This window comes from Tasmannia lanceolata, unplaced genomic scaffold, assembly GCF_043159265.1.
Source record: "Tasmannia lanceolata isolate RefF3 unplaced genomic scaffold, GAP_Taslan_0.1 ptg000005l, whole genome shotgun sequence".
NCBI classification, from domain to species: domain Eukaryota; kingdom Viridiplantae; phylum Streptophyta; class Magnoliopsida; order Canellales; family Winteraceae; genus Tasmannia; species Tasmannia lanceolata.
Window position 1 is genome coordinate 18601314 of NW_027518682.1, and position 144179 is coordinate 18745492.

A 144179-nucleotide genomic window follows, 5' to 3' on the forward strand; every position below is an offset into this window, starting at 1 on the left:
TCAGAGGATAATCCAAACCACTTATTTGTTGGGCTACAACTTAAGTAAGTTGTTACCCATAGATAATCTCCTTAGGATGATCTAACCCTCTATAGATGTTTCTCTTCCCACGTGCTGGGTCTAGTTGCTTCATTTGAGATTAGCAAAAAGGGAAGCTTCTGTAGTAGTAGAAATCGTGATTTGTTAGAACTCTTTCATATTGGCACTCACATTAAGGCTTCGTAGAGCACCATTCTCCTAATAGAAGTAAAGGTGTCAATAACAAATCAAGGGATTAAGAATATCATCGTTTTAGGTTAGGTAGAAGTTACTCCAGTAGAATGAGGATTGGTGGTTGAGGCTTGCTCGTCTCTTATTATCTTTCCATTTCACGTCTACAAACTAGGAGACAAGGATCATCAAACCGGTACCAGGTCCAACTTTTGCCTCATCTGTTGTTGTCAGCTAGTATTTAAATCAGAAGACAAGGATTAGTGGTTATTCCGTTGGTAATAGCGCATCCACATAAGTGGTCCCATAGTTCAAAACTTGGGCATTTGGGAGTAATGGTACTCTTCACAGTGGGGATAGAAATCATGGATAAGTTGTTCCTGGGATTGGCTATCTTACCAAGATAAGATTACTTTGAAATCGTCATGCATTTGTTCATCAATGATAATATTTTATCCAAGAACAAAGGTTGGCCTAAACAGAGGACACCAAGTCTATCCATGGATAAAATAAACCCTTGCTTGGTGTCCCTGCTGAACAACTCCATAGCTTCATTCCTCAGGTCTTTTACCAAATTTCAACAACGTTGATTTATGCTACTCGCACGTTTCTAAAAAAATGATTTATAAATTAACTAAGCCCAACAAAGTGTCAAACATCAACCAAAGTGAAAAAGTTATGGAGCACTATACATTTTAATATTAGGGTATTGGTGGATGTTAGAACTTAGAACTTAGAACTGTGACTTATTTCAGCACTAAATTAAAAACACAAAATTTAAATCATGTTACTTGTGTACAAAATACAATAGGGAGATGGCATTTTCACCTCCTTAATTTCTCAGCATTTCCTTCACCCTTTTGTTTGCCTTTTATTGAAAAATGAAGTAATTTTCAGGATGGAAAATGATATATCTCCGCCCCTTTTTCTATCCATTTGTTCTGTCTTTTCTTGAAAATAACTTAATTTTCAGGAAAAAAAAAAGACAAGCAAATGGTAATGTGAATGCTCGGAAAAAGGGGGTTGAAAACATTTTCCATTCAGGAAAAGACCAAACAATAGGGAGTGGAAATGAGGACAACATAAAAAATAGATAAACAAAAGGTGGTGAAAATACTCGTAAGAGCATATATTAGCAAAAACATGATACGGCCAAAAAAAAAAAAAAGGACAGGAAAAATCCGAGTTAAATACAGTATTGGCTCATAGAGATGTAGTAAAAAGGGACAAAAATACAGAAGATTGGTCAAAAATACATTTAATATGTTTAAAACGTGTTTTAAACGTTTTTCCTTAAAATGGGACTCGGAGGATTTTTTTTGCGGCTGATATTTGGGCTGATTGTATGACAAATCCGTGCCAGTCTTCTCTTGACGGTGGTGTGATGGTTGAAGCAAGCGGGGTCGATCCGAGGAGAAATCCCACTCAACTACCACTTGACACAGTGGAAGCATGCACAAAGAAGACGGAGATCACCATCTTCAACCTGTTGAAGAAGAACACCATCTCCATTTGATGAAAACCCTTGAATCCACGAGGAAATAAGAGGAAAAAAAACAAAATTGTGTTTATTATTAAACGAAAGATCTGGTCTCATAAACAAAATGTTTAATATTTGTAGTTTTTTTTTATCTTATTCAAACTAATATCCTACTCCTAGCACAACTCCTAATAGCAATACGAGTTTCTAGGAAAAATCTAACTTAAGTAGATTAGGAAATCCAAAACTAAAAAGGAATCTAAACTAACTAGAAACCCTAAGAAACTGTCCAACATCATTAAGCTAAATTACCTCATTATTTTACATTGAAAGTATTGTTCCTTGATAATCAGTAAAAGAAGTGTGGGATTGTTCTTATGATAATTCATTATCACAAAAAGAACGAAGTCGGGTTAACATTTGTGAAATCTCTTAAGCATTATAAACATTTTATGATGACAATAACGATGCAATTATTACGCAAGTATTGCAGGTAGAGATACTTTCTTCTTTTAAGATGGTTTAGTATTCAAGGATAACAAAAGGGAATTCTACATCCTTCTGCCTATTTTTCCAGTAAGAGTTGGGTAAAATGATCCTATCCATTCATTTGTTAGTTCCTTATCATGGATTAGCCACACCCTAAAAATCTTCTCTAATGGAAGGCCTTAACCATTCACTTAGGCTGTAAAATGAACCGATCCTAGCTATATATTTACGTTAGGGATTTGCTAGGGACCATCGCATAAGGCATTTCACGGATTGGCAGTTGCATGTGAGAGCAGCCACCTCAGATGAATTAAGTGACTAAGACAAAATCTGAGCCTGTGTGGCTGCTCTCACATGCATGCAACAGCCCATCCACGAAATGCCTCATGCTATGGTCCCTAGCAAATCCCATAGGCTGTAAAAGGAAGGGAAATGAAATATTCGCCCCCCTTTTACCTGGGACAGCCTCCCGGAGTGTAAAACAGTAGTCATAAATGAACTAGGGGGCCGTCCTAAGAGAAAAAAGGGGCAAATATATCACTTCCCTAGAATGAATTGTTCAGAAAGTAAAAAAAACAAACGGTACAGAAATCTCCGCCCATGGGAGGGTTACAATTATCTGATAAGGAGATATTTGGTGCATGGCAAGGGAATATCCAGTAAAAGAAAAATTATTTCGATCACCAAAGTGGGGGACCTTACTTTTACGTTTGCCATCAGTATTTTTCCTTCTCAACAAAAGGTTTTCAAATTTCCAAAGTATCGATGTTACAAAACACCTACTAAAGTCTAAAGAAGCTCAATTATTAAAGAAGCTCTAAAATACTTAATGTAACAAGCAATGAATTTCAACAAATTAATATACTGCAGTAGAAGATGCAAGTGATTAAAAGATAGACCTGGTTGCTTAGACAATAGAAATAGATATTGGCGGAGATCCAGCGCCTATTTGGACTAAATGGCCGTGGCCCAATGAAGAGAAAGGGGCGACCATATCATTTCTCAAATTGTATTTGTATCGTCTTAATTGAATATTTATACTTTACATAGAGGAAGGCCACCTCCTACTTATAGAGTGGCTTATCAAGATCAAAATCCAAAGTTGGAGGGGGTAGGCCAAACAATCTTCCCCCACAGTCGAAAAAAATCATATAAAATCTATCTTTTCTTTCTCTCTCTCTAGCTTTCTCTAATATTAATCCCCCTGGTATGTTTTCAAAGGCAGTAACGATTCTATTGTTTACATCTTCGTGTGCCTTTTTTACTAGTAGTCTTATATGCAAATAATGGTACTTTAAGTAGCATGTGCTTTTCCATTTTTGATTGCCAAAAAAAAAAAAAGCAACTTGAATCACCACAGTTCAATTTTTATTTACAGGGGCCTGTAATTTATAATGATATCCCTTTAATTTATCAGTTACCTCCAAATCGGGGACAAAAAAGTCCTAATTTTTTTTTGTAATCTAAAAATTTTTGTGGACTGATTGGCATTGAGGATTCAAATGAGACCGAAGTCAAAGTGATTCTTCAGGGGATTAGATTGACGGAGGGCAGAGATTTGGATCATCTTATTGTGGAGGGAGACTTCCTTAATTTTATTAGATGGCTAGATAAGAAGTCCCCCAACCTAAGAGATTCTCTCAATTTATGGATGATATTTTCGATCATGTGGAAGGTCATTTAGTTCATTATCACAATGTCAGGAAATCGGCGAACGGAGAGGCAGACCGTCGCCGAGCCAGAGTTCCAAGATCACCTCTACAAATATTTGTCTTCCTACCTCCTTGATTATGTTGTTCGACTTTAGTTTTTCTCTCCTCAATGTACTCGTTGATCCCATGACAGCCATTTAAAAAAAAAAAAAAAAACGGAAGACTTAATATAAATGACTACTGGGACAGCATGTTTAGTGGAAAAAAAAAACATTTGGGAAACATGGGAACGAAACAAGCTACGTACAACTGTGAGGTGAAAGGACAATTAGAGAGGCCTTCACAATTCCCAAAATGCTAAGGAGTGCGGGTATCATTTCCCCAGTAATAAAAGCCGTTCTAAAAGGACAATTGCTGAGAATGGATTGGAAGCAATCGCAAGTCATTGTTGAGTACTGACGAATGTTAGAGGGAATTTGTCATGAAAACATTATATGTAAATGGCATAGTTTTTAGAGAAAGTCTAAACTGAAGGGAGCCCTGATAAAAAAAAGGGGTGAAAGGGCTCTCCGATTGGCTGCACGTCACCATGCATTAATAACGGTTGAACATGATGGTGACGTGCAGCCAATGGGGGAGCCCTTTCAGCACTTTTTTGCAAGGGCTCCCTTCAGTCTAGAATTCCTCTAGTTTTTATTGGAAATGATGTTAGTTGACAATTGCAACTACATATGGTAAAGTCATCCTTATATATCTCCTTTGTTTGTTTACCTAAGCTTTTGAAAGGAAGTGATCTAGAAACACACTATGAAATGAGAGAGTAGTGTGTTACGGAAAAGGGCATGTTTATCAACATTGGAAAAGAGAAAAGGGGCTGGTAACCCACTTTGTTAGGCAGAAATTATTTTCAAGTAAATTTTTTTTCATCAAAACACCTTGAAAAGGAAAAAGAACCAGTTGTGGTTTTCTTTTTCTTTTTTTCCCGGCGGACAATCATACCCTAGTCTCAAAGGGATATGTTGGAACTTTCAAAAGTCATATTTTCCCATCGATAGGAAAGCACTTCCTATCAAAATACCATATGTGTAACATTTCTAAGTAAGGATAATCAAAGGGACAGACTTTTGGGTTAGGAATAGTGACACAAATGGTTCTATCTTTAGATGAAAGTTTGCAACATTTCCAACCTAAGTTGTGGCAACGGCCGAAAATGAGGGCTTTCATGTCATGTCATTTTCGATGATGAATCTAGTCTATTTAAGCCAAAAAATACACATTATTTGATATGTTAAGACAGCGTGAATTTCCGGCCGCAGGAGATCTGAAGCAAGGCATCTCAAAATGAAGATTTTAGATGGTGCGTGGCCCTAGTATAGTAGGACATTTCATAGGATGATCCAAACTGTTCATTTGTCAGGCTACAATGTAAATAGGATAATCCTAACCCTCCGATCTAATGATTTGAATCAACCTATGAAGTGGGCCCCATCATACTTTTTGAAAGATACTGACCCTTGCGCCCCTACACTATATAAAATCTCTCTCAAATGAACGTTTTGTATAACACTGTGCTGTAAGTCTGTAACATCGTGCCACATTGTATTACAATAAGATGTAGGGAAATGATATATTTGCACCCTTTTCTTCCTTGGGCCACCTACTCTTAGTGTGAAAGGTAGTCATAAATAAACTAGTAGGGGCTGTCCTACCCCCATAGGTAAAGGAAAGGTCCTTCCCTTTTGGGCCGGTTGTGGGCGAGGAGGGATTCGAACCCCCGACACCGTGGTTCGTAGCCACGTGCTCTAATCCTCTGAGCTACAGGCCCCACGCCCAGGCAAAAAGAGCGTGTATATATCACCTCCCTATGATGTATGGTCAACTTGGGTCGGGTCGGGTCGGGTTGAGCTTTTGCTAAAAAATGAACTGGATTCAACATGAACCCGACCCGATTTTAAGGTAAAAGCTCAACCTGAATTCCTGAAAATCGACCCGAGGGGCACCCCGATTATCGTGCCTGAGGTTATGGGTCACAGACTGCATAACAAACACGGTGATTAAACTATTTTATCCATTGACCGTTGATTTGCAAATGGACGGTTAGTAAAAGTTGAGCAAAAATGAGCAACGATCAGCACTCAGCATGCGGGGTCACCATACATTTGTAAGAGGGTATGGTGGGGATGTGTGGCATTGAATTTCGTAGCTACTTTAAGAGACCTTTGACCTTCATCTTTCTTTCCAAATCGTGTAAACCACAATTTATTGCTAAGAGGCGAATATTCTTGAGCATATATAATACAGCTTAATTGTTAAAAAAGTAACGATCCATGCATTATAAACACATTGGATCATGTGTTTCTAATGAAACTTTCACGATTACGTCTTGATCTAGCTTTTACTAGATCGAGTCCCAACCACATTTTTGAGAATAGTGGGCCCCACCATATTTGTTTGATAGGAAGTGATATATTCGTCCTCTTTTCTTACCTAGGCCACCACCCTCTAGATTATTCCATGACTACTCTTTTCACATTACAAGGGGGTGGTGCCTCGAAGAAAACGGGGGCGAATATATGATTTCTCTTTTTTGCGAGATGTGGGCCCCACTATTTTTTAGAGGGGCCTTTCAACCGAGATATTGTGCTATATCCAGAAGAATTGCTAGTAATCTTCGCGATGTAGAAACTCTTCTGAAATTGCGTGCCTCTCAAACACGTGCTATATGCAGGTGTGTTAATGATCAAGACCGTTGATCCTGTGAGCCAGCTTTGTTTGACTATCTCAACTCCCTTGACAAATAAAAGGCCCCTCCAGGTAGACCTGGCAAACGGGTGGGTCGGGCCGGGTCAACCCGCGGGCGATGCGGGTCACACGGGTCGGGTCAGAAAATGACCCGCATTTTTGCGGGTCAGAATTTAGGTAACCCGCGCGGCCCGCGGGTGGGCCGGGTCAACCCGCAAATTCAATCAGTTGTTTATTTTGGGAAATGTTATCACTAGATTTTGATGAGGGCAGTATGGCCGGCACCGTGGGATGATCCAAACCGTCCATTAGATGGCCAACAGGCTAAATAGGTGTTGCCCCAAAAATCATTTCAATAGGTTGATCCTAACCCTGTATAGATAGAGGGTTAGATCAAGTGATCAACCCTCAAATCGGAGGGTTGGGATCAACCTATGGTGCTAGCCATAACCTATTCAGGCATCAAACCCTTAAAAAATAGATTAGCATGACAAAATCATCATCCTTTGCATTAGAAAAAAAAGCCATCTAACTAGATTAGTATAACAAAATCACCACCCTTAAAAAAGCCAAGTGACCCGCGGGTTGACCCGACCCGACCCGTGTTTTTGCCGGTTGGGTCACCTGTGGGTTTGTTTTGACGGGTCACTAAAACTCAGACCTGTGCCCACAAATTTGCGGGTGGGTCGGGTTGACCCACAGGCACGGGTCACGTTTGCCAGGTCTACCTCCAGGCACTTTCCTCAAAATTTGAGCTTTTAATACTCTCAGCGCTTGATCTGACAAGATCAACGGTCCCAAATCACTATACCCACGTGCCACACAATTGGGCCTGGGAACTCAAAATTTGAGGCGAAGATTACTAGCAGTAATCCCAATTACCAAACGAGAAAAACACGAGATATCCAAAATAACGCCACGATCTAACAATCTATTGCCGTGTTTACTTCGGCCAGCTGAATGCACTATTATGCACCTAACAAGAAAAGCAGCCGACCCAACCGGTTTACCGGCTGCTAACTGGCTATTGGCGGTAACAACAGATCGAGAAAAAGGACTATTATTAGAGATGACGAAGTAAGGCAACTTGCAAGAAACTGAAGAAGAGCTCGTAAGATCTTGTAAATTACCCAAAATACCCCTCTAACGATATTCTTCTTTCTTAGTCCAAGCTCCTGGAAAACGAACTCTCATCTGAGAGACCAGATGCGTGCTCGAAAAGCCATCTTCTTCTCCCCGGCCGCCCCCCTTTCTTCTCTTCTGAAACCCTAGATCTCATTCCAGATTCTCCATTTGAGCTCGAATTTTGATTTTTCTTGCATTGGACTACATTCATCGCTTCAAATCACGGTTTGAAACGATCCAGATCTAAAAATTCAGCCCTAAATAGACGCGAATCCATGCATTTTAGTTTTCCGACTGAGAAATATCGATCTCCATGAGTATTGATCGGCGATTTTCTAGATCTCCACTGAACCTCGTCATTGAGGTTTTTCTTGTTTTCGCGTCTGATGATTCGATTGCCTGCCGCGATCAGCTGAATTAGATTTAAGAGTTTCTTAATTATCTTTGGTGCTAGCAGTTTTGGTTCGTTTTTTTTCATATTTATCGCAGCGATCGTTGGATTATTGTAGAACTTGTGATTTTTACTGTGTTTTACGCCTTTTTCCTCTGGATTCAAAGCTGCTTTTTTTTTTGGGTACCTTCGTTCGAGGTAGAGTCGCTATTATTATCTAGTTATAGCTAGGGTGATCTGTTTTCCAGCAATTTATGTTATTGATCTGGTGATCGGTGGATATTCATCGGTTTTAAGCTATTTATTTGTCGGAGTACTCTGATCTACAGATCGAGTTCTATAAGTTAGTGGAAATGAGAATGTAATAGTGGATTTTTAGATTTTCATGGCAATGCCATCAGGAAATGCTATGATTTCAGATAAAATGCAGTTTCCAAGTGGCGGCAACGAGATCCACCCTCGTCAGTGGTTCCCTGATGAGCGAGATGGATTCATCTCGTGGCTGAGAGGTGAATTTGCAGCGGCGAATGCCATCATTGACTCCCTGTGCCACCATATAAGGAGCACAGGAGAGCCTGGGGAGTATGATTCTGTGTTTGGTTGTATCCAGCAACGGCGTTACAATTGGACTCCTGTTCTTCATATGCAACAGTTTTTCTCCATTGGAGAAGTCACCTTTGCATTGCAGCAGGCGGCGTGGAGGAAACAACAGAGGCATTTCGATCACTCGAAAGTCGGTGAGAAGGATTCAAGGAAATCAACCCTTGGTTACAGACAAGTCCATAGGGTTGAAAATGTTCGGGAAAACCATGCCTCTAATTTGGAACCTCATTCACATTATGCGAATTCTTCGGCTCCGTTGATCGGGCCTGATGTAGGTTCGGAGAAAGGAGAAGAAATCGAGCAAATGGGTGAAGTCCAACTATCACAAAACAAGGGTTCAACACCAGTGGAGGAGAAAGAAGGTAGTGATTGTTTGCATAATTCTGGTTTCTTGGCATCTTTTAAGTATCATGAGTTGTGTGTTTAGTTTGATAAGAAATTTATCGTTGTTTTCATCTATTTTTTTAACTTGTTGGCACTACTATGTCAAAGCAGCTGGTATCTGAAATGTTGTAGTTGTTATCAGGCTGTGAGAAGGTTGACGTGATCAAATGCCAGGGACAGCTGAATTAATATTATCTTTCGTATACGAGTGAAGGGAGATCATAATGATGCATATGAATTCATTATGTTATCCTTGTATAAGTAATTGAGGCTGACATTACCTTGACGTGTATTTCATGGTGTTGGATTGCACAATGTTGCTGTAATTATATATAGCCATGTTAGGCCAATCAATCCAATCTAGAATTTGCATAATCCAAATCTTGTTGGGTTACCTGAATGCAGTGGTAATTTTCGTTTGTCCTTGAAAATGCAGTGTGAGCAAGATAACATTTGGTTTTATTGGGCATGAATAATGTAACAACTCAAAGCAACAGTGTGGAAAGTGCTTTTCTGATGCGAACGATGCATTAAAATTGGAGAAGTGTATGAACTGTATTGAATCATTGTATTGGATGCAGGGGTGAATGTTATTACGAATTCTCTGGCAGATTGTGGTCTAAAAGGTGGTGAAAGTCCTTTGGGAACTAGGGGTGATAATTTAGAGGCTGAGAAGATGAAGGATGGATGCACCCCTTACTTGACAGGTATGCTTGCTACAATTGCAGAAGATTCTGGATAGGATTCTTTATTTATTTATTTATTTTTTCATTCCAAGTTGTGCAGTATACCATCTTGGACTACTTTGTGATTTTTCTGACCTACATGAAGACCATTTTCATGCTTCCACCTTAATATTAGCCAATTTTTAGACCCTTTACATTGCAAAAAATCACTTATCTGGATTTTTGGATTAGCAAATGTAAAACAGGATTAAGAAACCTTCTCAGAACTTTTTATGTGTCATATTCCTATCCCAATGCACTATGTGAAATGTATATGATGTGCAGGGATTCTAACTTGAGAAAAGGGTATGCACTTCGGAATCCAATGAGATATTACTCTTATAATTTGTATTTTCTAACCTCTGTTTCTGTCTAGGGCTTTGATTTCTCTTTGTATTTTTGTAAATCCATCAATGCTTTTGACTTGTTGACGAAAAAGTTTCTAAAATTCAAATTTTCTTCAAATTTACATCAGGTCCTTGCAAGAATGCCCTTCCAAAGAGTGGGGCAGATACCATCCCGAATCAAGATGAGAAGCAGAAACCGATTCCAATCCCTAAATCTTTTGTGGCTAAGGAAACACTTGACGGGAAGTCGGTAGGATCTTGTAAACCACTAGGAACATCATATCTTGTATTTCTACCAGGATTAGCAGTTCTTCAAAGTAATCAATGACCATTTCATTTTTTCACCAAAATAGTATTTGATTTATTGCTAAAATGCACATTATTTTTTCCAGGTTAATGTTGTTGAAGGGCTGAAACTTTATGATGGACTGTTTGATAGCTCGGAAATTTCAAACCTTGTTTTATTGGTAAATGAGTTGAGAGCTGCAGGCCGGAGAGGAGAGTTTCAAGGCAAGTTTACTTGTGCCTTTTTTTCCTGTTCCACTTGGTCAGAACAAGGCAAAACCTTTATGTATTTCCATATCATTATATCCTGAATTTAGGATCTTTAAATGCTATGTCATATATGAAATTTGGGAACTAGGCATAGTAGATAGGAAAGGAATGCTATTTCTCATTCTAGATGATACTGTAGATCCTTTCCATAAAGGTTATGTATGCTAGGATTACTAACCTGCACCTCTCTTTGTCCTGGTGTTTAATCTGAAATTGATGCTGTGACCTCAACATTGTGAACCTCGCATCTAACCACTAGGCATGGGGCTCATTCCCGTGTCTCTTCTCTTTGTAGTTGTATATCGCTAGCTGTATATATACAGGCAAGGCCGTGTCTTTGGTTTAGAATATGTCAACACTAAGCATGCAAGAAGAAATGCACATTCAGTTATAAAATTTGTTTTTCCTGTAAATCTTTTTCATTATCCTGTATATATTTGCACTTATCAGTTTCTTGCTCTAGTCCTAAGGATTCATATTTGATGGAAGGGCCATAAATTAAAATCTTGCCAGATAATTAATCTTTACTGCCCTATACATATCTTTTTTTGGATAGGAAATGCTAAAAGCACTGTATTTCATGCACATTGCTGAAATGTACTTTAATTTATAATTTATGTGTATAAATCATATTTGTGTTTTAAATCTAGTATTTATTATATGTTTCTATTGTCAATATTTCCTTACCAATCTGTCTGATTCTTTGTTGTTATTATAATTTAACCACCAAAGTTTACATTGTATCATTGATAAATAACTGAAAGTGATATGCATCGCTGATATATATTGTTTTCTTGTATATCGTATTTTCTGATTTTAGTTTAGGGAAGAAGTAAATGCATTTTTTTTTTTTAGGATTAAACAAAAGGATTTTATTATGAAAACCTATATAAAATCTGCGAGCCGTCATTGGAAGTCCTTCCAGTTCTCCTGCCTGCATGCTAATATTTTTGTCTCCTTGGAGCCCTTGACTCCAATCAACCCTAAGGACGCTAAGCAGACAACACCTTCATGATATCTCAGGATGCCATCAATCCCATTTGACCTTGGTTACCCAAACTTAGACATCAAATTTGTCTCAGCACATTTAGAGGGGGAGGAATCTATTTAACAACTTTACTCTGTGCCTAGGATAAGATACGATGGTCTCCCAACTCACTTCACCATGAAAAGATTTGTCAATAGATCCATACATAATACTACATGCAAAAGTCTTTTCTTTGATTACCTCCATAGTTCTTCTTTTGCTCTGAAAAGATATACTAATACGTTCCTTCCTAGAGACCATAGCGTAGCAACCAAGCTAACTTCCCATTGCACCATACTTATTATGGCAAGACGGATAGAGACCAACCCTCCGATAAATGCTGCTATTGAAGCCGCCATGAATCATTGATCCCAAGTGACAAAAGAACATTGACCTTAACTTATGAGCAGGATGGCAACTAATTACTCTTTCGATGACTATTACATTGAACAACAATTAGGAAGATGCCACTGACAAAGGATGAGATTTTCCACCGTTTAAACATTATTGAGTCCTGCTATCCAAACAAAGGCAATAACTCTAGGACCTCGACAAAATGACCATAATCTAGTAGAAGGCATTGTCACACCCACTAAAGAGATGAATCTGAATAAATATGATTTAGTGGTAAAAATTAATAGGATTTAATAGAAAAAACATCCATTAGGATTATGTTTCCTAGGCCCTCTATTAATCTCCCTTCTTGGAATATAAATACCCTCCAAAAGCGCCACCACAGACTTACTCTTTCTAATACCCACAAATATTTTCCCCTTTCATGGATCCGAATAAACATCTTTTAGAGGCACTCGACATGTCTTCCCAAAACATGACCATATCACCAACCCACCGTAAATGTTAATCTAAACTTGAAAAATCCTTCTCCGCATCACTGCTCTCCATATTCCCAATATACTGTATCTGACAACATCATTATGCTCCCACTGTCCTCTGATAACCCCATATTTTTTTGTATTACCACTCGCCACAACCCTTCCTCAACCCCAACATGCCACAACCATTTGCAAATTCATCTCTCAGACTGCCAATATACAAACCTCTTATCTTATTAGGCTTGCATACCTCTTCCCATTGAACTAGTTGGTACTTCTTGTTTTCCTCCCTAACATTCCATAGGAAGTCCTTTTGTAGTCTTTCCAGCTACCTATCACTATAGTTTTTTTTCGAATGGCTCCTATCACAATAACTTTGCAATGGAAAAGAACCATAAAATACAATGGAATCTCTTCCATGTGGATATGGTCCCAAAGGACTTAGAAGGCCTACCAATCCAAGAAGGGAGTCCTAAATATGAACTTGATAAACTTTCCCATCTATATACCAAACCTCTTGCTATTTGTGTATGTGAAGCAAATTTACTCTCTACTTTTACCTCCATAATCACCGATTTGGAAGGCCAATTCTTTGAATCGATGCTGTCTTATAACATCCATGGACTGATTTTAAGCGGGCCACCTGGTCCATTTCCGTACCACATAAGAGCTATTTGTCATTTGCAAATTGTAGAGGAGTGATTTTAAAATCCGATCCGTCAACTTTAAAGCTTCCAATTAATGTCAAATTTTGCTGCCTTAGAAATCATTGTACTCAATGTTTTCCCACTATGGTGAATAGCAAGGGAGATAGGGGGTCACCTTTGCCTCGGACCTCTTGAACTTTTGAACGAAAAGCATACATTGGAGAAACATTCCTGAATCCATACATGCCCTTTCAAGTTGAAATCCATGGTCTTCAACATGTAGTTTAAGAATTTCCAATCTAACATATCATATGCTTCTTCCATATCTCTTTTGCAGAGAATCCCAGATTTTTCATCTTATTATATGAATCAATGCATTCGTGCTCTATAACGGTTCCATCTAATATTCGGTGTACATTAATAAAAGCTCCCTGAGGCTTAGAAATAATAGCACCAGCGACCTTCCTTATTCTTCTAGATAGATTGCATTACCAGGCTTATAGGTCTGAAATCTTTCAACTCCTCTGTCCTATCATTTTTTAGGGACTATAGTAACAAAAAGCTGCATTTAAATCCTTGCAAAATTTAGAACTCTCATAAAGCTCCATAAATATTCCGCCATGTCGCCTTCGATGGTATCCCTAAACTTTGGTTAGAATCCATGCAAAAGCTATCTGGCCCAAGTGCTTTCATCATCTTTTATTTCAAAGATCGCCTCCCTAATCTCATTTGCTACAAAGGATCTTTTTTTTTTTTTTTTTCAGACAGCTTTTGCATCTTATGAGCTAGTTTGAACCTAGTTGGAACTTCCACTTTTGGGTCCACCATTTTTTAATTTTATCCAGGAAACCTGGTTCCTCCAGCGATGACAAATCCAAATCTAAAGGGTGAGGTGCCCTGTTACTACACCAGTAGGATGACTGGCCAATGATCCGATGTGATTTTAGGTGCAACTTTTTGGTTGATCTATTGTAAATTGAGGGAGCCATTCCATGTTGATGAGGAATATGTATAATCTGCATAGTGTAGAATTCTCTTGATAGTTTGATCATGTGAACATTGTGCCTTGCAAAGAGGAATGTCAAAATAACATTTTTACACTGGTTGAATCCCCACAATGAGGAGATGCATGTGTAGTCAAAACAACGTTTTTACAACTGCTCTGTATTTTACTGCTAATTGGTTGAAGAAGGGGAACTTGTTGGAAAGTAACTAAAGCATGGATCAATGGTAAAATAGTTAATTGAAAATTGCCTCTGGCATGTTTCATGGACCAATGGTAAAATATTTTATTAAAAATTGCCTCTGGCGTGTCTTTAAGTGTGTGCTCTTGTTAGGTACTTAGGTTATTTGTTGCCCATAATTTCCTATGTTAAAGGTTGTTGATCTGAAACAAGGTACATATCAAATGTGTGAGGTTCTGTTCTGCATGCATTTATGAAAAGAGATCTCACGTTTCTTAGATGAGATCACATCCATTAAGGAGAGAATACAAATTTTGGACTCTTATAATCCTTTACGGAAAACTCATTTTGCATGTCGTAAACCCTGGATCCTGACCATTTTTAAAAACCTATATGTCCATTCATGTGCCTATATGCCTTAATGAATTGTAAAAGGGTGGACTAGATGTTTTTTTCTTCTTCTGATTCTTCCATATCAAAAGTGCATCTAAGTTAGTTTTCCATAAGATTTTCATTTTCACAAATTGAAAAAAGAATAAAACAATTTTGTTTCCTTCTTCAATTAGTATTTGCTCTTTTTTCTTCATCAACTTCACCTAGTATCTAGACCAAAGGTTTCAGGTTTTAGTATGCATTTCAGTCATGACAGAAATGAAAACATGTCAGTTTCATATGGAAATTTTGAAAAAAATTCTATAAAATCATGAAAACGTTTGAAAACGTATATATGCAAATGATGAATATTTAAGACAACTTTACACACTAAAAAAACTTTAAGAAGAACTAGAAAAAGCACAAGTACACACTAAAAAATCATCACATAAGCAAAAACCACACATAATGGTTTGACAACATCGAACACCTAGTGACATGTGCTGTCGTGCATTTTTGATAATCCATCAAATGCCACATTTCATATATAATTCATATAAATATTTTTGCATAATACATATACCACATTTCACTTGCAATTCATATAAATATAATCATATAACACATATTAGCACAGTATGCCACTAATATACTTACGGTTTTGGTTTTGGTATTCGTTTCAATTTCGGTATGTGTTTCACTGGGGGATGGAAACAAAACCATTTCGGTCATTTTTTGTCAGTTTCGATGGAAATTGAAAACCGTAGCTAGACCATTATGCAAGTCATTGATCCTTTTTGATCATTTGTAAGTTCTGAATCATAGCAACTAAATTGTGTAAGCTTCTCGATGTTCCATCTTGCTTGCCTGTTATTTTCCCTTGGTTCTCCAGCATGTGGACATCAACCCAACAACCCAAGTTTGGTGGTTGTATTGGGTTCAATGTTATAATCTATCATGTGCATGTTGTGTTAAACTAGTTACATCAGATAGTTCTACACTTTATCCGTAGACTTCGTTTTAACAGAGTAGATTACGGGCAGTCTTTAAGATTAGATACAAGTTTCAAATTCAGAAAAAAACTTTTATCAGAATAGAGCAGCTGATTTATAGCTGTTGAGCTCTCTATAGTAAAGTTAAACGTGTTGTATGCCTTTACTTGTGTCGAGCTATTTCTGGATTTTTAACCAATAAAACTTGAAAAAGATCAGGGTCTTGTAATCTTCTTCAAAAATTATAATCTGGCACGTGGAAACTCAGAGGCATGACACAAATCCCTCTGAAAAGGAGCTGAAATGTGAGTAGACTGTTGAAAGTTTAAATTCATAAGATATGACATCAAATAATGCACTATTTCATTTTTTTTTCTTTGACAGCAGGCGTCAATACGTTCCTACTAATTTTAGTACATTTAATTTATTGGCTTTGTTTGTGGCATTTCCTCACTTTGAATGGTTTTTTTAGAAGCACTTGTGGTGCCTATCAATAATTAACCATCGATGGTGAAACGCAGGGCAAACATATGTGGTTTCAAAAAGACCTATGAAAGGGCATGGAAGAGAAATGATTCAATTGGGTGTCCCTATTGCTGATGGGCCTCCAGAAGATGAAAATGCAGCTGGGACTTCCATAGGCAAGTTCTGACTCCTACATGAAACTATTTGAAATGGATTCTTCTTTAATCAAATATTTGCTACTTGTTTTTCAAATATCAAGAAATATTTGTACCTTAAGTTGAACTTGCAGATCGGAAGATGGATGCCATTCCTATCTTGCTGCAAGATGTTATTGATCGCTTGGTTCATTTGCAAGTTATGACCGTGAAGCCTGAATCTTGCATTGTTGATGTATTCAATGAAGTAAGCAAGTTCTCTCCCTATGAGAAACACTTTGAAATATATGTGATGTTCTATATATACCTAATTATGAGAATTTATGTAGGGGGATCACTCACAGCCGCATGCTTGTCCTCCTTGGTATGGGAGGCCTTTTTGCATTCTGTTCTTGAACGAATGTGATATCGTTTTTGGCAGAGCAGTTGGAATAGATCACCCTGGGGATTACAGAGGCTCCCTTAAGCTTTCTCTGGAAGCAGGGTATGTTTTTTCCAGTTTTAAACTGTTCAAACTTGTGCGTCTTATTGTGAATGGTGGCAGTCTAATCAGCTTTGTACGAGGAACTGAAGGCTTTGTTTTGCTTACTGTCTGCTTTATTGATGACTTCAATGCAATAACTAAACATTTTGTTTTTTGTGCTGCTCGGGTTTCCATAAACCTAAGCCTCTTAACTCTGAACCTAAGCTTGAACAATGAAGAGTTTGAACCATACTACATCTCAAAGAACTGTATATCCCTACAAAATTTCGCACACATTAAAGAACAGAATTCGAAACCCTGAATAGCGTACATTAAAGAACATCCTATCAACCTTCATCCCTTAAAATCAGATAGACTTGGAATCCGTCAAATCTCTTACGACAGCATCAAATTGTAATAACTCTAAAACCAAAACTGTAATCCAGAAGAGCATAAAATCTAAAGCGTCATCTAACTTATGCGCAGTGCACCGATGAGCTTAACTAGCAATGGCTAGAATTGCCGAATGCATGAAACAACCAAAAGTACTCTCCCAATTCTCGTTTATTATTATGGGTGAAACACTTAATAAGATGATGAGTTGGGTGGAGGGGAGATGATTGACTGAAGGCTTTTTTGTTGGTGGGCCCATTCATTTCATTTTCCATCTACAATTTGCGGTTGGCATGCTAACCTGTTGTAGGGATTCAGGGGAGCAAATTGGAAATCTCGAGAGCATCCTTAGGTGGTTTGGTTGGCTTGATTCTTAATCCGGGAAGAGTACTATAATTGGAATCAGTACAGGGGATGACCAATGGTTGAACTTGCAGGCATATTGGTTGTATACGGATAGGCTTCCAATTCTCTATCTCGGCTTACCTCTTAGGGTCGGCATGCTCTTAAAGGGTTTGTGGACCCCTTGGTGGTGGTGATGGAAATGAAGTTTTTTTTTTTTTAATGGTAAGATATTTTATTTATAAAAAAGAAGGTACAGCAGCAGCCGAGATGGTCGGAACAAGAATAGATAGCGTAGAATACAAGAAAGCATATCAGCCGGATCTCGGGTGGGAGATAGTCAGAAACCTCCATGCGGGTTCTGCCAACCCCCGCTCGGGCTAGCCCCTCCACGTCATTATTAGCATCCATTCTAACATGCCGAAAGGATACTGGAAATCGAAGGTGGAATGAAGTTGGCTTAGTAGAAGAATAGTTACTTCTGTTTTAGGGGGAGGATCATTCTCATAAAAGCATTCCTTTCTGAACCTTCCAACCTGCTTCATCTCTCTCTTTAAATCCCTTCGGAACTTGTAAAGATTATCAAGAGATCCACATAGATGTTTTGTGGATGGAAAAGATAGCAAGAAGCTTAAAAACCTCATGACGTGGGAAGAAATGGGCAAATATAACTATATAAAGGATGTGAAGATTTTGACCTAAGGAATTTGTTTAAAAACGCATATGCGGGTCAAAATGCGGCCAAGAAAAATCCTTGCCGACTCGGTGCGGATGCAGCCAAGAACGCAGTTGACGCGGCTGAGTACTCGGTTGACGAGGTCACGGCTTGAGAGTCAGACGAGTTTTTATTGACTTTGTAGGGCAAAATGTGGAACGTGGTGGTGGCAAAACATGGAACAAGGCCAAGGGAAAAGGGAGTCGACTCGGGGGAGTCCACGATGACGCGAGGGAGTTTTAAAACTATGCTTTGAAGAGCTTTATTTTTTCTTTTTTTAATGGTTAATGACTTTGAAGAGTTGGGATGAGACTGATGCCCTTTTAAGGAATGCAATATTTGGTAAATATGAGGAGGATTGGGATGGGTTGGATTGTAAAGAGTTAGAGGTGAGGATCGAGTGTGTGGCAGTCTATTTGTCTGATTTCTTAGGAGGGACTAACTTGAGGGTAGGGCGGTGAAAGAGGATAAGGTTTTGGGAGGAGATTCATTGTTAGGTTGGGTCTCGTGATGCCGTGCTTCCTTGAATCTCTATAGATTACTAGGGAACTAGAGGTGAGCATTGTAGTTGCATTGAGGGAATTGGGAGAGAAGGTAGTTTACTATCAGAATCTCAAAGACGATGAATCTGTTCCACTCCTTGTGCATCTATTTGTTGGTTATTGAAGATAATTGAAGAGTTTATGCTCCGGACTCTTAAGGTACCCTTTTTTATGCAACCAAAGTTCATGAAAAAACCCAAGATTCAGCAAAGATGATTGAAGAGAAGAAGAGGGTCAACTGAGATACATGAGTAGGAAACAGGTGAAGACATACATCATGTTAAGTTAATGGTGGTCCTTAGTCCTTACAGAGCTTCATTCATCACAAATATTGGTAAGTTGGGTCGTTATGATTTATAGAGTTTTTTATTTAAGATTTGGGTAAATTTTTAATAGGTTTTGGTTAGCCTAGTTAAAAAAATAATATATGAATGGTGCTTTATCACATTTTCAGACTCTCTATTTTTATTTGGGGCTTTTCTAAAATACTAATTAGGCTATGTGGGTTGACCTGAGGGTTGAAATTAATCATATACCAATAGTTGGGATTAAAATAGGGTTTAAAGGTGCTTGGGCCTCTCTCTTTCTCTCTCTATACATTTGTGTGTAATATTGATGTACTTTTCAAGAGTTCAATGAATAGTTACAAAAATTTCTGTAGGGGTTTGGGTTTTACCCTACTTTTGTAATGTTTTTGTTAACTTACCAACTTCTCCAAAAGCTTAAGCTGTTGGAGAAATGCGTTATTTATCTTTTATACTTGAACACTCCCCCGCATGTGTGGGCCACTTGGCAAACACGTGGCACATGTGGTCCCACTTTGGGCCGACCATCGCATGTGGATTTTTGCTATCTGGGAGGTTTGAACTCGAGACCTTTGGCTCTGATACCATGTTAACTTACCAACTTCTCCAAAAGCTTAAGCTGTTGGAGAAAGGCGTTATTTATCTTTTATACTTAGAACAGTTTTCATCAAATATATTATCATTTAGTTTTGCATTTTTCATCCCTTGCATAGTTAAAAGAATTTAATTTGGGTGAGGTGGATCCAATGGAGTGTCCTCATGGCTGGGTTTTTGCAACGACGCTATCAGTTTAGCATTCCTATACATGATATTAAAAGTTTAAAATAGTACATTTAATTTTATTTTCAAGAATGTTTTGCCCATAGAAGCACGAAGCGGGTGCGGGGAAGCATGGGGTCTAGAAGAGTCTAAGTTTGGGAGCGCCATGGGAGCGTCTATGTAATATTTTCTTCGTATATCTTTCAAAATTCAAGTACATAAGAAAAGAATAGTTTCTAATCATTTTTATATGTATCTTTCAAAATTTAAGAAAATCTAAAAGCTAATTTCTAACTATCTTCACCATCTTCATTGTGTGCACTCGTTCCTCGTGCCTTCTGAAGATGCACAAGCACAAGGCTTGTTCCAATGAAGTACTTTGAAGAGTTGGAGGAGTTTGATGTAAGGAAGTTAGTGATGGTGGGACTTATAGAGTAATAGAAGCAGGCTATGAGCGTCATTAGAGCGGTTCCCGTCTCTCTGGGATCGCTCTCCCTGGAGGCTCCTTCCTAAGGAGCGCCGAATCGAGGTTCCGAGGTAGGAGCGGCAACCCAAGAGAAGGTCCCTGCCTCCAAGGTTTTGCCTAAGAGCCTCTCGGACATAATCATGGAAATTGAAAACCCATGCTCTTACACATAGAAGCAGATTTCTTAAAGAAATCAAACAGTTGCAGCAAATCCCTCCCTTTTCCACCATAGCATAAGCCTTACTGCTGTAGCCCCATATGTTTCAATTGCTGTTACAATGATCTTCTTACTGTGTTTTCTAACATCTCTCTGAAATTACAGATCTCTGCTATCAATCCAAGGAAAAAGTGCAGATTTTGCCAAGCATGCAATCTCTTCCTTGCGCAAACAACGCATCTTCATCACGTTCACAAAAGCCCATCCCAAGAAGCCTGTACCACCAGCAGACATGTTACGTCCCCCACCAGTGATATCAGCAGCAGTTACAGCCCCACCCCCACTGTGGGGCGCACCACCAACTAGGCCTCCGAATCTCGCACGACATCCTAAGCATTACGGGGCGGTCCCCACCAATGGCGTCTTACCGGCCCCGCCCATTCGAGCACAGCATCTACCACCTCCGAGTGGCATTCAACCAATGTTCGTTGCCGCCCCAGTGGGACCCGCATTGCCATTCCCAGCGCCAGTCCCAGTCCCATCTGCATCGGCCGGATGGCAGTCGGTTCCACCGAGGCATCCTTCTCCTCGGCTCCCACTTCCTGGAACTGGAGTTTTCCTTCCTCCACAGGCCTCGGCCCATTCTCCGCCTCTGCAGCAGCCACTGAACACTACAGCAGCAGAAACAAGCGTTCCAGTGGAGAAGCTGTGCCCAGTAGAGAATGAGAATGGGGTGGAGATATCAAATTGCAATGCTGGTGCTTCTCCTAAGGGAAAATCGGATGGGAATGTGCGGAGGCAGGAGTGCAATGGAAAGGTAGGTAGTGAGGAAGAAGAGCAGAGTGGTGGTAGTGGTAAGAAGGTGGTGGCAAAGAAGCCAATGGGTGCCATTAAGTAAGGGCAGTTTAGATGTGAGAGAGAGCAGAGGCTTCGAATTGATTTTGGGAAAAAATGTAAAGAGGAGAGTCTTTGGGATGTGAGGCTGTGACTTTTGAGGGAGGCTTTTGGAGACGTGAGAACATCGACTACGTTTTGTAGGACTTTCAGATCTTTGGATTCCCTTTTTTATGTTTTTGTCGTCGTCTTATCGGCTTATTACCACGAAGAAAATGCAAAAGACACGGTTCTGGTTAGGCTCTTTCTTAACAGCAACTCTTTTTTATCTCGCATGTGATACGTGGATGTAATCGAATCCCTTGATCTGATTAGATGGTATGAGTTAGTTGCATGCTGAAAGTGTTCTAGTCTTCGAGTTGCCATCATCCATCAACCTTTTAGGCTCCGTTTGGTTGGTTGAAAGGGAAAGCGAAAAAGGCTAGATCTAAGGGTGGCAAAATCATCCGAACCGAAAATTCCGTTTCGGTTTGCTTAAACCAAACCGATTCCGAAACCGAACTGTTGCTCCCAATTTCTAATGATTATGAGTAAGGGGTGGCGAAATTGGCCGAATTCGGTTTCGGTTTGCTTAAACCAAACCGATTCAAATTTTGGTTCGGTTCGGTTAGGGGTTCAAACCGAACTGAAACTGAACCGTTGTCACGCCTAGCTAGATCGCGATTTTATTATTTGCATCAATAATAAAATAAATGTCTATTAAAAATTAAAAAAGGGGTGTAATTCTGAACAGTGATGCAAAATCTATCATTTTTTACTCTCCTCTGCATCTTCATGAACCCGTCACGATTGGAGCGCTTACTCACCTCATATTAGGATGTAAGTTCAACTCCATGATAATGTCACCCTTATGAACTTGTGAGTTTTTAGAACGGCGTCTAAGGGTTTGCTTGATTATAACCCTATTCATGATCTCAATGGAATTCCTAAGGCTGTTGCATGAGAGTGCCGCCGTTGCATGAGTGCAGCCCGCTCAGATTTTGTCTCGTTCAATTAATTCATCTGAGAAGGCTTGTGCAACAGCAGGTCCATGAAATGCCTTCTGCGTTGGTCCCTAGCAAATCCCGAAGCTTTTTAGAAACCAATCCCAAAGGGTGCGTTTGGATCTCTGGAATTAGGAATAGGAATAAAACACATTTCAGAGGCCAACCCAAAACCCAAACGAAGAGGACTAGAGATCATGGAGGCCATCTTCTTCTTTGGTTTGCTCATCAGGTTTTTCGTTTTGCCCTGAAAAAAATGCATAAAACCCATCTCACACTGAAGGAGGGTTAGGGTTTGTTGTTGCTGTTGCTGTCAGTGTTGTTGTTGTTGAGAATGATGTTATTGGGGTTTTAGATATTAGGCGTAGAAATGTCGTTGGGGAATTTGAGATTGGGTGTATAAATGGGGTGGTGAAGATAGCAGCCGTCCATGGCCCCTACAATCCATTCCTAATTCTTACCGAAACATTAGAATAGGAATCGAGATTCCCTTTGACATGAGAATTGGAATTGGAATTGGAATGGAATGGAATGTGAATTCCGATTCCCTATTCCTGCAACCCAAACGCACCCTTTGGGAATTGGGATACCTTCGATAGCTGGTTAAATAGTAAAGACAAGGTGAGCTAGTGCAATTATAAAGATATTGTAGTGTCAATGACTCAATATCAGTAGCATTTTGGAAAATATTTAGTTGGTTTGCCAATTAAACACATAAAAGGCAAGGTGCGTTATTGCAATTATTAAAACCTGGTAGTGCCAATATCAGCACTTCTAAAATTACAATTTAAGCCTCAAATCCGAGAGAGAGAGAGAGAGAGAGAGAGAGAGAGAGATGGCCGAGGGCGAGCATCCCCGTCTCCTTCTCCCCGCTTTCGTCCCTCACGATCTCTGCAAGGTAATGATTTTAGTTAGTGTTTTTTTCCCCTTTCTATCTCTCTCACACATTGTATAAAGCCTATGGGGGTTTTCTTGTGATACTGGGAGGTAAGAATTTAAATTTTCCAGGAACTGGAATTCGTGCAAAAGAGCTGCAGCACGGTCGGCTACAGACCCAACGTTTTTTCCACCACTCTCTCTCATCTCATCGCTACCAATTCCTCTCATCTCATCATGCCTTTCGTCTCCATCAGAGGTTATTTTCCATTCCTCTTTCCTTTCCTTTTCCCATTCCGATTTCTGAATGAATTTGGGCCTTTCTTTTAAATGATTATCGGTAGAGAGGCTGAAAGAGAAAGTGGAGGAATTGTTCGATTGCCAGTACGAGCTTTTCGTCGAATTCACCGGTTTGATTAGGTTCGCTCTTATTCCCTCCAGATTAGGGTTTTTTTTTATTTGTTTTACTAAATGGACTATTCTTGATTCAACATATTTGCCTTATCAAAACCCTAGAAGTCCTGAAAATTTATTTTGAAGAATGTGTTCTGGTTTGGGATTCCTAAAAAGTGTTTAAAGCAATTCTTAGCTTTGCTTGTTCTTAATTCTTATTAGATATTCATTTGCTGTCTATTGTAATTCAGTTGGTGTAAAGGGGCACAGATTGGATGGCACAGTGATGATAATAGGCCTTATCTCAAACAGCGAGATTTTGCGGTGCGTACCAAACTTGTTGGGGATATTTCACTTCCTGGAGTTATTCTATTCTGTATTTTGGCAAGGTAAATATTGGTTTTCCTGCCGTTAGATAGCAATCATCGCACAGAGCCCGCCATTTTACTGCTTAGAAGTTTATATCTAGAACTTTTTTTTTTATTGTCTTTCATTGCCTGTCCTGATCTCTACCATTTTATGCGTCTTTTTATTGCTGATACACTATTTGTTAATTCCACGGCATTGTTTAGTAACTCAGCCTCAAACTTAGAGGAGTTGATTTAATTTGGTTCGAAGAAAAGTTGGACTTTTGGAAAAAGTTGGGAATTTTGCAAACTAGGGTGTGTTTTCTTTCTCTATCTTCATTTATAGTTCTCTTGGTGACCCAGTGGAGTTGACTTAGTTCAAAATTTGAGCTAGTTGTGGGTTGAACATGGCTTTCTGAATTTTGTTGCATACTTTAAATGTAAATTGGAAATACCCTTTTCTTACTGATAATATAACTTCAGCAATTGTTCCTTTCAATGCATGGCATGGCGTGCAATGACATTGGAAACCCAACATGTGGCTTGGTTATGTTGATTCTTACTATTTTGTTTGCATCTCAATAAAGCGTGATTGAATAGGGCTAAAAAAAGTTAAAAACAATCTGAGTTGCTGTTCAATTTGCATTTACATTATAACCGACTATTGTATATCCTCAAAATTGGCTGTTTGGATCCTGTGGCTGTACTGGGGTGTCATCCAAGTCCACTGTGGCTGAGATGTCAGTGCTCATACACATGTGGTCTGCTTCTGCCTATGGGTTTAATCCTCATTTGATTGCTGGGTAGTACTCAATATCATCGACACAAAATCTCTTGTTTGCTTTAAAATTGGAAGAGAAGGTGTGTGTATCTCATCGTAACATCAAAGTTGTAAAGATCCAACATTTACTCGAAGGAAAATAACTATCAACTAAAATGCTTGTGTTGACCAGTGCCGGACTAGTTGAAAGCTTTTAATGACCAAATTATGAGATTTTTTTTTTTTTAACATTTTGGGATTTAAAATCAGAAAAATACCACCGCTCGAAATGACCGAAGATGGCTGAATTTTGTACTAGAACTAGAAAGTTGACTTTTTATCCTTTTAGAATTGGGTCTTGAAACTATTTTTAATAAATACAAGAAGAAGAAGAAAATAAGAGAAAAGACAAGAAAAAAAGAAAAAAAAGTAAAATGGGTGTTTCGGCCGAAACGGAATATGATGGTGTTCCATTTCAGTTTTCCGGACGAAACGAAACTAAAAGAATAAATTAGGCCCTTTTACATATAAAAGCCCAATAAACCCCATAAAAAGTAAGGTAACATGAAATAAACTATAATATGATGAGCCTCACTAATTCTCCTACAAATTCGTTTGTCTAATCCACATATGGACTCATCATTTTCCCTAGTCAAGCGGGTCTCTCTTCTTGGTAGTTCCTTTTGCTTATGGTAGTTCCTTTTTAATGTAGATCTGCCTGCAGCATACCTTGGTTATATTGCTCCCATGCCCTACTTATGTGGATAAGGATTGGTTTTGGTGGCCCTGCACAAGATATTTCATATGATTTCGCACCACTTTTTGGTGGGACTGCAACAAGACAACGTGTGGCAGTATATGCTATGTATTCTCATTTCCACGCAATTCAAGTTCCGCAATAATTTATTTATGTTTTGTCATTGACTTGAGATCCATTACATCCAGTGTGGCATGTGTTACCCCATCCTAGGCCTGGTGTAGTTGTTTTGGTGATCTGCCATTTATTTATTTTTATGTGGATCAGAGTGTGGGGTTATCTGGTTAAGAAAACAATCAGTGATTATCTACAAACCTCAAACTGGTATTTCTGATCATGCTGTGTTATTTCCTTTTTACATACTATTTTTTTTTTTTTTATATATATATATTTCTTATTCATTACATTAAATTACACCTGACACCTTTTTTGTGTTTGAGGGTTAAAGGTAGTCTGTTATCTGAATAGTCATGGGAAGGACTTCAAAGGTGGAATGTTCCACTTCCAGGATGGCGAACCTGCAACCGTTGTTCCAATGGCTGGAGTAAGTGCTTTATTTTAACAGATTCTATTAGCATGGTTTGTAGGATGTTATTACTTTATCTTCTATCCAACTTATGTATTGATCGGGGTTCATAGGTTAGAGTCTGTTGATTATATTGCAACTATTTGGCTTAATAAAGACTGGCTTATTGCAGAGAATTTTACATGAAATGGATAAATGGGTTTCTTGAGTTATTATTATGTTACTTTTTTTTTTTTTTAATGTTACTGCAATCAACACTAGATGAAAAAAATAAACTGATGGTTGTAATCATATATTATCAGGATGTCCTTATCTATACTGCTGATAGTCGCAATATTCACTCTGTAGATGAGGTAATTTGCTCTTTTTCCCCTGGTATCATGCATTTAGAGTTAATTTTCATAGCCTACACATGAATTCTTTCCTTCAATACATATTTCAGTGGAAATGACTTCACGTTTTAGTTCATGTTTTTCTTTTTTGGTGTTGAGGAAATACACCCATGGTGGGTTCCCGGGGCCCGGATGTTGCCTCGGCGCGCTGATAAGGGGAGAGTCAATATCTTGCAAGTGCCTCTTTCAATTAAAACGAGTTAATATTGGGGTTTTCTATCTCTAGATGCTAAGGTTGAGCTGGGAGTGTCTCATGCTTTATAATGTGTATAGATAATCATTGGCTAAAACATATGTTTTGCATGGATCAGAATTGCTCACATTTCATATATATACATATGTATACACACACATGCTAGTAAGAAACCTGTGCAATGCACGGGACGACAATGAAAACTTCAATGATGCATAAGAAAATGCATTAAAATTGTACCCAAAAAGGAAAATTTAATAGGTGATATCATTGCATATTCATTTCCACAGAATAGGTATTGTCATAGATATTCACCAAGGTTTGTTAATTAAAAGGGGAATAACACGGGCACAATCCAAATTTCCAAAAAACCTCGCGCATACTACCATTGTATTGTACATAAAGGGATAAAAAAAAGTAAGTGTAACTGGTCAATCTTACAACATGGAAATAAACGCGCACAGTTTTAAATTTTTTTTTTTTTTTAATAAACATGGACAAAAGTTATTTATTTTGCAAAGTTGTACTGCCTTGATGGAAATTGTACTGAAAATATGGTCTGTTTTGGTCAAATTTGGTTGAACTTACCAATTCAATCCAAATTTAAAAAGAAAACTTTGTTGTGTTTCCTGAGTTTACCACTAGAACATGAATAGGACTCAGGAACTTATTACAAGAAATATTAATGTAAGACGGAAACTAATGATTGGAATGTAAAATTGTTAGTGTGGCCAAGGCGATGATGCCACATTGACAGGGATGAGAGCTTAACTAAGGGCAGAATTGGAGGATTTGAAATTAGCAACACCCAAAATGTAGAGGTCACCGTGACGAGCTCTCTTAGAGAGGATTGTCCCCGATTTTAGATCCTTCAAAAGAACATAGCAAGGTGTAAAAATAAAGTAACATGGGAATTTGAGGGATTGACAACAAAATTAAGTACACATCAGGAACATGGGAAGTACCACAAGTGGAGATAATGGAAGATGTACCGACATGGCTCGTAGGTAGGGATGACCCATCACCCACGGCAATATGCGACGAGCCAGAAAAAGGAACAATGAAAGAAGATTATGTATGTCATCAGTGAGGTGATGATGGGTGGCACTCGTAGCAAGCACGCATGATGATTCAAACGTAATAAGTGACATGTCTCCAAACTAATATGCAAGGGCCGTTTGAGGGTGCTATTGGTATTCATGGTTAAACTGATGATAGCACTCTATGGCACTGTGGTTGCGAAGGCCACAAATAAGGCAAACTAGGGTGTGGCCGGAGGCCCCACTGTAGGATAATGTAGACCCTGGTCCCTGTGGAAAATAAGGGTGTGGAGCAGTATGTCACAATAATCCATGTTGGGTTTGTCACAAAAGGGATGAGGCGCATTCTGTCCAGGTTGTGGGGGAGGGTACGACTGCAATTCGGCCTTGTCCACAGCCACACCCTTGTCCTTTTCCACGCCCGCGAGAGGTAGACGAACCAACTGAATAAAATGTTTTAGGTCGTAGAACAATAGGATATCATATCGAGGTAATAATGTGGCACTTAAAATATCATACTCATCACTAAGTCTGTTAAATGTGTAACGAACTTTATCTCTTCCGTAACATGGTTGTTTGATCGCAGCTGATCAAGCAAAATTTAAATCTCTAGTAAGTACTTAAGAGTTAACGTAGAGCCTTCTGGCAGTGTTGCACCTTTTTCTAAAGCTGCAGGATACGGGTTTCGGACTTCTAAGCAAGGTTGCCAGGGCGGGAATCGAAAGCGGGATTCGATTCGGGATTCGAAAGCGGGAATCGAAGGCTCCGGGGATGGTTGGGAGCGGGAAGCGTGGGTTCGCCGGAGAGTCGTCGGGGATTCGTCGGGGATTCACAGGGAGTGGCTGGGGAGTTGGGAATCGCCAGGGATTCGTCGGGGATTCGCCTGGGAATCACCTGGGAATCACAGTTCACAAAATTGGGAATCGGGGTTCCCATAAAGTGGGAATCGGGGTTCCCATAAATTGGGAATCAGGGTTCTGACGAATCCGAACCGCGATTCCTAATTTTCAGGGATTCAATTCGATTCCCGAATCCGATCCGTGTTCCGGGGAATCGGGATTCCCAAGTCCAGGGAACGAATCCTGCTTCCTTGCTTCTAAGCAACAAAGTATTCGAGATAGTTGCATAGATTTGGTACCAATGTAATATCCAAGACTTGAGCTAGAACTTCTTGAGATAGGGTGGAGTTCGGCCAAGCAACAATTCTGTGAACTTTCATATGATATGGCACATATTCTAGGTCTTTCTCCTAAGAGTAAGTCTTTCTCTTCATGAGTACTCTCCCCACCGCCTTCACATATTTACCAGGTTTGAGAGAAAGGCTTACAAGAAGATCTATTTTGAGAGAAAGGCTTACAAGAAGATCTATAATGCCCTGAGCATGGGCAACAGAAGGATTTGCCCTTTTCATAAAACATAGTTATCATTGTTGAGTTTTATTGTTATAAGGTGGGGTAATATCGTGAAAGGGATAGCCATAAGAGTTGACGAAGAAGAAAATGATTGAAATGAAAGCCATGAGCAAATTTGAAAGAGAAATGAAAGATTTGGAAGAGAGAAGCAAATAGGGTAAAACGGCACGAGAAAAAGGAAGAGTAAAAGGGCAAGGGTGCTATTATAATTAGAAGGCTAGAGGAGTTAGGGTTTGGGGAGGAAGAGGAGGGATGGGTTTTTTGAAATTCAATATGAAGAGAGTGAATATGACTGATTTTGTGTGTGTAGGCTCGCGTGTGTGGTGGTGGTGGTTACGGGGGGGGGTGTCGGGGCAGGGGGGGGGGTGTGTTGGCCAAGTTGATAAACATATTGTTTTTTTGAAAGCTAGATGCTCACATGCACCTACCTTAAGTGATGTCTTTATGTTTAAAAGGCTCACTTAAGTTAAATATTAATGTGAGCCTTAAGCGACATGCATGCTATTAAGAGAAAGAAATATCAGGAGAAAGAAAAATATGGAACCCTAATGCTCTGTTTGGTTGCCGGGTTTTTTTTGTTCCCGGGAGTTATGTGGGAGAAAAAAATACCCTGGGAGATAGGTGGGAAAAAAAAAAGTCCTGGAAGTATACTGGTAAAATAAAAATCCCATGTTTGGTTATGTGGGAGAAAAAAATACCCTGGGAGATATGGTGGGAGAAAAAAAAACCTTTGTTTGGTTGCTTGAACTGTTGGGTAGAAAAAAAAATCTTCTCAAGCTTATTTTTGGTTCCTGAGTTTATTTTTGTTCCTGGGGTTATCTTGGGATGGGATGAAAAGGCAATCATTACAAAAGTGAGATTAAAAAATTCACCCCACAAGTAATCATTACAAGAGTGGGATTAAAATAAACCTAGTGCTAAAAGGCAACCAAACATGGGATGGGACCAAAATTTAACTTACTCTCCCACAAAACTCCCAGGCACAAAAAAAACCCAGCAACCAAACAGAGCATAAAAGAAACTGTGGGGATGAAGATGGAAGCTAGGGTGCTCAAAAAAGTGATTTTTGAGTGGAAAGTAAAGAAACTAGGGCTTATAAAGATGAAAAGGGATGGGTTTGATTTTTGAAATAAGGAAAGAAAGAGATAGGAAGGAATTTCGAAGGTAGGGAAAAGGTAAGATGGAGAGAGAGGAGTACTATCGTCTTAGATATTAAATATTGGCCTTGGGTTTAGATCTTTATCGTTCAACTTCGTTCTCGATCTATCACCCGTTCTGAGTTCATGTAAAATATGTTGTGATAGTGTTGTGAAGAAGATAAGAAGAGAGATAAGATTTGGCAACAGCTACACGTGGGGAGAGAGACTTCCATTTATTTTGAAAATGATGACACCATGGCTTATATACACGAATAAATAAAATGACTAAAGTACACCATCATGGTATTTTCTAATAATTAGCATATCACATTTTTTTTTTGATGAAATTTGTAGTAGCCAAATACCCGTATTACTAAGACAAGGAGCCGTAGGTATGTTGCAGATGGTATTTTTGCACCTCAACTCTTTATTTAACATAATTCTTCTTGTCTGTTGATAGCTTTTTGAGGATTGTAATAGCTTGTAATAACTAATGAAAAAAATTTAAAATAGAGGAGTTCATTATCAAAAGAAGCGAGTGTGAGTATATTCTCCCTTCTGTTTTTATTTTATTTGTGATTATTGTACTTGTGCAGTTTTATTTATTTGTTAGTAACATTCATTTTGCATATCATGATCTGATTGTTTTATCTATTTGTTAGTGATTGTTTTATTTATAGTTAATGTGGAATGCATTTAAAAGAACTAGGACTGTTATAATGTTTGCATGATATCACATTATATATTTTCGTTTATTAAATACTGACGTTGAAAATTTCTACTCACACAATTTGACCACTACGAATATCCATTGTTTAGGGTGAATCTTGCCCTAGGAGATGAATGTCTACTTAGTCACATAAGGCTGATGGCCTGAGTGATATAATATGGATACATTTAAGACGGTTTGCTTGTGGAGTTATGGGAATTACCTACTCAATGTGGGGCATCTAAAAATATTTCTAGTTTGAATTTGCATTACGCTATCCTTTGTTCTATATCATGATGTATATTTTGAATTAAGCGTGCTAGAGACTGTTGCCTATAAGGTGCCAGAGCCAGATAGATCCCTAATCTTGTCACTGTGTGGCAAATTTTCAAAATAGATCCTTATTCCTATCACCATGTGAGTGAAAAGTTTTATTGGTATATTAGGTTCCTTTAGCAAACCTTTTAGTACATTACAAGGATAAGGTTTGCTTGCCATTTCCTCATTTTTTCCCCATGGATGATTAAGTTGGCTATGACATTGCTAGTTCTAGCAAAGCGACGAGAATGAAGATTAGTCCTGTATACTTTTGGAAAAGATTGATTTTTTTAATGGTAAAAAATTTCATTAAAAGGACGGAGATGGTAAAAAACTGTACAAAAGGAAATAAAAGTGCAAAAGGCTATCACGGAGCATCGAGGAGGAAGGAAATTGTATTGTTCCAAAGATTCTAAGTGAACACCCCTCCTAGCAAGCCGATCAGCCTCCCCATTAGCCTATCTTCTGACATGGCCAAAAGAAACTTTCGAGGAGCCAAAAATGTCTTTTATCTCATTGAAGAAATCCGCAAAACTCCGAGGAAATCGATAGCCACCGAATCACATTCTGTGAGTCTCCTTCGATCACAATGCGATTGAAATCCTCCCCCTCCAACAATTTTATCCTTTGGTAAACTGCCCGAACTTCCGCCTCATTTGAATCCGTAATCCCCAAAGGACCGGCAAATGCCCATCTAACCGCTCCTTCTCCATCTCTGAGAACACCTCCAATGCCGGCAGGCCCCAGATTACCAAGACTTGAGCCGTCAAAGTTAAGTTTAACAAAACCTCTACTTGGCGGTTCCCACGCTTGAACAATGGGAGAAGAAATGATAATACTATAACACACTTCTCTCGAACCATACCAAAGATCAAAGGCGGATATGAAACTAAAACTCGGAAGGGATTGTGCCCAGAATATTGTAAGCGCCATGACTTTAGAAGCTAAGAAAGAAGCGCCTCTAGACACCCCCTTGAAAATTCTAGCATTCCTTTCCTTCCACAGCATCCATTTCACCGCTAAAGAGGAAATAAGCCACAAAGTTTTGCCTTTCCATGGAGCGAAAAACCAACACTCAAACAACTAGGTCATGTCACTCGGAAACACCCAAGATATACCGAACCTTTTTAGCATACTACCCCATTCTTCCTTAGCCACCTTACAATGAATAAAGAGGTGGTTCACCGATTCACCGTCCTCAACACAAAGGGCATAGTGATTAACAATCAACAAGTTCCTCTTTCTAAGAAAATCAACCGTCTGGATATGCTTCTGGACTGCAGACGATCTTTCAAGGGATACGCTCTGGATACACTTCCGCACTTTTGGAAAAGATTGTTGACCACATTAATTATGTTCTTCTATTTTAGTTTATCACTTTATCTAATCAACATTAGATGGTGTGCTAGTGGTCTGCAGACAATCTTTTAGCAGAACTTTTTTGGTCTTCTTGAGGTATCTATCGAGTCTATATCAATTGTCTCTTTTGTGGTCGAGCAAAGTTACAGAATTTAATAAAGTCAAACAAGTGGAAATGTTTGTAAAGAAGTGGCCACCCTTGACAGGCACAAACCCTATGCTTCACTGTTTACTTCTGCAGACTAGAATAATAAGGAATGTAAATGGATAAAGTGGGTTAATGAGAAGGCAAATTGATAAACTACTTGTCCAACAATTTAACCAAAGGTTTGGGTTCGATTAAAATGGATTTTTGGCGCGGTAGTGGTTTGTTCTTTTAAATGGCCATTTGTAAAGGCTGGTGACAAAACAATTTGTACATGAAGAATGCCTACCATTCAAAAAAACCTGAAGAATGCCTTCCAGTGTAGAAATTGGAAACTGTTCATAGAGCAATTTTTAGGGTTTGGAGGTTCTAAGCATAAATATCTTATATCCCAACCACTTGAAAATAATTAAGTTGAGAATTTGAAGTGACCAATATGCTTCTTTCATTTTGGAATCACCTTAGCTCAGGAAATGATGAAAAAATAGTGTAATACATGGGAGTTTCAAGTTTCCAGGAATAGAAGCAAGTTATGCTCATGTAAAACCCAACAAGATCATGTTTTTCTTTTAGATCTTCATTCGAAATGATGATGCTCATGAAAACCCAACAAGATTATGTTTCTATTTTAGAACTTCATTCGAAATGATTATCACAATTTTTACATATCTTAAATAGACCATTGCTCATGACTTTCTTATTCCCATATCATAAAAACAAACCTGCCATACTATCTAAAAAAAGTTAGATTTATTGAATCAAAACAAAAAGAAAGTTTTGGCTAACATTCAACAAGATCATCAAATATTTTCCTTATCCTTTTTTTTTTTTGAAATGGAAATCTTTTCCTTATCCTGTGCATGACATTTTTTTTTTTGTTTATAAATTTTTTTGTGACAGATAACTGAGGGTGAAAGACTTACACTAACAATGTGGTTCACCCGTGACCCTTGCCATGATGAAGACGTTAAACTTGTTGCCCTTTTCTCTCAAAGACTCTTGACGCATCAAAATGACGGACCTGATTCATATCTACCTATGCCAGCATCCAATAATATGTACTGGTTTTCTTTGGACCCGGCTTCTCCTCACCAATCAGGTTTCGATATTCGCTGGGCTAGAATACATTTTGTTGGATTCAATTTCTGTACTTACGATCCAATATCAGATCCATCATTTGATCCCTCGGAGCTGCTCATCAGGCCATTACACCTAGCTAGGGAAGATGAGATATTCGATAAGGAATTTCTCAACAGTTTGCATGCCCTGCAGGTACTATTGTTACTCTGTGAATTCTTGCCTCTATTTTTTTAAGAAAGATGTGGTTGATTTCTTGAAAAGGTAAATAGTTAAAACAAAAGGTCATATGGGGTCTTCAGATTAGGGAGCATTCATTTCTAAACTAATCTTACATTTTTTTAGCATCAGTAAGGATTTGAGGTGGTTGGTACATTTTGGATGATTTGAAATAGTAGGGAAAATGTTTTAGTATTTGTTTACGCATAGATCAATTGGTATTTACCGTTCAAAAAAAAAAAAGGTCAATGGTATTTGACTGAAACGTCTTTCAAGAGTCCAATTTAGTTGAATAAAAGGTTTTAGTGTTTGTTATAGGGAAATGATATCATCTCCACCTTCCTCTCCCCCCCCAAACGGACCCCCCTTTAACGATTTCTGTGAGAATGGTTCACTGCTTGAGGATAAATTCATCCCCTTTAACGTTTTTTATGCCTTTAAAACTTAACGAATCAGTTAAAAGGGGGGATTTTATCCGTCGGAGGGGGGGAATATCATTTCCCTTGTTATATAGTCTTTGTAAGTTTTGCTTAGCTGGACAACATTATCGTATTTTCAAACAAATATCACTTTTAACTTTAAAAAAAAATTATGGTAATATTACCATTGGTCGAGGACCAATATGCAGATTAATCGGCTGCTTTAATCGTGGGCACACAAATGGGGTCCCTGATGTTCGCAAATGAGAAATGGTCTGGGAACCATTTGACTTCTATATGTCAAAAGATATGCCATATTGCCATGTGTGACTCTTTCTAGTATATCGTTGTTTATTAGTTTATTATTACTCCTGAGTCCTGAGTCCTGAGTTTATAACCCCTTTTAGTACTTGCTAATAGCAAGCCAAGGTTTATAACCCCTTTTTAATTCATGAACAATGTTATCTATAGGTTCTTAGGCTATGTTTTCACCTTATATTTGTCTCTTAGTGGTTAGGCTTTCTCATAGGCACTGCCAAGCTCTGCTTAAAAGTGCCCAGAGTCAACCGTTGACTCACCCGAGTTAAATTCCTTTTACCATGGCCAAGTTCTCATCTGAGTCCTAGTTTTTTTCCTTATCAAGACAATTGAAACTCCTTTGACTCGGCCGAGTTAAATGAAAATTAACCACGTCGATCATTGACTCCCATGTCGACTCCCTTTTACCATTTTGCTGAGTCCTCCTCTGGCTGAATTTTGAAACATTGCTTCCTAGTCTATTTGGTTTTACGGATGCAGATTTGGTTGTTCTTGCTGGCAGAATCCCCCTCCCCTCGCATGCACTTGTAATCATTTCTTTTGTTTAGTGTACGTTGTCTTTATAAAAAAAAAAAAAGGTTTCTGCTTGATTTTATGATGGACATCCCGTTTCCACCATCCACGTGGAATCTCTTGTTGGTTTGAATGCGTCCTATCACTTGTCTAGTCTCAAGGGATTATAGACAGTGACATTTAATCCTAACGTCATGACATATTTGATATGGTGTAGTTCATACAATTTCCGCCCAGAAGTGAATCCGAGTTCCACATCCCCAGTTCCGAGTTGCTCTTTCTTTATTTGGTTCTCCAATTGTTGTTTGTTTAGCCATTTATTATCCCCGATTCTAGTTATTTGCATAAACTATCATAAATCTTCCCCACTGCATGAGGAGGTTCTCTTTCTCCTTGTCAGACTCTACTTGCATAACTTCTGAATGACCAGCAGCCAATTTTGGGCTGCAGATAAACCCATTCCTCACTGTCCTGTTGGCCTCCGCTATTAATTGCTGAGTTCATTCCTTCTTATTTTAGATAGTTCTTCATTAAAATATGTGTGTTGTTGAAGTCAAAATACATAACGAGCTGGCATCCACTGTCTTGCAGTGATAGTAGTCTTGAATCTCAAGGATCAATCTGTGGTGACTGATAACTATACACTGGATGTTTGTTGTATAGTTATATACACATCAACATTCATCTATAAGGTAGCTCCATCTCAAACCTGTAAAAAAGCCACGCATTTTCTTCTACAGGTTGTGCAGTTTTACTACTGGAAGGCGTCCGAAATGCAAGAAATTAAATGCGGAACGGAAACCGGCAATCGCGTGAGATTAGCCCAACCATTACCAGAGGAACGCAGCGGCCTGAATTTTTTTATTTCGAGTAATCATCAACTTGCGGAGACTGTTTTGGGGCATGAGGACGATATTCAGCCTCCCTTTGATTGGACCAACTTTTCAGCAGCTGTTACAATGTGGGAACGTCACTGCTGTAGATTGGAAAGGGAATTGTTGATTAGCATACCCCAATGGAAACTCCATCAAACAATTTTTTCTGTTGCCCTTGCTGATCAATAAATGTGAAGGTAATTTCTTACACCCCATCCATGTTAACTCCTTAGAATATTCATACTCCCTTGTTTTAATAATGGCATTTATGTCTTATAGTTTTTTAATTTGCAACTAAGGACCTGTTTGGCACTTGGCAGACATGAAAAATTATTCCATGGAATATCCATGAGCCAAATTGTGAGAAATGAACAGAGGGGGCAGAGCGAGTGACTTGGTAGTAGTAGAGTAGGAGTCTAGAGAGCACACAAAATTCCTTAAAAACAGTGGAAACAGATGCAGTAGTTAAAATTGGGTTTTCTTTTTCCTGTTTTTAGGGGATTTTCGTGTTCCCCTCACACCTACCCAGTACCCACCCTCTCAGGTCTTTCCTCTACCGCCCTTCTCCCATAACCGGTCCCATAAACATTCCCTGGAATATTTTTTCATGGTTGCCAAACATGCCCTATAATTCCCAAGGGATATCAATGGCCAATCAAGAAAGTGTTTAGTTAAATCCGGAGTGCTATTGTTAAAAGAAGGGAGTTCGGATACCATTTTTGAAATCTGGGTTAGCTTGTTTATTCTTTGCAAAGCCCACATGCGGCATTTGCCGTGTGTGATGGAATTCCGCTTGAAAGCTGGAGGTGGTAAAATATATGAAGGCATTCAGAGAGGATTGCTATCAAGACGCCCACGAAGACCCCAGGGCATGGATGGCCAGTCCCTGCATGCCACGTGCTCGACCCATTAACGAGAATGTGAATAGTTCTGGCTGCCAAGACGAATGATCTTGAATGTTTTCGTATGACCTGTGATTGAAGCAGTTTATTTGATGGTTCATCAGGGCAAAGAAGAACCAACGGCTTAGATACATCTTGATGGATGTTTATTTTATTTTTATCAATCAATCTTGAGCATTGATCTTGGGCTTATTCCAATGGAGGGTGATAATGTACAAAAATATCCTTTATATTTTCGTTCATTTATGTCCTATTTATGGGGACAAATTTTAAACATCTAAAATAATAATAAAACGACAAATATTATTTCATTTTCTTGGTTTTTGTTTCGATTGTGATTCTCCTCTCGTGTTTCTGTCCTCTTCCCTCCCCTACTTAAATGTGCAAATAACATTAGTTCTTTCGTCATTGTCATATTTCTTTGCTTCTTCTTGGTAGTTTTTTGCCGTAATTGTTATAGGTACCGTGTGTCGGTACTTTTCGTATGTAGATTACGATTTTACCCTCAAATAATTTCTCATAGTGGCTTATTGGCTTATTGGCAAAAGAGTAATGCTTGTGGATCAAAAGTGAGACACAAGTGGAAATAATGGCAAATGACACAAATGCTCTTACATGTGGGATACAATTGGAATTATGGCAGTGGGACACAAGCGGAAATAACGGCAAAGGGTGGAACACATTAACCCATCATTTTGCCTTTATATATAGTAGTTACATTAGATTGTGATTCTAATTCTCGTGTTTCTGTCCTCTTACCTCCCCTAGTTAAATGTTATTTGCAAATAATGTTTATGATGAATTGATGATAATAGAAAAGATATACACCTTAATGGTTCCAATGAGGCCTTAACATCGCATTTCAAAAATAAGCTTAAATTCAAACAACCACCTTATTTGAAAGTGGAAAATGATAGGGTAACTGGGAATGAGAGGAACCCACAATGAGAATGTGCCATGTGTGGAAAACCTGAAAAATCACATTTTCCCTTAAAACTGATTTCCCTAGCATCACTCTTTGAAAATGGAGGAATGATAAACTGAAGGAGTGTCCTTTTAGTTGATTCTTTGCAAGGGCAGCCTTTAATTTAGAGTAATTGTCAATTTTGGTGGTATCCAAAGACGCCCTTAGCTTATCTCGACACTCCTAAAGCCTCTTGATTCATCAAGGTTGTGGGATCATCCATTTACGATAGGAAAAACTCTGATGGGCCACACTTTGAATTACACACTAGTTCAACAGATTCTATTAAGTTCATTTTTCTTCTTCTTTTGAATAGCAAATAATTGAATTAACAAAGAAAATAAACAAGGGGAGAACATCTAAGCAATGCAAAGGACAATAAAAGGAAAGACAGAGGGCAGACTCTTAACTTCACGTTATCACTCATGTGCTGAATATTTAGATTTCTCCACTGTACCAACTCTGCTATCTGACAGTCAAAAGTCCAAAAAAAAAAAACACTTACTTTTCAGAGAGAGAGAGAGAGATGATGTGGTAGCTACCACATGTCCAAGAGGCAACTTGATGGCAGCAAAAAAGTATCGTGTTCATGTTATCATCCGTATACAGCACTGAGAAAATCTCTTTGGCAGGCCAAACTCTAATATTTTATGCTTTCATGTAATCTTCCACCATATCGTATCCAACTTTGGACAGGAGATAGGACTATCTTTATTTTTAGAACTGCATTCTTTAATATGTTTTGGCTAAGGATATTGGCAATACCATGTTTTAATAATTGCACAAACTCATCTTGTTTTTTCCATTTTAATTAGCTTCTAAGAACCTGTTGAGCACTGTAATAACCTTTTGACAGCAGTTTAAATAACAAAAGACAAGCCAAATTTGTGCAATTATCAAAATATGGCAGCAGCAATATCAGTACCCTATATTTCTACTCCATAGAAGGAGGGTACTCCATAGAAGGAGGGCCTAATGTCTTAATGTCTGTTTTTGTCCCTGCGGGCATTTAAATTTTAAAGCAACATAATAGCAAAAAAACATACAGTAGAAGTTTGGATCTTTCTTTAGTCCTTCTATAATATCATATAGATTCCTTCATAAAGTTGTCTTCCCAATATATTATAAATTAATCAAATGGCTGATAAAATTTCTCCACTGTACCAACTCCGCTATCTGAACAGTCCAAAAAATACATACTTACTTTATAAGGAGAGAGAGAGATCATGTGGTAGCTACGACATATAGTAGTGGCAACTTGATGGCAGTGAGAAGTATAGGTCTCGTGTTCATGTAATCATCCATATACAGCACTGAGGAAATCCCTTTGTCAGGGCAAACTCTAATATTTTAAGCTTTCATGTAATCTGCCACCATATCCAACTTTGGATAGGAGATAGCTCTCTCTTTACTTTTAGAACTGTATTCTTTAATATATATTGGCTACGGGTATTGCCACTACAATGTTTTAATTATTGCACGAACTCAGCTTGTATTTTCCATTTTAGTTATCTTCTAAGAGCCTTTTGAGAACTGTAATCACCTTTTTGACAGCTGTTCAAATAACAAAAGACAAGTCAAATTTGTGCAATTATCAAAACATAGCAGTGGCAATATCCGTACGGAGTGATAAATCGACCCCCACATATCTTAAATCGACTACGCATGTGTCTTTCTCTCTCCACTGGGTTAGAGAGAGAAAAAGAGGATGGAGAAAGACAAATGAGGGTCGATTTAAGATATTTGGGAGTCGATTTATCACTGCCCCAAAAAACATACAGTAGAAGTTTGGATCTTTCTTTAGTCCTTTCTATATCTTAAGACATCACCACGGATGATCAGAAGCGTCCATCTCTGATGCCAATGCCGTGTGGTAATATCTTGTCCGTATGTTTAGTTGCCTTAAAGTGAATAGTCAGATGCAAATTATTCAATTGAAATGGTACAAATTCAAGTCTATGAATCGATTACCATCCAATGGATATAATCAAATGAAATCTTGGATCATCAAATCCGACCCAAGTATGAAAACAAATCCATCAGAATCTGACGTGTCATTTCATGTGGGCCATCACATCTCTCATTTCATTGGTCCAACAACCTCTTCTTCCTCTTTTTCAACCAATCTCTTTTTGATGGGGATTGACAAGAGAGAGGATGAGAAAAAGACAAGCGAGGAACATGGAGGAAGGAGGGATGAAAGTGGCCATAACCAAATTCAATGCAATAAAATATTAACATGAGGTGTCTCTCTCTCTACTCTCTACTGCTATTATTATTGCTTCCCTTCATATTTTTAGGACTCTTCTGAAGCTGTGGAAGTGAGAAAGTGGAACAGATAAGAGCCCCTCTCTTTCAATTATTACACACCCAACTTTTGCATATATGATTGAAGGATTTTGCCAGACAAGGGTGTATTATTTAGGTAGGACCCACTTTTGGGTGATCCTTGTCGATTTTCTAATGGAACAAAAACCATTATGATCGAAATATCTCCTATGATGAAGCTGTCTCAAATGAATGGTCAAGATATATGTGTAAGGAGAGATTATAAACTCCGTTTAATCCGTTGATATTGATTGTCAAAACAATGTTCTATTGTCCACTTGTGAGATGGGAGGGAGGGAGTGACTTGAGAGGGTTGGGAGTGAGGAGATCATGGGAAGGGGCTAATAATTAATAAAAATAAGGGTTCTGCTGATGTGTGCCCTCAGGGCACTTGTTAAGCATCATTTAATTGCCCTTGGGATCTTGAATTTACACATACTTTGAGGAAGAAATCTCAAAACATGTGTAAAAGTTAAAGTATGTGCATATTCAAGTTCCGGAGGGCAATGAAATGATGCTTAACATTTAATTGAATCTGAATTTTTTACCTGAGTTTTACCCTAAGGGCACTCGTTAGCAAGACCCTAAGAATAAATATATACTTTGAATCTGAGTTTTTTACTTGAGTTTAGCCCCCTCTTATGCTCATTCTACTCTTTCCATCTCAATTCTCACACAATTGAGTGATTGACCACTCAAATATTCTAAATGTTGCTTAACATGCCCCAAAAAAAATATTTTTTTAGTGAATTTAATCTCAATCCTTCACCAAAAAAAAGAAAAGATAAGCTAATCTCGGGTGACGCAACCTTGCATTATAATATAAAGAGGCTATTTACTCATCCAGGCAGGTCATTACCTGATCCGGTGATTTTAGTAATTTTTTTTTATTAGAGAGGCTATTAACTTAATAAAAGTAATTTAGGGAGGTAGTCCAGTAGAGTGGGTCAGATGCACGCAACAATTTATTATTGGTTTTCTGGATGAGCATAATCAAGCTCAAAAAAGAGTGAAAAGGGGGATAAAGATTGCCTAGAAAGCTACATCGAACAGAAACAAAAGTTTGTCTGTCTCACCTTCTACCTGTTAATATCAACACTAATTAATGACTTTGTTTAAAAGATAAGCGATTAGGACCCTGTCTGTTTTGGACTTTTAGAATTGATTATTTTGGGCCCAAATTCATATAATCCGACAAGCGAATTTTTTAATCGTTTTGCTCCATCGACTTTCTTTAAAATAATAGTGTGATGAGATAAGTGTTGAGTGTATTCCACACCATCAGTTCAAAATGTTTTCCCATTGTGTAAACATCGTGTTCGAATTCTGATCGTTTTTACGCAAGAAAGGGGGGTTGAGCCACTTTTGAAGATCATATTCTTTTCTAAAATAGCATCAACATGACAATAACATTACAAAGCGGGCCCTTTTTAATAAGGTTACTACCATATTATCTATGACCAAGGCTACTACCAAGGGCGCCACTCATTTTTTTAATAAGGCCCTACCCCGGATAAGATAAAGGGCGAACTACTAGAATATGTAGCTCCGTCTTTACTACATATGTGCTTTGATTCTATCAAATCACATGGTAGAGTAAAGCTCTTTGGACAAGTTCAATTTGTGCAATATGTTGCCTGAGATATCGTAGAACAAAATCTCGGCATCGGTCTGAGTCAGTTGCAGCGTCATGAATCCTTGTCCATCGTAGTAGAAATGCAATCCAGTATGGTCATTTTTTATGTCTCCTCTCCATGCCTTTGAACCAGCTCCGCTCGTTAGAAATTGGATTGGACTGCAATTAAAAACCCAATTTATCGATCATTAGTCGAATCGACCACATCTCGACAAATTTAAATGGATCCAACGGTTGTAGATGCTCACCTATCAGCATCACTCATATGTTCCAGGCAATGATCGTGCCCATTTATGTATAAATCGACGTTGTAGGCCTGAACATTTTCATCATATATAGTAAGAACTAGATAAATTAATTAATTAATTGTTTTTTTGTGCTTAGGAATTTAATTACTTACCTTAAGAATTGGGAGAAGAAGGGTCACAAGCTCTTTTGTTTCTCCATGATACCCAATGCTTCTTATTGTGTGATGGCCAACAACGAACTTCCATTTCGCCGAAGATTCCGTAAGTGCCGATTCAAGATCCTGATAATCAAGTGAAACAAATTTTGATTAACCTGATGCCCGAGCTTGAATGTATCTCTTTATATCCATGGAGAAGAATAGCCGATAAGGCAACAAATTATGATGCATCAAGTTACCATATCTTATGCTCCATGTCCAATGTTTTGATCATACCCATGTTGAGTCTTTTTGTTCTTAATCTTTTATGAAAATAAAATAAAATATTTCGATAAAAAAAAAAGAGAAACAAAAATTATGTCTATAAGGAATGGGAGAGTGATAAATCGACTCCCAAATATGATAAATCGACTCCCCATGTGTCTTTCTCTCTCTTCTGGGTTAGAGAGAGAAAGAGAGAGAGGTAGACACAAGGGGAGTCGATTTATCATTTTGGGGAGTCGATTTATCACTGCCATAAGGAATGCCTACGAGTTGGATGTATCTCTCATATTCACATAAGAAAGAAATAGTGGCGGATAAGGGGACAAATTATGATGTGACAAGCTACCATGTGACACTTCATGGTGCATGTCCATTTTTTTAATCATACACAAGTGGAGTTTCTTTCGTTCTTAATCTTATATCAAATAAAAAGATTTAATATTTTGATAAAATTAAAAAAAAACAAAAATTATGTTAATATTTGTGTTACCTTGAGAACATTTGCAATGTATTCATTTCTTGGAGCTACATCTCTCCAATCGTATGTGTCATCCTTCGGGTGAGTCCAATACTTCTCTACGAAAGGAGTCGTATCGATGAAGAAAATCTCCGCAATTTCTAGTTACAAAAGGGAAACAAAATGTTAGATCCTTGGGTTTTTCATTTTAGATCAGCTTAGGAAAATTTGGACAAGATGACTCAAATTTTAAGTTTATTAACCTGCATTTAGAACAAAGGATCTCATGCAGATCCATCTGCTGTCAATCTTCCTTAGGACTGGGCTCACTTGTGCAACTGCGTCACCTCTATAGTCATGGTTCCCCAAAACTGCAAGGAATTTATACATAGAAAACGAAAGAGTGAGCAAAGGAAAATCGCGAAGAAGAAAAACAACTTTTGCATACTAAAAAAAAATAGGGAAATGATTTCTAAGCTCCAGTGTTTTGATAAACATGCGCTCCACTTGCTTGTGGTGTAGTATCTAAAGGGATGTCAGAAGATATTACGGTTCTCAAAAAGCTTTTAAATACTACACGACAAACAAGTGAGTACACATGTTTATCAAAACATTGGAGCGCTGAAATCATTTCCCTAAAAAAATTATGTAACTGTAAAAATGAATATTTCGCTAAAAGGGGTTCTTCAAGTTTTGAATCCTCCGTACCACTATACCATGGTTTCTGTAGGCTAGTGGCAGTGTAGATGTTGGTAAAGGACTCCTCAAATTCGGGGTCTTCTAAGCCTGTTAATCCGTTCTCGTAGAAATTGTCGCCCGTAGATATTACAAAGCTTATGTCAAGCTTCTCTCCTATCCTTCCCATCTACAAGAAGAGAAAAATGATCAAATTTCATATTTATATGGTCCACAAAAGGCTCTCATTTACATGCATGCTCGATTCACTAATGTTTTTAGGTACGTATTTTTCAGGTAATATTCTCCATAAAAAACATTGGAAATAACAACCGATGTCGCTTTTTTAATTTTATTTCTTTTTCTTTTTTTGTATTATTTTTTGAATTTCATTTCTGGGAAATAGCCAAACCTGCCCTAATTTCTTTGCATTCAACACCTTATTTACCAAAACTAACCCCATAAACTTCTCAAACTGACAAAAGAGAAAAGACCCATATTATAGGGAAGGTATATTTAAAGAAAAACTGTGTTGCAAGTCGTGAATTTTTCCAATATTCTTGTGTACATTTTTTAAGGCTGAAAATTTTCATCATAAAACATTAAACAGAATCAATGCTAGCTGTAGTTGGTTTTTTTTTTTTTTTTTCTGGGAGAATTTTCAGTGAATTTTTTTTCCAAACCTCCCCTAACATTCCAAAATTACCCCTGAAAACTAGAGACTAAGAAAAAGAATCATAGGAAAATTGGTTTTCCAACCTGATAAGCAATATTAGTCTGGTTATAATCTCCTCTCCTTCCCCAATCTCCAACCACCAAGAAGCTAAGAGAGCCATCTTCGTTTACAGGGTGTTCCAATCTCTGTAATTCTGCTGATGAAGATATAAAGCAGAGAGAGAGAGTAGCTGATAGAAGAAACAGAGCCATGGATTTGCAGTAAAAGCTATTGTTCATGGCTCTGATAAATGAGGAGGATAGAGACAAGGATTAACAAGAGAGGGAGAGGAATTCCCTTTACCTTTTCTAGAGATGCCTTGTACAATGTTTTCCATTTATTCCTTTTTATAGAGGAGACACCATGGAAAACATCGCTTTATTCCCGGTTTTTTCATTTAACCGCTGGGTACCGGTTGAGCCGGTTTCTAAGGAGCTGGAAAGAATAACAAGGGAGACTATTTTTTCTCCCCCTCTGTAGGATAATACACCACCCTTGGTAACGTAAATTGTGGGCAGACTCGAACGCTTTTTCACGTCAAATCATGTTTCACGGTGTGTATTATCCTACAGGGAGGTTAAAAAATCATCTCCGAAAAATTGTCTTTCGCTCAGTATCTAAGTTGCTACGTGTCTGGTGGACCGTACTTTAAATCTGACAAAATTGTCAGATTTAAAACAAAGGATTTGCTAGGCAATTTCGCGGAAATCCATTTCGCGGCTCACTTTTGCAGGAGAGAGCAGCCACACAGGCTTACTTTTTTGCAGATTTTGTCTTATTCAATTATGATTGGATTATTCTAAGCTATCTATCAACACCTTGATAGAAAAGAAAGCGAAATGATATATTTGCCCCTGCCCCTTTGTTTACTTGAGACAGCCCTCTCTATGGTAAGTCCAGCCAAATTACATTGAAAATACGTTCATCCGATGATCCTAGGCCCTTGATCCATCAATCACTATTTGCCCTAGTAATTTAGCTATGGCCCACTGGATAAATGAAATATATCAAAGTACTCCATGATCATCCTTCCTACGGCCACGTGTATGGTAGAGATTGGGAATGGATAGATTTCTAACATTGCGAGCCACATATATAAATTAGAAAAAGGGAAAACTCTATTCCAAGGTCTAACTGGAACAATGGGGACTGGAACAGTCTGACATTGAAGTTGTACACGCGGCATGATTTTATTTGATGTCCGCTTCAGTACAATCGAATTGTCCTTTTTAGGGTCCGTAAAGTTAGGTGCGAATATTCGATCGAATATTTGGATATTAGATGATTTATTGTTTTACCGTCTGGGATTTTGTCGCGCCTTGGCAGCACTTAACTGGTGGAGGGTCAGAAAAACTTTCCATGGAAAATAGAAAATTATGGAAGCTCGTATTTTCCGTGGAAAACAGAATTCAGTAGTAAGTTACTGAGTTCGCAGTTTTCCATAAAAATATCAAAATAAGTTCCCCATGTTCATTCCTTTCAACCAACCCTTGGGTCTTGTGTGGATTGCAGGAATTCAAAAGAAAAAAAGATTTAGAAAATAAAATCTTTTCCAAATACTCATGGCTCTCAAGGTGGCAAATGGGCTGTGCCGGCCCACTGCCCTGCAAGGCAAGGCAAGGCAAGGCACGGCACGGCACGGCATGAATAGCAACAATGACATGGGCCATGCTGGCACATCAAGAAGTCGTGGGCCATGCTGGCTGTGGGTTTAGGCATGCGGCACAGCCGGCACAGCACAACAAGCGGCCCGGCACTGCAAAATCAATATTAAAAAGTGAGCATACAAGGCTGTTGTCCCGGGCCGGCACGATACGGGCCGCGGGCCGAGGCCTTGCCGTGCCTAACCTCAAACTTATCCGTGCCAGCACTGAGGCTAAATCGTGCCTGGCCCACGGGCCACATTGGGCAAAAAAGTATGTGCCGTGGCGGCATGGCACGGCCCGTTTGCCACCTTGACATGGCTCTCTTTGTTTGATTGCATATGGCAAAAAATATAACTTGAACCAACACTCTAGAGAGACCTTCAATTCATGTTGATATCCCCCTCTCCCTTAAAAATTTTCTACCAGGAATGTTTTTCCATCAGTCCAAATAGGGTGAAAATTTTCATCTCCGTCTCTTCAAGTTAGCTTACTTATTGATAATAATAAAATAAAATATTTTTTTATGGGTAAATAAAATAAAATATTCATCGCATGGCAGCATTCACCTCAATTGTACTGTGATGAAAAATAGTCTTTTAAGATATCTGTAAGCCGTTGATTTTGCACTCCTCGTGGGAAACATAACTGTATTTGGCATAGGACTTGGACCCATTGAGTTACCCTGTGGTGACCCATCACATCTAGGGATGCAACTCGAGCCCATCTTTAGGAATTCGGGTTGAGCTTTTACCATAAAACCAGGTCGGGTTTCGGTTGATTCCAAATCATTTTTCAGCAAAGGCAAACACACAACTGGACCCAAGTTGTACCCCTAAACAGATCAATAATCCTGATCACCAAGCATATGCCAACTCTAGCCAATTTGATGCTGTTAGGATTTTCATGAATCTTTAAATCAAACCCTCCTTTTGTCACTGTGATTCTGTGAAGATCGAAAGGTAGAATCATTAGATTAAGGGGAGATCAAAGGCAATAGGTGAAGACAAATCTTGAGCTTTCATATCAACATAAATGAATAAATGCTATCCGATAATTCACCTCAAGTGTGCCGCATGCACATTAAGACAACATTGACAAACGAGGTTTTCTAATCTCGTACGTCTAGTTGGTTAGAAAAAAGGTAAACATACGATAATGACATGGAGAAAGACTACTTGTACAAATACAAAAAATGGGGCATGTGGTCCTCCGTTGTGGCCTCCTACCTACTTTGAACCGGCAAAATAGTAGAAATCTCTTTATCATTAGGAGTAGATAAATATGCCCAATACCAGCCATGGCCACCCTCTTCAACTTGCTTTCATAGGTATATACTGGTTGCAACTTGCAGCAAGCATACACGCGTATCAATGCCCAAATAGTATCATTAAAACCACTTGAGTGGACTACCCTCTCCCCCGCCCCATTTCTTTCTTCCTTCTAAACTCTTCCCTTAACACTAACTAGTTTAGGCATTAGCCTAATCCTTGATAGACGTTTCTGTGCAGTTCAGATTAATTATTGTATTCCTCAAACAAACATTACTTTTCTTATGTAGACGTTTAGATTAATTAGTAACGTATAAGAGAACAATTCTAATGAATGAACTGACTGGACACATTGGTTGTGCACAGATTATTCTAAATTCTTATACAAATTCTAACCATATACATTCTATTATAGTAAAGCAAAAAAAGAAGAAGAAAAAAGTACAGAGTAGGACCCCAAAGACATGAATACCAGCAAAACGAAAGAACAGTAATGATTAATTCTATGACCATTGATCTAGTAGAACATGGCGAGGCAACCCTCCCATGCCGAACAGACATCCCTTAAAGAGGAAAAAAATTCATAAAATTCGATGGTTTAGCTTTTCATGGCGAAATACCAATTACCAAACAAGGCTTGATGGATCAAGGAGCTGGTATCGTGTGATCAAGGTGTTCTTAACGGCGTTTGGCCAGAATTTGTGATCGGATCAACGGATGCGATGATGTGGAAATAGCACAAATTAGCCCAAAGGTTTTATGTTATGAAGGAGGTTAACAACAATCTTTTTAGCATATTTCTCTAGAAAATATCAATTTTTTTGGAGTATTTGCTAAGCAATTTTAAGGAAAATTATTTCGCAGCTCACTTTTTCAAGAGAGAACAGCCACCTCAGATGAATAACATGAATAAGACTAAATCTGCTAAAAGGAAAGCCCATGTGGCTGTTCTCTCTTGCAAAAGCGAGCCCCGAAATGGCTTTCCGTGAAATGGTCTTCCAAATCCCCAAATTTTTTTAGGGAAATGATTTCAGCACAATTATGTTTTGATGATTGCCCTCATGTATCTTGTCTTTTAGCATTTAAGTCTCATGGTTCATGGTTGTGTTGAAATCATCCACCCCCCCCTCCCCCCTCTTTTTTCTTTTATTATTTTTTACTTTGGAGATCTAAAGCAAACCCAAAAGTCAAAAGATGCCTCTTTGCATATGAATCGTTTGGATTTTTGGGTTGTTACTTATAAAAAGCTTTCTTAATTCAACAGCTGTTTCCGTGCGAAGGATTTAAATAGTAAAATAAAAAGGTTTTGACGCCGTTGCCGGGGATCGAACCCGGGTCACCCGCGTGACAGGCGGGAATACTCACCACTATACTACAACGACTTTTGTTGTAGTTTTGATGGATTTTATTATTTTAGCACAGTCAATCCACGGTTTTTTGGTCTCCAAAATACCGATTAACAACCTTGGTCTTTAATCACAGCATAAAGTACCGTAAAAAGTTGATTTGATAGAAAAGTAATATATTCAACACCTTTTCTTCCCTGGGCCAGCCCCTATATTGTATTCATGAGTTACGGACTTTTTTTTTGTAGGTAATGAAGGGTTAGGCAGAGCCCGACCAGATGGAGTTCCCACTTCCCAGATTGGTCTTTTTTTCAATACATCATTCATGACTCTATTGAATTGGAGTTCCCTAGATTGTAAATGATCTATTAATTTATCATGAGTTCCCTTTTACACTGCAAGTGGGTGTCCCAAGTAAGAAAAAAGAGTAAACCTATCATTTCCTTGGGGAATGATATTTCCCCCTGATGGATAAAATCTGGCCATTTTATTCGTTAAGTTTTAAAGGCGAAGAAAAACGCGGGGGGGGGGGGGGGGGGGGGCGGGGCGCATATACCTCCCCCATGAGACCCAAGAATGGATTATTAGAATTTATTCCGATTGAGACCGTCATCTACTTGAACAAAGCATTTACTTACCTGAATTTATTTATAAATTGATACATGTCATAAGTGACGAGTGTTACTGCCTCGATTCTAATGGCCGGATAAACCAGGTCCCTAGGCTCTATTAGCCGTTTGGGCACAATTAGCCATTTGGGCACAAGAGGGAGCCAATCAATAGTTAGATAATGGAATTTTAGTGGGACAGCACAAGAAGCACGTCTAGGGCCAACATATGTTTCTGTGAACCCATGCCCTGCACGGGCTCACTTGGGTTGAAGAGACCTAAGCTTGCTATGGGCCTACAATTATGCTTCTTGTAATACTTTTTTGACTCCACAGAATTCTTTTTTTGGGGCTGTTCAGTACATAGATTACTTCGAGGGGTTGTTGTTCCTCGTTCACCCAGCAAACACCGATGGAATGATGTGGAGGACGAGGGAAATGAGAGGGGAAAAGAGAGTCAATATCAAGTAAATATCAACTCCCGATTTCATTATATAACTTTTATTTTAAAGGGAGAGATTTTATATGGTGTGGGCGTATAAATCTATATTTTTCAAAAAATACAGTATGGCCCATATCATAAGTTGATCCAAACCGTCCATTTGTTGGGCCACAACGTAAATAGGATGTGCCCCAAAAATCATTTTCATAGAATGATCCTAACCCCCCGATCTATACAGGGACTCCACATTTTGAAAATACGGGTTTATCCAGCCACACATCATATAAAATCTCTTAAGGGCCCATTTGGATGCCGAGAAGATTTTGATTTGGATTTCTCACATTTGCAGCCCTTTTTGCATTGTAATTTGGATCGGGTCAAATGCTTGGATTTCTAATTCAGCAGCTGACAGTGAAAAAAATCAGATTTCTAAATTTGCCGTGGAAATAAGAAATTGGAAATCCACAGATCTGGTAGTTTCCTTCACCCTCTTTGCTCGTCAACCTCTCCCTTCCACTAGGAAGTACCCCCTTCCCTCTCAGTCTCCCTCTACATGAGCTGCCCGATCTATTCAATTTCTATTCAAAACTCAATTCCAAATCCAAATACAAAAATGGGAGGTATCCAAACGGGCTCTAAAGGAATTTGTAAAAACTAATGAGACTTAATTTAATTCAATGATAATAGTCGTAGGGGCGGCGCTTGAAGTACAAATGTTGCATTTCATCATTAGCCGCATTAACTTGTAATTTTTTATTATTTTGGTTTGTTTTGATTTATGTGAACTTATCCATCTTCCCGAATATGCATTGCTATCCATGCTGTGTGAACAAACAAATTGACGGTTTAGATAATCAAACAAGTGGTATGTACTTGTACATGTGCTCACCCTTATTTTGCTTCGGACATACAAAGCACAAGGCACTTCATAACTCATCGTATTTTCTTACATGTGCTCACCCTTATTTTTCTTCGGAAATACAAAGCACAGGGCACATTATAATTGATCTTCTTTTCTTAGTAGGTAATTTGGGATTGAACCATCGAAGACCAAAAGCTAAGGCTCAATCCTGTATATTACCTTTTATTTTTATTTTTATAATGAAATCTCAAGATTTTACACAATGTGCGGCTTATAAACAAGCATCGTCCAAAAAGTATGGTACGGCCAACACCACAGGATGATTCAAGCTGTGCATTTTTGGGCGAACGAAAAATCATTTCCATAGGATGATCCTCCCATCTATGGAAGTTTCCATAATGTGCAGTTCCTCTATAGATCATAGGGTTAAGATAATAATTTGGAAATGATTTTTGGGGCATTCCTATTTACGTTGGTTGATCCAAACATTCATATAAAATCTCTGAAATTGAAGCAAACATTCTAAAGGACACCATTTTCAGGAAAAATACACCCAAGGGGGTGGCAATATCATTCCCACACCCCCAAAAGGGGAAATCCAATTCGGTATCTTATCGACTTATCCGTGGGTCCCATCAAGATATCGAAGCTTACGTGTAAGCAAAAGAGACGAGGGTGCGTCGGCATCAGAGAGAGGGGTTTATCAAGGGAAATGATATATTCGCCCCCTTCTTTACTTGGGACAGCCATCTCCAGTCTAAAAGCTTAGTTGTAATTAAATACGCTCAGGCAGCTGTCCTAGGTAAAAAAGGGGACGTGTAGAATATATCACTTCCCGTTTATGAACCAAAATCAGTCGGTCATTTTTGTGTGGTAGGTTTCAGAGTAGAGAAAGAGAAGAAAAATGGCGGAATTCGATGAGGGAGGAAAAACCAACGGCGTAATACCAGAGGAAAATAGAGAGAAAACCCGTTTGGTTGAGATCGATAATGATAACGAAGAGACCTTGTATGGCGTATTTCATCGCCTCTTCTCCTCGATTTTCTTTCCCGATCCGAGCACATCTCCTTCTCCTTATCTGCTGCAACGGATAATGTTCTCTTTCCAACAGAACTCTCCTTCTCTTCGAGAAGCTTCTAGAAACTCCACTCGGAAGCTTCTGATCTGGAGTCGAAGAGGCAGTCCCTTGCGCGCTGTTCTCGTCATTTCGGTCAGTTTGACCAAAATCTCCCTTTCTTTCCTTTATTTTTATTTGGGATTTTTGTTATTTATTCAAAGCAAGAATTTTGTTTATCAATTTTCATTTTGCCCTTCTGATTGCATAGATGCATGTAGCTTGTTGGAAGGAGGTTTGTAAGCCAATTACGTTAGGGGTCTAGGCATAAGAAGAGTATAAGATATCGATAAAGCACTGCTAGAGAAGTGATTCTGGAGATTTGGAGAAGAGAATCAGCATTTGTGGGTGAAGGTCATTGGAGACAACTATAGAGGTCTACTAGGAAAGTGGTTCTCGGATGACAGGTTAAGGCATGTGGGTGTCACAGTGTGGGAGGATATTCTAAGTCAAAAGTTCAAATTGAATGAAAGGATTAGATTCAAATGTTTACTTGAGGGAGAAGATGAAGTTTTGGTATCATGTGTGGTGTAGATAGGCTCCCTCGAAATAAGCTTTCCACTGGCGGATAAGGTGGCATGGGTAAGGGACTGTTTTGAGAGGGGAGGATGGTATCTCTTGGAAAATCAACTTCAAAAGGAACTTCTTCGATAGGGATTTGGAAAGGGTAGCGTGTTTACTTGAATTGCTATAGACTTGTTACATTAAGAAGTCTGGTGAAGACAAAGCGGTTTGGACCAGATGCGCCCATGGGTTATTCAACATCAAATCATTCTACAACCTGATTACTTCTAACCCTGCCGCTTCATTGGTGGCTTTGGAACATATCGGCTCTGCCCAGGGTATGATGTGCCTTTGCTTGAACAGCCATTTTAAACAAAATCCTCACAGTAGATCACCTGCACAATTTTCACATGACGGTCATTGACCACTACACGTTATGCATGGAAGCTGGAGAGACAGTGAATCACATGTCCCTTCACTGCAAAACGGCCAGGTATGTAAGTAGTAGAACTCTTTGCACTTGGCACGTGTATTGTTACCGTCCTAAATTGGGGCCTGCCTAGGTATGGGACTAGTTGGGACCTAGCTTGGCATGGGACATGTTTAAAGGGATTATCCATCAATACTAGGGCTTTTGGCGTATTAGTTAGGCACCTAACATTTGGTATTAGATCAGCCACCACGTCACGTGTTCAAGTCATGAAAGGGTGACTTCTGGAGAGGACTACCTGAAAATGGCTACCTGGTAGAAAAGGCCAAAGTGAAAGCCGTCATAGTTAAGTTATCATAGAGTGGGCCATCGTGGAAGGGGCGACATGTGAAAAGGGCTATTTGGTAAAAGAGCCAGAGTGAAAGCTATCGGAGTAAAGTTAATGCAGAGTGGGCTGCCGTGAAAGGAGCGACCTCTGGACAGGGCTACCTGGAAAAAAGTCAGAGTGAAAGCCGCCACAGAGTGGGCCGCTGAAGACAGTGGATGCGGAAGCGTGGTGGAATGTTACAGTCCAAAGTGGGGGGCTGCCTACAAAGGTGAGAGTCAATGGCTAAAGCCACTTAGATCCCTGATGGCGAGAGTCGGCGGCCAAAGCCACCTGGAGACCCGAAGGCGAGGGTAAGTGGCCATGGCCAACTAGAGCCCTATATGCAAGGGTCAGTGGCCGAAGAGTGGCTTCGAAGGCGAGGGTTAGTGGTTGTTGTTGGAAGAGCCCTGATCCTCAGTGGGGGCCTGCCTACGTATGGACTAGTTCCACCGTTCCACCATGCTTCCCCGTCCGCCATCTTCGGTGGCCCTCTCTATGGCCGCTTTCGCTCTGGCCTTTTTTCTAGGTAGCCTTTTCCACATGTCGCCCCTTCTGCGGTGGCCCACTCTGTATTAACTTTACTCTGACAGCTTTCACGCTGGCTTTTTTACCGAGTAGCTATTTTCATATGTTGCCTCATATGCGACAACCCACTCTTTGGTAACTTCACTATGACGGCTTTCACTATTGCTTTTTCCAAGTGACCATTTTATGTAGTTTTTTGCACATGTCACCCTTTCCGTAACTGGAACAGGTGACGTGGTGGCTGATCTGATATTAAATGTTAGGTACCTAACTAATACATCAAAAGTTATGACTGATGGAACACATTAGGCTAAGCCCTTTAAAATCCACCCCTTGCCAAACTGGGTCCTACCTAGCCCCATACCTAGGCAGGCCCCCACTTAGGACAATAACATATATGATAATTAGAGCCATTGCTTTGGTGGCCCACTGCATAGATGCGCTATTGTCCAAAAATTGCAGCAATTAGTTGTTCTAGGCCTTCTGATTGGCCATTTGTAGATGGGCGGAGGAGGAAAAAATATGTGAATTTGTCCACATCAGCAGTTAACAATTGCTTAGATTGGACAGTTAGGATGTACGAGTGGCATGGATTTCTGCGCTGTGGGATGGGCGGTGGAGGAAAAAATGCGAAAAAAATGCGAAATTGCCCACATCAATAGATAAAGGTGCTCAGATTGGACAGTTAGGATGTACGATTGGCATGGATTTCTGGACTGTGGGAAATCCACATGGTGGCCCATCGGATTGCAATATGTAAAGTGGGGATGGTGAGTTATGGTAGTATTTTCATTGTTCTCATTATCATCTTCTTGAATGGAATTGGGTTGTTGCTAGAAGTAGAACATGCCATGCTGAACATGAAAGAAACTAAAGTAAACACCTTAATTTTGATATAAGAAATCTATGATGTTAATTAATTTTATAAAATGAGCGAACCACTTGGTTGAAAATGATGATGATACTAAGAGATGGCATTCATGAAAGTTGGATGTAGGGAGAGTTGGTTTTCTTCTAATTTGATCTTTCATTGCATATCTGTGTGTATACAAAACCTCGATGATCTATTTGTTAGTCTGGCTGAGCGACATGTTTTGCCAGTTTGGGTTCCATTTGCTGAGTTTAAACTCTGAATGGAAAAATTGTCCGAGTCAATTGTTAAATCTGTCTATTAAGCTATCTACCTCGGTGAAGAGTAATTAAACAAAAGGGCAGCTTTCTTGGGTTCTATAGAAAAGGATTTGGATAAACCTTGGTACTTCCAATCAAAAATCTTCTGTGAAAGATGGTGTTCCCAGTTCAGAAGGCACTTTATACCCATTCACGAACTTTCATGTTTCTCTGTTGTTGCTTTAGGCTACTAGACCACTTTCAACCAATTTTGGCATCGAAGGATTGTTTTCAATGGGATCTTAGAAAGATTGGGAAGACCCAATGAGTTTTGGCTTATTTGTCTTAAGGTAATAGGTCTGTCTCTTGGGGTTTTCATGGAATCGGGCAGTACTAGTATTGGTTGATTTTTTTAGTTGTGTAGATTCCCTTCTCTATGTGCATGTTTTCAGTCCAAGAAAGAGCTTGAGGATGTGCCTAAAAGCTGGAATAAGTTGCGTGACTTGTTTAAAGAGTGCAAAGGCGACAATATCTGCAAAATTGCAATGTTGGAAACTTGGATGCTTTTAAAGAGTTCCCATTATGAGAAATGGACTCATGTCCAGAAAAGGTTTTCTCGTTATTGTATCTGATAGGAATTTTGTTTGCCGAGCTCCTGAAGGAAATCATGCACTTTTTTCTTCTTCACATTCACAATGGATTTTATCAAGCACTTGAGGAGGCCTAGGTTTGGGTTGGATAGCTTCCTTATTGATGTGCTATATAAGTATATTATATATATATTAGCCTACAGGGTTTAGGTGCTTTGAGTGGGAAGTTCCACGTACACTCTTTTGTTGCTTGTTGCTACCTGATTGATGGAGAACCATGCCAAACAATATGAACCTATCTAGTTGCTTAAAAGGTAAGTTGCTTCATTCAAAAGCATGGTTTGTGGAATTAGCCATGATCATTATTAGGTGAGCTTCTTGTGAATGTACAAAGCTTGATTCCTTTATATCACTTAAGGTCCTGCTTTCCTTTGAATGATAAATTATGTAAGATTGGACGATATTCTAGAGATGTGAAAGGCTGGAGGCTTGGAAGGTACTAATCTTTATTTCAAAGAATTACGTGCTTAAATTCTGCCCTTTCTAATAATCTAATTTCTGTTTTGTGATGCGTCTTTATTAATGATGCAGTATAGTGCATTGCAGTTGATTTTTCCTCACATAAGTTAGAAAAACAAAACGAAGAGCATTGTTACTTGACAAGATTTTTATCCAAAGAAAGAAGGTCCTAGGCTTCAGAAACTTAATTTTTTTTTAATGTAGCTCTGTTTGGTAGCGATGGTGGTAGTAAGATAGGATCACTGTATGTGCAAATGATGCAATGAAGCACCTTGCTCTATTATTTCACAACCCTTTAAGAATAGTGGAGTCGGTGGCTTTGCTAGAAAGCTACATCCACTGGAAACTATTTGCAGTAGTCAATTTGGAGGAGTGATTTATCTCTACATGAGATGCTGGAGTCTACACATATTACTAGCTAGGGTATGTGGATATGCCCATACTTCTTCCACTGGAAACTATTTGCAGTAGTCAATTTGGAGGAGTGATTTATCACTATGTGAGATGCTGGAGCCTACACATATTACTAGCTTGGGCATGTGGATATGCCCATACTTCTTCCTCTTACCTGTTCTCTCTTCACTCATTTACGTAATGTGTGAGTGGTTTGGAGAACCGAAGGTCCTATTGATTTACATGACTTGTAGTCCTAGAATAGTTGTTTTGTGTGACTCGTGTTACAACTGCCAAGATATAGTTTTATTAATGGTAAGGTGTTTTATTAATAAGGAGATGGAAAAAATTACCATTAAAAAAAAATTAATAAGGAGACGGAAATACAGCCAAGACCGAGATGGTCAGAACCAAAGAGGAGAACAAACAGGAGAAAATAAAGGCGCTTGATCTCATGGGAGAAGAAAATAAAAAACCTCCAAGCGGGGCCCAACAAACCCCACTCGGCAAGACCATCCACCTCACTGTTGACTGGTCTTCAGATATGTCCAAAAGATACAAGGATGGTCCCCACTCGATCCTGAAACTCATAACTCATCCACCAGATGTGCAAACCTCCAAGGATGGGGTGACTCTGTGTTGCATGGATTGAATCAGCCATAATATAAATAGGGTGATGATAAATTCGCACCCCCTGTAGGATAATTCGCACCCCTTTAACGTCAAAAAGCGTTAATGTCTGCCGCATATCCTCCTTTAAAGGGGCGCAAATTATCCTACAGGGGGTGCGAATTTATAATCGCCCTAAGTAGGGGGATGATATTGCCACGCCTCTCTTTTGGCCATTCCAAGTTTCCAATCCCTTTTCTTTGTTTATCTTCCTTTAATTTTTCCTTAAATGACCAAGATACCATTTTCGTTTTGGTCCTATTGAGGGAAGGGGAAGAAAGAGTAAGAACTAGAGAGGATCTCTCTCTCTCTCTCTCTCTCTCTCTCTCTCTCACACACACACACACACACACAAATGCCACCAAAACTTTCCTTCCTCTCCTCCAAACCCATCTCTCGAAAACCAGAAGCAAAAAGGATAAGACCAAAAATTTGCTCCATATTGCCAATTCAAACGAAGCTCTTCCTCCACTTCTTCCACTTCTTGCAACTTCAAACCCTAACCCTGCCTTCTCTCCATCCCTTGTTTCAAGGCCTCTCTCCTTGCACTCAAATCCTCCGTTACTTACGACACTGCATTCCCTGACTTGAGTGAGAGCAAATCCAACCCTGCCACTGGTCTGGAATCTTTTACATGAACATTGCCAGATTATCTATCACCGAGTCATCGGAATCGCCATCTCCAGAGTATCCCACTAGATATTATTAGTAAAGCTTCTTATAGCTTCTAAAAAAAAAAACAGAAAAGAACCTCACTGGATACAAAATCTACGAGGCCGGATCCATCATATTCTTCCAGCATTTGAACTTCTATGACTATCAGGTTAAATGGTTCAATCCCGATCTAGATTTACAAAAGAGACACTTTACAACCTCTTCCTCTACAAGTGTTACTTCCGTGGCATGATTGGCATCCTCCTGTCTTTGAACTTTGTTAAAAGTATAAAAGATTAAATAACGCCATCTCCATTAGCTTAAGCTTTTGGAGTAATTGGTTGTTTCACATGATATCAGAGCAAAGGTTCTGAGTTCAAACCTCCTTGGTAGCAAAAATCCACATGCAATGGCCAAACCCAAAAGAAAGGCCACGTGTAGGCCAACCCTATGGCCACACATGAGGCCATGAGGGGGAGTGTTAAAAGTATAAAAGATTAAATAACGCCATCTCCATTAGCTTAAGCTTTTGGAGTAATTGGTTGTTTCATAATCTCTCTCTCTCTCATGTTTCACCGTTCTTCCCTTCTCTCGGCTGGTGTGACCAAACCAAAAAGGTCAGAGAAAAAAAAAGTGGATGGAATTTGCACCTCTCTCTCTCTCTCTCTCTCTCTCCACACACACACACACTCACACACACACACACTCTGTCAGAAGCTGTTACAATTCCCAAAAAGCTCTTTGCAGCCAATTAGAGAATTCTAAAATAAGTAGATTTGTCTTATATATAATATGCATGAATATCAAAACATGGTCGTTCAGATATCAGTCCCATATAAAAATATACATTTATATATAGGTGAAATTGTTCGAAACTCAGGTGATCTACATAAAGTGTAACCATATGCTTATTAAGTTATTTCTTTTGTTTGTTTAGTTAGTAAACATTTCTTGGGTAAGTCTAAACTATTCGGAACCTCTCTCTTGGTTTACATTAAGTGGTCTCCTTTGGTTCTCGTGTTCAAATGAGTAGATTCTGCAATCATAACTAGCCATGTAGCTTAACAAAGGTGATCTAAATGAAGCAATAACCATATGCTTATTAAGTTATTTCTTTGTTTGTTTAGTTAGTAAACATTTCTTGAGTAAGTCTAAACTATTCGGAACCTCCCTCTTGGTTTACATTAAGTGGTCTCCTTTGGTTGTCGTGTTCAAATGACTAGATTCTGCAATCATAACTAGCCATGTAGCTTAATGAAGGAGCAAGGCTCAGTTGGTCTGTCCTGGTAAGTGTTTGAATTATTTTAGATCTCCACATGCTGTTCTGATTTGGTTATAGTAAATTTTAGAGGATTACACATTTTACTCTAGGTTTCATGTGCTTCTTGCATGCACGTTATAAACAAGTTTTGTGTGTGTGTGTTATTCACTTGTAATCATTATATTGTAATATCGCGGTAGACTGGAAAGTCATGTTGAGCTTCTTTAATACTGAACTTTTCACCCCATCCATTCTGAATTTTCTTTTCAATGATATTACAGGTTGGAACAGTCACCCTTCTGGCCTTGACGGGATTACTGGTTTTTATGCTTTTCTTTTTGGCAGCAACAACCAATGCTATTGTCATCTCACTTCTCATGTCCTTAGCTGCTGCCGGAGGCTTTTTAGCTATTTTCTTCACCTGCGTAGCAGCAATATACGTGGCAGCATTATCAGTGGCAGTGTTTGTTATTTCCATTACGACTATCTCAACAATTATTGCTGTTCTGATAGCTACAGGTGCTCTTTCATCTCAAAATTCTTTTCATTTTGCTTCCTAATAATGCTCAGAATATCATCATTTCAAACAAATATGGCAACTCTTAAGATAATCCTCTTCAGCACTGTGGAATGCCTTGACATTCCATCTTTTGTTGGCACCTCCAGTGTAAGAGGTTAGAGGTAGAACCAAAGTGACATTTCAGCTTTCGTTGATCATTTTACTGAGGGAACTTACCCTAAAAAATCCATAATAATAATAATAGGCTACTGATATCTCCACGACCATGTTTTGATAATCGGGCAACTCACCTTGTTTTACATTGTTTAGGGCACATTTGGCTACCATTAATTTTTTTTTTCCATGATAAACTGGCTCCTCCAAGTGGTGAGAGAGAGGGGTTAGGCAGGTGAAGTGGCTAAAAATCAGGAAACAAAATACAGGAAAAAACTAGTGTCTCCAAGTGGTGAGGAGGAGCTAAAAATCTGGAAACAAAAAACTCTACTCAAAATCCAATTGACTGTTTCCTGATTTTTTACAGCTTCTCACCACCAGAGACACTAGTTTCCTGTTGTTGGTTTCCTGATTTTTAACCAGTTCACCCTCATCTCCACTTGGAGACCCCTGATTTATCATGTTAAAAAAAAGAGTCATGGCAGCCAACCGTGCCCTTAAAGCTATTACAATTCCCAGAAATCTCTCAGCAGCGAATTAAAAAGTGTAATACAAGTGGAGTTCACTCCTTCTCAAAAGTCAAAACATGGTCGTGCGGATATCAGTGGCCTAATAATAATGGGAAGTGATATTTCCGCCCCTTTCCATTACTCGGGAGACCTGAATCTAGTGTATCTATGACTGGCAGTGGATAAGACTTACGTCATTGGGGAAGTGTTCAACGGCACAGATTGCCACACACACTGATTTTGGGTGTCCCAAGCAATGAAAAGGGGTGGATATATCACTTCCCATGATGACATGCTGGATTTTAATCGCAGAATGCCACTTCTGTAATTTTCAATCCTTCGACATGGATGATGTTCCAAGACCATCAGTTGCCCAATTTATGATGAATCACTATGATTTTATATTAGCAGGCAACAATTTACTTCCATTATTAAGTTTTATTTTGTGGGAAATATCAAATATCTATATTTGTTCTTCTCAGCTACAAAACAATTTATTTCTCTGGGACAGTAAGCAACAGATCTGAATATAATTGAATCTAGATTAAAAGGAATCCATAATACAACACTGGAATTGAAAGTATCTGAGAAATGCTCATCTGATAATGGTTGGAAAACAAGTATCAGAAAGCAATCATCTTGAAAGATTTCATAAACAAATAGGATTCTTTTGTCGCTTTCCATGTAAATATCTCATATTTTATTGTGTTAAGTGCAAATTATTTGAGAAAATTCTTGCTGCAGGGTGGGTTGGTTTCCTGTGGACTGTGTGGCTGGCTTTAAAGAAAAGCATGGGCCTCACCAAGCATGTGCTGGGCACAACTGGATCGGCACTTTCAGCTTATTCTATTGCTCGACGTGCTCGCCACCATGGGATGAGAGAGAAGGTTTCTATCTGAATCTAAGTATCTGCAAAGTTAAATGATCAATGTTAATATTCCTTAAGATGTCGTATACAGGTTTCCTTTCTACATCGTATAACTGTTTTGCGAGGCAAAATAAGGTTACTCTATATTTGTTGTTCATATTATATTGTGAATCCAAATCTAGTTTGTTTACTTGTGCATGGGAATGCTTAAAGTTGTGAGATGTAGATATGATCTTGAGCTAGTGATTTATTTTCAGGCCCTACTATGGATGAGCTATACAGCAAAATCTTCAGCATCGGACAATTCTAAGTCAATACAGAACAGACTAAAATTCGTGATAAATGCTTTTAAATGAAAGACAATTAGAAGTCTGCCTTTATCTATAGAGTCTGGTGGTGACCCACCAAGGCTTGACAACCATTCATCCCTCCAAGATTGAACAGTTAGGATAATCAATTCTTCATGGTACTTGTAGGTTATTTACAATGGTGGTGGCCCACCAAGTCTGTCCACATGATCTGCCATTTTTATTTGCTATGCCATCTGTATGTGTGTGCTTAGGACTTAAAAGACGAGGATTGGCGCAGTCTATCTACTCCGTAATTATTTATCTAACGTCTTTTCCAGGATACTGGCCTAGATGCTTAAGCTAATCTGATCCAAAACTTAATCAAACTGGACCTGATTTTACAGCGGTGTTTTTACAGTGGACATACATGAAGAACATCATATTCCTGTCTATTTTGCTAATTTGCAGGATCCCCTAAATTCCAACATTAAACACATAAAAATGTTCCTCTACAATAGAAGAAGAAAGATTTCTCTTGCTAATAGGTGCATCTTGTGGATGATGACCAAAAGCTTGGGAATGTCTTGGGTGTTTCATAAATCCATTCAGAAAACAATCTTGCATTGGAGCAATGTGTCATGGGTGTTTCTTAAGTCCACCTTGGAGCAATGGCACCTTTGGAAAGAGCTTTGAGACTCAATATTTGTAAGGGAAAAAGAAGAGACTGGGACATATAATAATGAATATCAAAATCGATCTTGTTCTTGGGGGAGGGATCACTTCACCAATTCCTCATATACCTCGTACCATGGGAGATATCCTAAGAAATTGGAATAGAATTTGAGAAAGAGAGGCTAAGTTAAAAACGACCTCAAAACGGTGCCCTCCTCCACTAGGATGGTTTAAGTTCGACTTTGATGGAAGCTCGAAAGGTAGTCAGTCTGTGACAATAATGGGTGCACTCTTAGGGCATGTTCGGCAACACTTCTCATTTTCGCCTAAAGAATCGGACGGAAACGGAGTGATGAGAAACTTTAGAAACGACTATTTATCACTTTGAAGAATCCTATTTTTTAGTCGAAAAAGTAGCAGAAATTTTGGAAACGGACCTTAGCGAGTCACGCAGCTGAACAAGATTTCTGAGATTTTTTTGGCTTTCGTCATTCTCCACCCCTAAAAAAGGGAAAAATCCCGTAAAAGAATAGTTGCCGAACATGCCCTTATTTTTCCTTTTCACGCCCTTATTTTTCCTTTTCACGACCAACGAGGGTTGGAAGTTGCGATCACACCATTAATCATTGAAGAAGAATCTGAAAATGTCATTGCATGGGCTAGCAAAAGGGTGAATGGTCTTTAGAGCTTTAGCCAATGGTGCTTAACATGGCCTGATTTCTGATGGAAACTGGGGCCACTACCAATCAGCACTAAAGCTATCAATAATGGGGCCCACTTCTCACACTTTTGCATTGCATTATTGGGACGTTCATAAATTTTTGGGAGTTGTAACAGCTTAATAACATAAGGCCCTGTTTGAATTGCAACAAAACAATTTCTGACGGAAAAAACTTCTCAGGGAAATTTTTTCCTTTCCGCATTTTAAAGGGATATGATATGACTGGTTAATTTAGAGAGATATTCATAAAGACTACTAATGTTGCAGAATCTCAGCTTCTCTTTTATGCGTTATGAAAATGGTATTACAGTTCTCAAAAAATTCTAAGCCAATTCTCCCTAAAATCCCTAGGCACAGACAAGCAAGCCCATTCTGTAACTCAACACTGTTGAGTTACATCCACAGCAAGATTGAATTCTCCCAGGCCAAGCAGTATAAATGTTTGTGGAGAAACTCACTATGATAGAGAAGATAAAGGAAATCTATGCTGCCTCAACTCTTGAAAAATCTCATATACATGGAGAGAAGCTAAGAAGGCAGCAAATTTCTTGTCCAACATAGATTGTCCACGTGAGGATGGAAATCATATCTCTCCCTGTTATTGCCCTCCCTTGTAAATCTTGTACTCTTGGATAGTTCAGGAGAGGTACATTATATGTAGTATCCTTTTTCTCATTAATACACTGGCAGGGGTCCTTGCAAAACCCCAGCTTGCCTACGCAAAAAAAGTTCTAAGTGTCAGAGTGTAAAAGATAAATAACGCCTTTCTCCAACAGCTTAAGCTTTTGGAGAAGTTGGTTAGTTAACATGGTATCAGAGCCAAAGGTCTCGAGTTCAAACCACCCGGATAGCGAAAATCCACATGCGATGGTCGGCCCAAAGTGGGACCACATGTGCCACGTGTTTGCCAAGTGGGCCACACGTGCGGGGAGTGTTAGAGTGTAAAAGATAAATAATGCCTTTCTCCAACAGCTTAAGCTTTTGGAGAAGTTGGTTAGTTAACACTAAGCCAATTAAAAAGAAAACACAAGCTGACTTTGTGCAATTATTAAAACATGGTAGTGCCAATATCAGTAGACTATCATAAATTGAAGGCCCCTCGAAGTAGAAACTGAATAGGGTTGGTTTAAATTATCTTTTTGGGTTTGTACAAAGTTGGAAATATTAGAAATATTTTTCCTTTCCAAACATTACCAGGAAATTTCTACAGTCCAAACAGGGAAAGCGTGAGATAAAGAGACAGGTGCCATTTTCCAAAAAGAAAAAGGGAAAAAATATACTTCATTAAGACAAGGAGAAACCGTAGAACTTGACGCTTGGCCATGTATCAAGCAACGATTTGAAAGGTTACTTGCTCGATCACCCTAACTATGCCTATAACATCAATCTAAAAGGAATAACAAATGTGAACATGGGGTACTACAAGTAAAAGAGATGCTATAGGGCTCACAAATCTTCAATCAACCCATAAAGACAGGGAAGTCCAATACATGATATCAAGCAAAGAAAAAGTGAAGGGCGGGTGGGTCTTTGAATGGGTGAATGCAACAGTTGCAAGTAATAATATACTTAGTAAGGGCTACTAGGGGCCTCAACTATAAGAGAGGTAACAATATAGATCAAAGCAAATTGTGCTGTGAGAAGAAGCATAAGTTCAAAATAATTTTGAAATTCTTTTCTTGAATTTCAAGACTTTGGGCAATTCTCATCACTGATGAGCAAAATTTTCAAGTTTCTTGCAAAAAACAAACCAGAAAACTTGGGAGAGATGCAGTGAACTGATACGAGAAAAAAGATCCAAGACAAAACTAAAAACAGGAGAAAATATTAAATGAAGAAAAATAATAAAACGCATGCCTCTAATAAAAAGGCAAGGGAAAGTAGATTCCACATGAAGGATATAGAAAAAAATCCCAAACAATAGCTAGAAAGAGACCACTCAAATCCTGCAACCAATGGCCATTGTCCCACAGACCCTGCTGGGGAACAAGCAGCCAAAGATAGAATCTTCAAAATGTATTTTTCTAAATCTCGATGAAAAATGGTAGAACTGGATGTGGTTTGGAATTCAGAAAATCCAAGGAAAAGAGTGGGTATTCGAGTCTTTAGGAATAAAGAATACAAAGGGAGGGATTTGGTTTTGAATTCATGGGAGAGGGGCTTTTGGTTTGAAATTCCACAGGGAAAACTAGAAAATATTGTTGTTTTCTCGAAATTGAAAACATTCATAACCATGAGTAATCAGCACTCTGCAGATCCCAGAATCATAATCTAAAGCTAAAATTTGAAATTGTATTAAGAAACAAGAAGCTTATAGGGTTTTGTTGGTAAAAATAATAGATTATGTACCATGCATATTACTAATAGAAGAGCATGTAAAATGCATATATGGTGGGCCATCTTTGACAGGCATATTACTAGGACAATGGAGCCCACATGAAAGCAGTTGAAACAACTGAAGAATAGCAAATTCAGATGATATGCCAATGGACCGCCAATTTAAATTTCACCCCCATTCAACACAGGGCCTGATAAAACAAGTGAAGAATAGCAAATTCAGATGATATGCCCATGGACCGCAATTTAAAATTCACCCCCATTCAACACAGGGCCTGATAAACACACCAGAAGGCATATTTTAGACAGATTTCAAGATTAAAATCAACAACGAGAGATTAGCTTTTAACTTCAGCGCTAATCGATAAGCATAAACTCTACACCAAAGAACTACTATGGTTTTTATTGATGATAAAAGCGAGCTTATAGTTCCCAAAAGACAAATATAATCAACAACAACAGATTAGCTTTTACCTTCACCGCTAATCGATAAGCACAAACTCGATCTACACCATAGCTACTTCTATGGTTTTGATTGATGATAAAAGCTAGTTTAAAGTTCTCAAGACCCAAATCTACTGTGCATGGAGTCAACAAATTCCATACAGATCTCACAATCATGTGTCACACGCACAACATAAAATCTGTGAAATTCATCCTCTGGCATAACTGACAGAGCTTTAACGAATTCATTCTCCATGTATCTGCCGCTGCTTCAAATCCTAAAAACCTGCCACACTACAAAAAATTATGATTAGTCTTAAAAAATTAAATGAAATAGTCTAAAATTAGAGGACAGACCGATATAAAAAAGTTAAGAATAGATTAAATACCTGGTATAGAAAATTGCCCAACACTGTCATTCACAGATATAAATCACTTTCGAACAACCTGGTGCTTACGCTTCTGCTGTGCAACCTGGGGATTCATGGGTGGCTGTCAGTGCAAGCACAAGAAAAGGAGTCAAACAATCGGTTACTTAGGGCCTAAATCTCTGAAAATATAGCTTTGTGCAACTTGATATGCATTCAGCATCTATTAAAATTTTGCAGGTTCCAGCTAGTATTTCTTCCTTCTATTCAGTGCTAAAGTCAAAATAGCAGCACTAGGGGTATGAATACTGAACGGGTTCCCCAAAGAATTAGACATTTGTTGTGAAATGGACACCAACAACATCCAATGCAAGTCCTGTCTTTATTATTGGTGCATCTACTTGAAAAAATCAAAACCAAAGGGAACATCAGATACAGTCTTCATTCCCCATACATATTTTTTCCAAAAAAAAAAAAAAAAAAAAAATAAATTCAAGGGAAGAAAGATAATTGGACTGATGCTGACAAGGTATGAGCAACACAAACAGGTTCAGCTCTCACACTTGCTAGCATAAAGAAATGGTGTTAAAATTCTGGCAAGTAGGCCTTCAAAAAAGACATCTCATATACCTTGGATGAGTGGGTAAAAATTGAGAAATTTTGGAATTCTTGGATGCTTTACAATAATCTCAAGGTGAGCTTATATATAGCACTTACAAGATAAACATGGAATGGAATTGAGATAATTATAGAAGGAAATAATCCTAATCAAATCTACCTAATCAAATCTATTTCCTAATCTCTCTGGGTTGCCTCTTCAAATCCACATGCCTAATTTATCCACGTGCCTCATTTAGCTAACTTACCCAATCTACCTCCAAGATGATCCAACGGTGAGATCTTAATTCAATCCATCCGTTGGATCTCACATTCTAACATCTCACATATTCTAACATATCATAACCAAGGCATGTGCTCAGAACAATATTTAGGATCTGAAGTGAAGGCTAAGGGAAAGAATGATTAGTGGGGACTTGATTCTACCTCCTGAAGAATCCAAAGTTGATAGGTTGGCCAACAGATCCTATTAGTTACGGGAGATCCACCATGACTGATCCCAGGTAATCATGTAAGATCCAGAACTGAAATGTCCACAAAGGTTTTGACATTGTAGTAATTGCATGCATCAAGAAAGAGGACATACTCACCAATATGGCTCGTTACTTGTGTTCTTGCACATAAGCAAATCTGCTAACTATAAAAATCACTCCGAACTCCAGTGTTTTGAATGGCAAAGATCAAGATCTAAACACACACAAAAAAATGCATTTCATCCAGATAAAAGGAAATCATGGTTCAGACACGGACATACATCTCAATTCTCAAAGTTGCTTTGGACAAGACTAGTGGCAAAAGGCTCAGGTGAGGCACAAGATGACAGTTCTAAAATTGCAGGAATGAAAGCTCCAATTACACTAGAAGAGTCATCTGAACTCACTCATAAGCCAACGAATGTGAAGTTGTTAGTATGCTACATATTTGGATACATCTTCCTTGTGATGAATACATTATGCACTACGAAACCTAAGCCTGAGCATGCCCCAGAAAAGGTATTAGATAAATGAGAAATCCAACATGTAAAGGTCCTGTCAGCTTCCATGTATGAGTTATAAGTCTAGTAGTATGGCGGTTAAGTCCTTTTTAAGTGTATGGTTACTGTTTCATTTATTCACGCTGATTGATTATAATGATTCTGATTGCCTTGAATTCCTTTTTTTGAATAATGTATAAGTACTTCATAGAAAGTTAAGAGATAAATTAGAAGAGTTGCAGAGATTGCTCAAAACAAACTTTTGGAACTGAGAATAGCTTCAATAATTATGAAGTCTAGGGTTTTGTAGGAGTGTCTAGGAGAAGTCTAAAAGTATGTAGACACCTCTAGAATCATGTAGAGAATTCTAGAACATTGTAGACATCTCTAGAATTTTTCCAACTTTTCTAAGTCTTCTCATATTTTTTTATATATTATTTGCAATTCTTTCAGCCCCTACGAACTGTCCCAGCACCCACACATGCCAAAAGAGAAAAAGGGAACACACATGATTTTAGCAGAAATGTATGACTTTGATAAGTCCCTCTGATTTTAGATCAACAAGACTCGCACTATTTAGGGCCTACATGATGCCTATAAAATGATGCAAGTCTCTCCTAGGCTTCTTGGACCAAGGATCGGGAGAGTGACATACACACACTCAAATGTTCAACAACTCGGATGCAAGAAAAACAGATTTATGCAAGCTCAGTAAAATGAGCGTATCCCCCTTGATATAGATCGGAATAACTTGATTCAAAAACCAAAAATTCAAGAACTGAAAGATCTTCAATTTTACTGACAAATGTTTTCTCAGATTATCATCATAGGGTGCTCGAAAAATTACTTGAAGTGGACACAAGCGAATGGACAGAATTCTGAAAAACAGAGTGGGATATGATAGGAAAGATAACAACTTCAATGGCTATTCTTCAAGGTTGCCAAGGAAGGTGGGTAACATCAATTCTTCTAGATTGATGGTTGCAACTCTTCAAGGATGCAAATGATAGGAAAAAGCTCCTACTCTTCAAAGAAGGAGTGAAACTCTTATAGGTTTCAACGATGAACTCTTCAAGGTTCAAGGAAAAATGCACTAAGCAAATTTTAATTCAATATTCAACTAATACCCTATTACATATGTTTGATACTCTTCAAATAGAGAAATACATGAGAAAATTCGTTCAAACTAGTCCACTAACTAGTTTAGGGACTCACATACATCATTAATAGCTTAGGAACTCTAAATACATTAACTAGTCAAACCTAGCAAGCACAGTCTACCAAAATAGCCATAACTCTTCAATCGTTGGGCCAAATTAAGACCATGAATATCCGTTGGAAAGATAATTCAAAGACCTGCAACTTCTTAGTCAAGCATTTTCTCTTATTCGTCCATCTAGAGGTCCAAAACGTGCATAAAAATTGACCAGGTTCATTATGACGAAAATGCAATTGGGTCAGGGCCTTTATGCTTTGTGGATTCAATTTGGGCTTGGGCCTTGTGTTGGGCTTGAATACGAGCTGATCTTCTCACTTGCTTGGGATGGGCTTCAAATTTGTCAGCCACATGAGTTGGGGTTGCATCATAAAATTGTAGGAATTGTTAGTTATTTATTATTTGTGACTTAATATAATAAGATATATGGAAAGCTGGTAAGACGTATCTTTTTTTTAAAAAAAAAGGTAAGGTGGTATTTTCTAACAACAATTTCCACCTATGATTTTGCACTTGTATACTTGTAGGATTTGTTATTCAGATGGTAATATGGTACTTTCCAACTACGATTTCCACCACACCATACAAGATGTGTTTATAGGAATACGTACATGCATGCATAGAAGAGTGACAAAGTGACAATTACATTTGTGTGTTCTATGGACATATGTGTGTGTTCTCGTCTTTTATACAACACTTAATGCATATTTAATGAGTTTTCATATACATTGTTGGATTTAAAAACATTTTAATTTCCAAATTTGATAGTGAGATCTATATATGTTGCAATATTTTACAAGACCAAGAGCAGAAAAATTGGACGAAAACCCTCACGTGCTACTCGACTTCAAAATACAAAACAATAAAATACCCTATTATTCTTCATTATGTGATCAAATTACAGCCTATAAACGCTAAAGCAACTTAGCACCATCCAAATTGTAGGGAATCACAAAATCTTACATGCAAAAATTATCACCGTCTGAAGCTTATGTTTGTCATGCCCCTAAAATTGAGTAAACTTCAACAAAATGAAGGAACCAATTATAAAAGATCTGTCAACAAGGCCTTCGGCTTTGTCAGAAATTGCAAAAGCCATGTATAAGAATCTATAAATTAGTGGCAAAGCCTTCTTACCTTGAAGTGAAGTCTCTGGAGTGCAGATCTCAGCAACTCGTCTCCGACAATTAACCTCAGCTTTTTAATGAACTCTTCGCGCGCTATGGCTTTTGTCTAGCATAAAATCCAAATGACGTATGAATGCTATTGCACAACAAAGCGAAAAGACTTACAGCGTTCAAATGCATCAATCAACTATTTTATCAAGCATACCTCGATTGCTTCATAATGGAGACCTAGTAAATGCATGGCCGAGGGAGGTATACTGTGTTGCATTGCTCCAAACAGAATTGGAATAGGCAACCACGGTGAAGTGGGTATCTTTACAACCTCTGACCGAGGTGGAGCATGTTGACCGTTCCTTACCTGTATATTAACATGGTAAACATGAGAATAAGTTCACTATTGTTTCAGACTCAAGAGATGGCTTATGACATGAGCACTAAGGGACTCTTAATTTCTATGAATCAGATTAAGGCTCCCCAACTTGATTAAAGCAGGAAAAATCAACAAGTGAAGCAAAATTGAACTTCTACAAGGGAAGTTCCCACTTGTTAAGGCACCAACAAGTGGGAACTTCCCTTGTAGAAGTTCAAGGTAATTATTGCTTCCTCTTTCCAATCTAACTAGTTTATCATGCAAAGATCTAAAACTTACGTCTTCCAAACAGGGAACGGCGCCATTTTCAACAATCTCTTCTTTAGCCTCCTTCTTCACCCGAGAAGCCACGACGTCATTACGTTCTTCAGGTTTGGAATTATCTACTCCACTAATATCAATCTCGAGGTTTAACTCAGTTTTACGCGCATGACTTGGCACATCATCATAATCAAAGGAAACTCTAGGGAAAAAACACTTTGAAGACTCATCAATCCACCCAACAGACTGTTGAACACCAGAACTTAGGTTAATCATAACCATGTGGGGGAAATCGACAATATAAAGACAGCTCTCCATGGACACCTCAACACCAGATTTTCTAAGCCTAAATGCTTCAATCAACGAATGGGTCACATTCTCTGGAAAGTCACTCCATTCACCGTTAGAAAAAAACATAACGCGTTGAGGCAATCTGCTCTTGACAAAATTAGTATAATTGTAAACAATAGACTTCCTGTGGTCGCTAGGAGTCTAGGACACACTGACTCTTTCACATCAATGCGTGCCAACTTAGCCCTTCCAGCACCAGCATCTGAGAGAGAGGAAGCAGAACGGACTGCTCTCTTCTGTTTCGAACCCAAAACCCTATCGGCATTAACGTTCTCCATACCCAACTCTAAAGTAGAAAACCCTGTCATTGTAAGAACAATCCCATGCAATCACATCAAACTCTCATATAAAATTAATAATAAGAAAGAATGCAACAAAAAAGAGTAAACGGTTCCTGCGCTTGAGCGTAGATAGCTTATCTGCACTCTATCTGTGCTCGAGTAGAGGAAACAAAGGGTGGGGTATATTGTTGGGGTGATCCTAAGCATTCATTTGAAAGGCCCGATTATGGATGGCGTGTACCAAAAATCAGTTTCATTGGATTATCACAGGGTTTCAATTTGTGGAGGTGAAAATGGACAAATACTGTTTGTCCATTAATCTGCCCATTTTTTTACCTCACAAATGGACATCCTAAGATGATCCAATGGAGCTGATTTTTGGTGGACACCCTATCCATGAAAGAGCCTTCCAAGTGAATGCTTTGGATCCCTTCAACAATATGGGCCCACCCCTGTTTTTGCACTCGCGAGCAGAAACCCTTTTCTCAACAAAAAATTGTTTATTTTATCAACAAAGTAACATATCCCCACATTTGGTGGGCCAATACTTAATTTGTTTATATCTTTCGGCAATGTAGACCCACGCATGTTTTTCAAAATGAACCGTATCGGGCCACACCACAGGATGAGATGGGCCACACCGTAAATAGGCTGTGTCCACAAAAATCATTTTCACATGACGATCCTAGCCCTCCAATCTAAAGAGAAACTTTATATTATGAAAACCTATACAGATCGGAAGGTTGCGATCATCCTGAGGAAATAATTTTGGGGGCAGAATCTATTTACGGTGTGACCCATCAAATGGACGGCTCGGATCATCGTTTGGTGTGAAGCGTACTGTAACATGAAGGCCCATTAAGGCCAAATTGTAGGCCCCACCCGCCCCGCCCATATTTCTCAAAACGAGAATTGCTAGGCTGTCTTCAGTCACTGTGTGGCTGATGCGACAGACCAGCTGTGAAATGCCCTTTGGCGATGGACCCTAGCAAATGCCTTTTTCAAAATGAAGTGTACGTTTCACACCATAGGATGATCCAAGCTGTCTATTTGATGGGCCACAACGTAAACGTAAATAGGTTGTGCCCCCAAAATCATTTCCATAGGATGATCAGAACTCCCAGATCTGAAGAGGTTTCCATAACAATTTCTTTTTAGATCGGAGGGCTACGATCATCCTGTGGAAATGATTTTTGGGGGCACAACCTTTTTACAGTGTGGCCCATCAAATGGACAGTTTGGATCCTCCTATGGTTTGAGCCATACAGTTCATTTTGAAAAACATGGTGGGGCCTACCATGCTCAAAGATATAAGCAAATTAATTATTGGGCCCACCAACCGTTCATGTCGCGAGAGAGAGAGAGAGAGAGAGAGAGAGAGAGAGAGAGAGAGAGAGATTTAGTAGTGTGTCCCGGTTGTAGACTGGGGGGATTTAGCCTAGAAGGGGGAGGAAAATATCACTGCCCATTAAAAAACAAGAAAAAAAATCCAAGATGAAAACCCAGTAACAAGAAATTGTCAACAAATTAACATCACACTCTTCGATCCAATAGCTCATGTAACTAAAAATAAAAAAACTAGAAAAAAAATAATCCAAGATTAAACCCCAATTTCAAAAGCTTGAAACCAAAAAAAAGGAACAAGGAGGAATCTATACGTATAAAAAAACCATAGTCATGCGTATCCAATCGAGAGCTCTGACTACCGATCGAGAAAGCAGAAAATAAAGAAAAAAAATCACACATGTGCAAAACTCATCGATAAGGATCTAAAAACGTATAGCTTCATAACAGAGGAAGAGACCGAAGAAAAAATCCAACAGAATTGAAAAAAAATAAAAGAAAGAACACGAGTATGCAGAGAGATTGCAGGTATGTAGATGGCTGGAAATTCAAAAACAAAACGAAGAGCAGATGGAAAACAAAAAATAGCAGCGAAGAAACAATGAAATGAATGTCTTTCTTACAATGAAGAATCAAGGTAGAACTGAGAAACTCTAACAGCACTATGAAGATTTCTGAGGCTATTTGGTCATAGACTCATAGCTTAGTGGAATATATATATAGAGGGAAAACAAATAATACGAGATTTAAATTAAAAAGAAACGGCCTAAAATAGAAATCTCTTTTTTTTTTTTATATCTCAGCTTGGCCTGGCTCGGCTCGGCTCGGCTCGGCTCGTGATAGGGAGCTAGTAGAAATGTAGGTTTTACTTTTAAATGACGGGGCTATGTCCTTAAAATGTTTATGGTAGAACAATATGGGTATTATACTTAGGGAAATGATATCAGCACAACCATATTTTGATATTTGCACTGACCCATCTTCTCTTTTATTATATAAAGAGCTTTAAATGGTTATTACAGTTCCCAAAAAGCTCATACAAACCAACTAAAAAGAAAAAGACAAGCTGCCTTTGTGCATTATTAAAGCATGGTTGTGAGGATATCATTTCCCTTTTTTACTGTTCAATGAGATGAGGGGATTTGCTAGCGTCCATCGCAGAAGGCATTTCACGTTCATTTATGTTAAATTTTCTTTGTAATTCTATTTTTGGCTCAATAGAGGCGCTAGCTGCGCCGAGCGATGACTAGCGACTATACGAAATTAGCCAATTGTGACTTAGAAGTGGTCGGGGAACAATCAATGATGATCGGCTTTCTTAAATACTTCATTTATTGCTTAAACATGAATCTCCTATGATCCGACATATCCTTTATGTCTAAGAGGCGATCATTTCGGCCCCTATTTTTACACAACTGTGCCTTACAATTGGTTGGGAACAATGCTCGACTATCTAAAATACTTCATTTATTGCTTAGCATGAATCTTCTATGATCCAACATATTCTTTATGTCTAAAAATTCTGGCTAGGGGTGTAAATGGATATTCAAAAATTCGATTACCGTCCGCATCCGAATCCGTTTAAAGCGAATATTATCCGAATCCGTTTCAAGCGGATATTATCCGAATCTGTTTATGAGATATCCGGCTCTTAGCGGATGCGAATCTAGTTAATGGTATATCCGATCCGTTTAACATCCGAATTCGAGAAGTACATCCTTTTTATTTATTAATAATATCATTAATATTTAATTTTAGTAATGACACACTATCTTTTGTTTCTAAAAGAAAAGTGAATTTTATTTTTAGAAAAAAATAAAACAAAAACAAAAAGTGTTTTGGGTGGGAAATGACATAATCTCTCATTTTAAAGGCACTCTTAGAGTTTGACATGGCTTCTTTATGAAGCAACAAATGTGGACTGTAGGATGAAAGAGACAAATGAATGATGGTGATTGAAAGAATATGACATAGCTTCTAGAGAATTCTAAAGCAAAAAGGCCATTTAGGTCATTGATGGTAAAAAGGTCATTCATTTGCGGAGTAAGAAGGAGAAGAAAGATAAAGTGATGTAATAAAATGTTCAAATTTACCGGATAAACGGATACGGATAGTATCCGAATTCGAATAATATCCGACGGAAACGAATTGGGTAATAGATATTAAATATCCGTCGAATTCGAATCTGAATCCGAATTCGGAGTATCTATGAAAGTGATATATCCGCCCTTGTTTTACTTGAGAAACCCTCCACCGGTGTATGTATGACTGGAGATGGGCTGATGTACTTCATAGAGGAAGGATTCAACGTTCCTGATTGTCACGTACACTCAGCTGGCTGTCCCATATCAAGAAAAGGGGCGAATTTATCATTTCCCTTTAAAATATCCTGATTTATACGAGCTTTACAATATTGCCATTCATGGCTTTATATATTGTGATATTTTTAAAATATCACCACTACGCGGTACCATATGGGCAGATATATCAATATCGTAGGTATTTAGATATTGATATATGTGGGAATATATGACAAATATGTCTTTGCTCTAGCAGCTTATAAAACTAGGACTGTTTGGACAATCCCGACACAAGCATGTCTTCACATCTTTTCCATTTTCACATAATGTTATCTACAATTCATAAACAGTTCCATTTTTTATTTATAATACAATTGGGTATAAAAGTTAAAACCAAATTAAAATAAAAGATAGGGAAGTATATAAATGACATCCCATTAGTGCAATTGGAGGACCCATTGCAGTATTTGATGGCATCCCACATCAACATGATTTGAACCACAGATCTGATGGGACCCACTAGATGGTCATAGCGAATTGCAAGTTACTCCATGCCAAAAGCTGAGCCGAGCCGAATAGGGGCTTAGAGAATTCTCCTACAAAATCTCTTCGCGTGCAAACTACTGATTTTTTTTTGCACGTGTGAAACTTGTTGTGCAAGCCATTAAGCTGACCTATGGACTTACCATTTCTGTATTTAGATAGGAGAAGAATAATAGTGACTGTCATTTACCTCTCATGCAAATGCATCTGAGACGCCTGCATTTTCATATATTTCCTCTTATCCTCTCATCCTTTCCACGGTGTGCATACGAGACGGGTGTATCTTTTTTTTTTTTTCCTTTTCTGTCTCGTTTACCATTTTTGTTGATTTTTTTCCCATTTCTATCTCCCATTTACCCCCCCTGGGGTGCCATTTGGATTGCCCAGGAATCGGAATAAGCATTACATTCCTTTCCATTCCTTTCCTATTCCGATTCACCTATTAAAAGGAATCTATATTCCAATTCTGATGTTTGGGTAATCATCAAGATCACCAGGGGCGGAGCCAGGAATTTACACTTGGGGGGGCCGGACTAATTTACACTTGGCTGCATTCAGGGGCGATTCAAGGTGAAAAATCAGGCCCGGAAGGGCCCGCGGGCCGGGCACGGCACGGCAATCTATAGTGGAACTGCATACTATGGAAACCTCTATAGATATGAGGGTTCGGGTCATCCAATGAAAATGATTTTTGGGGTAAATATGCGGCCCATCAAATGGATGTCTTGGATCATCCTATGAGGTAATTAAGCCTTATACTTTTTGAAAAATACTTTACTATACTGGCTTACACCATATTACATGTATATCGTGTAAACTTATGAGTTTTATCTGTCCCTTTTTTAGTAATTATCTAATGGGAAAGTGATTATCTAATAATTATTTTAATCTAATGTGAAAGGTTTACACTAACCCTCCATATCTTAACTAAGGTAGGTGTAGACACCAATGAACCAATATTATAATCACGATGGGTTCACATGGTAATTTCACCTTACCATTCTCTTCGATTCAATCTATTCATAGGCCCACAATTTCAACGTGGCAAACGTGCCGTGGGGCAACCAACTAAGAATGAATACCTTAATTTTGAATAAATTTTTCTTTGAGACCTCCCATCTTTAGAATTTTTTTTAATAGGGCTGCTATAGGAAAATACTAATCACTTTTGGATAAAAAAAACTATGCAATAAACTTGGTCGCGGGGGGGGGGGGGGGGGGGGGGGGGGGGCATGGCCCCGCTCATGCTATATGTGCCTGCGCCCCTGAAGATCACGCTGTGTGAATATCTTTTTCCCAAGTTTTTCATCTTTCTCATCATTTTCTTTCCGTTTAACCTGATGAAATTTCTCTCCAGATGACGTTGTTGCCCATAAAATTTAAGATCGACCTAATAAGCAATACACAAAGAAAAGAAAAAAGAAAAACCAGCAAAATTCTTAATTTGACAATTTGTTCGATGAAAAATGGGCGTCAAGCAAAACATTGTCCACCAAGACTATTTTTATCACCGGAGATCTTGGTTGGAAGATAGTGAGGAAAATGCATTTCAAGACCCAAAAACAATTAATAAGAAATAACAAAAAGGAAAAAAAGCACGAGGAACAAAAATAGCATGAATTTCCACCAAACATAAAATTGGAAAACGCATATAAGCTCTTGAAAATAAAATAAAATCAATCAAAATCAAATTATGATATTGAATCTCAACCAAATACCAGCAAAGTTTGGTGCAAATGCTAAATTACTCCAAAAATATCTTATTTTTCCGGTAGTGATATTCGGTTTCACCTTTGAAGCATTATGGACGCTCGAACCGACTTAGGTCTGCTCCATCGATAAAATGTCGGTGCTTGAGAACTAAACTTGGCACAGGTCGGGGTCTGAGGAAAGTTCTTCCTCAGACCCATTTCTAATAGTCCAATAGCAAGGGGTGTGGAAATATCAATTACTTCTGAATATAAAAAGCAAGCATGGAATTGATATTTCCACACCCCTACACTCTTTGCTACTATAGGGGTCTGAGGAAAGTTTTGTTGACCTGAGCCAAGTTTTGTTCATTTGCCACAATCGCGGCGATCAAAAGAAATTTTCCCGATTTTCCAACCCCTTGAACCATCACCTTACTTCATTCAAAGAAAGTGTGGCACCGCATTTTTTGCTTTGAGGTTGGACATGAATCAGCTTCTTCGGTGGTTTTAAGATCCATAGCTCCTGATCTGAGGGTGTGATTTTATCTGAAAGAGCAGATTTCAAGCTCGATTGGCTGCCGAATGTGATAGATGGGATCATCTTCTTGGATTCCAGTAGGAGTGAAGGAGGCGAAGAGGATTTGTTTTGGATCCCGAGGGGATTTTCGATGATATGTGATTTGGGCGGATAATGATAGAGAAAGAGAGTCCGGAAGCAAATTAAATACCACTTCTTCGGTCGGTTTCCTATTCGAGCTGAAAATTAACTATAATTATGCCCAAGGTGTCCATTCTGATTACTAATTGCAACCAAATGCCAGAATTTGAGAGACTGAACGGGATAAGCAAATTAAATACCACCTCTCTCTCTCTCACTGAACGGGACAAGCAAATTAAATACCACCTCTCTCTCTCTCTCTCATTCTCTTTCTTTTGCAACTCGGGTTGGGCGGGTCGGGTTTTTCATTACCCTACCCAGGTCGAGAAATTATCTCGGATCAGGATGGGTCAAATCTCTATGGGACATCCCAAGATTCATAAACACGACCGTATCCAAGATAGTTTTTCGGGTTGGGTTGGGTCAGGTCAGCTTTTTAATGTTTAGCTTACTTTAATGATTAATTTCAAAGATGGTAGAATCAACAAATCTTCACACCAAAAATTTCTAAATTTAAGTTGTCAAGTGCATAAATTTAAGAAAAAAACTACATTTTCGCATCACAAGCCTTATCACCTCAAGGGAAAACAATTATACTAGGGATTTGCTAGGGTCCATCGCAGAAGGCATTTAACGGATGGCCTGTTGCATCGGACAACAGCCACACCAGCTCACTTTTCGGTAGGCTTTGTCTTCGTTTATGATGTGGCTGTTGTCAGATGCAACAGGCTGGCCATCTGCGAAATGCCTTCTGCGATGGACCCTAGCAAATCCCGTTATACTAATATGCTTGAAAATAATTTGGCATGTTATTTAAGCGATATAGATGAAAATCATAGCACACAATTAAGGGTCAGGTCAGGTTTAGGTCTTCAGGTTTTTCCCCCTTAAACCTGACCCGACCCATGAGTTTTTCAACGTGAATCCTGACCCAACTCAAGATCCATGATTTCTAAACCTAACTCATGCTATTTTCGGTTCAGATTTTGATGCGAGTAGGGTTTTCCCGAGATATTATAGTCCAATATTTTTCAAAAAGTACCGTACGGACCACACTATAGGATGATCCAAACCGTCCATATGATGGGCCACATCGTAAATAGGCTGTGCCCCAAAAATCATTTCCATAGGATGATCTCAGCCCCTCCGATCTATAGAGGTTTCCATAATATGTAGTTCCCCTATATATCAGAGGGTTGGGATCATCCTATAGAAATGAGTTTTTGATCACATCCTATTTACTCTGTGGCCCATCGTATGGACGGTTTGGTTCATCCTATGGTGTGGTCTGTACAGGTACTTTTTGAAAAAATAATATGGGACTAAAAGGGCTTACACCATATAAAACCTCCTTAAAAAGTGTGCTACTGTTGGATCGAATATCAAGGGTTTTACCGCTTACACAGTACTTGACGGTCGGGCACCATATAAAAAATCGGATTTTACCCGACCCAAGTTCTAACCTCTCTCTCTTACTGATAGATCATTAGATCAAGGGTTGACAAGTGAACCGGAATCAAATCAGGGAATAGAAGAAATGAATGGGGGTCAAGTGGATAACATACAAGAAGGGCCCAACGTAAACCGGCCATGTGGATGGGAGACTATGTAATGAACCAGCTTAAGTAATAATAGAGTCATTAGTTGGTAGTTATATGTTAAATGCAATTTCAATTGTAATTAGTTGGAAAAGGGAAGAATCCGTCAGCAGCTGTACGGAATAGTGTAACAACATGAGAATGGAATCTTGGGGTCCTCCTCCTTTCAGATTCGAGATTGCATGGTTATTGGTCCCTAGCATGGTAGAAAAGCTAGGTAGCTGGTGGACATCCTATGAATCTGAGGGTCCATCTGATGTTAGAATCGGTAGGAAGCTAAGATTTGTGAAGGAGAAGTTAAGGGAGTGGGTGAAGGAGCAAAGGAGTATTGATCTAACCAGGAAAGTGTGGTTGGAAAGTAGAATCGGGGAAATTAAGGACCTCGAGGAAAATGGGCTTGGGTCTTTTGATTTGAGGGAGGAGCTTGGTACGATAAAAGAAGAGCACAAAGGGTTGTGGTTACACGAGGAAATCTCATGGAGACAAAAATCAAGAGATAGGTGGATAAAGGAGGGGGATAAAAATACATCAAACTTTCATGCCGTGGCCAGTGGAAGGAGGAGGAGAAATAGGATCGAATCTTTAGTAGATATGGGAGTGGCAGTATCGGGTAAAGATGAGATTTCCAGAGTTGTTTTACAGTTTTACAATTCCTTATATACTTTGGATGGGGGTCCCAGACCGACTCTGGAGCATCTTGACTTTAACAGTTTGGATCTATCTCTGTGTGCGGAGTTGAAAAACCGTTTGAGGAGGAGGAGATTGAAAGAGGGGTTTTTGCTCTGACCAAAGATAGAGCTCGGGGACTGGACGGTTTTTGTCGTCTTTTTCCAATCATGTTGGGAATATGTGAGAAAGGACATATTAGATTTTTTCATTGAGTTTTTTATTGGTATGGAGCTGGACAAGGGCACGAGGGCTACCTTCATCACTTTTATACCTAAAGTAGCGGGGGCAACAAAATTGCAGATTTCCGTCCTATTAGTCTTGTGGGTAGTTTATATAAAATTTTGGCTAAGGTTCTAGCGGAGCGCTTGAAGAAAGTACTACTGGTGGCTATCTCTGATTACCAAAGTGCTTTTGTAGCGAAGAGACAAATATTAGATTGCTCCCTTAATGCCAATGAGGCCTTAGATTATTATCGTAGGCTCAAGTTGAGAGGAATTCTTTGCAAATTGGATATGGAAAAGGCTTACGATAGAGTGGAGTGGGACTGTTTAGATTTCGTGGTTTTCAGTATTGTTAAATGGGTCTCCTAAAGGCTTTTTTAAGTCTTCCCGTGGTCTACGGCAGAGGGACCCTTTATCTCCCTTCTTGTTTGTCATCGTGGCAGAAACTCTTAGTAGATTGTTAGCTAAAGGATGCGATGTAGGGTTGTTCAATGGCTTCAGTATTGGGAGAGATTGTGTGGAGGTCTCTCACCTCCAGTTCGCGGATGATACGCTCTTGTTCTGCGTTTCAGAGAGATCCCAAGTGTTAAATTTGAAGTCCGCTTTGAGATGTTATGAAATGATAACGGGACAAAGATCTAATTTCCATAAGTCTAGAATGTTTGCACTGAATGTCCCCTTGGATGAGGATTTGGAGTTGGCGAGGTTATTGGGTTGCGAGATGGATAATCTCTCGGCCTCGTATTTGGGTCTGACCTTGGGGGTTGGAAGACCAAATAAGGTATTTTGGGAGCCGATTTTAGAAAGGATTGGGCGTAGGTTGGATACTTGGAAGAGAAATTAGTATCTAGAGCTGGAAGATTGGTTTTAATCAAGACAGTCTTAGCAAATATTCCTGTATATTTTATGTCTCTTTTCAACTGTCCTGTCAGTGTCTCGTTGAGGACTGAAATGATCCAACGTAGATTTTCGTGGGGAGGTAATGAAGACAAAAAATGATTCTCTCTGGTGAGTTGGAAGGATGTTTGTGTGCCCATCAAGGTGGGTGGTTTGAGTATTAGAAGATTTAGGGAGTTTAACCACGCTTTGCTTGGAAAGTGGTTATGGAGATTTGGCGAAGAAGGATCTCATTTGTGGGTTAGGGTCATTTGTAGTAAGTATGGTTGTCAACCCGGAGGGTGGGAGTCTTTCGATAATTTTAAGAAAAAGGGTCTAACGGTGTGGAGAGATATTTTAAAAATGTCCTCCCTATTCAACCTGAAGATTAGATTTAGGGTTTATGGAGGGGATAGAGTTAAGTTTTGGAGTGATTTATGGTGTGGTGATAGCCCGCTCAGGTTGTTGTTCCCAGAAATTTTTCGGGTTGCGGTGAATAAAGAAGCTATGGTGAGTGAGTGTATGGTTAGTAGGGATGGTGTTTGGGAATGGTGCCCGGCTTATAGAAGAAGGTTCTTTGCTTGTGAGTTAGATTCTGCGGCTAGACTTAGGAGGCTTTTGGATAATGGCTACATTAAAAGAAATGGGATGGATAACAGAATATGAACTGCAGATTCTTCTGGGTTTTTTTTTTTGTCAGATCTTTCTATACGAGTCTGATGCCATGCCCGACTCCCTCTTTTTCAGCAAAGGTGTGGAAATTTCATTGTCCGCTGCGGGTAAGTATGTCAGGCCGCATGTCGCGACATGATACAAACCATTAACTTTCTGAGAAATTGTGGTATGTGGCTTGTTGATCATTGCCCCCTATGTCTTGCGGATGGGGAATCTGCGGATCATCTATTTATGCATTATTCGTTCACCCGGTCTATATGGGGTCGCATATTTCTGAGATTTGGGATTAGTTGGATTTTCCCTAGATCTATTGAATTGTTGTTGTAACAATGAAGCTTCGTGCCTTGGAAGAAGAAAGGGAAAATTTTGTGGGAAGTATGCTTGCTTGCCACTTGGTGGGTGATATGGAAGGAGAGAAATGCGCGGGTGTTTGAGGGAATGTCCAAGGCCCCTCATTATCTTTATATGCGGATAATTACATTGGTTATTAATTGGACGAGATACCATTCATCTTTCCGGTTTGTCTCAGCATTTGATCTTTGGGAAGGATGGGGTGTGGTGCGTTTGAGTAGTGAGTGGGCTAATATAGTTGTGCAGAGATGGGAACCACCGTCTCAAGGAGTGTTAAAAATAAACTTCGATGGTGCTTGCTTTGGGAATCCTGGTCCAGCCGGGGTGGGAGGTTTATGTCGTGATGATGCCGGCAAGGTTCTTTGGACTTTTTGGGGCCCTTTAGGTGTGACTGACGCTACGGAGGCGGAAGTCCAAGCGGCTTTCAATGGCATAAAAAAGTGAGTAGGGACCGTCTGAAGAGTGTAATTGTTGAAGGGGATTCGTTTAATGTTATTCGGTGGCTGAGGGGTGGGGTGGCTCCACCTTGGAGGTTTTTGGATCTTTTTGACGAAATGGAAGATATAATAGCGGAATCAGATATTGAGTTGATTCATGTTAGAAGGTCTGCTAACGAGAAGGCGGATGTGTTGGCTAGAAGAGGGGTGGTATGCAACTCGATGAATTGGTCTGATCAATTTCCTATTTGATGTCCTATTCATTGTGTAATTAGTTTTTTTATTTTTTGCTCTGTAACTTAGGGTATTCCCTTTCGGGTGTCCCTTCTGATTCTTTTATAAAATTTGCCATTTCAAAAAAAAAAAAAAAAAAAACTGTAACAACCTGATAGTGACATATTCCTTTTTAAGGGAGTAAACACTAGCAGAAAAGATATGAATGAGAAAAATCCCCTTCTTCCACTCTCTATCTCTTCCTTCTTCATTCTCTCACTCTGTTTTCTGCCCTCATTACCCTTCTTCTTCTTATTCTCTCTGAAAATTCTGAACTAGATCCCTGATCTGCCATTACAGATTATTAGATCTGTAACATTTTCACTTGTCAACCCTTGATCTAATGATCTATCATCTGATGTGCTTTTTAAAAGATTTTTGAAAACCGATTATTACTGCATGTCGATTCTTCATGGAAATTGGATTATAATCGCAATTTCCTACTAGTTTAACCTCTAGATCGACTGGTTCTCTTACTGATCCAGAGTAGAACTTTTGACAGACAAGTCGGCCATCACAAGAGCACAACTCTTTCATATGGAAATTAATTTTTCCCTTGAAGGTTTTCTTTAAATTTAGGTGGTGTCTACATATTTGATGAAGTCCTCAGCTAAATAACAGGTTAATGCCAGAAACTCAGGAATTTCAGCATTGAATTCCGAATTTTGAAAATTTAATCCATCGTTGAACTTGATCTTGAATTCAATCTCTGTGCTTCTTCAATTATGATGTGAATTTTGCAAAAATTCTGGTATTTTTTAAGAGATTTGCTAGGGACCGTCGCAGAAGGCATTTCGTGGATGGTCTGTTTCATGAGAGAGCAGCCACTTGACGCAAGAGAGTATAGTGGAAGCTTGTATTTGAAATATTCAACAGCAGGTGGTTGAATCGAGGCGGCAAAAACAAGCAGCAGATGGCTTGTTGTAGAGATAGCAATAGATGGCTCTCTCATAGAGGGTCAAAAGAGCAGCAGATGGCTCTAGTGTATGTTCTCCAAAAAGGCAACAAGAGGCAACCAAAATATTATTCATAAAAGCTTGCAAATAATTTACAATGGTGGGTATTTATAAAGTTTACGTGGACGTTTTCTAATCCCACTAAAACTGAAATTTTAATCCACTTTGGACGTCTCACAAATCTACTTTGGACGTTTCACTGAAATCAACTCCTAAATTTTCTCTAAAACAAATCCTAAAAGATTTCAAATTTCGTCAAACTCTACTTAAAAAAAATCCTAAACAAAATGAAACTCCTAAAATAACTGTAACTTCCTAAAATCTCTCCCTAATACTCACGTCCAAAAATTCTTTTTTTTTTTTTGAAGAGTCTCACGTCCAAAAATTCTATTAACTCTAAAAGTCTTGAATGTAGTTTTCAACGTGGACCGTTGATCGAGACGCCGTCTTATATATTCTGATCCAACCATTGATCAAGGTTCTGACGATCTTGACCGTTGATCTTTGTCATCGGGCGAGATGCACCTGCATCACCACCTCATCCTGTTGAAAAGTGAGCATATGTGGCTGCTCTCTCATGCAACAGACCGTCCGCGAAATGCCTTGTGATGGTACCTAGCAAATCCCTTTTTAAAAATAAGTTCTATAGTATCTATCGGTGCTCTTTTGCATGCTACTGTGTGTGTGTGTGTGTGAAAGATCAGTTTCGTCAACACAGAGTGCATGTCTTCCTTGTTCCAAAGTTGCTGAAATTTCTGAACTTTGAGTGGCTTAATTCAAGCTTAAATCTGTCTAAGAGTAGCATAATTCATTATTCTCGCTTGCATCTTGAAGATTGCTTTGTGAGAATGCAAATTGTGATGCTACGTACAACTGAGTTTCATTTCACTTAACAAGTAGTTGAGAAATTCTCTTGGTGGAATTTCAATTCAAGAAGGCATGTTAGCCTTTTGATTTAAGACCTAACTATGAATCCATGCTCAAGTGAACATTGTGGTTGATCTGGAAGTTGGTCACAAAAAATTGGTATTGGATCTATTGGATATAATAGACATAAGCCAAGACATCCCTCCTATAGAAATTCATGGGTGAACCGTGATAAAAAGGCTGTTGACCAAATTATTACTGAAACTCATAAATCTGATTGACCACTAGATCATGATCATCTATCCACTTGATTTCTTGGCTTGGAAGATTCTTGACCACATTGGAAATCTCCTTTGTGGCATTTAATGGCCTAAGGACTATGTTTTGTGTTTTGGAATTGTGCCAGTCATTTACTTTTCATGTGATAGTGTGTTAGTGGTATTTAGGGAAACTAAGATTAGTTAAGTCTTATTAAATTCGGATTTGGAATGTAGGTTATGTTTTAGACTATGTATCTTCTTCATTTGTAAGTTCTAAAAGTGAAATTTGAAAGGTTTTGAGTAGTACAACAACTTGGGTTACTTTCCTTGTATGTTTAACATCAAGAGAACAATCTTCTTCTCTTGAAACTCATCTTCTCCCTCCAACCTCGTTGGTTTTTTTCCAACAATATGCAAAGCCTAGAGCATGGTGGATCACTGATTGTTTTTCGAGTCACGGAAATAGCCTCTCTGCAAAACAAGGGTAAGGCTGCGTACATCTAGCCCTCCCCACACCCCGCAATGGCAGGAGCCTCGTGCACTGGGCGCCCTCTCTGAGTTAATGAGATCATGAATGGAAACATATCTGCTATAGAACTTTCGGCACGATTACCATTATCGGTGAGGTGAAGCGATTTCGGGTTGGCTGCTTGTGTTGTCTTAGAGTTTGGACCTTAGTACAACTCCTCTCTTTTACTCATTAGTTGAAATTGAATAGTGGTTCATATTTGAAGATATCATTTGATTAATCTTGAGAAATTTTTACAACGATAGTCCTTCTACAACAGTGCAGATTTCTGGGCTTATTAACTCATTTGCAGCGACCTACATATTCCATTTCTTGGATTTGTCTTTGGCTAAATCTCTCCACAGCATTTCTGCAAATTTATTCGCAGCTCACTGACAGACTAGTGCATTGACTGAATTGAGCTGCAGTGTGTGAAGCCAAGTTCAAAATAATTTTCTTGCATTTCAAATTGTTCGGCAATTCTTTTTTTTCTTTCTTTCTTTCTTTTTTGTATGGCAGCTAATTTCATCGATAAAACAAGACTGAGACGGTCAACACAGAGAAAAGAAAGAAAGAGATAAAGAAAAAACAGAATGAAAAGGAGAATAGGAGAGCAACAAAAGTACTCAAGCGGGAAGGGAATGAAACAACGACGGAGCTTCTTTGGAAACACCCTCCCTAGCTAGGCCATCGGCAACCTCATTGGCAGATCTTCGAGCATGCTTGACGACTATGGAGGAAGAGCCCTTACGATCATTATCTCATCAAAGAAGCTGCCAAACCTCCAAGGGTGCTTGAGGGGACCCATAAGCCGGTGGATGACGTTAAGAGAGTCCCCATCCACAACCACCAAGTCTAAAACATCTTTATCCAACAACTTAAACCCTTGATGCACACTACGCACCTCCGCCTTTGTTGCATCGGCAATACCAATGGGCCCTGCAAAAGCCCATATCACCTCTCCTCTCTCATTCCTCCACACTCCTTTAATACCCACGGGTCCAGGATTCCCAAGACTTGAACCATCAAAGTTAAGCATAAGGCACCCCGAGGCGGGTGGCTCCCACACATGGGAGATCTTGGGCTTCATCTCTACACTCGAGCACATCTCCTTCCACCCATGCCATAAGTCATAGGATGAGACTAATATGAAGAAAGGGAGCACCTCACCCAAGAGATAGTCAAGCCACTACTTTAACATAAAAGAAATCGGGACTTTCTTAAGGAAATTGTTTGGCAATTCTAATCATTGATGAGCTCCATTTTCAAGTTTCTTTTTTGTAATGGTTCCATTTTTCAAGTTACTTGTAAATATAGTTGTCAACTATTTTCTCGTCTTGTGACTCAATTTCTTAATTTTCTGATCTGTGACTCGGCTCGACTCGCAACTTGTAAGAGTTTTTGACAAGATCAAAAATTTAGTTGAAAAATTATAATTATATTATATATCAAAATATGAAGGCATGAAACACATGAAGGAGTAGTGAGAAGGTTATCACATTTCCCAAAAAGCTCTTAGGAGCTGATTAAAGAAGAAAAGACCAGCTGGGTTTGTGCAAATATAAAAATATGGTTGGGCTGATAACATTTCCCTTGTAAATTTGTAATTTGTAAATGGGAAATGATATCAGCACAACCATGTTTGATATTTCACTAAGGCATCTTGTCTTTTAGCTTTTAACGAGGTATCAAAAGGTTATTACAATTTCAAAAAAGTTCTCACAAGACAATTAAAAGAGAAAGGACAAGATGGGTCTGCACAATTATTGATCCATGGTTGTGCTAAGATCAATTCTCTTTGCCTTAAGGAACGGGAATCTGTGGACCATTTATTCATGCATTGTTCTTTCACCCAATTGATCTGGAGATGTATCGTTTTGAGGTTTGGAATCAGTTGGGTTTTTCCGAGGTCTATTTGGATGTTGTTACATCAGTGGGGCGCCGTGCCTTGGCGAAAAAAAAGGAAAAATCTTGTGGGAAGTTTGTTTGCTTGCTACTTGGTGGGTTGTTTGGAAGGAAAGAAATTCTAGGATCTTTGAGGGTAAGGCGAAGTCTCCGTATTTTCTGTACATGAGCATTATCGCCTTGGTATTTTCATGGACGAGATGTCTTCCATCATTTCAATTTGTTTCGGCTTTTGACCTTTGGGAAGGTCGGAGGGAAGTGTGTTTTAGTAATGAAAGATTGCCTAACATCGTCCAAAGATGGGAACCGCCTCCTCTTGGTATGTTCAAACTTAATTTTGATCGTGCTTCTTTTGGTAATCCCGGGCCGGCCGGGGTGGGAGGGTTATACCATAATAGCGAGGGCGTTGTTCAATGGGCCTTCTTTGGTCCGATTGGTGTATGCGATGCTTCAGAGGCGGAAGTTAAGGCGGTATTCTACGATATCAAGAAAATAAGTGGTGATTGTCTTGACAAGGTTATTATTGAAGGGGATTCCTTAAATGTTATCCGGTGGCTTAAGGGGGGAGTGGCGCCTCCTTGGAGATTCTTGCCATTCATAGATGAGATCCACGAGATTATATCAAGGTCATCGACTGTCTTGAAGCATGTGAGGAGGGCGGCCAATGAGAAGGCTGATCTGTTAGCCAAGAGGGGTGTGAATAGTGACTCTTTACTTTCAAGCTTCACTTTCCATTCTAATATGATTCACCATTTCAAAAAAAAAATCATTTCCCTTTGAAAAATTCTAGATTTTACAAGCTTAAACTCGAAGTTCATAAAAATATGAAAAAAATAAAAAATTGTTAGAAAAATATAAGAAAGATAACAAAATGCATGCCTCTAAGAAAAGGCAAGGGAAAGTTGATTCAACATGAATGAATATAGAAAGAATCCCAAATAATAGCTAGAAAGAGGGTACTCAAATCAGCAACCAAAGGCCATTGTCTCACAGAACCTGCTGACGACCCAACAACACTCTTCGAAATGTTGTATTTTTTACAATCTGGAAAAAAATGGCAGAAGCGGGTTTGGAATTCAGAAAATCCAAGGAAAAGAGATGGTTGTCCGAGTCTTCAGAAATGAAGAACACAAGGGGAGGGATTTTGAGTTTAAAAGTAGAGGGCAGAGGGGCTTTTGGTTTTAAAATATTCCAAAAGGAAAACTAGAAAACATCGTAGTTTCTTCGAAATTGAAAACATTCATCATGAGTTATTAGGACTTTGCAGATCCCAAAACCATAATCTAAAGCTAAAATTTCAAATTTTGCTAAGAAACAAGAAGCTTAATGGTTTTGTTAGTAAAACTAAAAGAGTATGTACCATGCATATTACTTTTTTTTAACGGTGCCATCCATATTACTAATAGAGGAGCATAGACAATGCAAATATGGTGGGCCATCCTTGATAAGCATATTAATAGGACAATGGAGCCCACATGGAAGTAGTCGAAACAACTGAAGAATAGCAAATTCAGATGCTATGCACATGGATCGCAATTTAAAATGTGCCCCCTTCAACACAGGGCCTGATAAAGAAACACACCACAAGGCGTATTTTAGACAGATCTCGTGATTAAAATCAACAACGAGATGTCATTTTTAACTTCACTACTAATCGATAAGCATAAACGCTACACCATTTTTAACTTCATTGATGATAAAAGCGAGCTTAAAGTTTTCAAAAGACAAATATATTGTGCTTAGAGTCGACAAATTTCATACATATCTCACAATTGTGTTGCAGACACAATATAAAAGCTTTGAAATTCATCCCATAGCACAACTAACAGAGCTTTAACGAATTTATTCTCTATGTATCCGCCACAGCGTCAAAACCTAACAAGCTATCACACACACACAAAAAGAATTATGATTCATGTCTTAAAAATTAAATGAAAGACTCTAAAAATTAGAAGAGACTGATATTCAGAAAGTTGAGAATGGATTAAATACTTGGTACAACAAGTTTCGCCGAATGTTGCCATTCAAACTCGAAATATCAATCACTTTCAAACGACGTATTCGAGGGCGCCTGTTAGTGTAGAGAAAAGGAATCAAACAATCAGTTACTTAGGGACTAAATCTCTGAAAATATAGCTTTGTGCAAAGTGTTGGGCATTCAGCATATATTAAAATGTCAGCATGTTCAAGCTAGTATTTCTCTTCTTGTTCCTTCTATTCAGTGCCAAAATAAAAATAACAGCACTAGGGCACTAGGGGTCTGAAAGCTAAACGGTTTCCCCAAAGAAAACATTTCTAGTAGAGAAGTGAACTGAAATGGATCCCAACAACATCCAATGCAAGTCCTGCTTTTATTATTTGTGCATTTACCAGAAAAGACAAAACCAAAGAGAACATCAGATACAATCATACTTGTCAACCCGTGACTTGATTTCTTAATTTTATGACTCGTGACTAGACTTAACTCCTCGTAAGAGTTTTTGACAAGAAAAAAATTTAGTAGAGAAAATATAACTATATATACATGTCGAAAGATGAAGCATGTAAAAAATATAACCCAATAGCACATAGATAAACCCCTAAGCCAAAAGTATAAATAATTATATGCTTGTAACTTGCATGCACAAAAATAATTAAGTTCTAAGTTCATTCAAAGTTTTCAACAATCAAAATAGGAAAGCCCAAGCCTAGTGACTCGACTCGACTCATAAATGCATATTTTTTTTTTGAGTCGACTCTCAATGACTCCTTCGAGTTACTAGGCGACTCGGATGAGTCTTCAATAGAGGCAAGTCACCCATGCTACTCGCCTCGAAAGCCCAATGAATCAACTCGACTCCTAGGCCTCGTAAGAGTTTGACAACTATGGATAGAGTCTTCATTCTCCGAATATTGTGTCTAGGGGAGGTAGGTTGGTATTCATTAAGGCAGTATTGGCCAATTTGCCTATATATTTTATGTCTCTTTTCATGTGCCCGGTTAGTGTTGCCTTACGTATTGAAAAGATCCAGCGTAGATTTTTGTGGGGTGGGAATGAGGAGAAGAAAGGCATCTCTTTGGTAAACTGGAGGGATGTATGTGTACCTATAAAGTTTGGACGTTTGGGCATTAGGAGGTTTAGGGAGTTTAACCATGCCTTATTGGGGAAATTGTTGTGGAGATTTGGGGAAGAGCAGTCTAATTTATGGGCTAAGGTGATTTGTAGTAAGTATGGCTGTATTCCGGGTGGGTGGGAATTAAAGGATGAATATAAGAAAAAGGGGTTGACTGCGTGGAGAGATATCTTGAAATTAGCTTGCTCCTTTAATCTAAAGGTGAGGTTCAGGGTCTATGGTGGTGATAGAATTAAGTTTTGGAGTGATTTGTGGTGTGAAGATGAGCAGTTAAGGATCTTGTTCCCTAGGCTGTATCGGGTGGCTGTTAACAAAGAAGCCTTAGTTTGTGAATGTTTTGATCGTAGTAGTGGTAAGTTGATATGGTGTCCTGCCTTTAGAAGAATCCTTTTTGAGTGGGAAAGTGAGGACGAATCTCGGTTGTGGCGGCTCCTTAATAAGTGCTATGTAAAACGTGGGGGTGAAGATAAAAGAATATGGACAATGGAATCATCCGGCATTTTCTCTGTCAAATCTTTTTATAATGGTTTGATGCCTCCTTCTGTTCCTGCATTTTCAGCAAAGGTATGAAAATTTCATTGCCCACCTCGGGTTAGTATCTTCGGTTGGGCCGTTTGTTGTCAAAGGATACAAACCATTAACTTCTTGAGAAACCGTGGGATGTTGCTAATTGATCACTGCCCTCTTTGTCTTAATGATGGGGAATCTGTGGATCATTTGTTCATGCACTGTTCTTTTACCAGGATCATATGGAGATGTATCTTTCTGAGGTTTGGAATCACTTGGGTCTTCCCAAGAACTATTCAGAATCTTTTGAGTATTTGGGGGTTTGTGCCACGAAAAAAGAGAGGGAAATTATTGTGGAATGTGTGTTTGCTAGCTACATGGTGGGTGGTTTGGAAGGAAAGAAACTCTAGGGTGTTTGAGGGTTTGGCCAAATCACCTTATTATTTGTACATGAGGATTATAGCATTGGTCATATCGTGGGTTATATGTCTTCCATCCTTTCTTTTTGTATCGGCCTTTGATCTTTGGGAATATTGGAGGGAAGTGTGCTCTAGTAGTGAGAGAAAAATTAACATAGTCCAAAGATGGGAGCCTCCGTTGCTAGGAATGTTGAAAATCAACTTTGATGGTGCTTGTTTTGGAAACCCGCGTCCAGCGGGGGTGGGGGGTCTTTGTCGTGATGAGTTTGGTGAGATACTTTGGGCTTTTTATGGTCCTATTGGTGTATGTGATTCTTCTGAGACGGAAGTCAAAGCGGCCTATTTTGGGATCAAGAAGTTGAGTAGGGAAGTCTTGGACCATATTATTGTTGAAGGGGATTTATTGAATGTCATTCGGTGGTTGAAGGGTGGTGTAGCTCCTCCGTGGAGATTTTTGGCATTATTTGATGAAATTGAGGATTTTGTTGCGGGTTCGGCTATTGTCTTTAATCACGTTTGGAGGTCGGCAAACGAAAAGGCGGATGTGTTAGCCAAGCAGGGAGTTGGGAGGGAGAGTATTATCTGGTTCGATCATATTCCCCCGTAATATAATTATTTTTGTTGTATCTTTTCTTCTTCTTCCCTGTTTCTTCTTTCTTGTTTTTGTTCTCTGAGCCTTCTCGGGTGTTCCCTTGTCATTTAATACAAATCAATACAAATCGCTATTTCAAAAAAAAAAAAAAAAACAAAATTGGACTGATGCTGACAAGGTATGAGCAACACAAACAGGTGCAGCTCTCACACTTGCTAGCAGAGTTTTCATAACATTGTTGGATTTAAAAATATTTTATTTATCCAAATTTGATACTGAGATCTATGTATGTTGCAATATTTTATAGGACCAAGAGTAGAAAAGTTTGAAGAAAAAGAAATATATGGATGAGAGCAATGGTGAGTATGAAAACCCTCAGTACTCGACTTCAAAATACAAAAAATAAAATACCCTATTATTCTTCATTACGTGATCAAATTACAGCGTGTAAAAGCTAAAAGCAACGTAACATCATCCAAATAGTAGGGAATCACAAAATCATAAAAGCATAAATGATCACCATTAATTCTTATGTTTCTCGTGCTCCTAAACTTGAGTAATTTCCACAAAATAAAGTAACTAAACATAAAAGATCTCTCAACAAGGCCTTTGGCTTTGTCAGAAAGTCAAAACCCATCTATAACAATCTGTAAATTAGTGGCAAAGCCTTCTTACATTGGAGTGAGCTCTCTGCAATGTAGATGTTAGCAACTTGTCTCCAACTATCAATCTCACCCTCTTGATTAACTCTTCTCGCGTTATTATTTTATTCTGGCATAAAATCCAAGTGACTTATAAAAGCTATGGCACAAAGAAATGAAAAGACTTTTACATCGTTGAAATGCATCAATCAATTATTTTATCAAGAATACCTTGAATGCATCATAGTGGAGATCTAGTGCATCCTTGGCGGAGGGAGATATGCTGTTTTGAATTGCAGCTAATAACATTGGTATTGGCATCCATGGTGAAGTAGGAACCTTTACGACCTCTGGTGCAGGAGGAGCACGCCGAGCGTTCCTTACCTATATATTAACAAGGTAAACATGAGAATATAAGTTCCCTGTTGTTTCAGGCTCAATAGATGTCAAAGGACATGAGCAATAAGGGATTCTTAATTCCTACGAAAAGTTGAGGTGAGTAAATTGTAGGGAAAAAAACCCTCAGTACTCGACTTCAAAATACAAAACAATAAAATACCCTATTATTCTTCATTTTGTGGTCAAATTACAGCTTATAAAAAGGCTAAAAGCAACTTAGCATCATCCAAATTATAGGGAATCACAAAATCTTACAATATCACCACTAAAGCTTATGTTTGTCGTGCTCCTAAAACTGAGTAAATTTCAACAAAATAAAGGAACCACATATAAAAGATCTCTCAACAAGGCCTTTTGCTTTGTCAGCAAAGCACAAAATCCATCTCTAACAATATGTAAATTAGTGGCAACGCCTTCTTACATTGGACTGAAGTCTCCGCACTGCAGATATCAACAACCTGTCTCCAGCAACCGACCTCAACCTCCTAATCAACTCTTTCTTTGTTATTATTTTATTCTGTCGTAAAATCCAAGCGATATATAAATGCTATTGCAGAAAGAAATGAAAAGACTTTCAGATCGTTCAAATGCATCAATCAATTAATTTATCAAGAATACCTGGAATCCATAATAGCTGAGATCTAGTGTATCTTTTGCGAAGGGAGATATACTGTTTTCAATTGCTGCAAGCAACACTGGAAATGAAATCCTTACAACCTGTGGTGAAGTGCGAATCTTTACAACCTCTGGTGCTTGAGAGGCAGGCCGACCGTTCCTTACCTGTATATTAACAAGGTAAACATGAGAATAAGTTCACTATTCTTTCAGACTCAGGAGATGGCATAGTACATGAGTACTAAGAGACTCTTAATTTCTACGAATCCGATCAAGGCTCCTCAACTAGATTAAAGCAGGAAAAATCATAAGTGAAGCAAAGTTGAGCTGCAAAAGTAGAAAACTTCTACAAAGGGAAGCTCCCACTTGTTAAGACACCAACTGCTCAAATATAGGTGTTCAAGTGGGTACTCCATATTACACTTAATGTTTTGGATTCAGAAGATCATCTATACCACTATCAAATTCATCAAATATGGGGTGAAACTGTTCAGATTTAGGCTGGACCTGTTTTATGCTCCTCATAATTCTGCAGGCACAATACCATGTGTTGGATACCATTTTCGTGAACATCACAATGATTCGCACTGTAGGAAAACAAAAGAGACAGAATTAGACTTCTCAAGCTAGAAAAAATAGACATGAAAGTAAAAGAATGGACTAAATGGAACCTGAGATAATAATCCTCCAGACGAGAAAGAAGAATGCCATTGCCTTAAGCCACTCCATCTGATAGCTTTGAGTTCTAATAGAAAAATAATAATAAAAAAAGACAGCAACAAAAAGTTGTTAACCGCATACTCTTTAATCCAATACCTCATGCAACTAAAACTTTAAAAACTAGAAAAAAAAATTTAATCCAAGATGGAACGCCAGTTTCAAAAGCTTGAAAAAAAAGGAACAAAAAGAAATCTATATGTTTACAAAACCATAGTCTGCTTTCTCAATCAACGATCGAGAAAGCAGAATATAAAGGAAAATATCGCAAATTTGCAGCCAAACTCTTAGATAGGAAGAGATTGAAGAAAAAATCCAACAGAAATGAAAAAAACAAAAGAAAGAACACAAGAGCACACAGAGATTGCAGGTATTTTTTTTACTTACAATGAAGAACTAAGTAAAACAGCACACAGAGATTGAAGGTAGAATTGAGAAACCTAACAACACTATGAGGATTTTTGTGTATTTGGTGATAGCTCAGAGCCTCAGACGAACATATATATAAGAAAAATAAAGAAGACGAGAAAATATTACGGGATTACAGTAAAAAAGAAACTGCCTAATATAGAAATCTCTCTTGTCGAGTTTAGCCACCGAAAGATGGCTCGGCTCGGCTCCGCTAATGATAGGGCGCTGGACAATTAGTAAATGACGGCCATGTCCTTAATTTTTTATGGTAGAATAGATGAGATTTTATATGGTGTAAGCGCGTATAGTCCAGTACTTTTTCAAAAAGTACTGTACCGCTTAAACCATAGGATGATCCAAATCGTTTGTTTGATGGGCCACAACATAAATAGGTTCTAACCAAAAAATCATGTCCATAGGTTGATCCTAGCCCTCCAATTTATAGAGGAACAGCATGTTATAGAAACCTCTATAGATCAGAGGGCTACGATAATCTTATGGAAAAGATTTTTTCCGGCACAACCTATTTACATTGTGGCCCATCAAACGGACGGTTTGGATCATCCTATGATGTATGCCGTACAGTACTTTTTTGAAAACTTCAGGACTATACCGGCTTACACCCTATAAAATCTCGTAGAATATTATGGGTAGTGAGTCTACAAGGAATTTTTGTCATTTCACGATCAAGAGAGTTAAATTTTCTTTTGTAATTCCTTTTTTGGCTCAATAGAGGCGTTAGCGGCGCGCCGAGCGAGCCACAACTAATGACTATAGGAGAATAAGCCAACACCCAGGATTTTTGACAATTTTATCTTCAATTTCATGGTTGATTTCCTGTATGTCATCAACAAAAATTGAGCAAATTAAGAGATCGATGAAACATTTTTCTCTTTGATCTCTCTAACGGAGTTTTGTTAAACACGACTGACTCTAAGTTATCAACTACAGTGTATTAGAATCTTGACCAAGAAAGCAATTCCAACAATCTGTTAAGTTCCAAATATTTTTACTACGAGCCTAGAAGTCAAAACACAATGTCTAGAGTACGATATCCATCTATTTAAGTTGGGACTCTGAGAAACCAATTATTAATTTTAAAAATTCTTTAATCTTAATTGTTATATAACTATATTTAATGGTGAAATATGTTGTAAATGACATATCCTTTACGTCTTAGAGCTGATCATTTCGGCCGCTATTTTTACGCAACTGCGCCTTACAATTGGTTTGGAGCGATCGATAATGATCAGCTTTCTAAAATACTTCATTTACTGCTTAAATATGAATCTTCTATGATCCGACATATCCTTTATGTCTGAGAGGTGATCATTTTAGACCCTATTTTTGCGCAACTGCGCCTTACAATTGGTTGGGAGCAATCAACAATGCTCATCTTTTTTAAAAATACTTCATTTATTGCTTAAATATGAATCTTCTATCCTTTTACTAATGTCCAAGTTTAGAAACTAAGACAGTGAAGCAAATCAACCCTTGCAGTGAATTCGAAAATATGTGTCAATTACTCAATTAGCAATGGACGCTGTGCCTTGGCCAAGATCTCTATCAATTAAAAGGTGATGGAACAAAAAACTATTGTAGATGCCACTTTTTTTTCGAGTTCTAGCTCAAATTTAAGGTTTTGAAGTTGATTTTGCTATCAAATTCTGGGATTTTCTATGAAATTACTAACACCACTATGAGGAAGTGACCAGGGGGTTACTAGGTAAAAGATTTAGACTCTAGAATCCTCTCTCGAACCTCTTATGATACAACTAATTGTACAAGATATATAAAGATTAGAAAGAGTGAGATGAAGAAGAAAAAGATGGAAAGAAATTTCTCCAATTCATTAAATTCATTTTTTTCTCTTGAAGTGCGTACTTTCATTGAGAATCGGTAACAAAATCTGGCCTATTCAACCCTAAAACTTGGGGTAGAACGTGGCTTGAAATGCACGTTCTACCCGTCGATACAAATACGATGGAGAACATATACGTGCCATTTTCATCACGTTCATGAATGTAGTAGCAACACAGTTTTATTACTGAAAATTGTGACACCAGATAGGCTCTTATAATATTGAATTAAGATTATAATTGTGGGTGTCATTTGATTTTTTTGTAGTTCTAAAGAGTTAAATTTGGAAGATCTTGATCTGCTCGAGGCCATCTCTAAGATAGGGAGATTAATTAGAAGCTTTTAAATTGTTCGATGTTTTCAACATTTCAAGTTTATAGTCATTATACGAGAAATTATATGGTGGCCGAAACCGTTAAGTCCCGTGAAGGTGGTACGTCAGACTTACTGGCTTGATATTTGATCCAACTGCAGCATCCTAAAAAGTGCACTGCTGTCACATCAAATATCAAGGATGGTACGTACCGTTTTCATTGTACTTAACGGTCGGGCACCATATAAAAACTCATCATTATACTCTTATTTTTGGGAAATGATATATTTGCCTCTTTTCTTTTTTGGCACCCGCTTGTGGTGCAAAAGGATTGTCATAAATACACTAGAGGGGGCTGGCCCAAGGAAGATAGGGGTGGTGAAATTTCAGTAACTTCGGCTGAAATTTTCTGGAAAATATTAAATTATTAACAAAATCGAGATTTTTGGGTGAAATCCCTTAAATTTCGGACGGAATTTCGAGATTTCGGCCGAAATAAAGGACGGTTTCGAGTATTATCGATGTCGGTTTCGTTCTCGACCAAAATCCGAAATTTCGGATTTCAATCAAAAATTTAAAACCATGTTTGTGACAATCTTGACACAAGCATATCTTCACATCTTTTCCCTTTTCACATTCTGTCTTGACACAAGCGTATCTTCACATCTTTTCCCTTTTCACATTATGTTTTCTACAAGTCATAAACAGTTTACAGATCTCTCTAATTTGTACTAAATGTAGTATCATTTCCATGTATCTTTCTTCATAATTGAAAAATACTTGCATAAATAATAATAATAAAAAGCAATGATTCTACCACCTATGCATAAAATATGAATGGGAAATTGTCCGCAAATCCGAACCTGCTTTTATGGTTCTTTATTTTTAATTTTATTTAAAATACAAATGGCCATAAAAGTTAAAAACAAATTAAAATACTAGTGGGGCAGTTCCACTGTCAACGTGAAGTCTCGAAATGCCATCCCATTGGTGCAATTGAAGGACCCATTGTAATATTCGAGGGTGTCCCATTTCATATATATTACAGGGTCCCATTTTAAGTCTGATAGAACACTCAATTTTTTGGTAGGTAAGCAGGCTTGAACCTATAATCTCATGGTTGCAACACAAAGCACTTTCAAGTGAGAAATGGACCTAAGCCTTTTAAAATAGGTCGCGGTCAAACTGAGTCTGGCCAAACCCACACCAACTCGTCAGCCTTTTACTGTTGATAGTGCGTGGTTTTCATCGCTCTCCGAAGCCAACTCGGTCCTAATAGACAGGGCCAAGACTAACCGTCTACACCACCTTCATGCCCCGATACTCTCCCATCACATCTTGTAATTATTTCAAAAATGAAAAAGTGATGCCATATACATATAGGGAAATGATTTCAGCACTCAAGTGTTTTGATAAACACACGCTCCACTTGTTTGTCGTGTAGTATTTAAAGGGTTTTAAGAACTTTTTGAGAACCGTAATATCCTCTGACATCCCTTTAAATACTACACGACAAACAAGTGAAAGCATGTTTATCAAAACACTTGATCACACAAATCATTTCCCTACATATATTAGTCACTTTTATACTGGGCCAACCCACATGACATCAACATGATCTGAACCACATATCTGATGGCACCCACTGCCGGAATAGTATGAATCCGGCTGACAAACACATGAGTGTGCTTTTAACATTTGTGTGTCGATAGAAATTCATAGCAAATTGCAAAGTTAATCCAAGCCAAAAGCAGAGCCAAGCTAAGACGAATAGAAGCTTAGAGAATTCTCCTACAAAATCTCTTCCCATGCAAAAGCCAGATTTTTTTTTGCACGCGTGAAACTTGTTCTGCCTATGGATAAGAGCATCGCCATTTGCCTCCCATGCAATGCATCTAAGACGCGTGCATTTTCATACATTCACTCTTATCTTGTTTTATCTTTTGTGATTTGCTGTTGATTTTTTTCCTTTTTTGTCTCATTTACCATCTTCAGCTGATTTTTTCTTTTCTGTCTCATTTGCCCTCTTTTAATTTTTTTCCCTTTTCTGTCTCATTTACCTCCTCTTTTAATTTTTCCCCCTGTTTTGTCTTATTCACCCCCTATAGCGTGCGCTTGGCTCGCCATGACATGAATCAGAATAGATATTGCATTCCTTTCCAATTCCAATTCTCCTATTAAAAGGAATCTCTAGTCCAATTCTCATGTTTGGGTAAGCATCAAAATAAGTCGGATTCAGCCGGATGACTATCTTTTCCCCATGTTTCTCTCTTTTTCTTTCTTTCTTTTTTTTCCGACGAAATCGCTCCAAAGATCATGCCATGCGTATGGACTGCCAGAATCAGGAATCGATATCGGTATTCGATTCTAATTTAGGCGATTCCAGCATTTGGTTTCGTTTGCAAAATGAAGTAAGAAACGATACTTAATTCCGATTGGAAAAAACAAGAGAATATTTGTCGTTTTTTGTTTCCCGCCCAAGGGGATGGTATTCCGATTCTTGGAATGGAGAGAAAAATAGGGTTAAATCTCCTCCCAAAGGCATTTGACTGAATCCACATGAAAAATGACTAAAATACCTCCATAACATAAAAATTGATCAAAGTGTGCCAATCTGGTAAAAATAAAAAAAATACATTTATGACATAAAATGATCAAAATTCCCCCATATAGGATAAAATGACAAAATTAAATATCCCCGACTCATGGAAAATAACTGAAATACCTCTATATCGGATAAAAATGACCAAAATACGACTAAGTCACGCCAAACAAATAAAATCATCCCCTGATATTAAAATGATCAAAATACCACCAAGTCATGAAAAATGACTAAGATACCCCTAGTCATGGAAAATGACTAAAATACCCCTATGAAATAAAAATGATTCAGATACCACGTGTCAGGTAAACAAGACCAGAATTAGGGGTGGCCAACCGGTTCGGTTCTCGGTCCTTGGTTACTTTTTTTTCGGTTCTCGGTTCCCAGTTCCATGAACCGTAAGAACCGAACCGAACCGTAGTACATAGTAGGACCGAACCGAACCGGACCAACATAATCGGTTCGGTCCGGTCCGGTTCTCCAGTTCTAATGGGTAATTACTAATTACTAATTATAATTTATAAAAACTTTTATTAAAGTTATAATATAAGTTAGTTTCTTATTATAAGAATAGTATTATCTATTACTTATTAATATTATAAGTAATTTATATTAATAAGTATATGTATAATAGAAATATAAAAAATATTATATATATATATATATATATATATATATATATATATATATATATATATATATTCAAAAGTTCGGTTCTTCGGTTCCCGAACCAAACCAAGAACATTAGACTCGGAACCGAACCAAATAAGTTCGGTTCTTCATCAGTGGAACCGAACCGGACCCAAAGTATTTTTAAACAGTTCGGTTCCGGTTCGGTTCTTCGGGTCTGGTTCGGTTCTTCAAGTCTGGTTCAGTTCTGGCCACCCCTAACCAGAATAACCCTAGGTCATGGGAAAATGCCAAAAATGCCCCTTTTATTGGATAAATGACCAAAATATTCTTGAGTCATGGAAAATGACTGAAATAGCCCTATAACATAAAAATGATCAAAATACTACATATCGGGTAAAAATGATAAGAATATCCTGCTCATGAAGAAAGACTAAAATAGCACTATGGTATAAAATAATCAAAATACCCAATATCTGGTAAAACGGACTAGCATGCCACTAGTCATGAAAATGACTAAAATACCCCCACATAAAAATGATCAAAACACTCCATATCATGTGAAAATGACCAAATTACCCATGAGTTAAATAACTTAAATACCCCTACATTATGTACAAATTAGAAACATACCTCTGAGTCATGGAAAATGACTAAAATACCCTCATGACATAAAAATAATCAAAATATGCCATATCAGGTAAAAATGACTAGAATACCATTAAAAACATGAAAATGACCAAAATACCCCTAGTTATGGAAAACGACTAAAATACCCCAATGACATAAAAATGATCAAAATACGCCTATTGGGTAAACTGAGCATAATACCCCTTTGTCATGAAAAATGACCAAAATGACACTAGTCATGAAAAACATGATGATCAAGCATGTTGTTGTTGCATATGGCATGTGTTTTAATGCTTAGTCATTGGTATGGCTTTTAAATTGCCATTAGAGTGAACTTATTATAATGGATCTGATTTTGTTATATTGGCAATGGCATTTTTATGGTGTCAGTGTCTTAGTAATATATATTGTTTTACATTTTGGTCTGGATGCTACCAAATGTTAGGATCGGAATCTCGATTGATTCCCTAGATGAATCCCAGTGCTTACACAAACATTAGAATTGGAATCGTTATTCCGTTTACAGGGGGAATTGGAATTGGATTGGAATGTGATTCCTGATTCCCGTAATCCAAATTCATCCTAAAAGTTTAAGATCAACAATGCCACCAAAACAAAATAAAATAAAAAATCAAAATCCCACAAGGTCTTGATTTGTTGGTTTGATCGATGAAAGATAGGCGTCAAGTAAAACAATATTCACAGATATTTTTTTAGGAAAAACTAATAAAAACCCTTACATCAAAATATATTTACAGGAATCCCCCAATTTTTTAATTACGGCTTAACAAACTTTTAGATTTTCCTTTTACTATTTTACCATTAATTATAGATTAAGTTTACATTTGGTTTGAAGATTAAGGATAGCGATAGCCACTGAAATCTCTCCCTCCATTGAAAGGAAACCAAACAAAAAGGAAAAAACAGGTTCAGTATATGTTATATATTGATAATCTAATGAGAGAAAAGTGATTTTAGGAATTTGTGTATTGCTATTTTAATAATCTAATCAAAATTTAATCTATCTAGAATTAAGGAAAGAATTTGTGCATTGTTATTTTTAATCATCTAATCAAATAACTTTATCTAAAATTAAGGGTAAATAAAAATTAAAAGTTATTAAAGATATATACAAGTAGGTGATATTGGTAATTGAGAAAAGTTTAAGGTATTCTTGTAGATACGTTTTTACCTAGGGTGTTTTAGTAGTACATTTTCTCTTGTTTTTATCTCCACAAAACTTGGTTGGAAGATGGTGAGCAAAATGCATTTCAAGATTCAAAATAAAATAATAATAATAAGTAATAACAAAAGGGAAAACAAGCTGGACGAAACAATAGCATGAATACTGTGAATTTTTGCCAAATAGAAATTGGAAAACATAGATAAACTCTTCAAAATAAAATAAAATAAATCAATTTATGATATTGAATTTATTCCAAATATGGCCGTCTTACATCTTCCGATCCGAGGGTCTTGAACGATCCAATTAAGGTTCTGACTGTCTCAACCGTTGATCTTCATGATTGGATTAATCCCGCTGTAATCTTTGATTATTTCTCTCAAATATTGTGATCTCCCTTGTGAACAGAAGATTTTACACCTAACCACTTAAATCCTCATATTATCTTTGTATGCTTGTGTGATGATGTCTTCTTTTTTCTTTTAGTTATCTGATCGTATTTGAACAAACAAATTTCTACAAACCCATTTCAATAGTCCTGTGGCCATGGATTATGCAAAAAAATTGCACACTTTGTCACCAAGAGCACACATGATAATTTGTCAATGCAAATTCTTTTATGTAAAATATTATATTTTGTGTGAGCGACAAATATTACAATAAAAATACATTCCATTAACCATATAACCAGGCCTTACAAAATCTTAGATTGAAATTGGGCCATTCTTTATTAACCTTAGTAATATAATTGTTGGAGTTCCACGCAAAAGCAAATAGTCACACATCGGTACAGTGATGGGGATGGGGCTGGGTTATAAGGGAATGGGCACCCTCGCTCTAATAGCTGGCTTTTAGGGGTGAGTTCTACCCGGTTTGGAATTTCCTCGGAGAAGATCTCGTGGTTCCCACGTAGCCGCCGCGTGGAGGGGCGAGATGGTTCACGTTGCTTCCGCGTGGAGGGGAAGATTGTTGGAGTTCCACGCAAAAGCAAATAGTCTCACTCGGTAAAGTGATGGGGATGGGGCTGGGTTATAAGGGAATGGGCACCCTCCCTCTAACTGCTAGCTTTTAGGGGCGAGTTCTACCCGGTTAGATTCCCTACAATAATCATGCCTACTAATTAAACTTCATGGCCCCATTGTCCACGTGGTATATATGTGCACGCCGTGATTGGGTTGTTTATATTGTGGCAAGACTATCCAAGACTATTTTCCCCAAAGGCTGTCTCTTACGTAGACTGGGTGTTCATCGAGGAAGAAGATTCGTCATTTTGGCCGAACCCAAAGCACCTCCCGTGCTTAATTTCCCGTCCCAATGACGGCCCAAATTCCTTATCGGCATTCCCAGCCCAAATTTGTTATCAGCATTCCATGGATGCCGCTTGCCTTTCCCGGCTACCGATCCGGCTTATCCTAACTCTAGGGAGTAATTAACTCAATCACCATTTATTAGGTAGGTTTATGTAAGATGTTTAAAATTAGCATTCCTCTTGGAGTGGATCAGAGAGTAGTAGAATAAGAAGAGACAAGCATTTGATTTGTCTAAAAGAATAATGGAATAGCAATAAGAAGTGTTTGTTGCAAGGCATCTTTCTCGGAGAGTAGGGGAAAAGACAAGACATTTTCCACTGTTCTTCTGTCAAAATTTTTGGTAGAATTTGGTTGGAAGCTGAGTAAGGGGGAAATAGTGCCGCATGGCCGCCACATGGAGAAAACAATAATGATGTAAGAAGCACATTGGGGAGTCAAGTGGAGTTTCAATGCAATGTTGGCAACTAAGCAAGAAAATATGCATTTATTGGCACTTGAAATTCCAATAAATGTGAGCATTTGTGCAACCAAAAAGGTCCAAATAATTTTATTTCTTTTCTATACAAAGTTTCTGCTAGTAGGGACAAATAAGCGTCGGGCAACTAACATGCTGTGAGGTCTACTAGTAAGACAAGAGCAAGCAAACGAATATAGTACAATTATCATCTCGTCTTCTCTCGTGAAAGAATATCGTGATGGAAAAAAAAAAGTGGTTCGGTGGACTAAAATCCATTGATGGAGCTCCAAATCAACGGCCTCGAGCCCCTCTCCTTATCACCACTCTATTCTTTTTAAACATGCCACGTGAACCAATCATAAGTACCACATGTCTACCCATTATTACACTATACTATTTCAAGATCTCCAACAAAATCAGATCATATTCCCTTCTGCATTGATTTCCCTTTTTCATGTAGTCTTTGATGGGTCTTTTAAGACTTTTAATCCTTGCTCTTTCCACCCTCTTGATGGGATTTCCCTGATCTTTGATATGGACAGAGCAATTGGCTTGTATTTGTTCATGAGACATCTTTTATATGTCTTTGATTGTGGTATCAAGTTCACTCAAGTTTGGTATCTGGTTCATGGATCATCTAACCTCCTATGTATTATGTGTTAATTAACACAAATCCAAGTTCAACCTAGTAATGATCAAGGTTTTTAATTTCGGCCAATTTTGGATTTCGGCGAGGACCGAAACCAAAAAGTTTCAAAACCGAAATTGCCGAAATTTACCAAATTTTGCGAATTTCGGTTGAAGCAAAATTTTTTTTTTCATCATAAATATCGATTAAAAAGAATTCCTATAATGGAAAAAAAAACTGTCCCTTCTATGTACAGTGAATGGAGACAACTTTTTCCAATTTTTAAACAAGAATAATGCATGCAATAATTTTGGTCATTGCTATCTCAGACTTCGATGCATGTCTATCCATCAAATCCTAGCCTTCTCTAGCACATGGATCATTTCTCCAAACAATGGATTGGCACCAAAAGACAAACCTCCAATCATCATCCCATTCACGGATAAATCTATAAAGACGGAATTGTAGACAATTTCTGATAAAACCATTTTGGGCCCCTCTTTTTCAAGAAAGAAAGATCCACGTCATAGCTAAATTTGTCTCATTCATTTAAGGCCCATGAGGTGGCACCCCTCTGTTGAGAAAAAACGAGGCTGCAAAAGTGCTTGTACAATATTACATAGACACTCCCCAATAAAAATAAGGGCCACCCAAGAAACTACTAGAAACTTCCTTCAACTATTTACAAATATGCCCCTACTTTTCTAAACAAAATATCACTGCCTCAATGGGCAGAGGTCACATCTCTCTTTAAGTGTAAATCATGCTTACAACTTAGGGGTGCAACTCGGGTCGAGCGGGTTGGGTTTTCCAAAACCCTACCCTACCCAACCCGAGAACTTGGGTCGGGTCTAATTTTTTATCGGAAAACCCGAGATTCAGAAACCCGGCCCTACCCAAATAGTTTCTCGCGTTGGGTCGGGTTGGGTAGGGTTTTCATTTTCTAGAGTGGGATAGTGACTAATTTTAAAGATTATAGAAAAAAAAACAAATCTTCACACAAAAAATCACTAAATATATGCCCTCAAGTGTATAAATATAACACTATATTTTCACATAACAGACATGATTACCTCAAAGAAAACAATTGTATCAATATATTGGAAAATAGTTTTCTATGTTATCCAAAAGATATTTAAGAAAGTCACAATATACCCATATGAGTCAGGTCTGGTTTCAGGTTTTTTTTCTTTAAACCCGGCCGTACCCATGTTATTTCGGGTCGGGTTTAAAACCCGACCCAAGTTGCACCCCTAGTTACAAAGTTACAACTTACAAGTGAATAAACTGGTATATCTCTGCCTTCTTAAACTGCTAAAAATCAGGGGCAATAGGCTCAACCAATCGAGATCAACCCCAATAGGGAGGACTTTTTCAACCACTGTAGTTATCCAAGTTTCGGCCTGCATTGTTTTATCTTTCCACACAAACAAAAGAAATCAATGCACAAGGCGAATTCCAAAGCCCATAAAGAAGCCTCTCACTAACTTTTCCTTTTCCTGTAAATATCTAGAAATTAAAAAGAAGCCCCACATGTTTATGTATCTATATAAACAAGAGAAAGAAAGTTGGGAGAACTCCTTCCTAACAAGTTTGCTACAAGATAGTCTGAAAAGATCAGTTGGTTGAAGCATTTGTATTAGAAGATCTAGTAGTGACAAAAAAAAAAAAAAAAAAGATAGAATGGGTAGCAATGAGGTGGTGAAGAGGGCCGAATGTGGGTGCTGTGGCATGTGGGAGGAGTGCACGGTGGGCTATATAGGGTGGGTGAAGGAGAGGTTTGGGGGTATTTGGGTGTGTGGTTTGTGCGAAGAAGCGATAAAGGACGAGCAGGCGAGGCTCGGGGTGGGGATCGACGTGGCTTTACGAGTGCACGCCACATTCAGAGAGGCAGCTAGCGCAGACCCAGCGATTCATATTGCACGTTCGATACTCCACCTACTAAAGAAGATAATGTCTTCCTCATCTTCTCCCAAAAGACATCTTTAGTATCTGAATTTAGTTGTTCTGGCTAGTGAAGAATATGAGCGCACCTTTGTCAAATATGGAGCTAGATCATTGTGCATGTTTCATGCACTTCTAACTATGCTCCTTTTTCTTTTTTTTTGGACGACAGCACTTCTTTGTTAATGACTATTGTTATATGTCTTGCATAGGGTTGCAACTTGGTTCGGGCCCAAACCGAACCCAATGGGTTTAACCCGATTTTGGCTCGGTCGGGTTGGCCTTCCCTTGGGTTGGGTTACCCAATTTAATTCCAGGTCGAGTTAGGATTAGGGCTTTGGACAACCCGACCCAAATCGAACCCGATCACATCTTCCTAATTTTATCGAGGTTTTATTGCAATCCAAATTGACCCCGAAACCCAATATCCATCCCCTCCCCCCCCCCCCCGGTTGATGCGGTCATAACTCGGGAGAGTCAAAGGAGTTTCTATTGACTTAGTAGGGCAAAATGCAGAACGCGGATGCGGTGCAACGCGGACGCGGCCAAGGTAAAAGGGAGTCGACTCGGGGGAGTCAACAAGGACGCGGGGGAGTTTTAAAACACTGATATAAGGTATCTAATATACCTTATGAAAGGAATGAGAGAGAAGGGTTTTCTACACAAGGGACAGGGACAATTTTGATTTTCTCTTGGGGCATACGAGAAGGAGAATTTGGGCATTCTTCAGGATGAGAGGGTAAGGTTACTATTTGTGGGATTGGATTAATCCCGCTGTAATCTTTGATTATTGTTCTCAAAGATTGTGATCTCCCTTGTGAACAGAAGATTTTACACCTAACCACTTAAATCCTCATATTATCTTTGTATGCTTGTGTGATGTTGTCTTCTTTTTTATCTGATCGTATTTGAACCGAACAAATTTCTACAAACCCATTCCAATAGTCCTGTGGCCATGGATTATGCAAAAAAATTGCACACTTTCTCACCAAGAGCATGCATGATAATTTGTCAATGCAAATTCTTTTATGTAAAATATTATATTTTGTGTGAGCGACAAATATTACAATAAAAATACATTCCATATATTAAGCATATAACCAAGCCTTCCAAAAACTTAGAAATATAATCATGCCCACTAATTAATCTTGATGACCCCATTGTCCACGTGGTATGTGCATGCCGTGATTGGGTTGTTTATAATGTGGCAAGACTATACAAGACTATTTTCCCCAAAGGCTCAGTCTCTTACATAGACAGGGTGTTAAACAAATTTTACTCCTCATTTTACACTTAAAAATGGGGGCGTAAAATTTTCTTTACTCCATATATATTACACTGTGAAGGAAATGCAGCCAAAACAAATCCTAAAAACTACCCCATTTGGATGATTCTCATGCCCAAAAAAAGTATTTTTGGGCCTTTCTCCATCACATTCGGAGAAGCCCATTAAAAATTGGAAGTAGTCCATTTCGTAGACGGGCTTTGTCTCCTCTCTACAGCACATTGGAAAAGGCCCATTATAAATTTGGAAGAATCCCATTTGTACACCGGTCTTTCTCTTCTCTATATCACATTGGAAAATGCCCAGTAAAAGCCCATTTCAGCATGAGCCATGAAGTCCAACCCTCACTACACAAGACACATCCTTTTACCTAAACCTACCGTTTATTAGGTAGGTTTGGGTAAGATGTTTAAAATTAGCATTCCTCGGAGTGGATTGGAGAGTAGTAGAACAAGAAGAGACAAGCATTTGATTTGTCTAAAAGAATAATGGAATAGCAGTAAGTAGTGTTTGTTGCGCAGCAGCTTTCTCGGAGAGTAGTGGAAAAAGTAGTGTCAATACCAATATAGAGTGAAGAGAGAGAAAGAGAAGAAGAGAGAGAAAAGAGAAGGAGAGAGAGAAAAAGTAGCCACTTCACCCTCATCTCCACTCGGAGACACCAATAAAAAAAATCGCCGTAGCCAAATCCCCAAATTTCCGTGAAATGGTCTTCCAAATCCCCAAATTTTTTTAGGGAAATGATTTCAGCACAATTATGTTTTGATGATTGCCCTCATGTATCTTGTCTTTTAGCATTTAAGTCTCATGGTTCATGGTTGTGTTGAAATCATCCACCCCCCCCTCCCCCCTCTTTTTTCTTTTATTATTTTTTACTTTGGAGATCTAAAGCAAACCCAAAAGTCAAAAGATGCCTCTTTGCATATGAATCGTTTGGATTTTTGGGTTGTTACTTATAAAAAGCTTTCTTAATTCAACAGCTGTTTCCGTGCGAAGGATTTAAATAGTAAAATAAAAAGGTTTTGACGCCGTTGCCGGGGATCGAACCCGGGTCACCCGCGTGACAGGCGGGAATACTCACCACTATACTACAACGACTTTTGTTGTAGTTTTGATGGATTTTATTATTTTAGCACAGTCAATCCACGGTTTTTTGGTCTCCAAAATACCGATTAACAACCTTGGTCTTTAATCACAGCATAAAGTACCGTAAAAAGTTGATTTGATAGAAAAGTAATATATTCAACACCTTTTCTTCCCTGGGCCAGCCCCTATATTGTATTCATGAGTTACGGACTTTTTTTTTGTAGGTAATGAAGGGTTAGGCAGAGCCCGACCAGATGGAGTTCCCACTTCCCAGATTGGTCTTTTTTTCAATACATCATTCATGACTCTATTGAATTGGAGTTCCCTAGATTGTAAATGATCTATTAATTTATCATGAGTTCCCTTTTACACTGCAAGTGGGTGTCCCAAGTAAGAAAAAAGAGTAAACCTATCATTTCCTTGGGGAATGATATTTCCCCCTGATGGATAAAATCTGGCCATTTTATTCGTTAAGTTTTAAAGGCGAAGAAAAACGCGGGGGGGGGGGGGGGGGGGGGGCGCATATACCTCCCCCATGAGACCCAAGAATGGATTATTAGAATTTATTCCGATTGAGACCGTCATCTACTTGAACAAAGCATTTACTTACCTGAATTTATTTATAAATTGATACATGTCATAAGTGACGAGTGTTACTGCCTCGATTCTAATGGCCGGATAAACCAGGTCCCTAGGCTCTATTAGCCGTTTGGGCACAATTAGCCATTTGGGCACAAGAGGGAGCCAATCAATAGTTAGATAATGGAATTTTAGTGGGACAGCACAAGAAGCACGTCTAGGGCCAACATATGTTTCTGTGAACCCATGCCCTGCACGGGCTCACTTGGGTTGAAGAGACCTAAGCTTGCTATGGGCCTACAATTATGCTTCTTGTAATACTTTTTTGACTCCACAGAATTCTTTTTTTGGGGCTGTTCAGTACATAGATTACTTCGAGGGGTTGTTGTTCCTCGTTCACCCAGCAAACACCGATGGAATGATGTGGAGGACGAGGGAAATGAGAGGGGAAAAGAGAGTCAATATCAAGTAAATATCAACTCCCGATTTCATTATATAACTTTTATTTTAAAGGGAGAGATTTTATATGGTGTGGGCGTATAAATCTATATTTTTCAAAAAATACAGTATGGCCCATATCATAAGTTGATCCAAACCGTCCATTTGTTGGGCCACAACGTAAATAGGATGTGCCCCAAAAATCATTTTCATAGAATGATCCTAACCCCCCGATCTATACAGGGACTCCACATTTTGAAAATACGGGTTTATCCAGCCACACATCATATAAAATCTCTTAAGGGCCCATTTGGATGCCGAGAAGATTTTGATTTGGATTTCTCACATTTGCAGCCCTTTTTGCATTGTAATTTGGATCGGGTCAAATGCTTGGATTTCTAATTCAGCAGCTGACAGTGAAAAAAATCAGATTTCTAAATTTGCCGTGGAAATAAGAAATTGGAAATCCACAGATCTGGTAGTTTCCTTCACCCTCTTTGCTCGTCAACCTCTCCCTTCCACTAGGAAGTACCCCCTTCCCTCTCAGTCTCCCTCTACATGAGCTGCCCGATCTATTCAATTTCTATTCAAAACTCAATTCCAAATCCAAATACAAAAATGGGAGGTATCCAAACGGGCTCTAAAGGAATTTGTAAAAACTAATGAGACTTAATTTAATTCAATGATAATAGTCGTAGGGGCGGCGCTTGAAGTACAAATGTTGCATTTCATCATTAGCCGCATTAACTTGTAATTTTTTATTATTTTGGTTTGTTTTGATTTATGTGAACTTATCCATCTTCCCGAATATGCATTGCTATCCATGCTGTGTGAACAAACAAATTGACGGTTTAGATAATCAAACAAGTGGTATGTACTTGTACATGTGCTCACCCTTATTTTGCTTCGGAAATACAAAGCACAAGGCACTTCATAACTCATCGTATTTTCTTACATGTGCTCACCCTTATTTTTCTTCGGAAATACAAAGCACAGGGCACATTATAATTGATCTTCTTTTCTTAGTAGGTAATTTGGGATTGAACCATCGAAGACCAAAAGCTAAGGCTCAATCCTGTATATTACCTTTTATTTTTATTTTTATAATGAAATCTCAAGATTTTACACAATGTGCGGCTTATAAACAAGCATCGTCCAAAAAGTATGGTACGGCCAACACCACAGGATGATTCAAGCTGTGCATTTTTGGGCGAACGAAAAATCATTTCCATAGGATGATCCTCCCATCTATGGAAGTTTCCATAATGTGCAGTTCCTCTATAGATCATAGGGTTAAGATAATAATTTGGAAATGATTTTTGGGGCATTCCTATTTACGTTGGTTGATCCAAACATTCATATAAAATCTCTGAAATTGAAGCAAACATTCTAAAGGACACCATTTTCAGGAAAAATACACCCAAGGGGGTGGCAATATCATTCCCACACCCCCAAAAGGGGAAATCCAATTCGGTATCTTATCGACTTATCCGTGGGTCCCATCAAGATATCGAAGCTTACGTGTAAGCAAAAGAGACGAGGGTGCGTCGGCATCAGAGAGAGGGGTTTATCAAGGGAAATGATATATTCGCCCCCTTCTTTACTTGGGACAGCCATCTCCAGTCTAAAAGCTTAGTTATAATTAAATACGCTCAGGCAGCTGTCCTAGGTAAAAAAGGGGACGTGTAGAATATATCACTTCCCGTTTATGAACCAAAATCAGTCGGTCATTTTTGTGTGGTAGGTTTCAGAGTAGAGAAAGAGAAGAAAAATGGCGGAATTCGATGAGGGAGGAAAAACCAACGGCGTAATACCAGAGGAAAATAGAGAGAAAACCCGTTTGGTTGAGATCGATAATGATAACGAAGAGACCTTGTATGGCGTATTTCATCGCCTCTTCTCCTCGATTTTCTTTCCCGATCCGAGCACATCTCCTTCTCCTTATCTGCTGCAACGGATAATGTTCTCTTTCCAACAGAACTCTCCTTCTCTTCGAGAAGCTTCTAGAAACTCCACTCGGAAGCTTCTGATCTGGAGTCGAAGAGGCAGTCCCTTGCGCGCTGTTCTCGTCATTTCGGTCAGTTTGACCAAAATCTCCCTTTCTTTCCTTTATTTTTATTTGGGATTTTTGTTATTTATTCAAAGCAAGAATTTTGTTTATCAATTTTCATTTTGCCCTTCTGATTGCATAGATGCATGTAGCTTGTTGGAAGGAGGTTTGTAAGCCAATTACGTTAGGGGTCTAGGCATAAGAAGAGTATAAGATATCGATAAAGCACTGCTAGAGAAGTGATTCTGGAGATTTGGAGAAGAGAATCAGCATTTGTGGGTGAAGGTCATTGGAGACAACTATAGAGGTCTACTAGGAAAGTGGTTCTCGGATGACAGGTTAAGGCATGTGGGTGTCACAGTGTGGGAGGATATTCTAAGTCAAAAGTTCAAATTGAATGAAAGGATTAGATTCAAATGTTTACTTGAGGGAGAAGATGAAGTTTTGGTATCATGTGTGGTGTAGATAGGCTCCCTCGAAATAAGCTTTCCACTGGCGGATAAGGTGGCATGGGTAAGGGACTGTTTTGAGAGGGGAGGATGGTATCTCTTGGAAAATCAACTTCAAAAGGAACTTCTTCGATAGGGATTTGGAAAGGGTAGCGTGTTTACTTGAATTGCTATAGACTTGTTACATTAAGAAGTCTGGTGAAGACAAAGCGGTTTGGACCAGATGCGCCCATGGGTTATTCAACATCAAATCATTCTACAACCTGATTACTTCTAACCCTGCCGCTTCATTGGTGGCTTTGGAACATATCGGCTCTGCCCAGGGTATGATGTGCCTTTGCTTGAACAGCCATTTTAAACAAAATCCTCACAGTAGATCACCTGCACAATTTTCACATGACGGTCATTGACCACTACACGTTATGCATGGAAGCTGGAGAGACAGTGAATCACATGTCCCTTCACTGCAAAACGGCCAGGTATGTAAGTAGTAGAACTCTTTGCACTTGGCACGTGTATTGTTACCGTCCTAAATTGGGGCCTGCCTAGGTATGGGACTAGTTGGGACCTAGCTTGGCATGGGACATGTTTAAAGGGATTATCCATCAATACTAGGGCTTTTGGCGTATTAGTTAGGCACCTAACATTTGGTATTAGATCAGCCACCACGTCACGTGTTCAAGTCATGAAAGGGTGACTTCTGGAGAGGACTACCTGAAAATGGCTACCTGGTAGAAAAGGCCAAAGTGAAAGCCGTCATAGTTAAGTTATCATAGAGTGGGCCATCGTGGAAGGGGCGACATGTGAAAAGGGCTATTTGGTAAAAGAGCCAGAGTGAAAGCTATCGGAGTAAAGTTAATGCAGAGTGGGCTGCCGTGAAAGGAGCGACCTCTGGACAGGGCTACCTGGAAAAAAGTCAGAGTGAAAGCCGCCACAGAGTGGGCCGCTGAAGACAGTGGATGCGGAAGCGTGGTGGAATGTTACAGTCCAAAGTGGGGGGCTGCCTACAAAGGTGAGAGTCAATGGCTAAAGCCACTTAGATCCCTGATGGCGAGAGTCGGCGGCCAAAGCCACCTGGAGACCCGAAGGCGAGGGTAAGTGGCCATGGCCAACTAGAGCCCTATATGCAAGGGTCAGTGGCCGAAGAGTGGCTTCGAAGGCGAGGGTTAGTGGTTGTTGTTGGAAGAGCCCTGATCCTCAGTGGGGGCCTGCCTACGTATGGACTAGTTCCACCGTTCCACCATGCTTCCCCGTCCGCCATCTTCGGTGGCCCTCTCTATGGCCGCTTTCGCTCTGGCCTTTTTTCTAGGTAGCCTTTTCCACATGTCGCCCCTTCTGCGGTGGCCCACTCTGTATTAACTTTACTCTGACAGCTTTCACGCTGGCTTTTTTACCGAGTAGCTATTTTCATATGTTGCCTCATATGCGACAACCCACTCTTTGGTAACTTCACTATGACGGCTTTCACTATTGCTTTTTCCAAGTGACCATTTTATGTAGTTTTTTGCACATGTCACCCTTTCCGTAACTGGAACAGGTGACGTGGTGGCTGATCTGATATTAAATGTTAGGTACCTAACTAATACATCAAAAGTTATGACTGATGGAACACATTAGGCTAAGCCCTTTAAAATCCACCCCTTGCCAAACTGGGTCCTACCTAGCCCCATACCTAGGCAGGCCCCCACTTAGGACAATAACATATATGATAATTAGAGCCATTGCTTTGGTGGCCCACTGCATAGATGCGCTATTGTCCAAAAATTGCAGCAATTAGTTGTTCTAGGCCTTCTGATTGGCCATTTGTAGATGGGCGGAGGAGGAAAAAATATGTGAATTTGTCCACATCAGCAGTTAACAATTGCTTAGATTGGACAGTTAGGATGTACGAGTGGCATGGATTTCTGCGCTGTGGGATGGGCGGTGGAGGAAAAAATGCGAAAAAAATGCGAAATTGCCCACATCAATAGATAAAGGTGCTCAGATTGGACAGTTAGGATGTACGATTGGCATGGATTTCTGGACTGTGGGAAATCCACATGGTGGCCCATCGGATTGCAATATGTAAAGTGGGGATGGTGAGTTATGGTAGTATTTTCATTGTTCTCATTATCATCTTCTTGAATGGAATTGGGTTGTTGCTAGAAGTAGAACATGCCATGCTGAACATGAAAGAAACTAAAGTAAACACCTTAATTTTGATATAAGAAATCTATGATGTTAATTAATTTTATAAAATGAGCGAACCACTTGGTTGAAAATGATGATGATACTAAGAGATGGCATTCATGAAAGTTGGATGTAGGGAGAGTTGGTTTTCTTCTAATTTGATCTTTCATTGCATATCTGTGTGTATACAAAACCTCGATGATCTATTTGTTAGTCTGGCTGAGCGACATGTTTTGCCAGTTTGGGTTCCATTTGCTGAGTTTAAACTCTGAATGGAAAAATTGTCCGAGTCAATTGTTAAATCTGTCTATTAAGCTATCTACCTCGGTGAAGAGTAATTAAACAAAAGGGCAGCTTTCTTGGGTTCTATAGAAAAGGATTTGGATAAACCTTGGTACTTCCAATCAAAAATCTTCTGTGAAAGATGGTGTTCCCAGTTCAGAAGGCACTTTATACCCATTCACGAACTTTCATGTTTCTCTGTTGTTGCTTTAGGCTACTAGACCACTTTCAACCAATTTTGGCATCGAAGGATTGTTTTCAATGGGATCTTAGAAAGATTGGGAAGACCCAATGAGTTTTGGCTTATTTGTCTTAAGGTAATAGGTCTGTCTCTTGGGGTTTTCATGGAATCGGGCAGTACTAGTATTGGTTGATTTTTTTAGTTGTGTAGATTCCCTTCTCTATGTGCATGTTTTCAGTCCAAGAAAGAGCTTGAGGATGTGCCTAAAAGCTGGAATAAGTTGCGTGACTTGTTTAAAGAGTGCAAAGGCGACAATATCTGCAAAATTGCAATGTTGGAAACTTGGATGCTTTTAAAGAGTTCCCATTATGAGAAATGGACTCATGTCCAGAAAAGGTTTTCTCGTTATTGTATCTGATAGGAATTTTGTTTGCCGAGCTCCTGAAGGAAATCATGCACTTTTTTCTTCTTCACATTCACAATGGATTTTATCAAGCACTTGAGGAGGCCTAGGTTTGGGTTGGATAGCTTCCTTATTGATGTGCTATATAAGTATATTATATATATATTAGCCTACAGGGTTTAGGTGCTTTGAGTGGGAAGTTCCACGTACACTCTTTTGTTGCTTGTTGCTACCTGATTGATGGAGAACCATGCCAAACAATATGAACCTATCTAGTTGCTTAAAAGGTAAGTTGCTTCATTCAAAAGCATGGTTTGTGGAATTAGCCATGATCATTATTAGGTGAGCTTCTTGTGAATGTACAAAGCTTGATTCCTTTATATCACTTAAGGTCCTGCTTTCCTTTGAATGATAAATTATGTAAGATTGGACGATATTCTAGAGATGTGAAAGGCTGGAGGCTTGGAAGGTACTAATCTTTATTTCAAAGAATTACGTGCTTAAATTCTGCCCTTTCTAATAATCTAATTTCTGTTTTGTGATGCGTCTTTATTAATGATGCAGTATAGTGCATTGCAGTTGATTTTTCCTCACATAAGTTAGAAAAACAAAACGAAGAGCATTGTTACTTGACAAGATTTTTATCCAAAGAAAGAAGGTCCTAGGCTTCAGAAACTTAATTTTTTTTTAATGTAGCTCTGTTTGGTAGCGATGGTGGTAGTAAGATAGGATCACTGTATGTGCAAATGATGCAATGAAGCACCTTGCTCTATTATTTCACAACCCTTTAAGAATAGTGGAGTCGGTGGCTTTGCTAGAAAGCTACATCCACTGGAAACTATTTGCAGTAGTCAATTTGGAGGAGTGATTTATCTCTACATGAGATGCTGGAGTCTACACATATTACTAGCTAGGGTATGTGGATATGCCCATACTTCTTCCACTGGAAACTATTTGCAGTAGTCAATTTGGAGGAGTGATTTATCACTATGTGAGATGCTGGAGCCTACACATATTACTAGCTTGGGCATGTGGATATGCCCATACTTCTTCCTCTTACCTGTTCTCTCTTCACTCATTTACGTAATGTGTGAGTGGTTTGGAGAACCGAAGGTCCTATTGATTTACATGACTTGTAGTCCTAGAATAGTTGTTTTGTGTGACTCGTGTTACAACTGCCAAGATATAGTTTTATTAATGGTAAGGTGTTTTATTAATAAGGAGATGGAAAAAATTACCATTAAAAAAAAATTAATAAGGAGACGGAAATACAGCCAAGACCGAGATGGTCAGAACCAAAGAGGAGAACAAACAGGAGAAAATAAAGGCGCTTGATCTCATGGGAGAAGAAAATAAAAAACCTCCAAGCGGGGCCCAACAAACCCCACTCGGCAAGACCATCCACCTCACTGTTGACTGGTCTTCAGATATGTCCAAAAGATACAAGGATGGTCCCCACTCGATCCTGAAACTCATAACTCATCCACCAGATGTGCAAACCTCCAAGGATGGGGTGACTCTGTGTTGCATGGATTGAATCAGCCATAATATAAATAGGGTGATGATAAATTCGCACCCCCTGTAGGATAATTCGCACCCCTTTAACGTCAAAAAGCGTTAATGTCTGCCGCATATCCTCCTTTAAAGGGGCGCAAATTATCCTACAGGGGGTGCGAATTTATAATCGCCCTAAGTAGGGGGATGATATTGCCACGCCTCTCTTTTGGCCATTCCAAGTTTCCAATCCCTTTTCTTTGTTTATCTTCCTTTAATTTTTCCTTAAATGACCAAGATACCATTTTCGTTTTGGTCCTATTGAGGGAAGGGGAAGAAAGAGTAAGAACTAGAGAGGATCTCTCTCTCTCTCTCTCTCTCTCTCTCTCTCTCTCTCACACACACACACACACACAAATGCCACCAAAACTTTCCTTCCTCTCCTCCAAACCCATCTCTCGAAAACCAGAAGCAAAAAGGATAAGACCAAAAATTTGCTCCATATTGCCAATTCAAACGAAGCTCTTCCTCCACTTCTTCCACTTCTTGCAACTTCAAACCCTAACCCTGCCTTCTCTCCATCCCTTGTTTCAAGGCCTCTCTCCTTGCACTCAAATCCTCCGTTACTTACGACACTGCATTCCCTGACTTGAGTGAGAGCAAATCCAACCCTGCCACTGGTCTGGAATCTTTTACATGAACATTGCCAGATTATCTATCACCGAGTCATCGGAATCGCCATCTCCAGAGTATCCCACTAGATATTATTAGTAAAGCTTCTTATAGCTTCTAAAAAAAAAAACAGAAAAGAACCTCACTGGATACAAAATCTACGAGGCCGGATCCATCATATTCTTCCAGCATTTGAACTTCTATGACTATCAGGTTAAATGGTTCAATCCCGATCTAGATTTACAAAAGAGACACTTTACAACCTCTTCCTCTACAAGTGTTACTTCCGTGGCATGATTGGCATCCTCCTGTCTTTGAACTTTGTTAAAAGTATAAAAGATTAAATAACGCCATCTCCATTAGCTTAAGCTTTTGGAGTAATTGGTTGTTTCACATGATATCAGAGCAAAGGTTCTGAGTTCAAACCTCCTTGGTAGCAAAAATCCACATGCAATGGCCAAACCCAAAAGAAAGGCCACGTGTAGGCCAACCCTATGGCCACACATGAGGCCATGAGGGGGAGTGTTAAAAGTATAAAAGATTAAATAACGCCATCTCCATTAGCTTAAGCTTTTGGAGTAATTGGTTGTTTCATAATCTCTCTCTCTCTCATGTTTCACCGTTCTTCCCTTCTCTCGGCTGGTGTGACCAAACCAAAAAGGTCAGAGAAAAAAAAAGTGGATGGAATTTGCACCTCTCTCTCTCTCTCTCTCTCTCTCCACACACACACACACTCACACACACACACACTCTGTCAGAAGCTGTTACAATTCCCAAAAAGCTCTTTGCAGCCAATTAGAGAATTCTAAAATAAGTAGATTTGTCTTATATATAATATGCATGAATATCAAAACATGGTCGTTCAGATATCAGTCCCATATAAAAATATACATTTATATATAGGTGAAATTGTTCGAAACTCAGGTGATCTACATAAAGTGTAACCATATGCTTATTAAGTTATTTCTTTTGTTTGTTTAGTTAGTAAACATTTCTTGGGTAAGTCTAAACTATTCGGAACCTCTCTCTTGGTTTACATTAAGTGGTCTCCTTTGGTTCTCGTGTTCAAATGAGTAGATTCTGCAATCATAACTAGCCATGTAGCTTAACAAAGGTGATCTAAATGAAGCAATAACCATATGCTTATTAAGTTATTTCTTTGTTTGTTTAGTTAGTAAACATTTCTTGAGTAAGTCTAAACTATTCGGAACCTCCCTCTTGGTTTACATTAAGTGGTCTCCTTTGGTTGTCGTGTTCAAATGACTAGATTCTGCAATCATAACTAGCCATGTAGCTTAATGAAGGAGCAAGGCTCAGTTGGTCTGTCCTGGTAAGTGTTTGAATTATTTTAGATCTCCACATGCTGTTCTGATTTGGTTATAGTAAATTTTAGAGGATTACACATTTTACTCTAGGTTTCATGTGCTTCTTGCATGCACGTTATAAACAAGTTTTGTGTGTGTGTGTTATTCACTTGTAATCATTATATTGTAATATCGCGGTAGACTGGAAAGTCATGTTGAGCTTCTTTAATACTGAACTTTTCACCCCATCCATTCTGAATTTTCTTTTCAATGATATTACAGGTTGGAACAGTCACCCTTCTGGCCTTGACGGGATTACTGGTTTTTATGCTTTTCTTTTTGGCAGCAACAACCAATGCTATTGTCATCTCACTTCTCATGTCCTTAGCTGCTGCCGGAGGCTTTTTAGCTATTTTCTTCACCTGCGTAGCAGCAATATACGTGGCAGCATTATCAGTGGCAGTGTTTGTTATTTCCATTACGACTATCTCAACAATTATTGCTGTTCTGATAGCTACAGGTGCTCTTTCATCTCAAAATTCTTTTCATTTTGCTTCCTAATAATGCTCAGAATATCATCATTTCAAACAAATATGGCAACTCTTAAGATAATCCTCTTCAGCACTGTGGAATGCCTTGACATTCCATCTTTTGTTGGCACCTCCAGTGTAAGAGGTTAGAGGTAGAACCAAAGTGACATTTCAGCTTTCGTTGATCATTTTACTGAGGGAACTTACCCTAAAAAATCCATAATAATAATAATAGGCTACTGATATCTCCACGACCATGTTTTGATAATCGGGCAACTCACCTTGTTTTACATTGTTTAGGGCACATTTGGCTACCATTAATTTTTTTTTTCCATGATAAACTGGCTCCTCCAAGTGGTGAGAGAGAGGGGTTAGGCAGGTGAAGTGGCTAAAAATCAGGAAACAAAATACAGGAAAAAACTAGTGTCTCCAAGTGGTGAGGAGGAGCTAAAAATCTGGAAACAAAAAACTCTACTCAAAATCCAATTGACTGTTTCCTGATTTTTTACAGCTTCTCACCACCAGAGACACTAGTTTCCTGTTGTTGGTTTCCTGATTTTTAACCAGTTCACCCTCATCTCCACTTGGAGACCCCTGATTTATCATGTTAAAAAAAAGAGTCATGGCAGCCAACCGTGCCCTTAAAGCTATTACAATTCCCAGAAATCTCTCAGCAGCGAATTAAAAAGTGTAATACAAGTGGAGTTCACTCCTTCTCAAAAGTCAAAACATGGTCGTGCGGATATCAGTGGCCTAATAATAATGGGAAGTGATATTTCCGCCCCTTTCCATTACTCGGGAGACCTGAATCTAGTGTATCTATGACTGGCAGTGGATAAGACTTACGTCATTGGGGAAGTGTTCAACGGCACAGATTGCCACACACACTGATTTTGGGTGTCCCAAGCAATGAAAAGGGGTGGATATATCACTTCCCATGATGACATGCTGGATTTTAATCGCAGAATGCCACTTCTGTAATTTTCAATCCTTCGACATGGATGATGTTCCAAGACCATCAGTTGCCCAATTTATGATGAATCACTATGATTTTATATTAGCAGGCAACAATTTACTTCCATTATTAAGTTTTATTTTGTGGGAAATATCAAATATCTATATTTGTTCTTCTCAGCTACAAAACAATTTATTTCTCTGGGACAGTAAGCAACAGATCTGAATATAATTGAATCTAGATTAAAAGGAATCCATAATACAACACTGGAATTGAAAGTATCTGAGAAATGCTCATCTGATAATGGTTGGAAAACAAGTATCAGAAAGCAATCATCTTGAAAGATTTCATAAACAAATAGGATTCTTTTGTCGCTTTCCATGTAAATATCTCATATTTTATTGTGTTAAGTGCAAATTATTTGAGAAAATTCTTGCTGCAGGGTGGGTTGGTTTCCTGTGGACTGTGTGGCTGGCTTTAAAGAAAAGCATGGGCCTCACCAAGCATGTGCTGGGCACAACTGGATCGGCACTTTCAGCTTATTCTATTGCTCGACGTGCTCGCCACCATGGGATGAGAGAGAAGGTTTCTATCTGAATCTAAGTATCTGCAAAGTTAAATGATCAATGTTAATATTCCTTAAGATGTCGTATACAGGTTTCCTTTCTACATCGTATAACTGTTTTGCGAGGCAAAATAAGGTTACTCTATATTTGTTGTTCATATTATATTGTGAATCCAAATCTAGTTTGTTTACTTGTGCATGGGAATGCTTAAAGTTGTGAGATGTAGATATGATCTTGAGCTAGTGATTTATTTTCAGGCCCTACTATGGATGAGCTATACAGCAAAATCTTCAGCATCGGACAATTCTAAGTCAATACAGAACAGACTAAAATTCGTGATAAATGCTTTTAAATGAAAGACAATTAGAAGTCTGCCTTTATCTATAGAGTCTGGTGGTGACCCACCAAGGCTTGACAACCATTCATCCCTCCAAGATTGAACAGTTAGGATAATCAATTCTTCATGGTACTTGTAGGTTATTTACAATGGTGGTGGCCCACCAAGTCTGTCCACATGATCTGCCATTTTTATTTGCTATGCCATCTGTATGTGTGTGCTTAGGACTTAAAAGACGAGGATTGGCGCAGTCTATCTACTCCGTAATTATTTATCTAACGTCTTTTCCAGGATACTGGCCTAGATGCTTAAGCTAATCTGATCCAAAACTTAATCAAACTGGACCTGATTTTACAGCGGTGTTTTTACAGTGGACATACATGAAGAACATCATATTCCTGTCTATTTTGCTAATTTGCAGGATCCCCTAAATTCCAACATTAAACACATAAAAATGTTCCTCTACAATAGAAGAAGAAAGATTTCTCTTGCTAATAGGTGCATCTTGTGGATGATGACCAAAAGCTTGGGAATGTCTTGGGTGTTTCATAAATCCATTCAGAAAACAATCTTGCATTGGAGCAATGTGTCATGGGTGTTTCTTAAGTCCACCTTGGAGCAATGGCACCTTTGGAAAGAGCTTTGAGACTCAATATTTGTAAGGGAAAAAGAAGAGACTGGGACATATAATAATGAATATCAAAATCGATCTTGTTCTTGGGGGAGGGATCACTTCACCAATTCCTCATATACCTCGTACCATGGGAGATATCCTAAGAAATTGGAATAGAATTTGAGAAAGAGAGGCTAAGTTAAAAACGACCTCAAAACGGTGCCCTCCTCCACTAGGATGGTTTAAGTTCGACTTTGATGGAAGCTCGAAAGGTAGTCAGTCTGTGACAATAATGGGTGCACTCTTAGGGCATGTTCGGCAACACTTCTCATTTTCGCCTAAAGAATCGGACGGAAACGGAGTGATGAGAAACTTTAGAAACGACTATTTATCACTTTGAAGAATCCTATTTTTTAGTCGAAAAAGTAGCAGAAATTTTGGAAACGGACCTTAGCGAGTCACGCAGCTGAACAAGATTTCTGAGATTTTTTTGGCTTTCGTCATTCTCCACCCCTAAAAAAGGGAAAAATCCCGTAAAAGAATAGTTGCCGAACATGCCCTTATTTTTCCTTTTCACGCCCTTATTTTTCCTTTTCACGACCAACGAGGGTTGGAAGTTGCGATCACACCATTAATCATTGAAGAAGAATCTGAAAATGTCATTGCATGGGCTAGCAAAAGGGTGAATGGTCTTTAGAGCTTTAGCCAATGGTGCTTAACATGGCCTGATTTCTGATGGAAACTGGGGCCACTACCAATCAGCACTAAAGCTATCAATAATGGGGCCCACTTCTCACACTTTTGCATTGCATTATTGGGACGTTCATAAATTTTTGGGAGTTGTAACAGCTTAATAACATAAGGCCCTGTTTGAATTGCAACAAAACAATTTCTGACGGAAAAAACTTCTCAGGGAAATTTTTTCCTTTCCGCATTTTAAAGGGATATGATATGACTGGTTAATTTAGAGAGATATTCATAAAGACTACTAATGTTGCAGAATCTCAGCTTCTCTTTTATGCGTTATGAAAATGGTATTACAGTTCTCAAAAAATTCTAAGCCAATTCTCCCTAAAATCCCTAGGCACAGACAAGCAAGCCCATTCTGTAACTCAACACTGTTGAGTTACATCCACAGCAAGATTGAATTCTCCCAGGCCAAGCAGTATAAATGTTTGTGGAGAAACTCACTATGATAGAGAAGATAAAGGAAATCTATGCTGCCTCAACTCTTGAAAAATCTCATATACATGGAGAGAAGCTAAGAAGGCAGCAAATTTCTTGTCCAACATAGATTGTCCACGTGAGGATGGAAATCATATCTCTCCCTGTTATTGCCCTCCCTTGTAAATCTTGTACTCTTGGATAGTTCAGGAGAGGTACATTATATGTAGTATCCTTTTTCTCATTAATACACTGGCAGGGGTCCTTGCAAAACCCCAGCTTGCCTACGCAAAAAAAGTTCTAAGTGTCAGAGTGTAAAAGATAAATAACGCCTTTCTCCAACAGCTTAAGCTTTTGGAGAAGTTGGTTAGTTAACATGGTATCAGAGCCAAAGGTCTCGAGTTCAAACCACCCGGATAGCGAAAATCCACATGCGATGGTCGGCCCAAAGTGGGACCACATGTGCCACGTGTTTGCCAAGTGGGCCACACGTGCGGGGAGTGTTAGAGTGTAAAAGATAAATAATGCCTTTCTCCAACAGCTTAAGCTTTTGGAGAAGTTGGTTAGTTAACACTAAGCCAATTAAAAAGAAAACACAAGCTGACTTTGTGCAATTATTAAAACATGGTAGTGCCAATATCAGTAGACTATCATAAATTGAAGGCCCCTCGAAGTAGAAACTGAATAGGGTTGGTTTAAATTATCTTTTTGGGTTTGTACAAAGTTGGAAATATTAGAAATATTTTTCCTTTCCAAACATTACCAGGAAATTTCTACAGTCCAAACAGGGAAAGCGTGAGATAAAGAGACAGGTGCCATTTTCCAAAAAGAAAAAGGGAAAAAATATACTTCATTAAGACAAGGAGAAACCGTAGAACTTGACGCTTGGCCATGTATCAAGCAACGATTTGAAAGGTTACTTGCTCGATCACCCTAACTATGCCTATAACATCAATCTAAAAGGAATAACAAATGTGAACATGGGGTACTACAAGTAAAAGAGATGCTATAGGGCTCACAAATCTTCAATCAACCCATAAAGACAGGGAAGTCCAATACATGATATCAAGCAAAGAAAAAGTGAAGGGCGGGTGGGTCTTTGAATGGGTGAATGCAACAGTTGCAAGTAATAATATACTTAGTAAGGGCTACTAGGGGCCTCAACTATAAGAGAGGTAACAATATAGATCAAAGCAAATTGTGCTGTGAGAAGAAGCATAAGTTCAAAATAATTTTGAAATTCTTTTCTTGAATTTCAAGACTTTGGGCAATTCTCATCACTGATGAGCAAAATTTTCAAGTTTCTTGCAAAAAACAAACCAGAAAACTTGGGAGAGATGCAGTGAACTGATACGAGAAAAAAGATCCAAGACAAAACTAAAAACAGGAGAAAATATTAAATGAAGAAAAATAATAAAACGCATGCCTCTAATAAAAAGGCAAGGGAAAGTAGATTCCACATGAAGGATATAGAAAAAAATCCCAAACAATAGCTAGAAAGAGACCACTCAAATCCTGCAACCAATGGCCATTGTCCCACAGACCCTGCTGGGGAACAAGCAGCCAAAGATAGAATCTTCAAAATGTATTTTTCTAAATCTCGATGAAAAATGGTAGAACTGGATGTGGTTTGGAATTCAGAAAATCCAAGGAAAAGAGTGGGTATTCGAGTCTTTAGGAATAAAGAATACAAAGGGAGGGATTTGGTTTTGAATTCATGGGAGAGGGGCTTTTGGTTTGAAATTCCACAGGGAAAACTAGAAAATATTGTTGTTTTCTCGAAATTGAAAACATTCATAACCATGAGTAATCAGCACTCTGCAGATCCCAGAATCATAATCTAAAGCTAAAATTTGAAATTGTATTAAGAAACAAGAAGCTTATAGGGTTTTGTTGGTAAAAATAATAGATTATGTACCATGCATATTACTAATAGAAGAGCATGTAAAATGCATATATGGTGGGCCATCTTTGACAGGCATATTACTAGGACAATGGAGCCCACATGAAAGCAGTTGAAACAACTGAAGAATAGCAAATTCAGATGATATGCCAATGGACCGCCAATTTAAATTTCACCCCCATTCAACACAGGGCCTGATAAAACAAGTGAAGAATAGCAAATTCAGATGATATGCCCATGGACCGCAATTTAAAATTCACCCCCATTCAACACAGGGCCTGATAAACACACCAGAAGGCATATTTTAGACAGATTTCAAGATTAAAATCAACAACGAGAGATTAGCTTTTAACTTCAGCGCTAATCGATAAGCATAAACTCTACACCAAAGAACTACTATGGTTTTTATTGATGATAAAAGCGAGCTTATAGTTCCCAAAAGACAAATATAATCAACAACAACAGATTAGCTTTTACCTTCACCGCTAATCGATAAGCACAAACTCGATCTACACCATAGCTACTTCTATGGTTTTGATTGATGATAAAAGCTAGTTTAAAGTTCTCAAGACCCAAATCTACTGTGCATGGAGTCAACAAATTCCATACAGATCTCACAATCATGTGTCACACGCACAACATAAAATCTGTGAAATTCATCCTCTGGCATAACTGACAGAGCTTTAACGAATTCATTCTCCATGTATCTGCCGCTGCTTCAAATCCTAAAAACCTGCCACACTACAAAAAATTATGATTAGTCTTAAAAAATTAAATGAAATAGTCTAAAATTAGAGGACAGACCGATATAAAAAAGTTAAGAATAGATTAAATACCTGGTATAGAAAATTGCCCAACACTGTCATTCACAGATATAAATCACTTTCGAACAACCTGGTGCTTACGCTTCTGCTGTGCAACCTGGGGATTCATGGGTGGCTGTCAGTGCAAGCACAAGAAAAGGAGTCAAACAATCGGTTACTTAGGGCCTAAATCTCTGAAAATATAGCTTTGTGCAACTTGATATGCATTCAGCATCTATTAAAATTTTGCAGGTTCCAGCTAGTATTTCTTCCTTCTATTCAGTGCTAAAGTCAAAATAGCAGCACTAGGGGTATGAATACTGAACGGGTTCCCCAAAGAATTAGACATTTGTTGTGAAATGGACACCAACAACATCCAATGCAAGTCCTGTCTTTATTATTGGTGCATCTACTTGAAAAAATCAAAACCAAAGGGAACATCAGATACAGTCTTCATTCCCCATACATATTTTTTCCAAAAAAAAAAAAAAAAAAAAAATAAATTCAAGGGAAGAAAGATAATTGGACTGATGCTGACAAGGTATGAGCAACACAAACAGGTTCAGCTCTCACACTTGCTAGCATAAAGAAATGGTGTTAAAATTCTGGCAAGTAGGCCTTCAAAAAAGACATCTCATATACCTTGGATGAGTGGGTAAAAATTGAGAAATTTTGGAATTCTTGGATGCTTTACAATAATCTCAAGGTGAGCTTATATATAGCACTTACAAGATAAACATGGAATGGAATTGAGATAATTATAGAAGGAAATAATCCTAATCAAATCTACCTAATCAAATCTATTTCCTAATCTCTCTGGGTTGCCTCTTCAAATCCACATGCCTAATTTATCCACGTGCCTCATTTAGCTAACTTACCCAATCTACCTCCAAGATGATCCAACGGTGAGATCTTAATTCAATCCATCCGTTGGATCTCACATTCTAACATCTCACATATTCTAACATATCATAACCAAGGCATGTGCTCAGAACAATATTTAGGATCTGAAGTGAAGGCTAAGGGAAAGAATGATTAGTGGGGACTTGATTCTACCTCCTGAAGAATCCAAAGTTGATAGGTTGGCCAACAGATCCTATTAGTTACGGGAGATCCACCATGACTGATCCCAGGTAATCATGTAAGATCCAGAACTGAAATGTCCACAAAGGTTTTGACATTGTAGTAATTGCATGCATCAAGAAAGAGGACATACTCACCAATATGGCTCGTTACTTGTGTTCTTGCACATAAGCAAATCTGCTAACTATAAAAATCACTCCGAACTCCAGTGTTTTGAATGGCAAAGATCAAGATCTAAACACACACAAAAAAATGCATTTCATCCAGATAAAAGGAAATCATGGTTCAGACACGGACATACATCTCAATTCTCAAAGTTGCTTTGGACAAGACTAGTGGCAAAAGGCTCAGGTGAGGCACAAGATGACAGTTCTAAAATTGCAGGAATGAAAGCTCCAATTACACTAGAAGAGTCATCTGAACTCACTCATAAGCCAACGAATGTGAAGTTGTTAGTATGCTACATATTTGGATACATCTTCCTTGTGATGAATACATTATGCACTACGAAACCTAAGCCTGAGCATGCCCCAGAAAAGGTATTAGATAAATGAGAAATCCAACATGTAAAGGTCCTGTCAGCTTCCATGTATGAGTTATAAGTCTAGTAGTATGGCGGTTAAGTCCTTTTTAAGTGTATGGTTACTGTTTCATTTATTCACGCTGATTGATTATAATGATTCTGATTGCCTTGAATTCCTTTTTTTGAATAATGTATAAGTACTTCATAGAAAGTTAAGAGATAAATTAGAAGAGTTGCAGAGATTGCTCAAAACAAACTTTTGGAACTGAGAATAGCTTCAATAATTATGAAGTCTAGGGTTTTGTAGGAGTGTCTAGGAGAAGTCTAAAAGTATGTAGACACCTCTAGAATCATGTAGAGAATTCTAGAACATTGTAGACATCTCTAGAATTTTTCCAACTTTTCTAAGTCTTCTCATATTTTTTTATATATTATTTGCAATTCTTTCAGCCCCTACGAACTGTCCCAGCACCCACACATGCCAAAAGAGAAAAAGGGAACACACATGATTTTAGCAGAAATGTATGACTTTGATAAGTCCCTCTGATTTTAGATCAACAAGACTCGCACTATTTAGGGCCTACATGATGCCTATAAAATGATGCAAGTCTCTCCTAGGCTTCTTGGACCAAGGATCGGGAGAGTGACATACACACACTCAAATGTTCAACAACTCGGATGCAAGAAAAACAGATTTATGCAAGCTCAGTAAAATGAGCGTATCCCCCTTGATATAGATCGGAATAACTTGATTCAAAAACCAAAAATTCAAGAACTGAAAGATCTTCAATTTTACTGACAAATGTTTTCTCAGATTATCATCATAGGGTGCTCGAAAAATTACTTGAAGTGGACACAAGCGAATGGACAGAATTCTGAAAAACAGAGTGGGATATGATAGGAAAGATAACAACTTCAATGGCTATTCTTCAAGGTTGCCAAGGAAGGTGGGTAACATCAATTCTTCTAGATTGATGGTTGCAACTCTTCAAGGATGCAAATGATAGGAAAAAGCTCCTACTCTTCAAAGAAGGAGTGAAACTCTTATAGGTTTCAACGATGAACTCTTCAAGGTTCAAGGAAAAATGCACTAAGCAAATTTTAATTCAATATTCAACTAATACCCTATTACATATGTTTGATACTCTTCAAATAGAGAAATACATGAGAAAATTCGTTCAAACTAGTCCACTAACTAGTTTAGGGACTCACATACATCATTAATAGCTTAGGAACTCTAAATACATTAACTAGTCAAACCTAGCAAGCACAGTCTACCAAAATAGCCATAACTCTTCAATCGTTGGGCCAAATTAAGACCATGAATATCCGTTGGAAAGATAATTCAAAGACCTGCAACTTCTTAGTCAAGCATTTTCTCTTATTCGTCCATCTAGAGGTCCAAAACGTGCATAAAAATTGACCAGGTTCATTATGACGAAAATGCAATTGGGTCAGGGCCTTTATGCTTTGTGGATTCAATTTGGGCTTGGGCCTTGTGTTGGGCTTGAATACGAGCTGATCTTCTCACTTGCTTGGGATGGGCTTCAAATTTGTCAGCCACATGAGTTGGGGTTGCATCATAAAATTGTAGGAATTGTTAGTTATTTATTATTTGTGACTTAATATAATAAGATATATGGAAAGCTGGTAAGACGTATCTTTTTTTTAAAAAAAAAGGTAAGGTGGTATTTTCTAACAACAATTTCCACCTATGATTTTGCACTTGTATACTTGTAGGATTTGTTATTCAGATGGTAATATGGTACTTTCCAACTACGATTTCCACCACACCATACAAGATGTGTTTATAGGAATACGTACATGCATGCATAGAAGAGTGACAAAGTGACAATTACATTTGTGTGTTCTATGGACATATGTGTGTGTTCTCGTCTTTTATACAACACTTAATGCATATTTAATGAGTTTTCATATACATTGTTGGATTTAAAAACATTTTAATTTCCAAATTTGATAGTGAGATCTATATATGTTGCAATATTTTACAAGACCAAGAGCAGAAAAATTGGACGAAAACCCTCACGTGCTACTCGACTTCAAAATACAAAACAATAAAATACCCTATTATTCTTCATTATGTGATCAAATTACAGCCTATAAACGCTAAAGCAACTTAGCACCATCCAAATTGTAGGGAATCACAAAATCTTACATGCAAAAATTATCACCGTCTGAAGCTTATGTTTGTCATGCCCCTAAAATTGAGTAAACTTCAACAAAATGAAGGAACCAATTATAAAAGATCTGTCAACAAGGCCTTCGGCTTTGTCAGAAATTGCAAAAGCCATGTATAAGAATCTATAAATTAGTGGCAAAGCCTTCTTACCTTGAAGTGAAGTCTCTGGAGTGCAGATCTCAGCAACTCGTCTCCGACAATTAACCTCAGCTTTTTAATGAACTCTTCGCGCGCTATGGCTTTTGTCTAGCATAAAATCCAAATGACGTATGAATGCTATTGCACAACAAAGCGAAAAGACTTACAGCGTTCAAATGCATCAATCAACTATTTTATCAAGCATACCTCGATTGCTTCATAATGGAGACCTAGTAAATGCATGGCCGAGGGAGGTATACTGTGTTGCATTGCTCCAAACAGAATTGGAATAGGCAACCACGGTGAAGTGGGTATCTTTACAACCTCTGACCGAGGTGGAGCATGTTGACCGTTCCTTACCTGTATATTAACATGGTAAACATGAGAATAAGTTCACTATTGTTTCAGACTCAAGAGATGGCTTATGACATGAGCACTAAGGGACTCTTAATTTCTATGAATCAGATTAAGGCTCCCCAACTTGATTAAAGCAGGAAAAATCAACAAGTGAAGCAAAATTGAACTTCTACAAGGGAAGTTCCCACTTGTTAAGGCACCAACAAGTGGGAACTTCCCTTGTAGAAGTTCAAGGTAATTATTGCTTCCTCTTTCCAATCTAACTAGTTTATCATGCAAAGATCTAAAACTTACGTCTTCCAAACAGGGAACGGCGCCATTTTCAACAATCTCTTCTTTAGCCTCCTTCTTCACCCGAGAAGCCACGACGTCATTACGTTCTTCAGGTTTGGAATTATCTACTCCACTAATATCAATCTCGAGGTTTAACTCAGTTTTACGCGCATGACTTGGCACATCATCATAATCAAAGGAAACTCTAGGGAAAAAACACTTTGAAGACTCATCAATCCACCCAACAGACTGTTGAACACCAGAACTTAGGTTAATCATAACCATGTGGGGGAAATCGACAATATAAAGACAGCTCTCCATGGACACCTCAACACCAGATTTTCTAAGCCTAAATGCTTCAATCAACGAATGGGTCACATTCTCTGGAAAGTCACTCCATTCACCGTTAGAAAAAAACATAACGCGTTGAGGCAATCTGCTCTTGACAAAATTAGTATAATTGTAAACAATAGACTTCCTGTGGTCGCTAGGAGTCTAGGACACACTGACTCTTTCACATCAATGCGTGCCAACTTAGCCCTTCCAGCACCAGCATCTGAGAGAGAGGAAGCAGAACGGACTGCTCTCTTCTGTTTCGAACCCAAAACCCTATCGGCATTAACGTTCTCCATACCCAACTCTAAAGTAGAAAACCCTGTCATTGTAAGAACAATCCCATGCAATCACATCAAACTCTCATATAAAATTAATAATAAGAAAGAATGCAACAAAAAAGAGTAAACGGTTCCTGCGCTTGAGCGTAGATAGCTTATCTGCACTCTATCTGTGCTCGAGTAGAGGAAACAAAGGGTGGGGTATATTGTTGGGGTGATCCTAAGCATTCATTTGAAAGGCCCGATTATGGATGGCGTGTACCAAAAATCAGTTTCATTGGATTATCACAGGGTTTCAATTTGTGGAGGTGAAAATGGACAAATACTGTTTGTCCATTAATCTGCCCATTTTTTTACCTCACAAATGGACATCCTAAGATGATCCAATGGAGCTGATTTTTGGTGGACACCCTATCCATGAAAGAGCCTTCCAAGTGAATGCTTTGGATCCCTTCAACAATATGGGCCCACCCCTGTTTTTGCACTCGCGAGCAGAAACCCTTTTCTCAACAAAAAATTGTTTATTTTATCAACAAAGTAACATATCCCCACATTTGGTGGGCCAATACTTAATTTGTTTATATCTTTCGGCAATGTAGACCCACGCATGTTTTTCAAAATGAACCGTATCGGGCCACACCACAGGATGAGATGGGCCACACCGTAAATAGGCTGTGTCCACAAAAATCATTTTCACATGACGATCCTAGCCCTCCAATCTAAAGAGAAACTTTATATTATGAAAACCTATACAGATCGGAAGGTTGCGATCATCCTGAGGAAATAATTTTGGGGGCAGAATCTATTTACGGTGTGACCCATCAAATGGACGGCTCGGATCATCGTTTGGTGTGAAGCGTACTGTAACATGAAGGCCCATTAAGGCCAAATTGTAGGCCCCACCCGCCCCGCCCATATTTCTCAAAACGAGAATTGCTAGGCTGTCTTCAGTCACTGTGTGGCTGATGCGACAGACCAGCTGTGAAATGCCCTTTGGCGATGGACCCTAGCAAATGCCTTTTTCAAAATGAAGTGTACGTTTCACACCATAGGATGATCCAAGCTGTCTATTTGATGGGCCACAACGTAAACGTAAATAGGTTGTGCCCCCAAAATCATTTCCATAGGATGATCAGAACTCCCAGATCTGAAGAGGTTTCCATAACAATTTCTTTTTAGATCGGAGGGCTACGATCATCCTGTGGAAATGATTTTTGGGGGCACAACCTTTTTACAGTGTGGCCCATCAAATGGACAGTTTGGATCCTCCTATGGTTTGAGCCATACAGTTCATTTTGAAAAACATGGTGGGGCCTACCATGCTCAAAGATATAAGCAAATTAATTATTGGGCCCACCAACCGTTCATGTCGCGAGAGAGAGAGAGAGAGAGAGAGAGAGAGAGAGAGAGAGAGAGAGATTTAGTAGTGTGTCCCGGTTGTAGACTGGGGGGATTTAGCCTAGAAGGGGGAGGAAAATATCACTGCCCATTAAAAAACAAGAAAAAAAATCCAAGATGAAAACCCAGTAACAAGAAATTGTCAACAAATTAACATCACACTCTTCGATCCAATAGCTCATGTAACTAAAAATAAAAAAACTAGAAAAAAAATAATCCAAGATTAAACCCCAATTTCAAAAGCTTGAAACCAAAAAAAAGGAACAAGGAGGAATCTATACGTATAAAAAAACCATAGTCATGCGTATCCAATCGAGAGCTCTGACTACCGATCGAGAAAGCAGAAAATAAAGAAAAAAAATCACACATGTGCAAAACTCATCGATAAGGATCTAAAAACGTATAGCTTCATAACAGAGGAAGAGACCGAAGAAAAAATCCAACAGAATTGAAAAAAAATAAAAGAAAGAACACGAGTATGCAGAGAGATTGCAGGTATGTAGATGGCTGGAAATTCAAAAACAAAACGAAGAGCAGATGGAAAACAAAAAATAGCAGCGAAGAAACAATGAAATGAATGTCTTTCTTACAATGAAGAATCAAGGTAGAACTGAGAAACTCTAACAGCACTATGAAGATTTCTGAGGCTATTTGGTCATAGACTCATAGCTTAGTGGAATATATATATAGAGGGAAAACAAATAATACGAGATTTAAATTAAAAAGAAACGGCCTAAAATAGAAATCTCTTTTTTTTTTTTATATCTCAGCTTGGCCTGGCTCGGCTCGGCTCGGCTCGGCTCGTGATAGGGAGCTAGTAGAAATGTAGGTTTTACTTTTAAATGACGGGGCTATGTCCTTAAAATGTTTATGGTAGAACAATATGGGTATTATACTTAGGGAAATGATATCAGCACAACCATATTTTGATATTTGCACTGACCCATCTTCTCTTTTATTATATAAAGAGCTTTAAATGGTTATTACAGTTCCCAAAAAGCTCATACAAACCAACTAAAAAGAAAAAGACAAGCTGCCTTTGTGCATTATTAAAGCATGGTTGTGAGGATATCATTTCCCTTTTTTACTGTTCAATGAGATGAGGGGATTTGCTAGCGTCCATCGCAGAAGGCATTTCACGTTCATTTATGTTAAATTTTCTTTGTAATTCTATTTTTGGCTCAATAGAGGCGCTAGCTGCGCCGAGCGATGACTAGCGACTATACGAAATTAGCCAATTGTGACTTAGAAGTGGTCGGGGAACAATCAATGATGATCGGCTTTCTTAAATACTTCATTTATTGCTTAAACATGAATCTCCTATGATCCGACATATCCTTTATGTCTAAGAGGCGATCATTTCGGCCCCTATTTTTACACAACTGTGCCTTACAATTGGTTGGGAACAATGCTCGACTATCTAAAATACTTCATTTATTGCTTAGCATGAATCTTCTATGATCCAACATATTCTTTATGTCTAAAAATTCTGGCTAGGGGTGTAAATGGATATTCAAAAATTCGATTACCGTCCGCATCCGAATCCGTTTAAAGCGAATATTATCCGAATCCGTTTCAAGCGGATATTATCCGAATCTGTTTATGAGATATCCGGCTCTTAGCGGATGCGAATCTAGTTAATGGTATATCCGATCCGTTTAACATCCGAATTCGAGAAGTACATCATTTTTATTTATTAATAATATCATTAATATTTAATTTTAGTAATGACACACTATCTTTTGTTTCTAAAAGAAAAGTGAATTTTATTTTTAGAAAAAAATAAAACAAAAACAAAAAGTGTTTTGGGTGGGAAATGACATAATCTCTCATTTTAAAGGCACTCTTAGAGTTTGACATGGCTTCTTTATGAAGCAACAAATGTGGACTGTAGGATGAAAGAGACAAATGAATGATGGTGATTGAAAGAATATGACATAGCTTCTAGAGAATTCTAAAGCAAAAAGGCCATTTAGGTCATTGATGGTAAAAAGGTCATTCATTTGCGGAGTAAGAAGGAGAAGAAAGATAAAGTGATGTAATAAAATGTTCAAATTTACCGGATAAACGGATACGGATAGTATCCGAATTCGAATAATATCCGACGGAAACGAATTGGGTAATAGATATTAAATATCCGTCGAATTCGAATCTGAATCCGAATTCGGAGTATCTATGAAAGTGATATATCCGCCCTTGTTTTACTTGAGAAACCCTCCACCGGTGTATGTATGACTGGAGATGGGCTGATGTACTTCATAGAGGAAGGATTCAACGTTCCTGATTGTCACGTACACTCAGCTGGCTGTCCCATATCAAGAAAAGGGGCGAATTTATCATTTCCCTTTAAAATATCCTGATTTATACGAGCTTTACAATATTGCCATTCATGGCTTTATATATTGTGATATTTTTAAAATATCACCACTACGCGGTACCATATGGGCAGATATATCAATATCGTAGGTATTTAGATATTGATATATGTGGGAATATATGACAAATATGTCTTTGCTCTAGCAGCTTATAAAACTAGGACTGTTTGGACAATCCCGACACAAGCATGTCTTCACATCTTTTCCATTTTCACATAATGTTATCTACAATTCATAAACAGTTCCATTTTTTATTTATAATACAATTGGGTATAAAAGTTAAAACCAAATTAAAATAAAAGATAGGGAAGTATATAAATGACATCCCATTAGTGCAATTGGAGGACCCATTGCAGTATTTGATGGCATCCCACATCAACATGATTTGAACCACAGATCTGATGGGACCCACTAGATGGTCATAGCGAATTGCAAGTTACTCCATGCCAAAAGCTGAGCCGAGCCGAATAGGGGCTTAGAGAATTCTCCTACAAAATCTCTTCGCGTGCAAACTACTGATTTTTTTTTGCACGTGTGAAACTTGTTGTGCAAGCCATTAAGCTGACCTATGGACTTACCATTTCTGTATTTAGATAGGAGAAGAATAATAGTGACTGTCATTTACCTCTCATGCAAATGCATCTGAGACGCCTGCATTTTCATATATTTCCTCTTATCCTCTCATCCTTTCCACGGTGTGCATACGAGACGGGTGTATCTTTTTTTTTTTTTCCTTTTCTGTCTCGTTTACCATTTTTGTTGATTTTTTTCCCATTTCTATCTCCCATTTACCCCCCCTGGGGTGCCATTTGGATTGCCCAGGAATCGGAATAAGCATTACATTCCTTTCCATTCCTTTCCTATTCCGATTCACCTATTAAAAGGAATCTATATTCCAATTCTGATGTTTGGGTAATCATCAAGATCACCAGGGGCGGAGCCAGGAATTTACACTTGGGGGGGCCGGACTAATTTACACTTGGCTGCATTCAGGGGCGATTCAAGGTGAAAAATCAGGCCCGGAAGGGCCCGCGGGCCGGGCACGGCACGGCAATCTATAGTGGAATTGCATACTATGGAAACCTCTATAGATATGAGGGTTCGGGTCATCCAATGAAAATGATTTTTGGGGTAAATATGCGGCCCATCAAATGGATGTCTTGGATCATCCTATGAGGTAATTAAGCCTTATACTTTTTGAAAAATACTTTACTATACTGGCTTACACCATATTACATGTATATCGTGTAAACTTATGAGTTTTATCTGTCCCTTTTTTAGTAATTATCTAATGGGAAAGTGATTATCTAATAATTATTTTAATCTAATGTGAAAGGTTTACACTAACCCTCCATATCTTAACTAAGGTAGGTGTAGACACCAATGAACCAATATTATAATCACGATGGGTTCACATGGTAATTTCACCTTACCATTCTCTTCAATTCAATCTATTCATAGGCCCACAATTTCAATGTGGCAAACGTGCCGTGGGGCAACCGACTCAGAATGAATACCTTAATTTTGAATAAATTTTTCTTTGAGACCTCCCATCTTTAGAATTTTTTTTAATAGGGCTGCTATAGGAAAATACTAATCACTTTTGGATAAAAAAAACTATGCAATAAACTTGGTCGCGGGGGGGGGGATGGCCCCGCTCATGCTATATGTGCCTGCGCCCCTGAAGATCACGCTGTGTGAATATCTTTTTCCCAAGTTTTTCATCTTTCTCATCATTTTCTTTCCGTTTAACCTGATGAAATTTCTCTCCAGATGACGTTGTTGCCCATAAAATTTAAGATCGACATAATAAGCAATACACAAAGAAAAGAAAAAAGAAAAACCAGCAAAATTCTTAATTTGACAATTTGTTCGATGAAAAATGGGCGTCAAGCAAAACATTGTCCACCAAGACTATTTTTATCACCGGAGATCTTGGTTGGAAGATAGAGAGGAAAATGCATTTCAAGACCCAAAAACAATTAATAAGAAATAACAAAAAGGAAAAAAAGCACGAGGAACAAAAATAGCATGAATTTCCACCAAACATAAAATTGGAAAACGCATATAAGCTCTTGAAAATAAAATAAAATCAATCAAAATCAAATTATGATATTGAATCTCAACCAAATACCAGCCAAGTTTGGTGCAAATGCTAAATTACTCCAAAAATATCTTATTTTTCCGGTAGTGATATTCGGTTTCACCTTTGAAGCATTATGGACGCTCGAACCGACTTAGGTCTGCTCCATCGATAAAATGTCGGTGCTTGAGAACTAAACTTGGCTCAGGTCGGGGTCTGAGGAAAGTTCATCAGACCCCTTGCTAATAGTCCAATAGCAAGGGGTGTGGAAATATCAATTCCATGCTTGCTTTTTATATTCAATTCCATGCTCTGGGGGTCTGAGGAACTTGACCTGAGCCAAGTTTTGTTCATTTGCCACAATCGCGGCGATCAAAAGAAAATTTTCCCGATTTTCCAACCCCTTGAACCATCACCTTACTTCATTCAAAGAAAGTGTGGCACCGCGTTTTTTGCTTTGAGGTTGGACATGAATCAGCTTCTTCGGTGGTTTTAAGATCCATAGCTCCTGATCTGAGCGTGTGATTTTATCTGAAAGAGCAGATTTCAAGCTCGATTGGCTGCCGAATATGATAGATGGGATCATCTTCTTGGATTCCAGTAGTAGTGAAGGAGGCGAAGAGGATTAGTTTTGGATCCCGAGGGGATTTTCGATGATATGTGATTTGGGCGGATAATGATAGAGAAAGAGAGTCCGGAAGCAAATTAAATACCACTTCTTCGGTGGGTTTCCTATTCGAGCTGAAAATTAACTGTAATTATGCCCAAGGTGTCCATTCTGTTTACTAATTGCAACCAAATGCCAGAATTCAAGAGACTGAACGGGATAAGCAAATTAAATACCACCTCTCTCTCTCTCTCTCTTTTGATGCAACTCGGGTTGGGCGGGTCGAGTTTTTCATTACCCTACCCAGGTCGAGAAATTATCTCGGATCAGGATGGGTCAAATCTCTATGGGACATCCCATGATTCATAAACAAGACCCTATCCAAGATAGTTTTTCGGGTTGGGTTGGGTCACGTCAGCTTTTTAATGTTTAGCTTACTTTAGTGATTAATTTCAAAGATGGTAGAAACAACAAATCTTCACACCAAAATTTTCTAAATTTAAGTTGTCAAGTGAATAAATTTAAGAAAAAAACTATATTTTCGCATCACAAGCCTTATCACCTCAAGGGAAAACAATTATACTAGGGATTTGCTAGGGTCCATCGCAGAAGGCATTTCACGGATGGCCTGTTGCATCGGACAACAGCCACACCAGCTCACTTTTCGGCAGGCTTTGTCTTCATTTATGATGTGGCTGTTGTCAGATGCAACAGGCGCCATCTGCGAAATGCCTTCTGCGATGGACCCTAGCAAATCCCGTTATACTAATATGCTTGAAAATAATTTGGCATGTTATTTAAGCGATATAGATGAAAATCATAGCACACAATTAAGGGTTAGGTCAGGTTTTAGGTCTTCAGGTTTTTTCCCCTTAAACCCGATCTGACCTAACCCGACCCACGAGTTTTTCAACGTGAATCCTGGCCCAACTCAAGACCCATGATTTCTAAACCTGATTCATGCTATTTTTGGTTTGGATTTTGATGCGAGTAGGGTTTTCTCGAGATATTATAGTCCAATATTTTTCAAAAAGTACTGTACGGACCACACTATAGGATGATCCAAACCGTCCATATGATGGGCCACATCGTAAATAGGCTGTGCCCCAAAAATCATTTCCATAGGATGATCTCAGCCCCTCCGATCTATAGAGGTTTCCATAATATGTAGTTCCCCTATATATCAGAGGGTTGGGATCATCCTATAGAAATGATTTTTTGATCACATCCTATTTACTCTGTGGCCCATCGTATGGACGGTTTGGTTCATCCTATAGTGTGGTCTGTACAGGTACTTTTTGAAAAAATAATACGGGACTAAAAGGGCTTACACCATATAAAAACTCCTTAAAAAGTGTGCTACTGTTGGATCAAATATCAAGGGTTTTACCGCTTACACAGTACTTGACAGTCGGGCACCATATAAAAAATCGGATTTTACCCGACCCAAGTTCTAACCTCTCTCTCTTACTGATAGATCATTAGATCAAGGGTTGACAAGTGAACCAGAATCAAATCAGGGAATAGAAGAAATGAATGGGGATCAAGTGGATAACATACAAGAAGGGTCCAACGTAAACCGGCCATGTGGATTTGAGACTATGTAACGAACCAGCTTAAGTAATAATAGAGTCATTAGTTGGTAGTTATCTATTAAATGCAATTTCAATTGTAATTAGTTGGAAAAGGGAAGAATCCGTCAGCAGCTGTACGGAATAGTGTAACAACATGAGAATGGAATCTTGGGGTCCTCCTCCTTTCAGATTCGAGATTGCATGGTTATTGGTCCCTAGCATGGTAGAAAAGCTAGGTAGCTGGTGGACATCTTATGAATCTGAGGGTCCATCTGATGTTAGAATCGGTAGGAAGCTAAGATTTGTGAAGGAGAAGTTAAGGGAGTGGGTGAAGGAGCAAAGGAGTATTGATCTAACCCGGAAAGTGTGGTTGGAAAGTAGAATCGGGGAAATTAAGGACCTCGAGGAAAATGGGCTTGGGTCTTTTGATTTGAGGGAGGAGCTTGGTACGATAAAAGAAGAGCACAAAGGGTTGTCGTTACGCGAGGAAATCTCATGGAGACAAAAATCAAGAGATAGGTGGATAAAGGAGGGGGATAAAAATACAGCAAACTTTCATGCCGTGGCCAGTGGAAGGAGGAGGAGAAATAGGATCGAATCTTTAGTAGATATTGGAGTGGCAGTATCGGGTAAAGATGAGATTTCCAGAGTTGTTTTACAGTTTTACAATTCCTTATATACTTTGGATGGGGGTCCCAGGCCGACTCTGGAGCATCTTGACTTTAGCAGTTTGGATCTATCTCTGTGTGCGGAGTTGGAAAAACCGTTTGAGGAGGAGGAGATTGAGAGAGGGGTTTTTGCTCTGAGCAAAGATAGAGCTCGGGGACTGGACGGTTTTTGTCTTGTCTTTTTCCAATCATGTTGGGAATATGTGAGAAAGGACATATTAGATTTTTTCATTGAGTTTTTTAATGGTATGGAGCTGGACAAGGGCACGAGGGCTACCTTCATCACTTTTATACCTAAAGTAGCGGGGGCAACAAAAATTGCAGATTTCCGTCCTATTAGTCTTGTGGGTAGTTTATATAAAATTTTGGCTAAGGTTCTAGCGGAGCGCTTGAAGAAAGTACTACTGGTGGCTATCTATGATTACCAAAGTGCTTTTGTAGCGAAGAGACAAATATTAGATTGCTCCCTTATTGCCAATGAGGCCATAGATTATTATCGTAGGCTCAAGTTGAGAGGAATTCTTTGCAAATTGGATATGGAAAAGGCTTACGATAGAGTGGAGTGGGACTGTTTAGATTTCCTGTTTGCTAAAATGAGTCTTGGGAGTAGATGGCGCAGATGGATTATGTCATGTGTATCCTCGGTGTGGTTTTCAGTATTGTTAAATGGGTCTCCTAAAGGCTTTTTAAAGTCTTCCCGTGGTCTATGGCAGGGGGACCCATTATCTCCCTTATTGTTTGTCATCGTGGAGGAAACTCTGAGTAGATTTTTAGCTAAAGGATGCGATGTATGGTTGTTCAATGGCTTCAGTGTTGGGAGAGATTGTGTGGAGGTCTCTCACCTCCAGTTCGCGGATGATACGCTCTTGTTCTGCGTTTTGGAGAGATCCCAAGTGCTAAATTTGAAGTCCGCTTTGAGATGTTATGAAATGATAACGGGACAAAGATCTAATTTCCATAAGTCTAGAATGTTTGCACTGAATGTCCCATTGGATGAGACTTTGGAGTTGGCGAGGTTATTGGGTTGCGAGATGGATAATCTCTCGGCCTCGTATTTGGATCTGGCCTTGGGGGTTGGAAGACCAAATAAGGTATTTTGGGAGCCGATTTTAGAAAGGATTGGGTGTAGGTTGGATACTTGGTAGAGAAATTTAGTATCTAGAGGTGGAAGATTGGTTTTAATCAAGGCAGTCTTAGCAAATATTCCTGTATATTTTATGTCTCTTTTCAAGTGTCATGTCAGTGTCTCGTTGAGGATTGAAATGATCCAACGTAGATTTTCGTGGGGAGGTAGTGAGGACAAAAAATGATCTCTCTGGTGAGTCGGAAGGATGTTTGTGTGCCCATCAAGGTGGGTGGTTTGGGTATTAGAAGATTTAGGGAGTTTAACCACGCTTTGCTTGGAAAGTGGTTATGGAGATTTGGTGAAGAAGGATCTCATTTGTGGGTTAGGTTCATTTGTAGTAAGTATGGTTGTCAACCCGGAGGGTGGGAGTCTTTCGATAATTTTAAGAAAAAGGGTCTAACGGTGTGGAGAGATATTTTAAAAATGTCCTCCCTATTCAACCTGAAGATTAGATTTAGGGTTTATGGAGGGGATAGAGTTAAGTTTTGGAGTGATTTATGGTGTGGTGATAGCCCGCTCAGGTTGTTGTTCCCAGAAATTTTTCGGGTTGCGGTGAATAAAGAAGCTATGGTGAGTGAGTGTATGGTTAGTAGGGATGGTGTTTGGGAATGGTGCCCTCCTTATAGAAGAAGGTTGTTTGCTTGTGAGTTAGATTCTGCGGCTAGACTTAGGAGGTTTTTGGATAATGGCTACATTAAAAGAAATGGGATGGATAAGAGAATATAGACTGCAGATTCTTCTGGGTTTTTTTTCTGTCAGATCTTTCTATACGAGTCTGATGCCCTGCCCGACTCCCTCTTTTTCAGCAAAGGTGTGGAAATTTCATTGTCCGCTGCGGGTAAGTATGTCAGGCTGCATGCGACAGGATACAAACCATTAACTTTCTGAGAAACCGTGGTATGTGGCTTGTTGATCATTGCCCCCTATGTCTTGCGGATGAGGAATCTACGGATCATCTATTTATGCATTGTTCATTCACCCGGTCTATATGGGGTCGTATATTTCTGAGATTTGGGATTAGCTGGATTTTCCTTAGATCTATTGAATTGTTGTTACAACAATGGAGCTTCGTGCCTTGGAAGAAGAAAGGAAAATTTTTGTGGGAAGTATGCTTGCTTGCCACTTGGTGGGTGATATGGAAGGAGAGAAATGCGCGGGTGTTTGAGGGAATGTCCAAGGCCCCTCATTACCTTTATATGCGGATAATTACATTGGTTATTAATTGGACGAGATGCCATCCATCTTTCCGGTTTGTCTCAGAGTTTGATCTTTGGGAAGGATGGGGTGTGGTGTGTTTGAGTAGTGAGTGGGCTAATATAGTTGTGCAGAGATGGGAACCACGGCCTCAAGGAGTGTTAAAAATAAACTTTGATGGTGCTTGCTTTGGGAATCCTGGTCCAGCCGGGGTGGGAGGTTTATGTCGTGATGATGCCGGCAAGGTTCTTTGGACTTTTTGGGGCCCTTTAGGTGTGACTGACGCTACGGAGGCGGAAGTCCAAGCGGCTTTCAATGGCATAAAAAAGGTGAGTAGGGACCGTCTGAAGAGTGTAATTGTTGAAGGGGATTCGTTTAATGTTATTCGGTGGCTGAGGGGTGGGGTGGCTCCATCTTGGAGGTTTTTGGATCTTTTTGACGAAATGGAAGATATAATGGCGGAATCAGATATTGAGTTGATTCATGTTAGAAGGTCTGCTAACGAGAAGGCGGATGTGTTGGCTAGAAGAGGGGTGGTATGCAACTCGATGAATTGGTCTGATCAATTTCCTATTTGATGTCTTATTCATTGTGTAATTAGTTTTTTTATTTTTTGCTCTGTAACTTAGGGTATTCCCTTTCGGGTGTCCCTTCTGATTCTTTTATAAAATTTGCCATTTCAAAAAAAATAAAATACTATAACAACCTGATAGTGACATATTCCTTTTTAAGGGAGTAAACACTAGCAGAAAAGATATGAATGAGAAAAATCCCCTTCTTCCACTCTCTATCTCTTCCTTCTTCATTCTCTCACTCTGTTTTCTGCCCTCATTACCCTTCTTCTTCTTATTCTCTCTGAAAATTCTGAACTAGATCCCTAATCTGCCATTACAGATTATTAGATCTGTAACATTTTCACTTGTCAACCCTTGATCTAATGATCTATCATTTGATGTGCTTTTTAAAAGATTTTTGAAAACCGATTATTACTGCATGTCGATTCTTCATGGAAATTGGATTATAATCGCAATTTCCTACTAGTTTAACCTCTAGATCGGCTGGTTCTCTTACTGATCCAGAGTAGAACTTTTGACAGACAAGTCGGCCATCACAAGAGCACTACTCTTTCATATGGAAATTAATTTTTCCCTTGAAGGTTTTCTTTAAATTTAGGTGGTGTCTACATATTTGATGAAGTCCTCAGCTAAATAACAGGTTAATGCCAGAAACTCAGGAATTTCAGCATGGAATTCCGAATTTTGAAAATTTAATCCATCGTTGCACTTGATCTTGAATTCAATCTCTGTGCTTCTTCAATTATGATGTGAATTTTGCAAAAATTCTGGTATTTTTTAAGAGATTTGCTAGGGACCGTCGCAAAAGGCATTTCATGGATGGTCTGTTTCATGAGAGAGCAGCCACTTGACGCAAGGGCGTATAGCGGAAGCTTGTATTTGAAATATTCAACAGCAGGTGGTTGAATCGAGGCGATAAAAACAAGCAGCATATGGCTTGTTGTAGAGATAGCAGCAGATGACTCTCTCATAGAGGGTCAAAAGAGCAGATGGCTCTAGTGTACGTTCTCCAAAAAGGCAACAAGAGGGAACCAAAATATTATTCATAAAAGCTTGCAAATAATTTACAATGGTGGGTATTTATAAAGTTTACATGGACGTTTTCTAATCCCACTAAAACTGAAATTTTAATCCACTTTGGACGTCTCACAAATCTACTTTGGATGTCTCACAAATCTACTTTGGACGTTTCACTCAAATCAACTCCTAAATTTTCTCTAAAACAAATCTTAAAAGATTTCAAATTTCGTCTAACTCTACTTAAAAAAAACCCTAAACAAATTGAAACTCCTAAAATAACTCTAACTTCCTAAAATCTCTCCCTAATACTCACGTCCAAAAATTCTATTAACTCTAAAAGTCTTGAATGTAGTTTTCAACGTGGACCGTTGATCGAGACGCCGTCTTATATATTCTGATCCAACCATCGATCAAGGTTCTGACGATCTTGGCCGTTGATCTTTGTCATCGGGCGAGATGCATCTGCATCACCACCTCATCCTGTTGAAAAGTGAGCCTATGTGGCTGCTCTCTCATGCAACAGACCGCCCGCGAAATGCCTTGCGATGGTACCTAGCAAATCCCTTTTTTAAAATAAGTTCTATAGTATCTATCGGTGCTCTTTTGCATGTTACTGTTCTTGTGTGTGTGTGTGTGTGTGTGTGTGTGTGTGTGTGTGTGTGTGTGTGTGTGTGTGTGTGTGTGTGTGTGTGTGAAACATCAGTTTCGTCAACACAGAGTGCATGTCTTCCTTGTTCCAAAGTTGCTGAAATTTCTGGACTTTGAGTGGCTTAATTCAAGCTTAAATCTGTCTAAGAGTAGCATAATTCATTATTCTCGCTTGCATCTTGAAGATTGCTTTGTGAGAATGCAAATTGTGATGCTACGTACAGCTGAGTTTCATTTCACTTAACAAGTAGTTGAGAAATTCTCTTGGTGGAATTTCAATTCAAGAAGGCATGTTAGCCTTTTCATTTAAGACCTAAGTATGAATCCATGCTCAAGTGAACATTGTGGTTGATCTGGAAGTTGGTCTCAAAAAATTGGTATTGGATCTATTGAATATAATAGACATCAGCCAAGACATCTCTCCTATAGAAATTCATGGGTG

At 38.7% G+C, this 144179-nt stretch overlaps 6 protein-coding genes, 2 non-coding genes and 1 pseudogene across 13 annotated transcripts; 4 read left to right on the forward strand and 5 right to left on the reverse strand.

Annotated features, from left to right (window-relative positions):
* The first annotated feature begins 7665 nt into the window (after nucleotides 1-7665).
* LOC143877825 (hydroxyproline-rich glycoprotein family protein) lies at nucleotides 7666-21748 on the forward strand. 2 transcript variants are annotated; one of them, XM_077380077.1, is made up of 8 exons: nucleotides 7666-9054; nucleotides 9658-9783; nucleotides 10277-10398; nucleotides 10541-10658; nucleotides 16280-16399; nucleotides 16501-16625; nucleotides 16708-16862; nucleotides 20686-21748. In XM_077380077.1, the coding sequence occupies exons 1-8, from the start codon at nucleotides 8475-8477 to the stop codon at nucleotides 21416-21418; spliced, it is 2079 nt and encodes a 692-aa protein (XP_077236192.1). In that variant the 5' UTR covers nucleotides 7666-8474; the 3' UTR covers nucleotides 21419-21748. The 2 variants fall into 2 exon arrangements, with proteins under 2 accessions (XP_077236192.1, XP_077236193.1); XM_077380078.1 differs by having other exon boundaries at nucleotides 16513-16625.
* Nucleotides 21749-23155: 1407 nt separating this feature from the next.
* Nucleotides 23156-37397, forward strand: LOC143877826 (2-oxoglutarate (2OG) and Fe(II)-dependent oxygenase superfamily protein). Of its 5 annotated transcripts, none has more exons than XM_077380080.1 (9): nucleotides 23156-23295; nucleotides 23406-23532; nucleotides 23618-23693; nucleotides 23918-23990; nucleotides 25979-26074; nucleotides 26359-26409; nucleotides 33664-34035; nucleotides 36050-36381; nucleotides 36505-37397. In XM_077380080.1, exons 1-8 carry the CDS (start codon nucleotides 23233-23235, stop codon nucleotides 36371-36373), a joined length of 1182 nt encoding a protein of 393 aa, XP_077236195.1. In that variant the 5' UTR covers nucleotides 23156-23232; the 3' UTR covers nucleotides 36374-36381; nucleotides 36505-37397. The 5 variants fall into 5 exon arrangements, with proteins under 5 accessions (XP_077236195.1, XP_077236194.1, XP_077236196.1 ...); XM_077380079.1 differs by having other exon boundaries at nucleotides 36920-37397; XM_077380081.1 differs by having other exon boundaries at nucleotides 36940-37397.
* A 4335-nt stretch (nucleotides 37398-41732) lies between these two features.
* On the reverse strand, nucleotides 41733-44863 carry LOC143877828 (purple acid phosphatase 17-like). The gene is made up of 7 exons (XM_077380084.1): nucleotides 44576-44863; nucleotides 43850-44006; nucleotides 43405-43512; nucleotides 43175-43302; nucleotides 42415-42543; nucleotides 42263-42330; nucleotides 41733-42173 (listed from the first exon to the last, which is right to left on the reverse strand). Exons 1-7 carry the CDS (start codon nucleotides 44768-44770, stop codon nucleotides 41963-41965), a joined length of 996 nt encoding a protein of 331 aa, XP_077236199.1. The 5' UTR covers nucleotides 44771-44863; the 3' UTR covers nucleotides 41733-41962.
* A 3892-nt stretch (nucleotides 44864-48755) lies between these two features.
* TRNAD-GUC (transfer RNA aspartic acid (anticodon GUC)) lies at nucleotides 48756-48827 on the reverse strand. The gene has a single exon. It is a non-coding gene; the product is annotated as a tRNA-Asp (tRNA).
* A 2720-nt stretch (nucleotides 48828-51547) lies between these two features.
* LOC143877829 (uncharacterized) lies at nucleotides 51548-61152 on the forward strand. The gene is made up of 3 exons (XM_077380085.1): nucleotides 51548-51913; nucleotides 59121-59358; nucleotides 60766-61152. The coding sequence occupies exons 1-3, from the start codon at nucleotides 51608-51610 to the stop codon at nucleotides 60918-60920; spliced, it is 699 nt and encodes a 232-aa protein (XP_077236200.1). The 5' UTR covers nucleotides 51548-51607; the 3' UTR covers nucleotides 60921-61152.
* A 3645-nt stretch (nucleotides 61153-64797) lies between these two features.
* LOC143876408 (uncharacterized) lies at nucleotides 64798-70915 on the reverse strand (annotated as a pseudogene).
* Nucleotides 70916-88710: 17795 nt separating this feature from the next.
* LOC143876779 (uncharacterized) lies at nucleotides 88711-94579 on the reverse strand. Its single transcript, XM_077378470.1, has 9 exons — nucleotides 94441-94579; nucleotides 94008-94081; nucleotides 93844-93923; nucleotides 93340-93501; nucleotides 93143-93238; nucleotides 92554-92706; nucleotides 92357-92452; nucleotides 89043-89121; nucleotides 88711-88933 (listed from the first exon to the last, which is right to left on the reverse strand). Exons 2-8 carry the CDS (start codon nucleotides 94063-94065, stop codon nucleotides 89089-89091), a joined length of 678 nt encoding a protein of 225 aa, XP_077234585.1. The 5' UTR covers nucleotides 94066-94081; nucleotides 94441-94579; the 3' UTR covers nucleotides 88711-88933; nucleotides 89043-89088.
* A 13750-nt stretch (nucleotides 94580-108329) lies between these two features.
* On the reverse strand, nucleotides 108330-108401 carry TRNAD-GUC (transfer RNA aspartic acid (anticodon GUC)). The gene has a single exon. It is a non-coding gene; the product is annotated as a tRNA-Asp (tRNA).
* A 2713-nt stretch (nucleotides 108402-111114) lies between these two features.
* On the forward strand, nucleotides 111115-120724 carry LOC143877830 (uncharacterized). The gene is made up of 3 exons (XM_077380087.1): nucleotides 111115-111483; nucleotides 118693-118930; nucleotides 120338-120724. Exons 1-3 carry the CDS (start codon nucleotides 111178-111180, stop codon nucleotides 120490-120492), a joined length of 699 nt encoding a protein of 232 aa, XP_077236202.1. The 5' UTR covers nucleotides 111115-111177; the 3' UTR covers nucleotides 120493-120724.
* Nucleotides 120725-144179: the final 23455 nt, after the last annotated feature.

What these genes read in the sequence shown, in the direction of transcription:
- LOC143877825 (XM_077380077.1), top strand. Translation starts at nt 8,475, where the DNA reads ATGGCAATGCCATCAGGAAATGCTATGATTTCAGATAAAATGCAGTTT. An exon ending in AAACACTTGACGGGAAGTCG is followed by an intron (nt 10,399 to 10,540) that starts GTAGGATCTTGT and finishes TATTTTTTCCAG; the next exon opens with GTTAATGTTGTTGAAGGGCT. An exon ending in AAGCTTTCTCTGGAAGCAGG is followed by an intron (nt 16,863 to 20,685) that starts GTATGTTTTTTC and finishes CTGAAATTACAG; the next exon opens with ATCTCTGCTATCAATCCAAG.
- LOC143877826 (XM_077380080.1), top strand. Translation starts at nt 23,233, where the DNA reads ATGGCCGAGGGCGAGCATCCCCGTCTCCTTCTCCCCGCTTTCGTCCCT. An exon ending in GCCTTTCGTCTCCATCAGAG is followed by an intron (nt 23,533 to 23,617) that starts GTTATTTTCCAT and finishes GATTATCGGTAG; the next exon opens with AGAGGCTGAAAGAGAAAGTG. An exon ending in GAATTCACCGGTTTGATTAG is followed by an intron (nt 23,694 to 23,917) that starts GTTCGCTCTTAT and finishes ATTGTAATTCAG; the next exon opens with TTGGTGTAAAGGGGCACAGA.
- LOC143877828 (XM_077380084.1), bottom strand. Translation starts at nt 44,770, where the DNA reads ATGAACAATAGCTTTTACTGCAAATCCATGGCTCTGTTTCTTCTATCA. An exon ending in ACAGAAACCATGGTATAGTG is followed by an intron (nt 43,513 to 43,849) that starts GTACGGAGGATT and finishes AATTCCTTGCAG; the next exon opens with TTTTGGGGAACCATGACTAT. An exon ending in TTCTTCTCCCAATTCTTAAG is followed by an intron (nt 42,331 to 42,414) that starts GTAAGTAATTAA and finishes GAAAATGTTCAG; the next exon opens with GCCTACAACGTCGATTTATA.
- LOC143877829 (XM_077380085.1), top strand. Translation starts at nt 51,608, where the DNA reads ATGGCGGAATTCGATGAGGGAGGAAAAACCAACGGCGTAATACCAGAG. An exon ending in GCGCTGTTCTCGTCATTTCG is followed by an intron (nt 51,914 to 59,120) that starts GTCAGTTTGACC and finishes ATGATATTACAG; the next exon opens with GTTGGAACAGTCACCCTTCT. An exon ending in TGCTGTTCTGATAGCTACAG is followed by an intron (nt 59,359 to 60,765) that starts GTGCTCTTTCAT and finishes TTCTTGCTGCAG; the next exon opens with GGTGGGTTGGTTTCCTGTGG.
- LOC143876779 (XM_077378470.1), bottom strand. Translation starts at nt 94,065, where the DNA reads ATGGAGTGGCTTAAGGCAATGGCATTCTTCTTTCTCGTCTGGAGGATT. An exon ending in TTATGAGGAGCATAAAACAG is followed by an intron (nt 93,502 to 93,843) that starts GTCCAGCCTAAA and finishes GTTAATATACAG; the next exon opens with GTAAGGAACGGTCGGCCTGC. An exon ending in TGCAGAGAGCTCACTCCAAT is followed by an intron (nt 89,122 to 92,356) that starts GTAAGAAGGCTT and finishes CTACACTAACAG; the next exon opens with GCGCCCTCGAATACGTCGTT.
- LOC143877830 (XM_077380087.1), top strand. Translation starts at nt 111,178, where the DNA reads ATGGCGGAATTCGATGAGGGAGGAAAAACCAACGGCGTAATACCAGAG. An exon ending in GCGCTGTTCTCGTCATTTCG is followed by an intron (nt 111,484 to 118,692) that starts GTCAGTTTGACC and finishes ATGATATTACAG; the next exon opens with GTTGGAACAGTCACCCTTCT. An exon ending in TGCTGTTCTGATAGCTACAG is followed by an intron (nt 118,931 to 120,337) that starts GTGCTCTTTCAT and finishes TTCTTGCTGCAG; the next exon opens with GGTGGGTTGGTTTCCTGTGG.